Source organism: Acomys russatus, chromosome X, assembly GCF_903995435.1.
Source record: "Acomys russatus chromosome X, mAcoRus1.1, whole genome shotgun sequence".
NCBI lineage: Eukaryota > Metazoa > Chordata > Mammalia > Rodentia > Muridae > Acomys > Acomys russatus.
This window is the reverse complement of record NC_067169.1, coordinates 92,096,504-92,240,682: the sequence shown is the minus strand read 5'-3', so window position 1 is coordinate 92,240,682 and position 144,179 is coordinate 92,096,504. Positions and strand designations below refer to the sequence as shown.

The 144,179-nt window shown below is 38.2% G+C and overlaps 1 protein-coding gene across 1 annotated transcript; it reads left to right on the top strand.

Annotated features, from left to right (window-relative positions):
* The first annotated feature begins 53,427 nt into the window (after nucleotides 1-53,427).
* Nucleotides 53,428-87,757, top strand: Slc6a14 (solute carrier family 6 member 14). Its single transcript, XM_051141574.1, has 14 exons — nucleotides 53,428-53,656; nucleotides 54,658-54,814; nucleotides 57,368-57,499; nucleotides 60,825-60,989; nucleotides 62,649-62,784; nucleotides 68,182-68,314; nucleotides 70,038-70,178; nucleotides 76,239-76,467; nucleotides 78,204-78,329; nucleotides 80,522-80,640; nucleotides 81,158-81,257; nucleotides 81,492-81,601; nucleotides 86,121-86,288; nucleotides 87,215-87,757. Exons 1-14 carry the CDS (start codon nucleotides 53,609-53,611, stop codon nucleotides 87,359-87,361), a joined length of 1,911 nt encoding a protein of 636 aa, XP_050997531.1. The 5' UTR covers nucleotides 53,428-53,608; the 3' UTR covers nucleotides 87,362-87,757.
* The last annotated feature ends 56,422 nt before the right edge of the window (nucleotides 87,758-144,179 follow it).

The following is a 144,179-nucleotide window of genomic DNA, read 5'->3' as shown; positions in this document are numbered from 1 at the left end:
TATTAAGTTTTCTCAAAGTCAACTTCAATGTATTTTAATTCCTTTCGATACTGAGGATAATATATAATAGCTTCAACCCTCAAATACTTTCAAGTCACAGTTTAGAAAAAAGTATTTCATGTAGTTTGTAATGAGACCTGGGAATGTAGGTTGGTTAGTAGAGTGTTTGCCTAGCATGTGTGAATCCCTGGGCTAGACCCCCACCTCTGCAGGGATAAAAGTCTGATAAAATGATCACAGTAGTTGAGTGATGGCCATAAGAAGATCAGGAATTTAAAGCCCTCCTTGGCAACATAGTAAGTTCGAGTTCAGTCTGTGCTACCTGAAACTCTCCAAAAGAACCAAAAAGAAAAAGAAGAACAAGAAGTAGGCAGAGGGGTAGGAGAAGTTGGAAGTGTATGTAGATGAATGATTGAAAATATTGGGAGATTTTATAAGCAACAGTTTTTGTTAATAAAATTCACATACCAATACAATTTACCTAATTGGATTGTATAACAGGCATTTTAGTGTATTTAAGAGTTGTACAATGAACATTATAATTAATTTCAGAACTTTTTCATTATCTACCACCAAATCAGTTTGTGGAATAAAGCACATTTTTTTTTCTTTTTTGGTTTTTTGAGACAGGGTTTCTCTGTGTAGCCCTGGCTGTCCTGGACTCGCTTTGTAGACCAGGCTGGCCTTGAACTCAACAGTGATCCTCCTGCCTCTGCATCCCGAGTGCTGGGATTAAAGGCGTGTGCCACCACTCCCAGCAAAGCACATTTTTTAAAAGCACACAGACATCTTTAGTTCTTTAAAAGTATAATAAACTAACGTTCAAGAAGGAATTATTCTTCCTGGAGATATAACAGCTAATTTTAGCAAAGTTGGTTTGTTTTTTACAACTGTGATCTCTCTATATTAAGTATTGGGTATAGCCATAATAGCAGTACTACAGAAAATTACTCCATCGTAGAAGCAGCAAAAGTTTTAGTTATCTGTATATGTGGATAGTTTAGATGTATGATTCTTGTTCCTAATAGTTGGGAAAAAATAACCATCTGTCACATGAACTGCTTTTGCCTGCTGAGGACAGTTTAGTTTGTGTGGAGATATTTAATGAAATCAGTAGCCTTAGTTATCTAACATCAATGCAACATGGACCAAATAATGAAGCCTTGCTGCTGCCTATAGGGATATTTAGATTACAGCCAGGGCTTGTAAATAATGACTAGTGTCTACCTCTGACTTACCCAATGTGACAATGGGGCCAGACTGGGTGAGAGAATTCTAACTTTAAACTTTGAATGGTTAGATTTTCAGTCTTCAGGCTGTCAATATTTTACCAAGATAATAATATGTTTTATGTTTTTCTTCATATCCACTTAAAAACTATTTTGGCACTTTTCCAGGAATATTTATGACAAAGGCAATAAATGGGAAGGACAAGGCTGGAATATGATAAATGTGATAATGTTAGTAGTTTGAACTTTAATCAGTGAGACCCCAACCAATTGCATTCTCGTTCAGATCTTAGGATTCATATTGGTCGAACTATGAATAAATGCATTGGATAAACAGACAATTATGCAATACTGGCAGCATTTTAGAATTATCCCAAATGACACTTTTCCATTTCTCAGTTCACATTGGCTCATTGGGACTCCTAACTCAGAGATGTCTTGGATGCTTTTTCTCAAGCACATCCTGGCATTAAGCTGACAGCAACTGAAAAGGTTTCTCGGAGAGGTGCCCAACTGAAGGGTCTCCTACTCGATAATGCCAACAAAATATGAAATTCTTTCTCGAATATTAACCGGTGCTCCCCTGGGGATGCCACTCTTTCTTCCAGACCTACTGAATCAGTGCCTGAATTTTAGCAAGATGCATGCTGTAGTTGAAAAGGCACCACAACTGACTATCTCCGAAGTTGCCCACTGGACTCACCAGTGTTTCAGGCACTTTTCATACTTTAGGTCTGGGTTGGTAGCCTGTGAGTTGGTATACCATTGCTAAGATCACCCCTACAGATCGAATTTGATTAGTCCTGAGCTGGTCTTTGAAGTCCTGTTATTCTGTAACAAATATAGATTCCTTATGCTGAAATGTACACACATTTACCTAAACCACCCTTAAATTGATGTGCATCTATTATAAATATGAGTCTGCTAGCACATTTTTGAGAAAACATTCTGGTTTATTGAACTTTGTTCTGTGGAATCTTGTTTTCACTTTATTCATCTATTTCATTTAAAATTTATTTTTATTCTTAAGCCTCTGAGTGCAGATCCTCATGGGGAGATTAGAAGGCAATGTTTAGGAGTTCATTCTTTTCTGCCTTTTTGGGTTCTGAGATATAAACTCAGATGATCAGGCTTGCTCAGCATGTGTTTTTATCTACTGAGCCATCTTGCCATCTACTTTTCTTTTTCTATAGTTTTCTTCAGATGAGTCCAAAAACACATGGTTGCTCATTCATGGCATATTGCTATTGTTGAAAATTTAAAATAAATATATATAATTTGAGCTTTTGTAAACTTTTGTTGTAATTTAACTTAGGAAGAAAATATCATATTTTACTGTTTTTAGTAAACATGTATGGAAATTAGCAGCTAGATTGGTCTAGAGTCATTAAAATTAATTTTCTTCATAAAATTAAATCTTTTTCATACTGGATAGTCTAACTAGGCTCTGTTTTGAATGGAAGTTCCCTGATAATTAATGTTAATAAACAGCTTTCCATATATTTGTTGGACATTTCTGCTTCTTCTTTTGAGAAATGCCTATTTTGATCATTGACTTATTTTAAAATGAATAATGCTTTCATTAAGTTAGACTTTTTATTTGTACAAAGTTGAGCATATTTGTTAAAGATTTCATGACCTTGAGGTGGGCATATAGCTCACTAGGTAGAGTGCTTGTGTAACATGCACAAATGTCCTCTGAGAGGCCCTACCCAGCAGCTGATCAAATCAGCTGCCAAGACTCACAACTAAGCATTAGGCACAGACCTCAGGGATTCCTGTGGAAGAGTGGGAGGGAAGGATAGAAGGACCTAGAGAGGACAAGAATGCTTCAAGAAAACCAACAGAGTCAACTAACATAGACCCATAGGGGCTTACAGAGATGGAAGCACCAACCAAGGACAATGAATGAACTGGACTTAGGTCCCCTACACATGTGTAACTGATGGGCACTTTGATCGTCATGTGGGTCCCCCCTAGTAAGTTGAGTGGGCACTCTCTATGACACGGACTCTGTTGGTGCTTTTGATCACAACACCCTAACCTGGCTGCCTTGCCTGGCCTCAGTGGATAAGGAGGAACTCAACCCTAATGTGACTTGATGTGCTGGGATGGGTTGGTGGGGAGGGGGCTCCCATTTTCTGAGGAGAAGAAGGAGTAGGGGGAAGGGGGTGGAAGGGTGGAACAGGGAGGAGAGGAGGGGAGGCTATGACAGGATGTAAACTGAATATATAAATTAAAAATAAATCTTAAAAAAGATTAGACTTGGACTGGAAGGAATCTCCATTGGTATCATTCTTACCTAACATGCAGTAAGCCCTAGGTCCAATTCCCAGCATCCCACATAATTGGGTATGCCACATTTGTAGTCCCAGCACTTGGAAGGGGGGAGGCAGGAGTTATCAAAAGATAGAGGTTATCTCTGGCTAAATAGAGTTTAAGGCCACCTTGGGTTACATGGGACTATCTCAAAAAAACACTTCAACTCAAAATCAAATACCTTCTGTCTCTAAACAAAATTCATTTACAGTTTTTTTTCACCTTTATATTTTCTCTTTCTGAGACAAGACCTTGCTGTGTAGATCAAGATGACTTTACCCTGACAATATATAATTTTTTTAAATGGCATTGTTTCTGATATCAGTGGTAAGTGCTTGTGATCCCCAAACTGGGAGACTAAAAAAGGCCAACCAGAGTTCAAGGCCTTCCCAGGCAATTTTTAAAGACCAAGTCTGTTAAAACACACTGTGTCATAGCTCTCTTGTATAAAAATGACAAACAGGCTGAGAAAGAAGTTAGGGAAACTACACCCTTCACAATAGCCACAAATAATATAAAGTATCATGGTGTAACTCTAATCAACCAAGTGAAAGACTTATATGAAAAAAAAAAAAAACCTTCAAATCTCTGAAGAAAGAATTTGAAGAAGATTTCAGAAAATGGAAAGCTCTCTCATGCTCATGGATTGGGAGAATCAATAGAGTAAAAATGGCCATCTTTACAAAGGCAATCTACAGATTCAATGCAATTCCCATCAAAATACCCACACAATTCTTTACCAGCTTGGAAAGATCATTTCTCAGCTTCGTATGGAGAAGCAAAAAACCCAGAATAGCTAAAACAATCATATACAATAAAAGATCTTCTGAAGGAATCTCCATCCCGGATTTCAAGCTGTATTATAGAGCAACAGTAGTAAAAAACAGCATGGTACAGGCATAGAGAAATAGGCTGGTTGATCAGTGGAATCGAATTGAAGACACATAAATAATCCCACACACCTATGGACACCTGATTTTTGACAAAGAAGCCAAATCCATACAATGGGGGAAAAATAGCATCTTCAACAAATTGTGCTAGTCTAACTGGATAGCTACATGTAGAAAAATGAAAATAGATCAATATCTATCACTCTGCACAAAACTAAAGTCCAAATGGATCAAAGACCTCAACATAAGACCAAACACACTAAATCTGTTAGAAGAAAAAGTGGGGAAAAGCCTTGAGCTCATTGGCACAGGAGACAACTTCCTGAACAGAACACCAAAAGCTCAGGCTCTAAGATCAACAATTAATAAACGGGACCTTATGAAACTGAAACTCTTCTGCAAAGCAAAGGACACTGTCAACAGAACAAAATGACAGCCTACAGACTGGGAAAAGATCTTCACCAAGCCTACATCTGACAAAGGGCTAATATCCAAAATATGTAAAGAACTCAAGAAATTAAAGATCATCAAAACAAATAACCCAATTTAAAACTGGGGTACAGAACTAAACAGAGAATTCTCAACAGAGGAACGTTGAATGGCTGAGAAACACTTAAAAAAATGCTCAACATCCCTAGTCGTCAGGGAAATGCAAATCAAAACTACTCTGAGAGTCTACCTTACACCTATCTGAACAGCTAAAATTAAAAACCTCAAGTGACAGCTTATGCTGGCGAGGATGTGGAGAAAGGGGAACAGTCCTCCATAGCTGGTGAGAGTACAAACTTGTACAACCACTTTGAAAATCAATCTGGCCCTTTCTCAGGAGATTGAGAATAGTGTTACCTCAAGACCCAGCCATACCATTCCTGTGCATATAACCAAAAGGTGCTCCACCATACAACAAGGACATTTGCTCAACTATGTTCATAGCAGCTTTACTTGTAGTATTTAGAATCTGGAAACAAAGTAGATGTCCCTCAACTGAAGAATGGATTTTTAAAATCTGTGGTACATTTACATAATTTAATATTTAAAACAAGAAAATCTTGAAATTTGCAGGAAAATGGATGGAACTAGAAAAGATCATCCTGAGTGAGGTAACCCAGTCCCCAGAAAGTCACGCATGGTATATATTCACTCATAAGTAGACATTAGCCACATAATACAGGATAACCACATTACAATACAGAGACTGATGCACCAACTAAGGACCTATCTACTACACCTGCTCAGATGCAGTAGATAGGCAGCACAGCCTCCTTGTGGGTCCCACAGTAAAGGGAGGTAGGGAGTACTTCTGACAAGGACTCTGGTCCCTTAATGTTGATCAATTCTCCCTAGCAGGGCAGCCTTGCCAAGCCACAGAGGAAGAGGATACAGGTAGTACAGATGAGACTTGATAGGCTGAAGTTAGTGGAGGAGAGCTTCCCTTTCTGAGGACTAAGGGAGGTAGGGAGAGAGGATGAAGGAAGGAGGGTAGGGTAGGGAGGCAACGAGGGAGGGGGCTACAATAAGGATGTGAAGAATTCAAACTGCAGAACAAGCAGGTAACTTATATTGTTAATCCCACTACATGGGAATAGCTCTGAGACTGGCTGAGACATGAATGTCTATGCATAGACAATGCTTCTTTTTGGCTACAGAATCCCTGTGATTTATTATTAGATGCCATCTTCATATGGCATGAATGAAGATTTACTGATGCATTTTTTCTGCTGTACAAGGAGCCTTAATTGTTCTGTGCATCATGCACACTTCATACACTTATAATTTTAGGATTGTATAATACTTGTGAGAAATTATGTTTTCAGAAAAAAAGAACTGGACACTGACGCTGGATCAAACCTGACAGGGTTCATTGCTCTCAGCATACTGGGCACTGACATCCTACATCCTTCATGTTCCAGCAGCAAGTACCCCAGTTGCTGTTCCTCATCAGAACAAGACAGCTCCCAGGACAGCTTTGAGGAAAGCTTCCAATCCCAATTGGTCCAGCATTTCATACTGTCTCACTCAGGACTCTAATTAAGCCTGGAATTTCTCAACATTTAGAAACTGGACCAGAAATTCTATTCCTAGCTTGTTTAACCATTCCTCCAATTTTATCTGGGCCCCTACAAAGGTATTATTTGTCCCAAATCAACCAGAAGAACCTTAAGAGACCATCCCATTTCCCTTAAGGGAGGTTGGGTAGGCTTTTGGTTGATTTCTTGGGCTATAGATGTCTATTTTCATAAGGAGTTTGTTATACGTCATTATTTGTTTTATTTAGAGAAAAAACAAAGTTGGACTCAGGAATGCCTCTCTTTTTCTTTATCTTTCATTCTTAGGTTAGAGATAGAGGTTGAAAAGAAAGGAGGGTAATATAGAAATATATAGGAATGGCAGGACAAAAAGTACATTAGTGAATCTATTCCTCAACTTAGTGCTTTAATTGTTACTTACAAGGCTATTTTTAATTCTCTGGTGTAAGGTTTTGTATATAGATGCAAAATATGTTTAATTTTTCATACATTGGTATAGAATTCAAATTTAAGATTATTCTTCATATACACACAATATATATATATATATATATATATATATATATATATATATATATATATATTCTAATATGAGGTATTGTACCATGCAACTCAATTGTAATACAAGGTTTACTTCCAATGCTTTGAAAATACTATTGCAGGCTATTTAGGATAAGTAAGTTACACAAATTAATTGTTATTTTATTAATTCATGTTCATATCAATTACTAGTATATTTTATAACAAGAATATACATCCTAGGTGTAACAGATAGGAATGATTATATAGAAAGATAAGGTAAAATAGATAAGTTCTTCAAAAACCTCAGAGACATACAGAACATGGCATTTAAAAGTTTTTTTTTTTTTTTTTTTTTAAAGATTGACAATGAGAAAGGCTAACTCCTAGCAACACCCAGCCTACCTCAAAGAAGATGTTGAGCATCAAAGAATTTCCTTATGATATGATAGATATTGATTTGCATTCAGAATTTTAGATGCACCAAGATAGGAAAGATGTTGTCTCCAAGGCTGCCAAATACAAATAGCCAAAACACTAAGAAATTAATATTTATATAATTCCTGATTATTTCATGGTTCTTCTTTCTATAGGTAGTTTATTGTAAATATATATGTAATAATATAAATGTATATGTAAAAATAAAAAATATTTAATAAAAAAAGAACCTCCTTATGGGGATGGCTTCAAATGTGGCAAACAAGCCACTGGGCAAAATGTCCTCATTTCAGCCACAGACAGCACTCTGCCTAAAAATAGGCAAGCTTAGATGCAGGCAGAGTCAACAACCAAACGCTGCCAAGACAGGGTAAGCAAGTACTCAATAGTTCCTGCCTCACAAATATGTCTGTCAGATATATTGGGCCAGAAGGATGAAAATGATGCTCCATCATTATTGAGAGTTTTGGATGACTCTTCAGGCAGCAAACTGTATTTGTCATCTTCTCATTTGCGAAGCTGCTAACCTGCACCCTTTGTATATTCAGGCATTTACGTTTTATTCCTTCTCAAGTCTCTGATGAGGTTGAAGATGAGATAGTTTAGTTTTACAATTAAGCTTAGTTGTTCAGGGGTTAAGATGTTTTTAGGTCCAGATAGATGTTTTAAGTTAATAATGGCAAGATATGATAGATACTGATTTACATTCAGATTTTTAGAGGCACCAAGATAGGAAAGATGGTTTCTTCAAGGCTGTCAAATATAAATAGCCAAAACACTATGAATGTAACATTTATATAATTCCTGATTGTTTTGTGCTTCTTCTTGCTATAGGTAGTTTATCACATATATGTAATAATATAAATGTATATGGGAGAAAATTAAAAATTAAAAAGAGAAAGTAAATCAAAAAGTTATGGAGAGCGAGTCAGTAAGCACAATTCCTCCATGGCCTCTCCCTCAGTTCCTGCTTCTATGTTTCTGCTTGAGATTCTGCCCTGGCTTCCTTTCATGAGGGATTGTAAGGTATAAAATGAAATAAATCAATTTCTTCACACACAGGCAAAACTACCCACTATGTCAAGATAAAAACAAAGCAGTGTAGAATACTTACCAGCTTGTATGAGAAGCTAAGAAAACCTAATTCAACATAGTTCATTTTTCAATTCTCTTTTTATGACTTTTCCCATCTTCCTCAAAACAATAAATAATAGTTTGTATTCTTAGGAATAAATTGCTGCATTGTGTTGGACTGTAATTATATTTGTATGTAACACATCATCGTCTACCCTTTCCTTTCCCGGTAAAATTTACTTCATTCAACTGAGACTCCCACACTTAAGGAAGAGTCAGTGTCATGTGAATTGAGACTTAAGACCTGAGGATTCTAAGTCGTGAGTGCGCACTGACACAAACCTTGTATTTATTTCGGCTACAGATGATGTCACTAAAGGTAACTATGTGCACTTTCAATATAGACGCCCTGTAGTTGCTGGCTAGCATCAGGTAAAATTCTGAACTGTCTATCCAGAATTCTGGTCATGGAGGTACAAACCTAAGACGACGCTTCACACTACCAGATGCACTTGGCAAAATAATTGAGAAAGGTTGAAAACCACATTCGTGCTTGTCTTTCAAAGACAGATTTCCTAGGTCCTATTGTTGGTATCACCTTTCTGTCTGCCTGCATCCACGTAGGCAGACAGAAATCCTCAGCGCTTTAAGGTTTTTTTCAATAATTTTTTTCTTTTCTTTTTCCTCTGCATGTCTGCCCCTCCCCCTTTTTCATTTATTCATTCACGTTACATCCTGGCCCTATCCCTCTTTTCCTCTCAGTTCCCCGCTCCTCCCCCATTCCCTCTCCCCTATTCCTCAGAAAATGAGAGCCTCCTTTCCCATCCATCCCAGCTCATTAAGTCACATTTCTGCGCTTATTTTCAGTAACAGGTTTTTGTGCAGCTTTTTCCAGGCCCTCCGTGACCAGCAAAGGGAGAAATTTGAGGGTTACATGTATAGCTCGAGGAATTTGTTTGAAAATCTTGAGCAGAAACTGGAAAGACAGTACAAGGAATTTACACCCTTGCCTGGGGCTGGGTTCCTAAGAGAGGCCCAGGCCAGTGTATAGAAAGTGCAGGAGGCCAAAGAAGACAGCAGCTTACTGGGCGGGGCTGGGTGAAAGCAGCCAGGCTGGAGCCAGCAGAGCCCTTCAGAAGCACTGTGGGAGCCCCGGGGGCGGGGGTGGGGCGTTGGGGGGTAGGGGTGGGGAAGCCCACAGCCCTCCTCCCGCTCCCCACCCCCTCGTCTGCCTGGCCCCGCCCACTTCACTCTGCTGTTCTTTCTCAAGGAAATCAGTTGTGTTAATATATAAATGGGTTGAAATGAGTTCAATTCTTTTTCGTTTTTCAGCTTGAACTTCTAATGTGCTGCATATCAGTAAGTATAACACACAAAGCTCAAGTTCACTGGAGTCTGAAAAAATTTTTTTTCATAAAAATTTTTACTGACTTGCTTTTCTACCAAAAAAAAAGAGCATATTTTCCCAACACAAACACAATAAAATCCAAGTGGAGATACATTCATTCCAACTTCTAAATTGTGTAAGCACAAATGGTAATGTATCCATTCTGTGGACAACTATACAGATATCAAAAAGTGTGATTTGTAAATACATGCCCAAAGATTGAAATTTTTTTTTTTTTTTGAGTGGGAAATGTCTTGAGAACCCCAGGGATTACAACATGAACATCTTGACTTATGAACATTTTACCTGATTTTATTATTTTATTTCATTTTAAAATTTGAATTATGTGCTGTGGAGACAAGGTCTGTCTCTATAGTTTAGCTTGGCCTGGGACCCCTGTCCCCTGGCTTTTGTCTTGAGTACTGGGATACCACAGGGCCATGACAAAGGACCCTAACTTTTTGGAGTTTAATATAAATGGGAATTTTCTGCCTTGCTTGATAATAATTAGGAGCTTACATCAGTTTTATTTTCATTAAGTACATTAAGTACATTAGCTGAAGTTTCTTTGTTTTGATATTTTTACTTTCTGCTATGGTATGATACAAGACTTTATTAAGGTTTGATGTGAAAGCTTAGTGGGCAAAGATGCCTGTGGCTCAATGCATAATAAAAAATAATCTGAGGCCAGGCAGTGGTGGTGCATTCTTGTAATCCTAGCACTCAGGAGGCAATGGATCTCTGTGAGTTTAGGGCCAGTCTGGTCTACAAAATGAGTCCAGGACAGTTAAGGATTCACAGAGAAACTCTGTCTTAAAAAAACAGAGAGACAGAGAGAACAATCTGAATTTGTTCCCCAGAACTCACGCGGTGGTAGGAGGAGAGAACTTATTGTCACAAGCTGTCCTTCAATCTCTACGTGCCTGTCATGGGATCGAAAGAAAGAAAGAAACTAGTGGGAAAAAAGACTGTAGTAACAGTTTTTTTGAGACAAGGTCTTTCATTGTAAGATTAGGCTAGCTGGGAGTGTGAAAGTCTCCTGCTTCAGCCCCCTGAATGCAGAGACTGCAAGTATAAGCCATCACAGTCCATGCTGATATATATATTTACTATTATAGTAACAGGTTCCCTCATGCTTTACCTTGTCTTAACCTTGGTGCTTTAGACAGCAATGATTTCTGTGCTATCAGATTGTATGTGTTTGGAAAACTGCTCAACAAGGCTGGAGTTGTGACACAGTTGGTAGAGTGCTTGCCTAGCATCCGCCAAGAATCCCCAATCCCTGAGCCTGGCATGATGGTGCACGCCTTTAACTCCAGCACTCAGGAGGCAGAGGCAGGTGAATAGCTGTGAGTTCGAGGCCAGCCTGGTCTACAGAGTGAGTCTAGTACAGCCAACGCTGTTACACCAAACCAAGCCAAACCAAACCAAACCAAACCAAACAAAGCCAAACAAAACAAAGAATCCTTATTCCTTTGGCTGGATCCTGAGCACTGAAAAAAAAAAAAAAAGGATGTGGTAGAGCACACCTATAATCCCAGTACTTGAGACATAGAGATATAGCAGGATCTAGATTTCAAGGTCATCCTCCATTCTATTGTAAGTTTGAAGCCAGTTTGAGATACAAGAGATTTTACAGTCACATACACACACAATTTTCTTGATATTATGGAAAACATATGGATATTATAAATGAAAATTTACCTTCTCTATGATCACTTCCTTTAGGGTAGGTCAACCTCATCCTTTGGTTGGTAGTCTGTTTAAGAAACTATCAGACCCCTAGTATAGTCATGTAATTAATTTTATTCCTTCCAAGTCTCTGATGAAGTTGAAGACCAAATAGTTTAGTTTTACAATTAAGCTTAGTTGTTCAGGGATTAAGATCTTTTTAGGTCTAGGTAGAAGTTTTAAGTTGATAATGATCAGATATGATAGATATTTATTTACATTGAGAATTTTAGATGCACCAAGACAGGAAAGATGTTTTCTTCATGGCTGCCAAATGCAAATAGCCAAAACACTAAGAATGTAACATTTATATAATTCCTGATTATGTTATGGTTCTTCTTGCTGTAGGTAGTTTATTGTATATATATATATATATATATATATATATATATATATATATATATATATTATAAATGTATATGTAAAAAATAAAAAAAATTATTTAAGAAAAAATTGAAAAAAAAGAAACTATCAGAAAGCTGGAATGACAGTTCTGCAGTTAAGAGTGCTTGCTCTTGCAAAAGACCTGGGTTTAAGTGCCAGTATTCATACAGTGGCTCACAACTATCCATAACTCCAGAGGCTCTGACATCCTTACTTCCTTCTGACACTCACAGGCACCAGACATACATGTAGTGAGTGCATAGGCCAATATTTGGGTAAAACATTTACACACATAAAACAAAATGAGTCTTTACAATTCCTTTTAAAAAGAAATAAAAGATCACATTGATGTAATCAGAGGCTTAGTAGAATCTACAGTGGATTGTGGGACATATTTTTGAGTGTCTATAATTTGTCCTGAGCAGAGACTATAACTCTCTAGGGATCTCAGGGGAGAGCAGCTGTGTTTACTAGGGCCTCTCATATTTTATGGGAATACAGGATTAAGAAACTGCTTGAAAACTTGGTTTCACATCTCTTCAGCTCTCTCCAGCTTCTTAGCCTGTTGACCTCCAGTGCAAATTAGTTTTGTACATCTAGAAGGTGAGAAAGAACCGTGTCAGGGACACTTTGGTTTGCAGCTCTTTGGGATATTGGTTTTTCATGCTCCTTTCCCAATGATATCTTTTCACTTTTAGTCTTGTGAATTGGCATAATGTTTTCTTGTTTTTTTTTTTTTTTTAACCAGAGCCTTGCTCTGCTTTTCTTTCAAGTCTTCTCTCATCACATATTTAGAATGGGCAAATGTCCTGGTGGAGAAAGCCGTTTGTTCAGGTTGGTCCTCCTTCCTGTACTTGTTTTTGCTGAAGTCTTTGCCCCAAGTTCTAGTGCTTTTATTATTATTATATTATTGTTATCACCATCATCATCATCATCATCATCATCATCATCATCATCACCCCTGATAGCTCTCAGTAGGTGTTTCAATTTATGACCTAATAGTCCATGATAGGGAAGTGTGGACAACATCCAATCCTATTTCTCAGAGTAAGAGATGATCATCTTGAGCTCTTGTTTGACCTTGGGCATTTTTGGTAACCAGCAATGGTAAGAGGAAGCTGTTCTTGCCAACATAGACTCAGAGATCTTACCATAGCTGGTTTTCATTCCCAATCTTTTTGTTTAAAAGCTTTGTGTCCCCATGAATATCACATAGGTTTTTTTTTCCAGGCCATACTTTCTTTAGCCGTAGTATAAGGCCAATCATAGAGCTCATTTAGAAGGTTTTTGAAACTAAACCATGTAACAGTGTTTGGCAAGTACATTGAATTGGATATATAGTAGCTGTGAGTGCCAACCCTAGCAGCTCTAAGTAGAGCTTGTGTGAGTATAATCATCAGGGTCATTTCCACATTACTTTCATTCTCCCTCTTCATTTCTCTGTTTTTGAGTCAGTCTCCTGGAACATAGGATGGACTGGAACTCACTGTATAGCTAAGGATGGTCTTGAACTCAATTCTCCTTCCTCCAGCTCCTACAACAAATATTGCTAGATTAAAGCCAAGAGTCAGAGCTTTGGGGGTCTGGATAAAGTACATTATTTTTTTTAAGATTTAAAAGAAATTGTGTGTGTGTGTGTGTGTGTGTGTGTGTGTGTGTGTGTGTGTGTGTTTTCAGGTGGCAGTTTGTATCTGAAGTGCAGTTGCCTGAGGAGTCCAGAAGATGCTATTGAACCCCACCCCCTGAAGTAGGAGTTTATGTCTGGCTGGTGTTCCTGAGCCATCAGACATGGGTTCTGGGAATTGTCTTCAATTTCTTTACAAGAGCTGCACACACTCTTTGTCTGATGAGCCATCTCTCTAGCCCCCTGATTATTTTTGCCTCAACTTTATTGCTTATAAAGAATTTGTTCCCCAGAATATACTACTTAGGTGAGCTCTTTATATTAATTCATTTTCTCTAAATCTGGCCTTTTTTTGGTGAAAGTGTAAATACTTTATTGTATGTAACTAGATTTTGCCTGTTTTTTCTCATCCACAAGTTCTGTCTACAGATATAGAGGGAATAGTGGCTTCTTTGTTTATTGTTCTGAGATAGAAGAAATTTTATAGCTCGGGTTAGCCTTGAGCTCACGCAGATAATCCTGACTCAGCCTCGACAAGTGAGGAGTGCTAGATCACAGAAGGACCACGATGTCCTGCTGAAGTATTTTCTAAAACCCACGTCAGGCTCCCCTTGAAAATTGATAAATCTGTGGGAAAATCAGCAAGGGACTCTATAATAGAATGCTTCTTTCACCTCAAAAGAGGCGAAAGGCACACTCCCTTGGTTAAAGGAACTGCGGATCATGGTGAATAAGGAAGTTTTCTGAGCTGTTCCTCACATTGTCATTTAGACTCAGCCCATGTGGAATCCGGCCGGAGTCTTACCCTGATTGGATAACGGCATGAGCAAAACCTGAACGGGCTGCTTTGAGCCAATCTTTTAGATAGATAAGAACGCTCTGCGTCAGCAGGGGTGGAGCCAGTGGCTCCTGCAAAAACCCACAGACCGCTCTATTGGTTTCAGTAGCAATAAGAGCGTGAGCCTGCATCCTTGCTGTGGACATCAGCTCCTTCCAAGATGGATGGAGACAGTCTTCATGCAGATGGTAGCTACTGGAACTGGAGGCGGTACTTCTGTCAGGTATCAGCATCATTGGTTCTTTTGCTAGGAATACTTGTGACTTTTGGGCACTGTATGGTAACTGCATCTGGCTGAGGAAAGCTAAAGTACGACGGAGGGTTGGGTGTGTGTGTGTGTGTGTGTGTGTGTGTGTAGGGTGTGTGCTGTAAGATAGTTATGTAGCACACTGGAAATACTTCTTGTGGATTCCAAGATCTGGAAAATGAAGGGTATTGGAGTTTTTCACCATAGGCTGAGGCTTTGTGGCTGTTGTAAAAAGCATCATCACTCATCACTTGGCTAGAGTGTCTTGGGGAATGCAAGGCTCAGGAATCATGGCGGTGATGATGAAGATGTAGGAAGGACTATGGCTTTCCAAATAGATTGTCTTGCAAATGACCATGTACGCTATGCTAATGCTTTCTATTCTCTAGCTCCCAGGCTCCAAATGAAGCTGGTAAGAGCAGTAGAAATATTATGATATAAGAACTTCAAATGTTATTTGACATTCAGTAACACTTTTCATTGTTTTTATAATGTATAATTACGAGGTCCAGGATGCTGACATGTCTACCATCTCAGACATTTAGCAGAAATTATGATATATTTTTAAGAAACTGTATCAGGACCTGGACAGTCTTATAGGAATGCTGAATTATGTGTCCACCTGCTTTGGTAGTTACCATCAGGAACAGATGACCCCACCACATAAAAGTTTGTCTCATGGTTGGAGATCTGGCTCTAGGTTCAATTCCCAACATGACAAAAAAAAAAAATATGTCTCTGACATGGACTCTGTTTCCGGTGTCTACTTTTTGATCACTGCCCCCTGATGGGGTTTGCGTGCCAGGTCACAGGGGAAGAACACATGCTCAGTTTTGATTTGATTTGATGTGTTGGGGGTGTCTGGGTGGGGCTCCTTTTTTCTGAGCAGTATGGGAAGGGGGGAGGGAAGGAGGTGGGGCCCAGAAAAGAGGAGGGAGGAGGAGGGCAAAGAGGGAAGGAGGGTGAGACCAAAAGAAGAGGGGGGAGGGGGCTACGATAGGGATATAAAATGAATAAATAAATAAATAAATAAATTTGTTTTTGTTTTTTTCGGGACAGGGTTTCTCTGTGTAGCCTTGGCTGTCCTGGACTTGCTTTGTAGACCATGATGGCCTCGAACTCACAGAGATCAGTCTGCCACTGCCTCCCTAGTGCTGGCATTAAAGGTGTGTACCACCACGCCTGGGAAATAAATTAATTTTAAAAAGGGTCTGTTTGGCACTCAATGTTAATGCAAATTTAATCACGTTTCTGCAGTTGGGACTCCTGTAAGGTACAATAGACAAATAACTTTGCTACTGACAAAACTCTGTAACATTAAAAAAATGTGTGTGTGTGTGTGTGTGTGTGTGTGTGTGTGTGTGTGTGTGTGTGTGTGTGTGTGTGTAGGGTAGGGTAGAGTAGACAGTAGAAACATTCTGTGATTGCACGGACACTAGAATTGAAGACCTGAAAGTGTGTGTGTGCGTGTATATGGGTGAGTGTGGCAGGGGGAGGGGTGGGGCCTGATCCAGTGCCGTGGGGGGAGTGTAAAGTCCGAGAATAACTTGCAGAAGTCAGCTTTTTGCCACGAGTATCCTGGGCATCAAACTTAGTTCACCAGGCTTGAACAACAAAACATATTTACTGTTCAGTCATCTTGCAAGCCTCCAATGCGACTTTTGACTTGAGACTTAGTTTTCCTTCACCACCTTTCTTCTCTCCCACACAATAACCTGCCTCCCCTCCCCCTGACACACACACACACACACACACACACACACACACACACACACACACTTTGTCTTTTTTCTGACTTTGTTTCTATAAATTCTCTCAGTCTAGCTTAAGCTTCTTGGTACTCATTATATAACCTAAACTAGACTTGAACTCTCAGTGGAAATCCTCAGCCTCAGTGCTGGGAGTATAGACATGAACCACCAGAGCTACCCTGCTGTATTTTTTCCGACATTATCCAGTGTCATTGATCTATAGGAGTCTAACAACTTATTCCTCTATGACAGGCCTATCTCATGTGCTCTAACTCTTTTGTCTAGGAGGTTTCCCATTATTTAGTCCACATTCTAACCTATCAGGGCATACCTCAAATATAAACAAGTAAGCAACAAAAACTGTACTCTTCAAAATTTCTCCCATAATTCCCTCATATATCCCAAATGTCCATTGCATTTTAAAATGTCACTGCCTTTCTTGAGAATGCAATCCTTGGAGTACAGGGACTCTTTCTTCCTTTCTTTCCTTTCCTTTCCTTTCCTTTCCTTTCCTTTCCTTTCCTTTCCTTTCCTTTCCTTTCCTTTCCTTTCCTTCTTTCTTCCCTTCTTTCCTTCCTTCCTTATTTTTTCTTTCTTCCCTTTTATTGGAAATAGTCTTTTTCAGCTGGGTGTGATGGCATATGCCTTTCATCCTAGCACTCAGAGGCAGAGGCTGTGAGTTTGAGGCCAGCCAGGTTTACAAAGCATGTTCAGGACAGCCAAGACTACAGAGAGAAACCCTGTCTCAAACCCCCCCCAAAAAATACCTTTTTTTCCATAATGTATGCTGATTCTGATTGCCCCTCCTTCTGTTCTTCTCTGTTCCTCCCTACCACTCCCTCCAGTCCAGATTCCTCCCACCTTTTCTGTCTCTCACAAGAAAATAAAAAGAATAATTATCTTATTATAATTTAATAAGATAAAACAAAAACTAATACAGGTGACTAGGACAAAACAAACAGAAGGAAAGTAGTTCGAGAAGGGGCACAAAAAAAAAAAAAGAGACATAGAGATCTACTCATTTGCACTCTCAGGAATCCCATAAAAACACTAAACTGGAAGCCATTATACATACACAAAGAACCTATAGGACGAAAACCAAGAAAAATATGAATAATATAAAATAAAAAATAAGGTAAAGTTAACAAATAGATGAAAAACAAGACTAGACTCTGGTATGGTATTATGAAACAAGGGACCTCCAAGGGTGCTGGGTTTGTACTCTATTGGCCATCTACTGATGTGCATTCGCCCTACCCTTAAGAATAGTTTGTTGCAGGGAGTGGTGGTGCACGCCTTTAATCCTAGCACTCAGGAGGCAGAGGCAGGCGCATCGCTGTGAGTTGGAGGCCAACCTGGTCTACAAATTGAGTCCAGGACAGTCAAGGTTAGCACAGAGAGACTATGTCAGAAAGCTTCAACCCCAGCCAAAAAAAAAAAAAAAAAAAAAAAAAAAAAAAAAAAAAAAAAAAAAAAAAAAAAGAATAGTTTTCCCAAGGGAGTCTCACTGGGAGAACAAACTATTTTTTTCTGGTTTTCCATTCTTCTTTTCCTTTTTTCCCCCCTAGACAAGGTTTCTCCTGTCCTGGAGTCATGTGTCCTGGGGCACGTGTCAACTTATCTTTTCAGCTCTAGGGCCCCATCTCATGTAGACCTGTGTGGGCCCTGTGCATGCTGCCTCACCTTCTGTGATTTCATATCTGCTTAGATCTTGTTGATTTCAAGGGCCTTGTCTAGGGGAGGGATTTGATGGTGGCTTCTTGTTTATGGCTAAGTGTTCCAAGGTCTCTCACTCTCTGTGTAACGTCTGGCTGTGGGTCTCTGTATTTGTTCCCATTTCCTGCAGGAGGAAGACTACAATGGCAGAGCAAGGCATTGATCTGTGAATAGAGCAGCATGTTATTAGGAGTCATTCTATTCCTGTGCCCACTTAGTAGAACAGTACATATTTGGTTTACCATAGATCCCTGGACTATCTAGTCTCAGGCACTTGGTCAATCAAGCAGTGTCTAGTGTGGATTCCATCTTGTGGAGTGAAGCTTAAGACAAATCATATATTAGTTGGTTACTCCCACAAGCTTTGTGTCGCAGTTGCATTAGCAAATTGTGCAAACAGGACACAATTGTAGACCAAAGGCTGTGTAGCTTGACTGGTATCTATATTTCTCCACTGGTAGCAAGAAGAGTACCTTCCTCTACCAAAGACATTAGAGAGTAGGGTTGAAGGCTCTATGTAGGCAGCAGATCGACTTCTCCACGTTCAATGAGTTGTGTCTTCAGCAGTATGGACTTACAATCAGTTTGTGAAGAGAAATCTATATTAGTCACAGCCTGGCTTGCTTGGTGATTCCTATGAAACACATTTGACTGACAATTCAATTAGATGTATAGTGGAAGCTTCATTTGGTGACAAGAAATGCCCAGATAAAGCTCTGTATCTCCCATTATTTGAGGATTTCATTTAGATCACTTTCATATATTATATAATTTAGGAAGCATCTACTGTAAAAATAGGTTTCCACACTACCTTTCAAATAGTCTTTCATTTTGACTGTCTCTCGTGTTTTATTTTCCTCATCCCCCTCTTTCCTCTCTTTACCAACTTGATCCTTCCATTATAGTCGTTTTCCTAACCATCCAGAACTATCTATTATATTTCTCTTTTCTATGGCGATCTATATGTCCCACACCCACCTCCAGTTCCTTACTTTATATCTAACTCCTGTTTCTTTTATTTATTTAGGTACTCTTGTGTTTAGTGCATAGATGTTAAGAATTGAAAGGTTCTTTTGATGGATTTTTTTCCTGTTATGAGTATGTAGTGTCCTTCTCTACCTCTTCTGATTATTTTCAGTTTAAATTTTTTTTTATTTTCAGAAATGAAAATGGCTATGTTAGCTGGACATGGTAGCACATGCTTTTAATCCCAGCACTTAGGAGGCAGAGTCAGGTGGATCGTTGTGAGTTTGAAGCTAGCCTGGTCTACAAAGTGAGTCCAGGATAGCCAAGGCTACACAGAGAAACCCTGCCTTGAAAAAAAACCAGACAGTGGTGGCACATACCTTTAATGCCAGCACTTGGGAGGCAGAGGCAGGCAGATCTCTGTGAGTTCAAGGCCAGCCTGGTCTGCAAAGAGAGTCCAGAGAAACCCTGTCTTGAAAAAAATCAAAAACCAAAACCAAAAAAAAAAAAAAAAAAGGAAAAAAAGAAAAAGAAAGAAAAAAGAAAAAAGAAATGAAAATGGCTATATTAGCTTGCTTCTTAGGTCCATTTTCTTGGAATATCTTTTTCCATCCTTTTACTCTAAGGTGATGTCTATCCTTGACGTTGTTTTGTTTCTTATGTCAAAGCCGTTTTTTTTCTGATCCAATCTATTTGGTATTCTGTATGTTTCTCATACACTGATATGCATCTGCTTCTTTTGGTTAGAGAAATATTCTATGGTTTTGTGGAAAATGTTTGCAGTATCATAGAGCTGGAATTCTTCCTCTATTCCTACTATTCTTAGATTTGCAACTTTATATTGTGTTGTTCCTAGACTCTGACAAAGTAACCCTCAACAAACAAAAACAGATTATGGGAATGAATCAGTTCACTCATAACCTACTTTTTAAAATTGCAGGCTGGAAAATGCATTAATATCTCCTTAAATTCCCAAGGCTACAGCATTAGATCTGTCTCACATTACCCCTTGCCTGAGTCTTTTGGCCATCCTGCTCATCCTGCTCCACCACTGAGTTGTTTGCCAGAGAACACAGGTGTGAGATGAATCTTACTAGTCTCTGCTTATTTTCACTGTCTTGTTTAAAAATTTTTAGTGTATCTGGATCTCCATTTGTGAGAACTAAATTTTCATAACATGCGTCTAGAAATTCACTATTTGTCTATCTTAATCTTTCTCACACTTTTCACTCCAAATTTTGTAATGTGCCTTCATAGAGGAGTTGTCTGGGTTGTATTAGTCACTGACACTTAGGGTTCATCACAAGCCAATTAAATATTGGATCTCTGAGTTGCCGCTGGGATCTGTAACTGTAAAAGCTCCCCCAGGTGACTGGAATGTACAGCCAAGCATACTGAGAATTTCTCTGAACAAAACTGCAAACTACCTTTGTTTTCTAAAGTGCATCTTCATTCTTTGCTCTTGCTTATGGTTTTGCCTTGGCAGATGCTCTTTATTTGGCATATTATTTTTGGGGATAATTAACAAAGTGTATAATAAAGAAATATTAAGTGTTTAAAAATTGTGTGCATTCTTGTATCTGTCACTTCAAATAATCATATTCTTATCACTTAGAAACACACCTTTTCACAGTTTATTTAATTCCATTCTGGAAATCATTATGGACTCTTACAGTATACATTTGTTCTGCCTGTTATTGGATATATAACATTATATTCAAAAGGTATGTATTGTTTTCTCTATTATTTTTCTTAATAAAACACCTATGAGTTTTATCTATGTAAAACTGTGTGCAGTAGTTGGTTCTTTTATTGCTAAGAAACACCCTATTGTATCATATTATAATTTTTGTATCTGTGGTTATATATATATAGTATTTGTTTTGTGTATATATGTGCATATATATGTCGCTGAACTTTCTTTACATGTATATGTATGTATATACATACTTACATATATACATGCATATTTAAATCTATTTTCTACTTATGAGACAGAAAATGTTTTAAAGGATTTTTACAATTATTTCATTTTGTGTATGTGCCTGTGCCACAGTATGTATATATGTGCATGTGTGAGTGTGTGTGAGTGTGTGTGTGTGTGTGTGTGTGTGTGTGTGTGTGTGTGTAGAGACAATTCTCAGCTGTTGGTTCTCCTTCCACAATAATGGGTTTCTGGAACTAAACTCAGGTCATCAAGCTTGTTGGCAAACATCTCATCTTTCTGAAACTTTGTACCCTGTGCCTAATAGCTTTCCATTTCTGTTGTTCCTTTCCTTTCCTTTCTTTTTTTAAAGAGGGGAAACTCATGCCAGGACACCTTAAATCCATGCAGTATTTTCTTGTGTACATGCAGCACATTTTTAAAGGCTGTTCTGCTGAGTGTAGTGGTGCACACCTTTAATCTCAGCATTGGAGAGGCAGAGACAGGCGGATCGTTGTTAAGTTCCAGGCCAGGTTGGTCTATAAAGTGAGTCCAGGACAGCCAAAGCTACTCAGAGAAACCTTTTCTAGAAAAAAAATCTATTCATGTGATATTTGGTTGCTTGGTACAGTGACTATAGATAATGATAGTATCCTATATTTTTTAACAGCAAAAGAACATATATAGGGTGCTATTTATCATAAAGAAATGATACATATGGGACTGGAGAGGTGGTTTAGCGGTTAAGAGCACCGTCTGCTCTTCCAGAGATCCTGAGTTTAATTACCAGCAACCACACTGTGGCTCACAACCATCTATTGTGTGATCTGATGCCCTCTACTGGTATACATGAAGATAAAGTACTCGTATGTAAAATAAACAAATATTTTAAAAAGATACATATACACAGATATTTTCCCTATTTTGAATATTACACAGTGTATACCTGTATTGAGACATTTTATTGTACCCTATAAAAACCTACAATTTTAATGCATCATTAAAAATATCAAATGATAAAGATATAATACTGTTATTGCAATGAACAGAACTGTTCCTATCATTTTTATAATATTTCTTATATCTATTAATTTCTTTGTCACATTTATTTATTTATTTGTTTATGTGCATGCAATGTTTATATTTATGTTACATGACCTCTGTGTGGAGATCAGAGGCTAATTTGTGAAAGTTGGTACTCTCCTTCCACCATATGGAGTGTGGGGATAGAATTTAGGTCATTAGGCATGACAGCAGGCACCTTCACCTGCTGAGCCATCTTACAGCCACTTCCTTTCACTTTCTGGGATGCAAATATTTGATGTTTGTTCTTGTCAACTACAGTATTTTTTTAAAGATTTATTTATTTATTATGATGTATACAGTGCTCTGCCTGCATATGCACCCACAGGCCAGAAGAGGGCACCAGATCTCATTATAGACGGCTGTGAGCCACCATGTGGTTGCTAGGAATTGAACTCAGGACCTCTGGAAGAGCAGTCAATGATCTTAACCTCTGAGCCGTTTCTCCAGCCCAACTACAGTATTCTTGAGGTAGAGGTATGCAAACTGTGATAACTGATGAACTCCAAAGCCTTAAAAGGCTGATTCTGTGTGGAACACAGTACACCTATTTGAATCTTCTAAAGAACAGAACCCAAGCTTCAGGTCTACCTAAGTAAGATATGGTATGGGAAGAAACGTAGTGGGGTGTCTGTTGGCCACAATTCCACCAAGAAATGGAATACTTACTTGCCTTGGATATTGAGATAAAATTTACTGAAGGAAATATTTATACATGTATCGGCAAGGTTATAAGAACCCAGAAGTCTTGGTGAGATAAGCAGGGACTAGAAACCACACAACACACTCACACTTAGGTGTGGGAGCAGTGGTTCTCTGGAAGTCAATGGGGATTTGGGGGGAGGGTATTGTTACAGAGGAACATCCCCACTCCTGGTGCACTCTCATAGAGCAGAGAAGGGAGCCTAATGACTTTGTGAAAGAAATGTCAAAGGATAAACAATGCATTTGTAAATTAATTTTTGGAAAATGATGGTTTTCTTTTCATATTCTAGGTAACCTCATGAAAGCAGGTATGTGTGAAGTTATCTTCCAGCCTAGTTTGTCAGCTTGGGAGTTCATAAACTCTATCCTTCCCTGGATGAAATGAAGTCTAGGGCATTTTGATGGTGAGAGTGGTAAAGATTATGTTTCCTAGGAAGCATGTTGACGGTTAATACTTGTCACCAAAAGCCCTATCCTGCAAATCATATGAAGCTGTTGTATTCTTCTATTGCAGTGGTTCTCAACCTTCCTAATGTTGCAACCCTTAGTACAGTTCCTTAAATTATCATCCTCAACCATAAAATTATTTTACTTGCTACTTCATAACTGTAATTTTGCTACTGTTATGAATCATAATGTAGATATCTGCATGCAAGATATCTGATATGTGACCCACAACCTGAGACCCACTGCTCTATTGAGATACTAAACAGCTGGCTTTTTTTTTCCAAGATGGGACTTTGTCTAGCCCAGTCTGGTTTAGTGTAGTGAGAATTTTGGTTTCTTTAAAACCCCGTTATGGCTAGGCATGGTGGCGTATGCCTTTAATCCCAGCTCTCGGGAGGCAGAGGCAGGTGAACCACTGTGAGTTCGAGTCCATCCTGGTCTACAAAGTGAGTCCAGGACAGCCACAGCTACACAGAGGAACCCTGTCTCAAAAATAAATAAATAAATAAATAAATAAATTCCAGTTATGGCTGGCTGTGGTGGCACATGCCTTTAATCCCAGCAGTTGGGAGGCAGAGGCAGGTGGATCACTGTGAGTTCGAGGCTAGCTTGGTCTACAGAGTGAGTTCCAGGACAGCCAAGGCTATTACACAGAGAAACTCTGTCTCAAAAAACAAAAACAAAACAAAACAAAATAACCCAGTTATGTTATGTAATTTTTTAAAATCACAGGTGTAGGATTTGGGGGCTGCTAAGTATGATTTGCCTTGTGCACTACCAGGGGAGTGATTTTTTGCCAGCTGCAGATAATTAAGTTTGTAATTCTGGGGTCTCTTGAGATGGTATAAATTCCAGAGACCAGAGACAGATGGGTTGCTCGGAAGAAAAAGAACAAAGAAGAAGGAGAAGGAGAAGGAGAGGAGGAAGAGGAGGAGGGGGAGGAGGAGGAGGAAGAGAGCAGAGGTGAAGGCGTCTCTCTGATGCTCTTGCTTGCTCTTGTCATGGTTTGGAAGTTGGAGAGATCTTGACTATGAAGGTTGGACTTGCTCCAATGATCCCAATGACCCCAACCAGCAGGAAGTAATCTAAAGAGACCTGTGCCCTTTCCCCCTCTAGTCTTATGTCTCTCCTACCTGGTGTTGTGGTGTTGGAAGGATTGGAGTGGAGAAGGATGCTATGTATAAGAGTCCAATAAAGTAACCTCCCAAGTATATGCCAATAGTTTAGTTTACAGCTAAGAAAATCCTGAGGTAGTAGAGCCGGGTGTGGTGGCACATGCCTTTAATCCTGAGGTACTGATCTTCCTGCTTCTACTTCCAAAGCTCTGGGAATACAGGTCTGTGCCACAGGACCTGGCTTTTCTCCCCTGCATGGAGCTGGACCTAGGATGTAACACAGGCGAAGTGAATATTGCTATTGAGTTATATTCCCAGCCCTCTCTCTATAATAATGATGATGATGATGATGATGATGATCATGATGATAATTAATGATCAAATCTTTTAGAAACCTATGTACACCTTCCCATACATGTTAGGTTATCTCTAGATATATATTTTTTCTTTTTCTTTTGTTTTTTTTTTCAAGACAGGGTTTCTCTGTGTAGCCTTGACTGTCCTAGACTCGCTTTGTAGACCAGGCTGACCTTGAATTCAACAGAGATCCACCTGTCTCTGCCTCCTGATTCAAGGCATGTGCCAGCACCACCCAGCTGATATAAATGTTTTTTAAATAGTTGTTACACTCAATTGTTTGGAGAATATGGCAAAAAGTAAAGTCTGCTCATGCTTTGTAGGATCTTTAACTCATAAATGTGATGCCTAGGCATATAGAAATCTCTACTCCAACACCAACAGCTCTTTAGAGATTTCCTACAGCCCTAAACTATTTTTTTCTTTATAGAAAAGATTTTTTAAAAACACAAAACGCTGGGCATGGTGGTGCATGCCTGTCATCCCTGTACTTGGGGGCGGAGGCAGGTGGATCACTGTGAGTTTGAGGTCAGCCTGGTCTACAAAGTGAGTCCAGGACAGCCAAGGCTACACAGAAACCCTGTCTCAGAAAAAAAAGAAAGAAAGAAAGAAAAGAAAAACCATAAAACACACAAAACTTCAAAGACAAAGCATTCATACCTTCTTTCCTTTTCCTAAATTGTTATTGTTCAAAATTTTGATGGTTCAAATAATTATTAAAGCATCTCAACACTTTATTAATATCCTAATGCTAATACTATACTAAAAGACATTAACAAATGGCCAAGTCCATCTGCTTTTAAAATTAAGCAGTGTGTCAAGGTTTGTGCCTCTAATCTCAAGATTGGGGAAACTGAGGCAGGAGGATTATTGTGAGTTTGAAGCCAGACTGTGCTGCATAGTGAGATCCAGGCCAGACTGGATAGCAGAGTTGCTGTGCCTCTATAAGAAACAACAAAAGCTGGGTGTGGTGGCGCATGCCTTTAATCACAGCACTTGGGAGGCAGAGGCAGGCAGATCTCTGTGAGTTCAAGGCCAGCCTGGTCTACAAAGCGAGTCTAGGACAGCCAAGTCTACACAGGGAAACCCTGTCTTGAAAAACAAAAACAAACAAAAAGACAAAAAACAAAAACAAAACAACAAAAAACAAAAACAACAACAAAATAAATTCACCATTTGTTGCAAGGTATTAACCTGGATTGTTTGATAGGAATTTGAATGGCCTTATACTTTACGAACAAGCCTCATGAATTATTTCCTGAAAATATGTTGTGTATGAGCTTTTATAAAGTTAATGTTCTTTGGTGAGGTGGTTTTACACAATAATCTTTATTAAAATTATGTAAACTATGCACTTAGAAATGAGCACTCATTTTCAAATAGTTGAAGGGTCGTCACATAAAGTTTTATACTAAGTCTTGTAGCCCCAGAAGATAGAACTAGAATCAGGCATACAGACCACAGAAATAGGTACATTTGATTTTGCCCTGCAGACTCACAATTGCTATGAAGCATATAGCATTTCTGGCGTAAGAGCCAGTAACTTTAAACCACTAGCTAGGGCACTATTTTCAAAGTGCTTTCTGTTTATTTCATGTTATCACTCTCAGGTTAAAAGTTGTAGCCAGAGCATGTGACTCATTTACTTCCTAAGAGACAGCTACTCTGATCCTAATTAGTCACCTCTAACTGATGTGATTAAGTTTTGCATGCTTTGTATGATGAGTGGAAGAGTCACACAAAGAACATATTTGCATAGATCTTCTGGTAATAATGTAAAAGGAATGTCTCCTTAATATCATATGTTCTACCAAGCCAGCAGTTTTCAGGGTAGGAAGTGTATTTGTTTCCATGTACTAGAGAGATACTACCAAAGAAGAATTGATAGAGGAAAGAAATTGCTCAGATTCATATATATATATTTATATGCTTCTTCATTCTACATTGTTTCTTAATAGGTGGAACACCTCAGTTATAACCAATGAGCAAGCTCAAGCTTATTAGGGAGCTTTCATGTCACTGAAACAGAAAACAACCAGGAAATCTGAGTTTCTGTGTCTCATCAATTGATACTTAAGTAACAGTTGAGTTAAAATGACATGTCCCATCAGTGGTGATTAGTGCTTTGCCAAACAGATTCACATGAGATAATTACGCACATAAGAGTTTATGACGTCAAAATTCTGAAAGGAGCTTACATATATGCTAATAAGTTTAGATTGTGACACAGCATTATGTAGAAGATTTCAGTCACTAAACTAGATAATGCAGACCCATGATTTATTGCCACAGTTTGATTTGCACATATAAAAATTTAAAACATTCCAAGAGACCTATAATGGAAAACCTTAACATATCAGCAAATAAGTTCTGAGGTTATATTAGAAAGGACAACATAGTATATTAAAAAGGATAAGATATACCATAAAAGGTTAGGAAAGGCTTATTTCAGAAATACAAGTGTAATTTAGCATTATTAAAACCAACAGATCTAAGTAATAGGATGAAGGACAAATTATTGTCACTAGACACTTAAAACTAAGAAAATTTGATTCCCATTCAAAATTTAAAAGATAACAACATAGCTGGACGTGGTAGCACATGCCTTTAATCTCAGCACTCAGGAAGCAGAGGTAGGCAAATCACTTAGTTTGAGGCCAGCCTGGTCTACAAAGCTAGTCCAAAGCAGCCAAGGCTACACAGAGAAACCCTGTCTTGAAAAAACAAACAAACAAACAAACAAACAAAAACCAAGATAAAACATTTCACAAACTAAGAAGTTATCATGGCAATCTGATTGTTTAATCAAAAAGAATACAAAAAAAAAAAAAAAAACATGATTAAAGAACCTTTCCCCTCCATACAGCACCAGAGGTCCCTAACAGTGCAAGAAAGCAGTAAAAGCATGCACACAGTTAGAAAGAGAGAAAGAAAACTGTCACTAACAGATGAGATTGTATATGGAGAAATATCTAACAGAATCAGCAGGTTACTGACATAAAACAATGTATCTTTAATGTTACATAAGATGAGACATATAACTTAATTTATATATGCCAGAAACAGTCATAGAAGCCTATGAGTACACACCTTCTTTTTAGATTTATTTATTTTACATATAGGACTGCTTTGCTTTCATGTGTGTATGTGACTATGTGTGTATGTCCAGTGCTTGTGGTATTCAGAGAGGGTGGTAGAGCCCTTGGAACCGGAATTATGAATGACTGGGACCTGGGTCCAATGTAAGAATAACAAGTGTTATTAACTGTTGAGCCTTTTCCCTAGCCTCATATACACTTTTAATCCTGGGATGAAGGATGCAAAGGCAAGTAGAGCTATGTGAATTCAAGGCCAAACTAGTCTATCTAGAGAGCAATAGACTAGCCAGGTTTTCATAGTGAGACCCTTTCTCCAGCAACGTAACAGCAAGAACACCTGACATATATAATACCATAAAATAAAATATCTAGGGAAAATCAAATGAAATATGTAATATCAATATACATAATTATCTAAATAGCACGATGAGGAAGAACAGAGAATTCATAAGCAGATGAGCACATCTAGATACTTAACTTAGGGAGGAAAAAGTGGTGTTTCCGTTCATGAGGGAAAAATGGGGTTTTCCTTTCTTTTTCTTTTTCTTTTTTTCTTTTTTCTTTTTCTTTTTTTCTTTTTTTTTTTTTTTTTTTTTTTTTTTTTTTTTTTTTTTTGAGACAGGGTTTGTCTGTGTAGCCCTGGCTGTCCTAGACTCACTCTGTAGATCAGGCTGGCCTCGAACTCACAGAGATCCACCTGCCTCTGCCTCCCGAGTGCTGGGATTAAAGGCATGTGCCACTACCACCTGGCTTGGGGTTATCAATAATTGTAAAACTTGTAACATATTATTAGAAACGGGGTAAAAAGAAATCTTTCACAGGAACTTTGGTGGCCCATATTTGACCATGTCCCCTGGATGGGGAGGCCTGGTGGCACTCAGAGGAAGGATAGCAGGCTACCAAGATGAGACTTGATACCCTATGAGCATATACAGGGGGAGGAGGTCCCCCTCAGTCACAGTCATAGGGGAGGGGAATAAGGGGAAAATGGGAGAGAGGGAGGAATGGGAGGATACAATGGATGGGATAACCATTGAGATGTAATATGAATAAATTAATAAATTATAAAAAATACTATTAAAAAAAAGAAATCTCACTTTAGACCTTAATAAAGTTTAATTACAAATGGAGAAAAGATCTAAATGTGTAAGAGAAAAATAATAGAGTAGTGTGCTGGTTTTGGGCCACAAGTTTTTTAGAAGTAGAAGACAAAATCATAATTTTAAATTATTTATTTACTTATGTTTCACTATAGCACATATGTGGAGGTCAGAGGTCATCTTGAAGGAATTAGTTTTTGCCTTCTACCATGTGGATTCTGTGGATCAAAATTGGGTCATCAGGCTTAGAGGCATTTTACTAGCCAACAAAGTCATTATTAATAAAAAATGATGATATAAAACTGAACATTAAGAACTTGTAAAAAAAAAAAGTTTTTTTTAAACTGGGCGTGTTGGTGTGGTGGTGGTGCACACCTTTAATCCCAGCACTTGGGAGGCAGAAGCAGGCAGATCGCTGTGAGTTCGAGGCCAGCCTGGTCTACAAAGTGAGTCTAGGACAGCCAAGGCTACACAGAGAGACCCTGTCTCGAAAAGCCAAAAAAAAATTTTTTTTGTTTTAAGTATCCCGATCAGATACTTTTAAAAGAGCAAATATTCAAATGGCCAGTGAAATGCTTCTCAACACCACCAATCAGCAGGGAAATGTAAATTAAAACACCTAGAGAGACTGGTTAAGATCACTTGTTGCTCTTGGAGCAGACCTGAATTTGGCTCTCAGCACCCATGCCAGTTGGCTTAGTATTGCCTGTATTTTGAGCTCGAGGGTATCTAATGCCCTCTTCTGGATTTTGTGGGCATCTGCATTCACAAACACATACTGACACAAACCTACGCGTAATTAAAGAAAATTATTCAGAAAGCTATTATGAAAGGCAGATAACAACTAGTATTCACGAGGAGGCAAGGCATCTGGCACTTGCAGGAACTGCTAGAGGCACAGGTATAGTATACATTTATATGATCATTTCAAGAAACTGCTGGACTCTATCTATACTTAGCCTAATGTAGCTTAGCTGTCCACTAATTCTGTTTTTAATAGATGCAAGAAAAAAATGAACATGAATGTACCAAACATACATAAAGGAATGCTCCTAACATTACTCCTAATAGCCAAGAATTAGAAGCAATCCAAATACTCATCAAGTTTCTAATGAATAAATAATTTGTGCATTAATACATTGGACCTCCAGGCAATCATTTGTGTAGAGGAATGTGAATTCGGAACGTGGCTGTTCCAGCAAGAGATCACATACAAAGGCCGTCTAGGTCTATGTGATCCAGTTGGCAAGAGATCACATCCAAAGATCTTCTAGGTGTGTGTGATCCCACTAGAATACAAACATGTCTTTAATCCAGGAGGCAGAAGCAAACAGATCTGAGTTCAAGGCCAGCCTGGTAGAGCAAATATCAGGTAAAGAAAAGCTTAGATCCAGGCATGGTGGTACATGCCTTTAATCCCAATCAAAGGTAAAATTAGTTTGTAGAAGGAATTACTCATGTTTGAAAGTGATGCCTAACTGAGTGGCAGAGATATGGTCAAATCTCAGGAAACGAGAGAGGAAAGGAAAGTTACTTAAGAGGCAGATTTACAGAGAGAATGAGGCAGTCTTACCAGGCCAGCAATAGAGAGATGGGTTGCAGAGAGAGAGAATTCAGGTGAAGACAGAGTGAGCCAGAAAATGAGAAGAAGCCAGATTAGAGCAGATTGCAGAATTTGTTTGAGGCCAAGCAGAGCAATTCTGGGCTGAGAGAGAAGCCTGATTAAATCAGTCATCTGGGAGAGGAGTTTGAGGCAGAATAGCTGAGCTGAACCAGGCAGCTCAGAGCTCGGGAAGAACAAGAGTGAGCTTATTAAGAAGTAAATTTCAGAGGCTGAAAACATTCTAGGCCTACGTTAGATTGTATGGAGGCTACAAGCTTCCAAGACTAGGCCGAGGTTAGCAGAAGGAGGCCGTAAACCTCCTAGACAATTGAGTCAGGAACAAAAGTTACTTTTACACACCTGTGTGATCTTAGAAATATAATGAGACATAAAGGAGACTGGATAGAAAAACAAATGCATACTCTATAATTTCATTTACACAAAGTTGGAAGTATAAGAGAGGCGGACAGTGAAAGAAGCCATGGTAGTTGTTTTAGTTTGTGGCCAGAGAGCTGGGGAGAGATGTACAAAGCACTAAGTATTTTATTTCACGATATTTTAGTTTTGGATCTCAGTGATAAACACGTGGGGATACGTCTGCTTTGAGAAAATTCAATGAGCTGTATATTTAATCTGTGTTTTCCCATAAATAGCCTGAATTTCAAAATTTATATATAACATAAACAAGACAGCATTGGACACATATATATGTATAGATATGAGAAGTGAGGTTTGAAGCAAGGGTGTTTTATGTGGTTCTGCTTGGCCTGGAACTTAGGATGTAGTTTAGGCTGGCCTCAAACTCATTTCAATTGCCTTGCCTTGGTCTGTTAAGTGCTGAATAGAGGCTAAGAGCCACCACTCCCAGCACAGAATTCTTTTGTATTGACCTTTAAGATTAAAGAAATTATTATATTTAATTTATTCTTTATTTCTCTCTCAGTCTTTCTCTGTCTGTCTGTCTCTCTCACTGTGCCTCTGTCTCTATCTCTGTCTCTCTCGTGTGTGTGTGTGTGTGTGTGTGTGTGTGTGTGTGTGTGTGTGTCACAGTACAAGTACGTCAGACTACAACTAACTTGTGGGAGTAGCCTCATTTCTTCCATTGTGTGGGTGGCAGAGTTCAAATTCAGATCATCAGACTTGGCAGCAGACACTGCCTGATGGCCCCAGACAGATACTTTCTGTTTACTTAAAAAGGATGCCTACCCGGAAAACTCTTAAGTTGTTCATATGATATATCATTATGCTTTGGTGGGTGAGACACTTGAAATTTTTTTAATTTTTTGCCTTCACTTGTTGAGTGCGAGCGTAATGTGGAAAGAAATGCTTCAAAAGCATGCACAAATAGTAGAGACACCTGCAGTAAGCCTGGAACCTGGACTGGTTTAAGCCAGGCCATCCAGATAGACTAACAGCAGAGAAATAGCTCAGTTCCTCCTTAGGTTGTAATTTCTTTTATGGATGATCAGAAATTTCTGGGTGCTTTGGATCTGTCAAAGGTTCAGTATATGTTCTGCCAGTTCTTCATTCTATTACTTCATTATACCAACACGGCAAAGAAACAAGAGGCTTAGGGAAGCTGAGTCAGGAACAGAACATCCTCCCATAATTCTCAAAAGTCCTGAGGTTTCTCAGATGCTGTGCCACTATACAAAAGAATGAAAAGGGGAGGGCAGAACAATATAGTGGATATTTATAGCAAGCTATGCCAGTGCCAAGCTTGTGTACATGAAAAAGGATGTTTCCCCCTCTTTTTTTCCCCCTCTTCAAACTGATAACTTCCCACTTTGTGGTTGAACTTTGTATAGTAATTACATTGTGATTTAAATGGTAAGAACTTTAGCTTCAACTCTGAAATTGAAATTTATTTTGATTTTTCTCAGTGGTCCCGAAAAGGTCAACATTTTGGCCTCATAATTAAATGTTTTGTCACAAGCCAATTCAACCACACATGAATCAAACAGGTCTAACATGATTTAGCTGGCTAAAGGCCAGCTAGACTCAGCTACACTGTCTTTTACCTCACACGATTTGAATAATCCTTGTAGTGGTTCCAGCGTGGCTGGGGCTTTCCACTTCCCGGTACACCGGCTCTTGTGAAGTTTTATGAAGCACTGATTCTCTAGACTGTATCAGTGACTTATGTTGCTCTCCTAACCTCAGCTGTTGGTGCATAAATTAAGAATTCAGGACATCATTTTATTCTGCTACAATCATAAAGGTTCAATTCCATTTGGAGAGGGAGTGATTATTTGAAAGAAGATCTAGGAAAGCTTTTATTCCTGTGCCTTACCTCATAAAAATATACTTAGGAGCATGATTTTGCTTTTGTTTTCCTTTATTTTTGTATTTTTCACATCAAAACGTCAAGGTGGGAAAAACAATGACATGGATGTTTTCTTTGTTGTTGACATGACTGGAGTTACCTGAGTCGAACGGAACTTTATGAATAGTTTTATATGGAATTCTCACAACAACCTGGTAAAGGAAGTGGCATGAGCTTGTTCTCATTTTACATATGAGAAAACTGAGAAGCAGATTGCTTAAGTAAATCGTCAACAGTAAGTGGGAGAGCTGAGATTCACAAGAAGATTCATACTATTACAGAAACTGAAGTCATTAGTATTCCAATATAGTTCAGATATAATTATTATCTAATAATGCAGACATAGTATGTATGTTATATGCATGTATGTTTTCTTGATATTAAGTTCTCTATGTGGCCCAATCTTCCCTTCAGTTCCTGATCTTCCTGTGTCAGCATCCTGAGTTTACAGCTGTGTGTCACCACACAAAGACAAATTGAATTTGCTAGGAAAGACATCTCATAGCCATTTACAGAAGAAGAAATTGAGGCCTAGAATGTTTTGTTAACTTGAATATTCCTACAAAAAGGAATATGGGAAAAAGGAAACAGTAAATAATTTGTTTCTTGATACAGTATATGGAATTTCCAATTGGTCTACCTTGAAGAGCAGTCAGTCACATTAGTGAGCACTAGAGACAAAAGAGCTCACTTTAGTTTTTAAGACAAACCTCTTTATACTCTAACCACTTAACTGCTACTGTCATTTTTTCTGTTTAAAATTTTTAATTTATTATAATTTATTCAGATTACATCTCAATTGTTATGACCCCACTCTTGTCTTCCTGTTCCCACCCTCCCTCCCTCTGCTGCCCTATTCCCCTCCTCTAGACCTCTGACAGGTGGGGTCCTCCTCCTGTACCATATGACCACAGCGTATCAGGTCTCATCTGGATAGCCTGAATCCCCTTCCTCTGTGTGCCTGCAGGGCCTCCACACCATACAGAAGTGATCAAATGGGGGACACCAGAGTTCATTGGTTTTTTTGTTTGTTTGTTTTTTGTTTGTTTGCTCGGTTGGTTTTTCAAGACAGGGTTTCTTTGTGTTAGCCTTAGCTGTCCTGGACTCACTTTGTAGACCAGATTGGCCTTGAACTCACAGCGATCCACCTGTCTCTGGCTCCCGAGTGCTGGGACTAAAGGCGTGTGTCACCACTCCTTTCTGGTTTTTGTTTTGTTTGTTTGTTTGAGACAGGGTCTCACTGTGTAACTCTGGCTGTTCTGAAACTCACTATGCAGACCAGCCTGGCTTTGAACTCACATCTGCCTGCCCCTGCCTCCTGAGTGCAGGGATTAAAGGTGTGCGCCATTATGACAAGCTCCTTTCTCTCTTCTTTACCTCTAATCTCAAACTTTAAGTGGAGACCAGAAGCTCCTCCATTCTAATCTCTTAGCCTTTTTAACTCAAGTCATGAATTTTCTTCTTTGTAGTCATTTTGGTCCTCATGCCCAACCTCAAGGAAATTTCACATGGGTATCCAAGGCAACACCCTATCAGGAACATGTTGAAGACTCTTTACATAGACCATTAGTTCTCAATCACTGAGAGGAGACTTTAAACTCCAGGCATGTTTGCAAGGTTATGGGAAACTTTTCAATGGTCACAACTTGATGATGGAGTGTTTTACTGGTATCTATTGAGAAGGAGCCAAAAATGTGGCTGAATATCCTGTGAACACATGCATATGAAAACCCCTTCCAATGCCAGGTGTAGTAGTGCACACCTTTAATCCCAGCACTCAAAAGGCAGAGGCAGGTACATTGCTGTGAGTTTGAGGCCAGCCTGGTCTACAAAGTGAGTCCAGGCCAACCAAGGCTACACAGAGAGACTCTGTCTCAAAAAACCAACCAACCAACCAAACAAAACAAAAAACAAAACAAACCAACTCCAAACGTTCCATAGAATATCCAGGGATGGGGAAATAAGCAAATGGTACAAACTTTCAGTTATAAGTGAAAACAGTCTGAGGGACTAATCTTCAGCTTCATTAATATATTTATATATTGTATACTAGAACTTTCTTAAAAGTGAATCTGAAGTATCCTCTCTCTCTACACACACACACACACACACACACACACACACACACACACACACACACACACACGTGAGTGGGAGGGAGGGAGGAAGAAAAAAATCTATATGTCTTAGTTATTATGTAATGTAATGAAATACTACAGTTGGAATAATTTTGCCTTATTTTTATTATAGTTATTTGGATTAGGTATTTTATAATGAACAGAAATTTATGATTGGTTCACAGCTTTGGAGGCTGTAAAGTTCAAGATTAAGGGGAATCAAAATCTGGTGAGGATCTTACTGATGGGTCAGACATGGTGGAAGGAGGACACAGGGCCAAATTAATCTTCTGAAGAGCTCAGTCCTACAAGAATGCCATTAATTAATTTATAAAGGTGGAGACTTTATGACCCACCCTCTTCTTAAGGGTTTTACTTAATTGCATTGGAGATTATGTTTCCTACATACAAACCTTGGGAGCCATACCGAAACCATTGTACTCTGCCATCACACTCTACCTCTGGAACTCTGTTACCTGTAATTCATGACCAAAGGCCAATTCACAGGGGCAGAAATCCTAAGAGATGTTTCCCAGTGGACTTCTCGTGATCCCAACACCCCTTTAAGTTCCAGCTTCTCAACACCTTCTCAACACTGAGGCTGCTGGAGTTGTTTCCAGTGAAATGAATTTTGAAGAACATGTTGAACAAGAGCATTAAGTGAGGTGCTGCTTGAACTTCTTGACTAACTTGTGCAGCTGTCATTTTTCAATGTTGAATGCTTCAAATATGTGTGCCTTTTCTCATCATAGCTTCAATACAATTGAAATTTATTTTTAATCAATTAAAAAAAGAGAAAGCAAAATGGCCCAAACATAGTAACACCAGCTTTGACATAGTCTGACATGGAGGGATAGTCATGAATTGCATGACAGTGGTTTTATATGAACTTTTTCTGGGACAATGCCAGTTCTGTAATAAGGCTGCTATCTTGTAAATTCCAACAGCTTTAGTGCGCCTAAGGTGGCTCCTGTGAACAAAACGAGATGTCTCAAAGATTGTTTCACAAACATTTATAGGATTCTCAAACAAGTAGTTAGTAATAATTTATTCAAATAAGCAAGCAACAAACAACTGAAGAGTAAACCACTCCTTACAAGGGACAAGGAGGAGGAGGAGGAGGAGGAAGGGAGATGCTTTGTAATGAGGTGATTCATGCATACATTAGTTATAACCTCATCCTTACTATACCATGCCCTGACATACAGATAGACAAATTCTTCCTCTGGTTATTCATGAGAACTCTTTAGACATCAATGAATTGCAGCAGGGGCATCTGAGGATATATATTATATTATATTATATTATATTATATTATATTATATTATATTATATTATTATTATATTATATTATATATTGTTTTTTGATATAGGGTTTCTCTATGCTATCTTGCTTTGTAGACTAGGTTGGCCTCAAACTCACAGCGATCCGCCTGCCTCCATGTCTCGAGTGCTGGAATTTATAGGTGTGCGCCACCATACCCACCACACCCAGCTGAAATATTCTTACATTATGCTATAAAATAAGAAAGTGCACATCTAATATAAAACATGGAAATTGGAGTCCCTGGGTATAGGTCATCCATTTCCCAGAGCAGTTTTAACATATTTCTGATAGCTAGATTAGGTCATTAGATGAGTAGACTGCCAATGTGTATTACTAGTTCATGGCAGCAAAGTTTTAGCTGAATACAAAACAAAATACAGTATGAGATGTTGGAAGAAATGTATCAATTTTTGATCATAGGAAATGATATCTGTCTTACCCTTTTTACTAGAATGGCTCTCATTGCGTAGCTATGACTGTCCAGAAACTCACTCTATAGACCACTCTGGCCTCAAGCTCACAGAAATCCACCTGCCTCTGCCTCCTGTGTGCTGAGATTAAAGGGGTCTGTCACAGTGCTCTTCTTTCTGTTTTAACTTAGCCTTTTTATATTGAGGTCAAAAGAGTTTGCATTGAGCTGGGTGTGGTGGTGCATGCCTTTCATTTAATCCCAGCACTCGGGAGGCAGAGGCAGAGGCAGAGGCAGAGGCAGAGGCAGAGGCAGAGGCAGAGGCAGAGGCAGAGGCAGAGGCAGGTGGATCTCTGTGAGTTCAAGGCTGGCCTGGTCTATGAAATGCATCTATGACAGCCATGGCTACACAGAGAAACTCTGTCTCAAAAAACCTAAACAAACAAACAAAGAAACAACGAGTTTGTGTTGTAGGGCTTGTCTGTCCCTGATACTACCACAGACTCTGTAATTTTTGAACTAGAGTTACTTAGCCTTTCTAAGAATCACCACCGTCAACAAATGGTATAGTGAGAATATAGTGAGACTATTACCTTACAACCTTGGGGAGACTGAATGGGGATATACATGTGAATTGAGATGCACTACTCTCTTGCATTTGTTACCATTCAAGAAAATTCACTGAACTTACCAAAAGTAATGCCCAGAACATCAAGCCATTACCCTTTACATATTTTTGTCAGTCTGTCTTTCATTCTGGGATTACAATAGACATTTGTAAAGATTTTCACAATGAAATTTAGACTAGTTATTGCATTTTAATAAAGTTTAGGATGTGGGAGGAATTGTACAGTATTGTAACTAAGAAATATCAGATAACAAAATTACTAATTTGAGTTCCTGGCCAAATCTAAAGCTAAAGCTTATTTCATATATATATATATATATATATATATATATATATATATATATATATATATATATGAGAGAAAGAGAGAGAGAGAGAGAGAGAGAGAGAGAGAGAGAGAGAGAGAGAGAGAGAGAGAGAGAAGCAGAGACTCTTTATGGTCCTAGCTAGTAAATTCTATTAAGTATGAACTGCAAATAAATAGTATAATACTTATACATTTGAGATATAGTCAATGTTTCTCCAAACTGTACTGAAAATATTGCCCTATAGTTTTCACATATGACAAATAGCCAATGTACTCTGATATGCTTTTTTGGTAGTGGGAATTTCTATAACTTGGGGTGGTAATTGACCTTTATGTTTGAAACCTTAATCATGTATTTTGATAATCAATCATATTTCTAAGAATGCATATTGAGGAAACAATGAGTAGAAATTTATAGAAAAGACATTAGCAAAAATAAATAGATAAATTATGCTATACTCATCTAATTGGATGCTATAATGACCTTTAAGATAAATTAACATCATAAAACTAACATCACAAAATCTTCAAACCAGATTTTGGAGTACAGCTCCCTAAACTAAGCAGCTTGAAAGGCTGAAGCAGGAGGCTAACAAGGTCAAGACCAGTCTTGGCAAGTTAGATCGTTTTTCAAAAGAAAAGGTACAAAGAAATTCTTGGGAACATAGAACAGTGGTAGAGTACTTGTCTAGCATATATAGGGTTGTAAATTCAATCCCCACAACTGAAAAATGGCTCAAGGAATAATATTAAGTACAAAATTATTTCTAAAACATTTTTACAACATAAATTTTGTATAAATATTTGTGTCTGTACTAAACACTAGTGGGTATATTTGGGTAGAGAGGTTACAGAGGGAATTGTTTTACTCTGAATTTACTTTATTAAAATATAAACAAAAGACTACTTTTAATAGCAGTAGCTAATACATATACTAGATGTTAGGAAGTTTTAGACCACTTTCTTTTGAGAACAGAATCTCAGTCTTTAGCCTAGGTTAGCCACCAACGCCCTCCAACTCACAGCAAATTTTCTTCCTTTTCTAGGAATCCGGGCATGACCTATTTTGTCTGCTTTGGAGTATTTAATAAAAATCAAGTTTTCCCTTAGCACTGAGGGGTAAGCCTGACAGTCAATTAGCAAAGAAGAGGGCAAATATGTGCACCGTTGAGCCTTGGAGAAAACCTAAAGCAACAGGTTCTTGAAAGGGCTAATTAGCAAGCAAGCCGTGTCTCACTAATTCAGATAATACATCTGTGCGCTATCAACTTATCTAATCGGCGTATAGTTTGTATCCTGAAATAGCCACACTGCAGGCCTTTCACGCTTCAGTTCTCTGAGATTGTGTCTGAGCAATTGACAGTACAGAGAGTGGGCGCAAGGGTGAAAGAAAGGCTAAGGGCCACTGGGCACAGAGCTCTCAGAAAAGCCACTCCTCCTTCAGCTACCCAGCTTGGATTAATGTCCCCAGAAAGTGAGCCAGCAAAGAAGTGCTCTTTGAGGACTGGCACCCCTATCTCCTAATAGTCCCAATCAAGACATTGAGAGGGAGGACAGCAAATACTCAACATTCCTAAGTTCCAGTTACTTGAATGCAGACCCTCAACTCTGCAAAGCAGAGAGGGTGAGAGAATTTGGAGCTCTCAGTCCCTCCCGTCAAGTATCAGGAATGTACAAGGAAGAGTAAGCACAAAGAACAGCCAGAGGTGGTAGGTGACTCCAAGGAAGCAGTGTCTCCCAGACAGGGCAAGACTGATTTACATATGAAGTGACAGAGTGACTGTGAAGGCTTGCTTGCACAAGGCCTGCCGAAGTTCAAAACAGACAAAGTACTAGTACTGAGAAGAGGAAGTCGACATAAAGTCCCATTCCAATCAAGAATCTATTTGCAGTTGATACCTGCTGGAAAAGGGGAAATCACTAGTCCCCAATCCAGTGTCACTGGGTATATCATCCACACTCCAGAGAAGGGCCCATGGCCAGGAGTAGTTGACTAATACAAATGGACTCTATGGTTTGGGTCTTTTGTGGGTATGTATGTACACTTTTTGTTTTGTTGTTGTTGTTTACTTTGTGTGTGTGTGTGTGTGTGTGTGTGTGTGTGTGTGTGTGTGTTTGGAGACATGGTCTCTCCGTGTTAGCTTGGCTGTCCTGGACTCACTTTGAAGACCAGGCTGACCTTGAACTCACAGTGATCAGCCTGCCTCTGCCTCCCGAGTGCTAGGATTAAAGGGGTGCACCACCACGCCTGGCTTGGTCTTTTGTTTTTGTTTTTGAGAGAGGCAAAGAGCGTGAAGTCGGTAGGTAGGAAGGTGAAGAGGATCTGGGAGGAGTTGGGGTAGGGGGGATCAATATGATTAAAGTACAAGATATGAAATCAAGTTTAAATAAAACAGTAATAAATTTCCAAACAGTGTTCTGGTGAGGAAACAGGAGAATAGATAGGGTAGATTCTAGGGGATCCCCATACTTAGAACTGTACATATCACCCTCATTCTTCATAGGGACATCAGTAAGTGGACTGATGTAATTTGAACATTTGACTCTAATTGTTGCCTTTTGTGCTCCGTGGTTACTTTCATGGATAGCTCTACAGGGACAAAAACATTAAATATATAGAGAATTAGAAGATTATCCCAGGATTAGGCTCAGGGTATCTATGCCTACTTCATTAAAAACCTACTCGTATGCCCCTTCATTGCACTCATATCGTTATCATTTATTTCTATGTTCCCATTCACTTTCTGTCTTTCCAGAACAAATTGGAATGTAGGGTCAGACACAGGTTTAAAAGTTATACAATATACTTTTAGATATGTAAAATATGTGTAAATTAATAATTCCATCACCTGGAAAAAGTTAACTTTCTGCTATTTTGGTATAATAGCTTATCATTTTTTAAAATATGTCTGTGTATTTGTGTTCCTAATTTTCCTTTCCTTCATTTCATGTCATTTTTGATGCATAATCTTCTGTGCCCACATAGGCCTGGAACTTGGTATATAGCTGAGGATGACCTTGACCTTCTGATCCTCCTACCTCTCTACTTTTACTTCTGTTTCAAAAGAAAAAAAAAAAAAAAGAAGGCTGGGAATATAACACAGTTTACTCTACAGATTCTCTTTTTTATATTTTTAAAAAATATCTTATTTTTCATAAATTTCATATGTTTTTCTGTATGTATGTCTGATCAGTACATGCATGCCTGGTGCCAAAGGAGGCCAGAAGAAGGTGTTGGATGGCCAGGAACTGGTGTTACAGATGGTGATGAGCTGCCACATGGGCACTGGGAATCTAGCCCATGTCCTCCAGCAAAGCAGCCAGTGCTTAACTGCTGAGCCACCTTCCCAGTCCTCCAGTTTCTCTTTACTTTGAGATAGTCTCAGACAAAGTAAGGTATAGAAGAAACACTTATCTGAAATGGAATTTACAATAGTTCTGGACAGTTAGGGTTTAGGTTTAGATGTTCCCTTCAGAATTGATGTTGAAATTTCCTCGCCATTTTAATGGTATCGGGGAGGCGGATAGTTCTGGAGCGTTCTGCTCTCATGAATAGATTGATGCCCTTATTATTGGAAACAAAGTCCTGGTTGAAAAGATTAGTTCTGCCTGATTTCCTCTCTGTCATGTACAGACTTTCTTGCCTTTCAGCTATTTTGGGATGCAGCACTTCCAATGCCATGTTTCTGAACTTCTCAGTCACCAAAACTTACAAGTGAAACAAAATACTATGGGCTATAATTGATCTAGTTTGTGATGGTCTGTTTTTGCTGAAGGAGATAAACTAATATGTGCATCTTAAAGAAAATTCTAGGAATATTTCCTTTTTTGATAAGAATCCTAAAGTTTTCTTTTTAGCCACAGAGTAATATATGAATTTAATGATCTATTCTCAAACTCAGAAAAGTACAAGTACTTACTGAGAGTTTCTTCAAGGCAATGGGGGTGTATCAGTGAATAAAGCAAGGTTCCTTGCCAAACTAACTCTATGGCAATAGCCCAGTCATTTCTTTTACCTCTAGCTCTACTCGAAAAACTTTAGGTGTCTTTTGACTGGCATTCTGCTATTTTACAGTAATTATTGTCTGGTTATAGTGATGTTGTCTCCTAAGCCCTAATGGTTTCTAAGTATTTTAATAATTTGAACACTGAAATATTTATTACATTTTACTGCTTATTTACCCACTGTCTTGTTTGTTATCTTCATACCCTTTGGAAAGACTACTGATTCCTTATAGACATAGTCCCTAGTATAATGAATATGTCAGAACCTTGCAATAGTACAATGATGAAATTCTGCATAAAGTTTTTGTTGTTGTTTTTAGTCAACCCTGCCCAAGGCAAACTTTACCATAGAAGTTAAGAAAGTCTTCATCTGTATGAATACAATTTACAAAAGTAAGACCAAATTCCTGGCGGCAAAAGGCCAATGGAAACAAGAAAACCGAGTTTATTTCTGCCACTGCCACTCAATATAAAAAACTTAAAATATTTTAACTTTTTGTGTTTATGTGTAGTTATGCACATCTGTGAGTGCAGGTAGGTGTCTTAGAGGTTCAGAAGAGAATGCTGGATTCCTCTGGAGCTGGACTCTCAGGTAGTTGTGAGCAGCCTGACCTGGGTGCTAGGAACTAAACTCTAGTCCTCAGGAAGAATAGCAAGTAAGTTTAACTAGTGAGTCATCCATCCAATTCTTAAGGACTTTGGAAACACTCCCATGTAGAGTACTATACTCCTGGTGCTTTAGGTTCTTCCTGTGGAAAAAGGAGACACTGACCCCTTTGCTCTCTATTTCATGGCATTATTAGGAAGGTCATATGAGACTTTATATGATAAAACATATGTGCTATAGGTTTTTCCTTTCTTAAAGTGTTTCAAGGCTGGGTAAAGGTAAAGGAGACTGTGAGATAACTGCTTGTCTGAATAAAAGTTGATATTGGCATGCTTTTTTTGTTTTTTTGTTTTTTAAAACTACTTCTTATCTAGTGGGCCCTTTTATTCTCTTCTATGACTATTTGAAAACAAAGGAAAATATTAGCAGCAAAATAAAGAATAGAAGTGTCGCTAGAACTGACCAAACTCAAGTTTTGCATTAAAAAGCATGCATGTGTCTCCTATTGGTCAAGTGGATTACCGAAGGTAGCCAGGATTGAGTCTTCTGAATGGTATATAACGCAAGGGGGGCTGCCAGGTGATGAAGGTGTTCTCAGCAGCCAGAGGTTTTCTGGAAGACTATAAGAGAAAGAAGCCAAGAGAAATTGCATGAAGTTCACAATATTTTCCAACACAAGTTTGTTTGGAGCTGTATCCCTAGCCCAAGAGGTCTACTGCCTAGAACAGGGCAGTAGACGCTCCATGCTTATATGGCTCCAGAAACTTTCCAGGCACCAACGCTGTAAATAGTTGACATGTAGTGGTTGTTGCTAACCAGCCATTTGTAGCCAGTGATTTGGTGGCAGTTGAGCACAGCTTGTATCAATAACTCTTCCCACCTTGGACCCTGCAGAGGACAAAGGGACTCTGAAAAGACAGGTCAGAAGGCAAAGAGCAATTTATAGTCCTTGACTTGTCAAGCTCCTTGAAGTGAAGTGTGGCAGTACCAGTGGGGTAGGAGGAAGAATAGTGAACTGCATTCAATTGAAATTTCAGTTCTTTATTTGGTTATCTTGTTTTTAAAATAAATATTATCATGTCTGATGGTTGTGTATGTGTGGAGGTCAAAGGACAATTTCTGAAAGTTAATTCCCTCCTCCCACCATGGGCGCAAGGGTCAAACCTGAATCTCCTAAAACTTGAGGAGCAAGTGCCTCTATTCCTATGTGCCATCTTGGTGGCCTGAATAACCTAAGCCTTTTCTTTCTTTCTTTCTTTCTTTCTTTCTTTCTTTCTTTCTTTCTTTCTTTTTTTTTTTTTAATTTATTCTTGTTACATCTCAATGTTTATCCCCTCTTTTTGGTTTTTCAAGACAAGGTTTCTCCTCTGTGTAGCCTTGGATGTCCTGAATTCACTTTGTAGTCCAGGCTGGTCTCGAACTCACAATCATCTGCCTGCCTCTGCTTCCCCAAGTGCTGGGATTAAAGGCATGCATCACCACCGCCCAGCTAACCATTTCTTTTCCTTTCTTTTTCTTTCCTTTGAACCCAACCTTTATTTTGTTGACACAGGGTTTTATTATGCACCCCGGGCTGGTCTCAAATTCACAAAGCTCCCTTCCCAAATTCTTGGATTTAAGGTATGCACAACCATGCCTGGATAATTTATTTTTCTATTGACTTATAATAATTTCCTGTGTTTATGAGATGCAAAGTGATAATTCAATATGCATGTGTAATGCACAAAGACTATATAATATAATCAATATTTTCTTCTCTTGCAATGTTAATCATGTCTAAGCATTGGAAACCTAATATTATTCTAGTTAGTTTGATTGTTATCTGGGCTTGGCGGTAATGCCTATAATCATATCAACTCCCCCCCCCCAAACAGGGTTTTCCTGTATAGCCCTGGCTGTCCTGGACTCACTTTGTAGACCAGGCTGGCCTTGAACTCATAGAGATCTGCCTACCTTAGCCTCCCCTAGTGCTAAGATTACAGGTCTGTGCCACTGTGTCAGGCCACATTCTCACCTACTAAAGAAAGTGGGGAAAAGGCCAGTTTGGGTTACATAGCAAATCTGAGGCTGTTCTGGACAACTTAGTGAGACCTTGCCTCAAACTAAAGTAATAAAAGGAGTTGAGGGTTTAGCTCAGCACAGAGACCTTATACATTTATGATAAGCTTTAAAGCACTAGATCTTGGCAGGCATCAACCCTCTAAGCTACTTTGCTACTTCCCAGCTACACACTCCAAGTCACTTGCCTTAATTGTTCCTGTCTAAACTACGGCTGTTCCATCAGGCCAGCCCTCATGACCATGTGCTCATGGTCCTTACTGTCCCATGGTGACTTTCCTCTCTCCTGTTTCCTATCCTGCTTCTCTCTTCTCCTGGTTCCCCATCTGACCCCAAGTCCCAGAACCTAAGGCCCCTCCTTCTCTTTTGCCAGATACAGGCTTCTAGCTATTTTCATTAACCCACTTTAAACTGGGGAGCAAGGTTTACACAATGTCATTTGGTGTACATGAGAATGTGCTTGTCTGGACAGCAATTAGATCTGGGGGGGCCAGTATTTAGCAATTGAATACATAGCACCAGACCCAGCTCCTAACAAGAAAGGGGAACACAAAACAATAGAAAAGTTAGGTTCGACTTTTTTAACATCTAAAAGTGACAAGATGAGAAAGTGTTCTTAGAGTTTAGAAATGGGATTTGGAGTCAGGTGTGGTGGTGCACACCTTTAATCCCAGCACTCAGGAGGCAGAGGCAGGTGGAACACAGTGATTTCAACGCCAGCCTGGTCTACAAAGTGAGTCCAGGACAGCCAAGGCCACACAGCGAAACCCTGTCTTGAAAAAAAAAAAAATCCTTTCGGCTGGTCATGGTGGCACACACCTTTAATCTCAGCACTAGGTAGCACTAGGTAGACAGAGACAGGTGGATCTTTGTGAGTTCGAGGCCAGCCTTGTCTACAAAGCAAGTCCAGGACAGCCAAGGCCTCAAACTCACAGCAATCCACCTGCCTCTGCCTCCCGATACATGAAATCCTTCTTAAGCAAAATGGAAACTGAATATATTCTGGTTAGGGAAATATTAAAAAAAAATATGTTCATTGTACCTACCAATGTTTGATGAAGTGGATATCAATATAGGAAGTTTCCTGTTTCCTAGATGCTATCTAGTTAGAATAAGCAATTTTTCATAAAGTTGGCATTTTTTTAGATCTCTAACTTTCTTTTCATAAAGAAGTCACATAATAGCAATATGAGTGGCTTTTTCTTAACAATTTAAACAAATAGACCTAATACACATGGTACCTATTTCACTTAGGGCACGTCATTGGAATGAGCAACTCCAGCTGGTCAAAGAATCTAATAAAGTGTTAAAGAGAGTGGCTTTTAATTTTCTGTACTTTCAAGTAATATTTTCCTATAATTTTTCTTCACAAAGCTTCCTTCATTTCTAGACATAAAAGCTCTAAACAAGTGAGTCAGCCCATAACCCACACCGTGGCATTAGCTGGTGTTGCGTAATTACAGGACAGGTGTATCACCGCTCTTAAGGCTGAAAACAACAGAATCCCAATAACACAGGGTCATGGGCACCCAGAGCAGTAGTAAATGATTGAGGCATCTCAATGATATTAAAAGCTATAAGAATACCAGTTACAGAGCTGAACTTCACTTGATTTGTAACTCTTCTCATGGGTGTTGGTAGGAGTCTTGCTGCCATTTTCATAAACTAATCTCTGACTGCAGACAGCAAAACCTAGGAAATGGATCCAATGGGCTTCCACATGGGCTCACTCTGGCTCCCTTCAGTAGCTTCCCGAGAAGGATGTCCTGACTTCAGCAGTGAGATATCAGTAGGTTATGGTGTTATCTATTCAGGCTGGAGGTTGTACACCAATTGCCCTTTGTGTTTTAAGGAGAGATGGAGAGGGGAAGAGCAGAAGAAGGAAGCTTACCTAGAAAGAAAAAATAGTTTAGAACAAGGACTGGGTGAGGCAAGATTCAGTAGACAGAGAAGAAGTAAACAAGAAGCAGGAATGTTAAGAGTCAAGAAAGAAGTCATTGACCAATGAGAAAAGGCTGAAATGGGTACCAGGCACATCCACACACCACAGTATAATTACTTGGGAACAGGGTAGGTTTTGTTACCCGAACTGAATGCCAGCCCAACATTTTTCAACTTTTATGATTTTAGACAGTTGCTTCACTTCTCTGTGGCTGCTTTGTTCACCTGTAAAAATAGGAATAATGTTAGTACTTTTTTGGAGGTGGGCTGTTTTGATGATCGATTATGTAGGGTATGGTATATATACGGTAGGTGTTGAAAAGAAAGGTTCATCATGTGATGGTGGTTATTGTTATTATTGTTACATATAGTCACATTGTTACTGTTAGGTGCAGCATTGACTGTGATAAAGCAAAACCAAATCAAATGTCATATTAATTAAGAACAGAAAGTTCATTAATGAAGAATGCCTCAGATAGGCTTCTGGGTGTCAATTTTAGCAAAAAGAAGATTTGATGTTTGGGGGCATGGCAAACAAATAAATTCACATTGTATTACTCACACATTCACATTCTACTGTATGGCACTTCCACATTAAAAAGCTTCAGCCAAGCGAGAAGCATTGAAGCTATACTTTTTTCTCATGGTTGGTTTGGCTTGTAGCACTTCCTTTTGCACTGCTTTAGACTATGTAGTGATAGAGTTTAACTCTAATCACAGAGAAAGCTATCAAAAAGGACTACGTGAACACAGTGTTAGCAACTCTTATTTGTTCATTTAGTTTCATCTCTTCGCAATAATCCAGTAGTGAACAAATTACAAGTAGGCTCCATAGGGAAATTTTTCATGTTTATTTTTCAAGTAGATCACAGGAGCAGTTATTCTGTGGATCATATGGAAATAATGACTGTCTTTGGTGGGATGGCTTTTTTGTTTTGTTTTGGTTTTTGGTTTTTCGAGACAGTGTTTCTCTGTGTTAACCTTGGCTATCCTGGATTGCTTTGTAGACCAGGCTGGCCTCAAATTTACAGAGATCGTCCTGCCTCTACCTCCCCAAGTGCTGGGATTGCAAATGTGTGCCACTGTGCCCCGCTAAGCAAAAATTCTTTTTACTTTTTTTCTTTTCTTCTTTTCTTTTTTCTTTTTTTCTTTCTTTCTTTCTTTTTTTTTTTTTTTTTCGAGACAGGGTTTCTCTGTGCAGCTTTGACTGTCTTGGTCTCACTTTGTAGAACAGGCTGGCCTGGAATCACATCTATCTGCCAGCCTCTGCCTCCTGAGTGCTGGGATTAAGGGTGTGTGCCACATGCTTGGCTAGCAAAAGATTCTTAAGGGCATGGACTTTAAAAGCCACAGCACATATTTCAGATAAAGTTCAGTACTGTTTATGAAAACCAGAAATCAGCATCCCATACAGCAATACATTTAAAAGTTGAATACAATAGTATCAACTAACCTGATTAAGGTAAAATATTCACTAGTATGAACAATTTCAAGAGTGGGGCTGAGCTGGGTGTGGTGGCACATACCTGTAATCCCAGCACTCAGGAGGCAGAGGCAGGTGGATCTCTGTGAGTTTGAGGCCAGCCTGGTCTACAAAGGGAGTCTAGGACTGTCGCTATAGCGCAGAGAAACCCTGTCTTGAAAAACTAAAATAAAAAAGAAAAGAGAAAAGAACAAAAAAGAAAAAAAAATGATAAAAAAGAGTGAGTCTACTGGCTACTCATGTTCAGTTTCAGTGTGAATGAAAGAGTAAATATTGCTGTACTGAAAAAAAAAAAGAGGACTGTTCAGTCCCAGAAGAGAAAACTTCTTAGTTTTTCTACTAAAGAATACCCCCAAAGCTGAATTTTCTCCATTGTCTAGTTAATTCAAATATGTCACATTAAGGATTTAATTTGGTTTAAGAGATTTAGGGAAAAGGTGAATTATTATATCTGATGGTTAGCTACACATCTATATTTTCCTTAGGCTCCAAACCTTATTTGTCTGGAATATTTTGAGAAGAATGTGTCTGTATTTTAATATAGCTGCTGAAATCTAAGCTGTCCTGGAGCACTCAACAATGACTGTCCTCATGGGCCTCAGCTGAATCCACATTTCTCACAATTGGCTCCTGTGCATTCACAATGTGAGACACACATGGGATGGAGGCACAGGTGTGGACTAAGTTCTACCTTCTTCACAGACTGTATACAGAGAAATATATTGTCTTACTGAGACAAAGGCTAACTAGAATTTCATTCAGGTACAGAAGTCTATTTGATATGGAAAGTCAAATGATGCTTGATTATTTCGTGTTATCATTAACACTAATAGAATAACAAGCTCTATGCCTCAAGGATGCTGAGGAAATCTTCTAAGAAGTTGTTGCCCTTAGTTTCTCATTAAAATAAAACATTTAACATATTAACTGATCCAGAAGCTCCAGCTCTAAGGGGATCAGAAGTCTAGAAGGACCATCGGTACCTGCATGCCCATGCATCTACATCTCTTTGCATAATTAAAATATAATTAACATATAATTAAAAATAAAAGCTAGATGTCTCAAGAACTCTGTATGTTATCATTTTCTATTCATTAAGGCTTACAAGTTGTCAAAAGTAATTATAGTAGCTGGGCGTGGTGGTGCACGCCTTTAATCCCAGCACTCAGGAGGCAGAGGCCAGCGAATCACTGAGACTACAAGGTCAGCCTGGTCTACAAAGTGAGTCCAGGAAAGCAAGAGTTATCACACATAGAAACCCAGTCTTGCAAAAACAAACAAAGAAGTAATTTACAGTGTTAAAACTCAATAAAGCCAGGAGTGGTGGTGCATGCCTTTAATCCCAGCACTCAGGAGGCAGAGGCAGGCAGATCGCTGTGAGTTGGAGGCCAGCCTGGTCTACAAAGCGAGTCTAGGACAGCCAAGGCTACACAGAGAAACCCTGTCTCAAAAAACAAACAAACAAAAACAAAACTTAAGATTGTGGTTAAACTTGCAAAGGTAATGTGGAGTCTTCTAATATGCTGGTATTGCATATGTTGCCAGTCAGACAGGAACATGAGATTTGTGAAAATTCATCAATCTGTCCAACATTCCTTGTGTACTTTTGCTATGTACATCCACTTTAATATAAAGTTAGTTGGAACTTTACAAAAAGCTTTGTGGTATGTTATGTCCAATGCAAAAATAAAAATAAAAATCATGACTTTTTATAGATTTGCCTTCTGAATTCAGAAAAAAAAAACAGTATGGAATTAAGACTCCATGATCTGGGGGCTGGAGAGATGGCTCAGAGGTTAAGAGCACTGGCTGCTCTTCCAAAGGTCCTGAGTTCAATTCCCAGCAACCACATGGTGGCTCACAACCATCTATAATGAGATCTGGTACCCTCTTCTGACATGTAGGTGAAATACTATATACATAATAAATAAATAAATAAATCTTAAGATTCCATGAGCTACTGTTTTGTTTCAAGTTTCTTTGGCTTGCTAACCTTTATACCCACTATGTGAATTCTCTGTCCACTTATTCACTGGTTTAGCACTACAGAGTCATTAACACTTCCTCTGGCAGTATGATCTAGGTGACAGATCTATCTCTTTCTCTTTCCTTTCCACCCTTCCTTCCTCATTCTTCCTCCCCTTTTTCCCTCCCTTTCTTCTCCCCGCTCTAATTCTGGGAATTGAATCCAGGACCTTTTACACCCTATACAAACATTCTAGTCCAGTGGCTATCTTATCTGAATAAAATCTTGCTTCATAGAAAATACAACGTGTTGGATTAAATTTTTTAGCCTAGTTTATTGAAAAAATTACAGTTAGACACTGATTTTTACACGTTGGCAACTTACTTCTAAATAAATCTCCCAGTTGTTGACAATAGTGCTTTTTAAAAGGTAATTATATTCTGGTTGTGGTATGTATGTGTCAAGGAAGAAATATCCATTATTTGAAAGTTGATCACCGCACAACACACTGAATGGGGGTCACTACTTTTCATTTAGGTTTGTTTGTTTGTTTGTGTGATTTTTTTCACAGCCAAAGCAGAGCTTGTCATGTGTCATTCCCAAGTTAATTATCACTTTATTATTGCCTATTGGACTATAGTGTAGGCTTTCATTGCACAGCCCGTGTACATTCAGTCTTTCGCGAACTTGTTTGTTTTTCCGAGGGTTTCTCTGTATGACCTTGACTTTCTTGTACTGTCTTTGTGCAACAGACTGGCCTTGAACTCATAAGGGTCTGTCTGCCTCTGCCTCCTGAGCGCTGGGATTAAAGGCATGTGTGACCACACCCTGCCTCATCACACTATTCTTAAGAGCTCCCACACCTGCTCGTTCACATTCCTGTGAATGAGTTTGTACAGTTCTTCGTCATTCTGTCGTTTTGTGTACTCATTTTCTATAGTACATATTCTCTCTCTCTCTCTCTCTCTCTCTCTCTCTCTCTCTCTCTCTCTCTCTCTCTGTGTGTGTGTGTGTGTGTGACACTATGCATGTATGTTAGAAGTTAGAAGACAGATTTCAGAAGTATGCTCTCCATTTGCCACTAGGTGGGCCCTGGGTATTGAATTTAGGACATTAGGACATAAGCCGTTTCAGAAACTCCACTTCTATCTTCCTTCTAATTTCCAAACACACAATTGGAAAGTGTGATTTGTCCATCAATTGATATGCTGTACCTAAAGGAGACAAAATATCCCCCTGCCACTACTTGATGTCTTGGGAAATTAATTATTTAAAAAAATATATTTTTATTTTGTGTGTGTGAATGTGTTTGTCTGAGTGTGCACCTTATATGTGCAAATGCCCTAGGAGGTGAGAATATGGCCTTGGATCTTCTGGAGTGGGAGTTACAAGCAGTTGTGAGCTGCTTAATGTAGGTTCTGAGAACCGATTCTGGGTCATCTGCATAAGCAAGTCCTTTTAACAGCTGAGCTCTCTCTGTAGTCCTGGAAAGTGAATTCTTGATACCAGTTTTGGTTTCCTTTGCTTTGATAGTAAAGTCATTAAAAGGCCTACCTGAGTCACATTCTTGTTTGTTTGGAAATAGTGCCCTATAACCCAGACAGGTCTTGAACTCATTATGTAGCCCAAGATGACACTAAAATCCTGCTCCTCCCACCTAGGATTAGAGACCTGCACTACAACACATAGCTTCGAGTCAAATGATGGGCATTTTCTGAACTGCACTGAGCTCTAGTGCTTAGACTACGAGGCTTCAGGTTGTCTTCGTTCACTCAAAGGCCTTATAGTTTACAGGACTGTAGGCAAATGATTTCACACAATTTCAAAAGAATGTAGGGTAGCATAAGAATGCAGAAAAGCATCTAAATAGGGTCTGTTGTAATACAGAAAGAAACTGTGGGAAAGATCCAGAGAAGATGATGGTTAAGCACGGGTTTAAAGAATGAGTGAACAGTAGCTAACCAAATAAGGACTGTGGGAATTTCCAGAAGAAAAAAATACCATGAGTAAAGTCACATAGGTGAGAAACACTATGTACGGAATAGGACACGCAAGCTTAAGAGTTAGTGACCAAGACTGGCAAGGGATGATATCATGCAGATAAGTAGGCAGCCAGGTAATTAAGTGTCATGCCTAGTAATGGGATGAATGTTCCCTCCCAAGAAACTGCAAAATGTATATTCACTAAAATAGCCTTCATCATAACTTTTGTGCCTCAGTTGCTCTAATCTCAACAATGACAGAAAGCTGTCTACTGTGGAAGGCTGTCTGTTTCATATATATCATGCTCCTTATAATTTGCCTGTCACCAGGAGTCTTTTCTCCTTCTACTTCCTTAAATACCAGCTGTTTACCCTGGCACATGATGAGTCCTCAATTGGCTTTTCAGCTCTTCTATAAATCCTTTCACACTACCTTTTCCCCCTATGGCTAAGATAGGCTAATAATTCCTTTATCCTAGCCTTTAGATCATACCAGCAGTCTAGAACATTATTAAGGGGACATTTGAGTGCCCCTCCCTCTCTCTCTCTCCACATACACGTATGTGTATGTGATGTAAGGAAGTGTGCACGTAAAAAGCCAAACAAGCCTGTGTGATATTCACCGCCAAGATCGAAGCAACATTATGCTCACACTCATTGTGCTCACACTCATTATGCTCACACTCATTATGCTCACACTCATTGTGCTCACACTCATTATGCTCACACTCTCTATACATCCCTTTCTAGCCTCCTGGACTCCTGAGGGCATATTTCTATATTAAATAAAAAATCCTTGTCAGCCAGCATGGAACAAATGAACTATGCCTAGGGGAAACTTTGACTCTCTGCTGGTTGTCTGTTTGCATGACTTTGTACGATTTAGTCGAACTGTCACCATCTCTTCCATGGACAGACTGAACGTAGATTCTCTGAACTTTTGATGAAGAGTTGCTGCGCTGGTGATCGGAATTGCAGTTAAGTCTTTCCTTTGTGGTTAAGCTGGGTTGATTCCTTACAGTTTACTTTCTAGGCCTCACCTTTCTCGCATAGTGAAGGCTTTTGTTAGGGTTCGAATTTCCCATAAACCTGCTCAATAATTTGTTTGTGTTTGGCTTCTTTGAAATACCACACAAAGCAATCCTTGTAAAAAGCAAAACTATTCCGAAGGCTGAGAAAGGAGCTCGGGATGTAGATTCAAAGTCGTTCTTTTCAGGTACAGGCAGCGGCGTAATCTTATCTTAACTGGCTACATTTCAAGGTGCCCAATTCAGGGGCTTTCCCCTCTGGGAGCACCATTTGCCCCAGATGGTGAAGCGCTTTCGAATGAGGGTCAAAACTTTGGGAAATCAGAAGGCCCAGAGCTGTCTGGTCTGTTCATAAAAATCATAGCAAACGAAACGAGCCCCACTTATTGGGTGTCTCCCACTTCTAGCACTGGGGGAGATCAGCACTTGGCCCCAGGATAGAGACCTGACTGTAAAGCAAGGTTAGGAAGAAGCCAGGAATTTAGGAACGGAGGCAAGCTTGCTAAGGCACCTGCAGAGCTCTGAGTCAAAAGTTGTCAGTCTTCTTTGGCTCTAGCTGCACAGCTCACTTGCTCAGAGCCCAGCCCTTTCCTAGGGCCGGGGCAGGGAATTGCTACATGCAGGATTACCTGGGGGAAAAACCAGAGGCTCACTTTGGTCCCTTCCGGTAATTGAAAGGACTGGGCGTCAGGGAGGGGGAGGAGAGCGCCTCCCTCCATAAATGGTCCCACCCCTGGGCAAGGTGGCTCACTTTGGCAGGTAGCAACGCTTGAGTGTGCACCTGCCACCAGGTGAGCTCAGCCAGACTGTGAGAAGAGACGAGGCGGAGCACGCCAAGGGAGTGAGTGAACCATGGACAGATTGAAGTGCCCGAGTTTCTTCAAGTGCAGAGCGAAGGAGGTAGGGGTCTGGAAGCTTCTGGAGGTGGGGGCAGAGAGGGGAAAAGAGAGGGGAGAGTCTTAATTTTTGTGTTTTGTAGCTGCTTACTATTTTGCCTATTTCTTTCTCTTCAACTCTTTTCAAGTATGCCTGCTATATTAACACAATGTCGACGTGAAAAACAACTTTTATGCTGGTAGTTAGAAAACTTAGGAGCACCTGAACCTGTGTCCCTTGGGAACACCTACAGAATACTGTTCTTTGTCTTTCTCTACACTGTGCTCATATGCTGCAGGGAAATGCAAAAAATGTACTGTCCTTATCTGACCCTAGGAGCATTCCATACTCAAGCAGCTAACAGGTTGGGAAAGAACCCCTCCCCAAGTAGAGAAAGACAGAGTGTGCTCCGCCTGGTGGGAAAGGCTCTGTATATTGTTCTGTGATTTTAGGAAAGCCCTGATTATGCGTTCTAAGGCAGGGAGAGAAGCTATCGGGACATAAAAAGTATGTGGAGTCCATAAAGAGTATGAAATGATTTTCATTTAATTAGATGCTAAACCTGATATTTCTCAACGACCTGATATAATCTCAGGAATGTTGACTCTTCCTAATTTATACTCAAAACTTTTGTATTTGACACGTGTCTGCTTTTGTTTGCTTTCCATGTTTGTGACATTAAACTTGGGTGATCTTAGCTGAAGGGACAGTAAAAATATCTACTTACAGATTTATTTTTTTAATTTGAAGAATCAAATGCTAAGTAATAGTACCTACCAGCAGCAAACTTCTTAGTTTTGCCTATAGGTTTACCACTCTGAATGCTTCCAACCTAGTCTTAGAAGCTCAGTAGGCTTGGTCCTGGTTAGTACTTGGAATGGAGAAATCTCTTGATTTTGAAAACAACTCCCAATGAGTTTTTCACCCTTCCTTTCTGTAACTCTGTGGACTTATGAAAATAGGTTTCTGTGGAATGTCTAACAATAACAGAAAGGGAAGATGTTCATAATAATTTCCTTGTTTAGAAAGTGACAGCTTCATCTGAGAACTTCCATGTTGATGAAAACCAGGAACGTGGTAACTGGTCCAAAAAATCAGATTATCTCCTGTCTATGGTTGGATATGCAGTAGGATTGGGAAATGTGTGGAGATTCCCATATCTGACCTACAACAATGGCGGAGGTAGGCTTTCCTTTCCATTCTTATTCCAGTGGGATGTTACATAATTTTAAAGTAATATAGCATATACAATTGTATATAATATTCTTAAAGAATGTCACACGTGTATATAATGAAATATGATGAATTAAAGAGAGGTATATGGTACTTTGAGTTAGTAAAGAGGATGAGAAATAAACAAAACATTTATAAATGGACTGTGAGTTCAACTTTGGAAGCCACTTCAGAAACCTCTCAGATATAAACTTGATAAAAGTTATTACATGCGGCTGGTGGTGGTGCACGCCTTTAATGCCAGTAGTTGGGAGGCAGAGGCAGGCAGACCACTGTAAGTTCAAGGCCAGCCTGGTCTACAAACTGAGTCTAGGACAGTCAAGGCTACACAGAGAAACCATGTCTCGAAAAACCAAAAAAAAAAAAAAAAAAAAAAAAAAAAAAAAAAAAGTTATTACATGCAATACTTCTGAGTTTGTTTGAGAAACCATATAATCATCAACTAGGACTTTCAAAACTGTGTCCAGACTCAAGTTAAGCTTTGCTTGATTTAGAAGTATGAAAAAGTAGGAAATTCTAGCTCTTTTTAAAAGCTCAAGTAAATTGTTTCCTTGGCTAGAGTAAGGCATTTTTATAATTTCAGCCTGAACAGAAATAGTTATAAAATAATATTTCAAGTTGCAATATTCAGTTATTTCAAATTCCACTGACCAGTAGAATAAAAATAAAATACAATAGAATTTAGTTCAAAGCTATATTTTTTTTTCAAAAATAATACTTTTTAGACCTTATAAATTCTTAAGGTCTTCTCAGTAAAAATACAAAAATAAGTAAGGTAACACACAGTGAAAGAAAATGAGTTGCACAATACTCTAGTAATGTGGAAACAGCTTTTCACTTACACCATTTTAACTTACTTGTGCTTACAGGTTCGGTTAGAAGGATAGAGGTGACATGTGCCTGTATTTCATAATTGAATACCATTGAAATTTTGCCAGTATAATTATTTTTCTCCTGGCACAATAGGATTTTGTGTGGTGATGTTTCAACCACATTTCTTGTTAATTGAGTGTATTAAAACACTCACACTGACCCTCAGAGACTCAAGAAAGGAGCTCTGTTTATTAAACACTTTAATTGTGGGTAGCTTAAATTCCCTCATCCAGGACTTAGGTCATCTAGTAGTGGTTTTGAAGTAAATATTAGTTGGCAAATGAGTCAATAATCACGATCTTTTTGGTGTCTGTGTCCTAAGGCTCCTTTGAGCTTCTTATAATTGTGTTTACAATAAGATATACACTGTGATTTGACATCATACATTCAACCAATAATCACCACAACTTTCCAGGAAATGAATTAGACTAATTTTAATAGAGTATTTTAAAATGTGATGCAAATGAAATAATTTTATTTTTCATATGCCATTGCCTATTTTTCTCCTGTTTCCGCTAGAAGTTAACATGGAACAATAAAGATGACATTATTTGTGTAATAGCTAATCTACATTCTTTAAGTCCTTTTAAAGTTCATGAGTAGCAAGGAAAATAATTAGGGAAAATTGTAACACAGTAAATGAAGTGTAATAACCCATAAGCCTGTTTTCATTCATTGAGGAGCTCTGTCTTGTTTTTATTAACTGTTGCCAAGATTTCTAGAATGTTTGGTTAGGATATTTAACATTATGTCTCTGTTTGATTTTATAGTTTGGTAAACATTTTAATGAGAAATATCATGTCCCAAATATGGGTGGAAGAAGTAAAACAAACGGTTTAAAAGGGGAGGGAGGGGCCTAATATAATCATGTAGGAGATTAATTCTTGTCATATTGGAATTTAACTGAATAAGTCTCAAAAGGTCAGAGTCTTCTAACGATACCAGTACTTTTCTTATTAACATTGAATAAAGAGCCTTATTGGCTATTAATAGAGCTATATACATATTTGCAGTAATTTCCATTCTGAACCCTACTTACCATTTACATCTTACATTTTAAAAGTAATCCATGTATTGCTGAGAAAGGAAGAAGGAAAGAGAGAAAGGGAGGGGAACTAACATTGAAAACATGTCATATACTTATAGTGTTGCCATTGTTTCATCAGTAAATGAGTAAATTTCACTATTAACTGCCAAAGGCCCAGCATTTGAACTGTTAACAGAAATTGATGGGTTAGTATTGAGTTCCCATTTTATAAGAATGTAAGATTCACAGGTTATAAAATTTTCCTAGGTCAAATAAATATAAGATGATAAAGCCAGCATTTTAATATATGTTTATCTGGCTCTACAATGTCTGATCTTTCAGCTACACTCACTGACATTTTATAGGCTATTGTTTTTAATAGGTGCCGTAACTTTATTAGGTAACATTTCTATCCCCAGTTGGTTAATGAGAAGCTCAGTTACTACAATTCAGTACTTTCTCACTAAAAGTAATACAATTTGCACCTCAAACCAGATCAGTCAAATTCTACTATATTGGGACACTTTAAAATGTTATGCTATTTGTCAAAATGTCCACAAGACTTTCAAATATATTAGTATATTTATCTTTTTGCTTTTTAGGTGCTTTCTTGATTCCCTATACAATTATGCTGGCATTGGCTGGTTTACCTTTGTTCTTCTTGGAATGTTCACTGGGACAATTTGCTAGCTTAGGTCCAGTTTCAATTTGGAGGATTCTGCCACTGTTTCAAGGTTGGTATTTAAGACTTAAACACCATGACTATTGGTCTAGATCAGCGATTCTCAATCTATGGGTTGACTCCTTTTGTGTGGGGGGAGGCAAATGACTCTTTCAGAGGGGTTGCCTAAGACCATCTGCATATGAAATATTTACATTACAACTCAAAAACAACAAACTTGGAGTTATAATGCAGCAGTGAAAAAATGTTATGTTTGAGGGCCACCACAACATGAGGAACTGTATTAAAGTGTCAAAAGGTCACAGCATTACAAAGATTGAGAACCACTGGTTTAGATGCAAGTATAACAGTTTCTGCTTTGTGGAAAAAAACTGAATTTAAAATTCTGACACCTTTGATATCATAGAAGGTGAGCACAGAATGCTCAGAGGCAGAAATGGATAAAGAGGAAGCCATATTGGTTTTTAAAAAAGTTATATGTTATAGTTAAGAGAAATAAATTTGCCAGGTGGTGGTGGTGCCCACCTTTAATCCAAACACTCAGGAGGCAGAGGAAGGCAGATCCCTGTGAGTTCAAGGCCAGCCTGGTCTTTAGAGTGACTTCCTGGAAAGGCAGAGCTATACAAAGAAACCTTGTCTTGCAGATAAAAATATAAATTTAAGAAAGCTACAACTTATAGATTTATAAATTGGAGAATAAAAAACAAAGAATCAAAGCATGGTGACTGTAGTTGATGACATATATTATATTCATATATTATAATCTCATAAGTGAAGATAGTGCACCATTAAGAATTATTACCAACAGCTAGGCATGGTGGCGCATACCTGTAATCCCAGCATTCAGGGAGGCAGAGGCAGGCAGATCACTGTGAGTTCGAGGACAGCCTGGTCTACAAAGTGAGTTCAGGACAGTCAAGGATACACAGAGAAACCCTGTCTTGAAAAACAAAAAAAAAAAAAAAAAAAAAAAATTAAAAAGAATTCTTACCAATAAAACAATAGTCACCGGAGGCAATGTGCTTGCTAATTAGAAGGTTAATTTATTCCACAATATGTATACAATTCAAACATCACAGAGTACAGGAACAATACAGTTTTCTCTTTCAATTAAAAAAATACAAAAATGACAGTCTAAGGCAAAGATGATGTTGATTCTTTTGTGTATGTTTTGTGTATACACATGGACTTCTTTGAGTGCATGCACACATGTGCATGAATGCATGTGAAGGGTGAAGGTCAGTGTCATATATGGTCTCTCACTGAACTTGGAGCTCATTGCTTGGATGGACAGGAAGCACTGGAGAGACCCTGCCTCTACCTTTTCAGTGGTGGGACGTTAGGTGCACTATATTACAGCAGGATTTTAAAGGAAAAAACTGTAGGTGCTGTCAATCAAACTCAGGTACTAATTCTTCTATCACTATAGCAAATACTTTACCCACAGAGCCACCTCCCCAGCCTCCAAATATTAACTTTTCTTCTTACCAGGATGCACATATAGGAAAAGTTAGGAAGGACACTAAAAAGAGAATTATCAGGGTGTAATTATTTGGCAATTTTCACCTTTTAAATTATTTTGCCACATAGACCTGTTGTGCATTAACTTCAAGGTCCTGGATTTTAAATGTTTTATTATTATCATTATCATTTTATTTTATGTATATGTGCACATGCGTATATGCCACAAGTGTGTGAGTGCCTGGAGAGGCCAGAAGAGGGCATTGGATCTCATGGAAGTTAGAGTTACAGGAAGTTGTGAGCCACCCAGTATGGATGCCTAACTGTTTGAACAGCAAGTCTTCTTAACCACTGAGCCATCACTCCAGCCCCAAGGCTTTGTCTTTTAAGATATATATTTTTAAAGATTTATTTATTACATTTACAGTGTTTTACCTGCATGTACGCCTGCACACCAGAAGAGGGCACCAAATCTCATTATAGATGGTTTGAGCCACCATGTGGTTGCTGAGAATTGAACTCAGGACCTGTGGTAGAGTAGCCAGTGCTCTTCACCTCTGAGCCATCTCTCCAGCCCCCAAACTGTTTCTTGTACACCTTTTTTTTTTTTCCGAAACAGGGTTTCTCTGTGTAGCCTTGGCTGTCCTGGACTCACTTTGTAGACCATGCTGGCCTCGAACTCACAGAGATCCGCCTGCCTCTGCCTCCCAAGTGCTGTGATTACAGGCATTGGCCACTATCACCCGGCTTCTTGTAAATTTTTGTTTTACTGTTTTTGCAAAGCTTTTATAAAGTCCCACCAAGAAAAGCTGAAGGGCAGACCACTATTTTTTCTTGATTATTCCTGGTAGGACAATAGTGATGCTGAAAAAAAATGCCTTGATGGTTGTCAGACATTAAGCTTCCTTTATCTAGTCACTAAATTTTTTTTTCAAAAGCCCTCAGTGTAGCATTAGCAGGACATATTTACTGAGGTAAATAGAATCCTTTGCTGGAAGATGGGAGATGCTACTTTTACTACTAGTCTAAGAATAGGAGCTATAGTCCATATGCTAAAGTGCACTGTGAACTCACTCAGTTGGAAAACCATTGGAGGTTTAAATTCAGATTGTTTCTGAACTTTTACATTTTCTGCCTCCTTTCTTGTAGAAACACAGGGCTGTGCCTTTAAGGATGATATATCTGAAGTTTCCTTTACTATTTGACAAGTGTTTTCCCAATAAAGACGTAAACTTTGATGAGTGAGTCTATAGGCTATGAACATTGATGCTTTTTGAGACCTGTGTTTCCTGCTATGATAAAGATTTGCAGAGTTACTCAGAAAGACTCATTGACACAGGATTTTGTGAACTGGCTAAATCTAGGTCTTTGTTCCTTAGCTGTGTAACCTTTCTCACCACCTGAAAACATTCTCCAAATGCCAGGGATAAATTTTTTTCTACCTTTTGGGAAGAAGAACCTGGGGAGATGACTCAGCAGTTATGAGCACTTTGCTCTTCAAGAAGACTCACATTTAGGTCCCAGCACCTACAATGTTTCAGGGTCTCCTGTAACTCCAGCTCCAGAGGATTCAATGCCTCTGTCTTCTGCAAGCACCTACAGTATGTGTGCATCCTCACAGGTGTGTGAGTGCATGCACGCGTGCACATACACACATACACACACACATACAAATATAATTTGAAGCAATAACAATACATTCTTTTACATTTATGAAATTTAGGAAGAAATGTATTGAGAGAGTAACACCCCTCCATGCCAGGCACAATTTTTTTTTCTGAATTACAACATCGAGTTAGTTATGCAGAAAAAAATATTTTTCTTATAGCTTTTGTGTATACTTTGTGGAAATCAAGTGCAGCTCTTTTCATGGGTCAGCAAGACCAATTTCACTTTTTAATTGTTTTGTTTTCCAGGTGTGGGAATCACGATGGTTCTGATATCCATTTTTGTGACAATCTACTACAATGTCATCATTGCCTACAGCCTTTACTACTTGTTTGCTTCTTTTCGAAGTGTGCTGCCGTGGGCCAATTGTTCTTCTTCTTGGGCAGACGAAAACTGTAGCAGATCCCCAATAGGTAAATTTCATTCTCTTAACTTTGAAAATATTACTAACTGTATAATTCTGTTATATTGCTCAAATAAGTTTACATGATTAAATCATTTTCTTTTCTTTCTTTCTTTCTTTCTTTCTTTCTTTCTTTTTTTTTTTTTTTTTTTTTTTTTTTTGGTTTTCCAAACAGGGTTTCACTGTGTAGCCTTGGCTGTCTTAGACTCACTTTGTAGACCAGGCTGGCCTCAAACTCACAGCGATCTGCCTGCCTCTGCCTCCTGAGTGCAATTAAATAATTTTCTAACTAATTTCAGTGTGACTTTATGAAAGGCAAGGCCACATCTAGAAGTACCTCTTGCAAATCGAAGGTCTGTGCAGGAGATAACAAAAAATGAGACAGTAGTTTTTAAACATTTTTCTATCTTTAACAACAGTAAGCCAGGCATGGTGGCACACACCTTTAATCCCAATACTTGGGAGGCAGACACAGGTGGATCTCTGTGAGTTTCAAACCAGCCTGGTCTACAAAGAGAGCCCAGGACAGCCAAGGCTACACAGAGAAACCCTGTCTCGAAAAACCAAACCAAACAAACAAACAAAAAAAAGTCAAAACAAACACCAGTAAATAGTAGTAGTAAAGAAATATGAGATAATGTAGCATTAATACTCAAGTATGTTTCAGTTGGGATTATCCATACCAGAGGGTAAATTTATGTAACTTTAAAGCGTTTGAAGGGTTTAAAGGGGTCAGTGTATCCCTGCAGATTGCTTAAGTCACCTTCTTACTAAAAGTTCTGTTAAACACTAAACCTCAACTAAAGTAACTGTTATTCTATAGCAGCTTTTACTATAAATATGACCACAGTTTATTTTCTTTTCTTTTCTTCTTTTTGGTTTTTCTAGACAGGGTCTCCATGTGTAGCCTTGGCTGTCCTAGATTCACTTTGTAGACCAGGCTGGCCTGGAACTTACAGCGATCTGCCTGCCTCTGCCTCCCCAGTGCTGGGTATGACCACAGTTTAAATGGGCAGCTAGTATTATTATCTTAGTTGTAGAGAAGATTTGATGTATTGAATGTTGCATGCTTTATTCTGTTTGTAATTTTTTATATATATTTATTTTTTTGTTAATTTATTCTTGTTACATCTCAATGGTTATCCCATTCCTTGTGTCCTCCCATTCTTCCCTCCCTCCCATTTTCCCCTTATTCCTTTCCCCTATGACTGTTCCTGAAGGGGACTTCCTCCCCCTGTATATGCTCATAGGGTATCAAGTCTCTTCTTGGTAACCTGCTGTCCTTCCTCTGAGTGCCACCAGGTCCCGGCGAGGATGTGGGGAGAGAGGAACACTTCTTCATTGCTGGTGGGAATGCAAACTAGTACAGCCACTTTGGAAATCTATCTGGTGCTATCTCAGAAAACTGGGAATAGGGCTTCCTCAAGACCCAGCTATTCCACTCCTTGGAATATACCCAGAAGATGCTCCAGCACACAACAAGAAAATTTGCTCAACCATGTTCATTGTAATTTTTTTCTACCTTTACTAAGTAACAATTCAAATATGAACTTTAGTATTTTCCATTAAAATCTTTGTATCCTCTGCACAAAAGCATTCTTATACAGCTACGCATATAGATCTGTGTATCTATAGTATTTACTTATTTGTTTATTTATCATTTTTGTAGTAACTGGCTGTAATGTGAGTACAGACATGGGAGAGATGTTTATGAACATAACCTGGGTAAATATCAACAATTTGACCTGCTCGAATAATAGTGAAGTTTCTCAGCCAGGACAACTGCCCAGTGAACAGTATTGGGAGTAAGTATTGATTGGCTTCTTCTTCTTCTTTTTTTTTTTGTGGGGGGTGGGTTTCAAGACAGGGTTTCTGTGTGTAGCCCTGGCTGTCCTGCACTTGCTTTGTAGGCCAGGCTGGCCTCGAACTCATAGAGATACACCTGTCTCTGCTTCCCGAGTGCTGGGATTACAGGTGTGCTCCACCATGCCCGGCTTTGATTGGCTTCTTAAACAGGTATTATTGAAGGGTTTTATGAACCACATGAACTATTGGTTAGCTTCTTTCTCCCATTTTATTTTATAGTTTTCCTACAAGTATATAATGTGAGTTGAACATATTTCTGTTTATATACCTTCCCTCATTTTAATGCACATAAATAGACAGAAGAACTATGACAGATAAGTATTTTATTTGGTTCAAATGTTTACCTAACCTAGATGAGTTAAATTATCTGAAAAGTTAGCTCACTGTTGACAATGTATCTTTTACAAGTGAGCTGTTCAGTGCATACATCACTGGAAGTAATGGTTTACTAATAATGATTAGTTAAATGTTCGTGTTAGGGAACTGTAGAGCACAGGAGATCTATGGGCACATAAAGGTGCCTGCTGCTAAACCAGACAATCTCAGTTTGATATCTGGCAACCACATGGTAGAAGGAGAGAACTGACTCTGAAAGTTGTCCTCTGACTACCACCCATGTGCAGTGGAATGTACATCCTCATACATCCACACAAAATATAAATTTTGAATATAATAAGAAAATTTTAATGATAAACAATTAGGGTCTGGAAAGATGATTCAGAGTTTAAGAGCATTCTCTGTTTTTGCAGAGGGCCAGATTTTGGGTTCCACATGGTGGCTTATAAGTCTCTGGAACCCAAGTGCCAGAGGATCTAATACCCTCTTTTAGCCTATATGGGCGCCAGACATACATACGGCTCATATATACATACGTAAGGACCTGGAGGGGATAGGAGCTCCACAAGGAGACCAATGGAGCCAACAAATACAGGCACGGGGGAGGATGGAGTGGGTGTCAGTGCTGCAGAAACTGATGCATCAACCAAGAACCAAACATGGTGAGGACCTAGACCCTCTGCTCAGATGCAGTAGATAGGCATCATAATCTCCTTGTGGGTCCTATAGGATGGAGAGTAGGGGCTGCCTCTGATATAGACTCTGGTGCCCACATGTTGATCAATTCCCCCTGGTGGGGCAGCCTAGCCAGGCCACAGAGGAAGAGCATGCAGGCAGTCCAGATGAGACTTGATAGGCTGAGGTCAGATGATAGGGGAGGAGAGCTCCCCCTTTCTGAGGTCTAGGGGATGGGGGAGGGGGGATGAGGGAAGGAGGGTGGGGCTGGGAGGAGATGAGGGAGGGGGCTACAATCAGGATGTTAAAATGAACAAATTAAAAAATTAAAAATTAAAAAGCCCTCTAATGCACATAAAAAAATCTTCAAAGTAACAATCACCACTTCCACAGTCAAGGCTCAGGGAACATTTTGGAAAGAGGAGGCACAAAAAATTATTGCAGGGGCTAGCCTCTACAATGGTCAGGACCTGCAGAGGAGATAAAGAGTTGTCAAGGGAGAAGTGAGTCAGGCACTGGGGTTGGGGGAGCCTTAAATCCTAACTGACTGTCAATTGGGGTGTTTCTTTATCCATACAGAATTCAGTAGGCAGGGGTATATTCATGTTGTTCCAAAATAGAGATTATATCATTTTTGTTTCCTGGATGTGGTTCAACTTCTTCTTGGTCATTAGTCATTACTGATAAACTGTGAGAGAACAGAGTTATCTTTTTATTTTTTTTTTAAAGTTTTTCTTTTTCCATTTTTTGAGGTAGGGTCTCTCTGTGTAATCTTGGCTGTCCTGGACTCACTTTGTAGACCAGGCTGGCCTTGAACTTATAGCGATTCCACTGCCTCCGCCTCCCGAGTGCTGGGATTGAAGGCACAGAGTTATCTTTTGCAATCATTTTCTCTCATCAACCCGACAACCCAACTTTTAGCAGTCTTGCAGAGTTTCAAGGACATTAGACAGAAAGAAAATCTCCAAGCTGGCCTGCACAGATTGCCATGTCCCAAGCAGTGTATTATCAACTTTTAATGGTCAGGGTACGAATTGTCACAAGGCCCAAGAAAAATCTTCAAGCCAAAACTGCTGAAGCTATTATTCATTTTCTGGCATAATACAATGTTTATTTCTTATGTATTTGTAGAATTTACTTATATGTCTAATCTTGGTATTCTTTTGTTCCTTGGTCATATGATACCACAGTGGTCCTGCATGAGCTGAATTTTCTAGGAAAGGGGGATCTTCTTTATTAAGACAGGGTGGTACATTTACACTATGGAATACTACTCAGCTATTAAAAACAAGGAATTCCCGAAATTTGTGGACAAATGGGTTGATCTAGAAATTATCATAATGAGTGAGTTCACCCAGAAGCAAAAAGAGACAAACGGTATATACTCACTTATATCAAAACACAAGTCCAAGGGATACGTACCATGAAAAACTTTACTTACCAAAAAAGTGGGTCAGAAAAGAGGACATCCTATTGAGACTCTAGGCAAGAGTAGCATGGAAGAATGGGGAAATAGTAGGACCCACAGGGTTCTGGAAACCTACAATAAGAACTTTATAACAGGCAGATCTGGGTCCTGGGGTCCTCCTCAAACTAAGGCACCAGCCAAGGAGAATATAGGCAGCAAGCTTCGAACCCCTACCAAGACCTATCCGACGAACAGGACATTCTCCACCGTTGAGTGGAGAGTGAGATCTGACTCTCACATGAACTCTGGTGCCCCTTTTCTGACCACGTCCCCTGGATGGGGAGGCCTAGCGGCACTCAGAGGAAGGATAGCTAGTTACCAAGAAGAGACTTGATATTCTAAGAGCATATATAGGGGGAGGAGGTCTCCCTCAATCACAGACATAGGGGAGGGGAGAAGGGGCGAAATAGGACGGAGGGAAGAATGGGAGGAAACAGGGGAAGGGCTAACAATAGAGATGTAATATGAATAAATTAATAATAATAAAAAAAAGACAGGGATTCTCTGCATAGCCCTGGCTGTCCTGGAACTTGCTTTGTAAACCAGGCTGGCCTTGAATTCACAGATTCTTGTGCTTCTGCTTCCTGAGTGCTGGGATTAAAGGCGTGCACCACCACTGTTCAGCTGGAAAGGGGGATCTTAATACTTCATTCTTTTACCATTTAGCCACACCATTCTTTGTCCATCAGTAGTGGGAAGGAGCTTTAATTTGATCTGCTGCCAACTTCTCTAGCCCACCAAGTCTTGTTTACCATTTTGAGTTTACTTTGTTCTGAATATCTTGTTCCTGAGTAAGTGCAGGAGCAGATATTCCGAGAGTATCTGGGGAGTCAGCACATCGTAAGGTCTCTGATGTCTTTGAGTCACAAGTTCCAGGGCATAAGGAAGACCTTCAAGTAGGACCAGATAAGGATATCTCCCTAAAAGTAGGAGGGGTAGTATGCTCAGGACTTTTCCGGGAAAACTTAGAAGCAATACTGGAAGAAGGCGTAAATGCTTCATAAGAAATTTCCCACCAATCCAATATCTCCAAATTGTACAATATTAAAAGCTGCTCCCCCCCCCTCAATCCATTCAACACATGGAGATCAAGACCAAAATTCAAAGACCTCACCACAGTGATTGTATCATTCAGCTCAGCTTTGCTGGATCTTTGTCAAGCAGCTGTGCTGGCTTTATGACTTTCACTCATCCCATTAGATATGGCTGTGCCAGATTGTAAAAGCAAAGGGATCAAGTGGTTTCTGTTGCTGTGAAATTAGGTCTCCAATCACTGGGCGTGGTAGCACATGCCTTTAATCTAGCACTCAGGAGGCAGAGGCAGATCGATCTTTGTGAGTTCAAAGCCAGCCTGATCTACAAAGTGGGTCCAGGACAGCCAAGGCTACACAGAGAAACTGTATCTTGAACCTCCCTCCAAAAGAAATTATGTATTCTGGTAAAGTCAGAAACTATACCTATAAAGTTTCAGTGACATGATTAACTAAAAGTGAGCTGAACAAGGATGATACCAGTGGACATACAAAAGTGGAGGAGGAGATGGCTATATGGTCTCAACCCTACAAAAAGTACCGTAGGGAACTGAGTGAAGCTAGGAGCAGAAAAGGTAGTCTTCCTCAGGGAAGGACACTGTAATTAGTTGTCCACTGCTAAATAATCAGACACAAAAGGGTATCACAAAGCACTACAATCCTTCTATGAAAGCTATGATAAACTTTGCACTGTTGTTGTCTTTTGGACATCCTGATACCATTTCTATTGAATACATATGAAATAGTGGGACTGCTAGAGGGTATGATGAATATTTTAATATTTTAATTATTTTGAAGACTCTCAATAATATATTCTCAAACCTGGTGCTTTAACATTTTGAGTTTTTATTTATTTATTTATTTTTCTTTTTAAAATTTTATTAATTTATTCATATTACATCTCAACAGTTATCCCATCCCTTGACATTTTGAGTTTTTAAATGTTTCTAATTGTCACACTAAAAATTGAGGTTCTGATTTTTTAAGTTTTTTAATTATTATTTGAGAGCAAGAGAGAGAGAGTGACAGAGCAGGGGGGGAGAGAGCGAGAGAGAGAGAGAGAGAGAGTGAGAGAGAGAGAGAGAGAGAGAGAGAGAGAGAGAGAGAGAGAGAGAGAGAGAGAGAGAGAGAGAGAGAGAGAGAGAGAAGAGAGAGAGATTGATTGAGAGGGCATGTGAGTACAGATGCTTACAAAGGCTAGAGGTATCAGATCTCCCTGGAGCCAGAGTTACAGGAGGTTGTTGTGAGACCCTTGATGTGAGTGCTGAGAACCAAATCCAGGTCCTTTGGAAGAATAGAAGGGACTCTTCTTTGAACCATCTGTCTAGCTTCAGAACTAGCCTTATAGATGTATGCATGTTACTCTGGGAAATAATGAAATTTTACAGAAAATCATTGACTATATGAAGAATCAGGCCATTTCAATTCGATTTCACATACAAGTTTTGAAGAAGTAAATACATAACGCAATATTAAATGTCTTATTCATGAATTCATTGTGAGGAAATACCACATTGAGTCACAAGAAGCTACCAGATAAAAGTTTAATTTCTTTATATACAGGAGATAAAAAAATGTTGGCAGGAAATCATGACTAAAGCCTTATTGTAGGTGCTTGAAATGTGGACTGCCTTTGGGTAAGCTTGAGGTTCAAAGTCTGTTTTGAAGGAATAATATTTGTCTCTTCATAAAACATTGTCTATCAATAAAAGGCTTACAAGTTTAAGATACGATATTCTGAATACCCTTTGGATAAACACATTATGAAGTCCAGTTTTTAAGCAAAGAACTGAATCTATGCTTATAAAATGTCTAATGTATTTCAGTAAAGTGGCACTCCAGAGGTCAAGTGGAATGGATGAAACTGGAGGGATTGTGTGGTATTTAGCTCTTTGTCTTCTTCTTGCTTGGATCATAGTTGGAGCAGCACTATTTAAAGGAATCAAGTCCTCTGGCAAGGTAAGTTGGAAGTCATGTTAGTGGTGCAGTTGCCAACTTTATTGTAGTTCCATCAAATACTATTAATGGATATTTTTTTTTGTATAATAAGAACATTCAAATCCTTGAAAGTTTTTTTTATACAAGACATTCGCATTTTTAAGCATATACATATGGTCATTGCTATTCTTAAAAAGAAAAAAAATTAACATAAGCCTGTACAATTGCTTGAAACTCAGACCCTACTAGCTGAGATGGCATTCTGGGGCCTGAGAATATGGTTTTAAAATTTCTGTCCCAAAATAAACATGTTGAATGATGTTCAGTGTACAGTGTTTTCTAGGATAATAGCAGTTGAAGACAGAAAACTATGTAATCATTCATTTGAATTACTCTTTCCCAATGGAGTAAGAATCTTCTCTGTCACTGAAGAGTCCTCTTCTGAGAAGCATTAACCTTTTTCCACTTCATTTAAAAAACAAAACAAAACAAAATAAAGAGCTCAGTTGCAACTTAAAAGAACAGAAATATTTTCCTGTGAAGAATTGCATATTACCTAGAAAAGTGTAATTTTACATGTTTCTAATCAACCAAAGTGATGTTAGCTAAAAACTCAAAAGCAGAAATAATTGCATGCACTTATTAGTGTCCTGTAGCATTATGAATGACGTGAATGCAATGACACATGTGGTTTCTTAAAAAAAAAAAAAAAAACTACTACAAATAATTCAAACCCAGTGGAAACTTTCCTATCCGCTCCATTTGTATGTTTTTGAAACCTTTAGTTCCTTTATGATGTAATGTTTTCTTGCAAAAGTCTATTAAAGGCAATTTTAATTAGGCAATTGGTATTTATTGGTCTCTTGGGTGACTTATTTACATTATTTTCTTAAGCATATTATTAACAAGATATCTGTGAATCAAAGAAATTACATGTTATTGTATAGCTAGCTTCAAGAGCTACTATCTGTTCACTTGAAAGCCTGTGCCATCTAACACAGGAGTGGTGTGCTATGTGCAGTGTGCTGCATGTATATACTCATTCTCTCTTAATGGTAGCTTTAAATAACATGTGGTCAGCATGCTCTGTATTCACTTTAGTGAAACTCTCGTGAGATCTAGACATGTACTAGGACATATTTTCCTTTAAGTTGGGAACTGAAAAGCCTAACGTTCCTAGTTTTACATTTCTTAGCTCAGTGCAAAAGTTTACTGAGAGGAGACACTCAGTCCCCTTGGGCACATGTAAGGATCTACTTGGACAGTGCTTGATCTAGAGCCCAAGCCAACATTGCTGATATATTGTTTGCTTATAGCATGAACCTTAGAAATACTGCTCTCTACATCAAAGCACTTAAAAATGGATTCATTCTTTGAGGGCCATCAGGCCGCCCCACCAAGGGGAGGTGGTCAAATATGGGGCACCATAGTTCATGTCAGAGTCAGTTCCTTCTCTCCACATAACTGTGGAGAATGTCCTGTCCACTGGGTAGATCAGAGTAGAGGTTCGATGGTTACTACTTGTATTGTCCTTAGGATACAGGTGATGGGATAACAACTGAGTTGTAATCCGAATAAATTAATTAAATAACAATAAAAAAAGAAAAAAATGGATTCACTTTTGGAGTGGAGAGTGCAGAAAAGAGAAGTTTCACTAATTGCAACTGGCTGCTAATTTTACTCATAGAAAGGTATATACCATGATTTTAAAGTGTCATTAACTTTTAGTTGTTCTATTTGGTAGGTGGTATATTTTACAGCTCTTTTCCCATATTTGGTCCTTCTCATTCTGTTAATACGAGGCGCAACTTTGGAGGGTGCATCAAAAGGCATTTCATATTACATTGGAGCACAGTCAAATTTTACAAAACTCAGAGAAGCAGAGGTAAGGATTAATTTGGATTTAAATTTTAAAGATCATATGCAGTTAAACAATTAGAGTTTCTACCCATCTGATTAAGGTATGTAATGGCACTAATACTCTCGCTGGAACTAAGATCAATTTTAGCCACTGTATTAATGTAACTTATTTTATTTGACCAACACATTTTTGGGGTTTACTATTTTGAGTAAAAGAATATTTCATACCCTAACATCTTCAAATTAAAAGCTAAGATTATAGGACTTGTTGAGCACTCTTCCAGTAGCTTTAAAGAATATCAGAGAAAAGTTGGGCGTGGTGGCGCACGCCTTTAATCCCAGCACTAGGGAGGCAGAGGCAGGCGGATCACTGTGAGTTCGAGGCCAGCCTGGTTTACAAAGTGAGTCCAGGATAGCCAGGGCTACACAGAGAAACCCTGTCTTGAGAAAAAATGAATACCAGAGAAAGTTTGGTCTAATATACATTTTGTTATCTTAAATATTTAATATGTCAAAGGTAAGATGAAGTCTTGCTCAGTGTATTATAAAGTTATAACAAAAACTTGACATGGATTAAGTAATTAAAAAATAAAACTAGCTCTCTTTTTGTTCCACTTTTCCTCTGTCTCTGTCTCTCTCTGGGGATCCCCTTTTCCTTCTCTCCCCATGCTCTTTAGTAAACCTCTCCATATTAAAAAAACTATTCTACACATGTATTATATATACTTTGATTTTTTTCTTTCTTTCTTTCTCTCTTTCTTTCTTCTCTCTCTCTCTCTCTCTCTCTCTCTCTCTCTCTCTCTCTGTCTCTCTCTGTCTCTGTCTGTCTGTCTGTCTGTCTCTCTCTCTCTCTCTCTCTCTCTCTCTCTGGTTTTTTGAGACAGGTTTGTTTTTTTTCCCCTCTGTGTAGCCTTGGCTGTCCTGGACTCGCATTGTAGACCAGGCTGGCCTGGAACTCAAAGCAATCTGCCTCCCAAGTGCTGGGATTAAAGGTGTGCACCATGACACCCAGCTTATACTTTGAATTTTTCCCTTTAAAAGTTTATTTATTTTGTATGTTTGGGGAACACACATGACATGGTACACATGTGGAAATCAGAAGGCAATTTTAGGGAGTCAGTTCTCTCCTTCCATTATGGATCATAAGGTTTAGCAGCCAGTTTTCTTATTCACAGTCCTCTCATTAGCCCAAAAAATTCTCTTGTAAGTTTAGTCTATTTTCATACAATGGCTGTATATCATGGGCACATAAAATGCTTTACAATATTAACTGTAGAGCATTAACAATAAGCTTATCCAGCCACCATGCTTCTGTTGATAGAGCCATAGGAGGCTCACATGTTTTTAGTAGTTATAATACATTCTTGACACATATTTAGCTTACTTTCAATCTTATATTAAAATTGAAGCAAAAACTTATGCTAATAGTACCTGCCACGGTAGTGATACTATCCAAAATAGTTTTAAATTTCCATTGTATTTTACATAAAAATCATACTGATTTTCAGCCATTGACATTTTCTTTTTTCTTTTTTTATTATTTCTTTGTTTATTTTAAATATTTATTTATTTGTTATGTATACAATGTTGTATCTGCATGTACAGCTGCACACTAGAAGAGGGCATCAGACCTCATTATAGATGGCTGTGAGCCACCATGCGGTTGCTGGGAATTGAACTCAGGACCTCTGGAAGAGCAGTCAGTGCTCTTAACCACTGAGCCATCTCTCCAACGAACGTTTTCTTTTTTAAATACTTACAAATCATATATTTATTCAATTGTTGTAACATTTTTCTGATAATCAACATCAAGTTGATCAGTTTCAGTTATGGAAATCTCTCATTTAACTTTTGAAAATTTGAAATGTAAACTCTGATTTTTTAAAAAGTACTCTATAATTTTCATTAAATGACTAGCCACACCATTTCTAATTATTTTAGAACCATCATGCCTTATTTTTATATACTTGGAGATTACTGTGCTTTGACGTGTCCACCGGGCATCTTACTGCATCTCTTAATTAGTCTTAGTCCTTATTCTTCTTAACCTTGCTTACTAATCCATTCTCAACTAGAAGATCATTTCCTCTTAGGTTATTAAACATGATAAAATAAGTTAATATACTGGGGGCATTAAAAAAACTCATGTAAATGTGAGCTGGTGTATAATTATTTTAACTATTGATAGTACATTACAATATAGTTATTTCATTTTCCCTAAGAAGTACACCTTCCACTTTCCTTAAACCCCATAACTTTGACCACAGATGAAAAGCCTCTTTCATATACCTAAGTGGCTTTTTATAAGCTTCAGACACCTGGGCTTCATACTCCCTTGAAACTATCTTGAAGTTTTCATATGCATTTTATATTTGTCTCTGTTTCTGAGTCTCTATTATTAAAAAAGAATCAGGCCTGCATTTAAAGCTGCTTGTGAAACATGCAATTTAGTCCTCTTACTCCTCCACTCCCCATAGCAAATGACCACATCCCATTTTTGGGGGAGTCAGTGTTGATGACAGTAGTTTTTCTCAGATTAGCATTCTTTCTCAACACTGGTGTGACTCATCCATCTCAGCTCTTCTTAAATCACATTGCATTCATAACACATAAAGTGCAGAGGCTCAGAGATCAGCAGAAGCATGAGATGGGGACCACAGGCAAAGAAATAAGGTTATCTTATTTCTAACATGATTTTCTTATATCTAAATGAAATTACCTTGGCTTATAAAGATCTATCTACTTATCTACCCGCATATGCATCTCCCTTCATACTGACTCTATATATCTATATAATCTAGCATGAAAAGTATATTTTGAAGATCCAGTGATTTTTACCCCCTAGGAAACTTGTTTCAATTGAAATAATACTCAAATAAAAATTATTGTTTTTAGCATCTCTATAGTAAATGAAATCACACTATGATCATTTCTCATAATAACAATTATGGAACACCTTTCTAGTTATTATTGTTATTGCTCATACATACCAATGAGTTAAAGAGATTACATTGAGGTAACATGGGATGAATGTTTTGGATATAAATGTATTCTTTTTCATTCTACCACCAGAATTCTTACTCATATACAGCCATGCTATTCAGCCTGCCTTCCACTACTCAGTGTGATGTTAAGCAACTGAAAAGAGACTTTTGGTCAGATAACCTCTATTATTTGAAATCTGTATACGTGGATTTTTTTTCTTTCTAAAGAATTCAAGTCTTAAAATAGATTAACCTGAATAAATCTCTTAGTTAACCACTGGCCTGTAACAAAGAGGAAGGAGAGGCCAATTGTGACATCAATAATGATTAAAGGAGTGGAATTAGACAAAGAGCACAGAGCCAGGGTGGTCTGTCTAGTAATATCCTTGCTAAGAATTAATGTGGTTTTAATGTTACATTGGTATCTAGAACAAGTAGAATTCCAATCAAATTTCCACCACAGATATAAAGTGTGGAGAAACTGTCACACGGGCATAAAACAGTATTACAAAAGCCGTATAATGCTGTAGTAATTAAAATCATGTGGTTTTAGCATAGGAATAGATATACAGAAAAGTGTTACAGGATAGTAATCTAAAAACTATAAATATGAAAAAACAGAACTTGGTATACAGCAGAGGTAGCAACTCATTTCAGTCCGGAAGGGATGCATGATCCAATGGAAGTCACTGTTGTCTAGTTAATGCAATTTACAATGTCAATTATCCTCAAGCAGTTGAAAATAGTGTGAAGTGGAAAGTGTTACATATATTATGTGTAACATGTATGTAATTAATATGGGTAACATAAATTTCAGGGGAATTGAAAAATTTTAATTGTAAGAAAAACTGTTTAATTTAGAGTATATAACCTTGAGCTAAGCTTTGTTTTTAGACAGCACAGATAAGCAAACACATGGGTAAGCAAAGCTGAATACTTTCAGCTTCATGAAACAACAGGAACAAAAGTACTACGGCTCGTTGAAGGACACAAAGTAAAGACAACAAACAATAATCCAGTTATGGAGGGGGAGAACACTCAAGATACACAACACAAAACTTAGAATTTAGTTTCAAAACTGAGTTCCTGGGTGTGGTGTGATGTGCATAGCTTAAATTCCATCAGGTACTTTAAAGGCAGATATCAGAGCTCTATGTATGGTATTGCAGGTCAGCCTGATCTACACAAACCCCATTTTAGAGAGGAGGGGGTGGGGTTCAAGATTTCCTAGAAATCAAATACAGCAAATAGTAGAAAGAATGTGAAGTATTTAAACAGAAATTTTACACACACACACACACACACACACACACACACACACACACACACAAAAAAAAAACCTCGTGGGAAAATGTTAACTTGTGGTAAGTAACAAGTATAATCAAAACCCTTAATTCAAAATATTCAACTAGGTCATATGAAAAATTCTGACAAAGTATTGACAAAAATTTTGGAGCAGTGTTTCTCAGCCTTCCAAATGCTGTGACCCTTTAATACAGTTCCCCATGTTGTGGTGACGCCCAACCATAAATATATTTTTGTGACAACTTCGTAACTGTAATTTTGCCACTGTCATGAATAGTAATATAAATAAATACCTGATATATGGTGCTCAAGAGGGGGTTGCGACCCACAGGTTGAGAAATACTAGTCTATAGGTTAGACCCATACTACAGGTTTTAAAATCTGCTATCTTAAAAAAAGATGTATTGATTGATTTATGTGTGTGTTCACACATGTGCACCTGTGTGCACAGAGGCCAAAGAGAGTATCAACTCTCAGAGCCAGAATTACAAGTGTTTAAAGCAGCGGTTCTCAACCTTCCAAATGCTACGACCCTTTAATACAGTTCCTCATGTTGTGGTGACCTCCCCCGAACTGTAAAATTATTTTCTTTGTTACTTCATAACTGTAATTTTGCTACTGTTATGAATCACAAGTTGAGAAACAGTGATATAGAGGAATGGCACCTCTCATCTTCAGCTGATTAGAGGGCTAACTAGTGGGGACGTTCTGGAGGATATCCTGGCAAGAGTCAGTAAAAGATGATACATATCAGCTTTGACCTTCCACATCCTCACCTATATAAACAGAAGACACAAGAGTATTCAAAGCTGCATCATAGCAAAACTTTAAGCAACCTGGTATTAGTTAACAGGAGAAAGAATAGGTTGTAACATTTACTGTGGGGTATAGACAAGTGGAAAATGATTACAAAGACATTTTATTTTATTTATTTTGTTTTTTTCGAGACAGGGTTTCTCTATTCTATCTTGGCTGTCCTGAGCTCGCTTTGTAGACCAGGCTGGCCTCAAACTCACAGGGATCCGCCTGCCTCTGCCTCCCGAGTGCTGGGATTAAAGGTGTGTGCAACCACGCCTGGCTCTGACAGTTTATTTTTAAATTTTAATTGTGTGACACTTTTGTACATGTGTACCATGCATACTGAAAACCTTCACTTCTTATCTCTCTACCATCCTGGTCCACACATCTCCCTTTCAGAGTTCTCATAGATGATTTTAGTTTTAGTTAAACCATATGAACTTGTCTCTATCTTTAATTTTGAAATTACAGAAATATAAATGGCATCCAATTGAAATTTTATAAGGCTCTATTTGATAATGATTAAATACCTTGAAGCTGAATTACAAAGCCCAGTTGTGTAAATTGCTTCTATGAGCTCTAAACATTCAAAGCTAAATATAAAGAATATCCAGGCAGTGGTGGTGCATGAGTTTAATTCCAAGCACCTGGGAGGCAGAGGCAGGTAGATCTCTGAATTTGAGGCCAGCCTGGTCTATCAAGCTATTTCCAAGATGGCCAGAGGCTGTAACAAGATCCTGTCTTGAAAAAAAAAACCACATATAATGAAAGAGGAAAGTATAAAGCCCTCAGTCAGAGTCACAGTGACTACTGGAGCATGAAAGAAACATGCAGCAACATTAAATGATGCATACCATTGTTATCCTCATCTTGATGGCAGACATTTAGGCTTTCATTTCATTATTTTTTAATATACATCCATATTTACTTGTAAACTATTTTATATGAATTAAATTTAAGAGCACATGTTTAAAACTTTAAAATTTTTTCTCTTACAGGTTTGGAAGGATGCTGCCACTCAGATATTTTATTCCCTTTCTGTGGCTTGGGGTGGCTTAGTCGCTCTGTCATCTTACAACAAGTTCAACAACAACTGTTACTCTGATGCCATTATAGTTTGTTTGACAAACTGCCTCACTAGTGTGTTTGCTGGGTTTGCTATTTTTTCTATATTGGGACACATGGCTCATATATCTGAAAAGGAAGTCTCCCAAGTTGTAAAATCAGGTATCTAAATCTGGATGCTACCAAGTCATTAATTGAATATTGCTCACTTATGAAACTCTGGTATAATTTATAGTCATCTATACTTACGATTAGAGTTATTGTATTTTCTTGGTTTATCTGACATAATTTATTTTAATATAATAGTTCCTAAAACATCTGGATGTACAAGAGTGTTTTAGGGAACAGTTACGCAAGAAGACCAACGTTAGGAACAGAGTTCAGTTGGTAGAGTGCTTGCCAAGAATGCACAATGCCCTGGGTTTTATTTTAAGCACCTCATAAACTAGATGTGGTGTTATATGCATGTAATCACAGCACTTTAGAAGTAGAGATAAGAGGATTAGAAGTTCAAGACTAGTCTTATTTACTGAGAGAAACTAAGGCCAGCTGAGGCTGCATGAGACATTGTCTAAAAATGACAAAAGAAGACCTTTTCCCCCTGTATTTTATTTAATCCTTAGTACGAACCATGCAACACACAGTGACAGGGTTCAAGTATTATGGTAAGCATGCTCTCGCTTTATGTGAGAAACAATTATGACCCAATTTACCCAGAAGCAATTACAGCTTGAGTTTAAACTTTTAAGCTTATCTATATAATATGAAGGTTCAAGTGATTCAGTGCATAATTGTGTCTGGCTTTCAAGGAATCTATCTAATGGCCTTCGACCCTTAAACACAATAGTTATGAGTTGCTTACTATCCAGCTAAAGACTCATAGAAAAGGAATTCTAGGATTCTTTAAGCAGGAACCTCTTGGAAATTTTTATTATATATTGAGTATAATAGAAATATTGAGGAATGATAGCAAAATTACTGTATAAGAAGGGAAACTGGAGATCATTTAGGGTCCGTTTCTTCATAGTGCACTGATACACAGAAATACTATGTCTTACACAAGTGTAAATATTTAGAAGGCGATAAAACCTAGTTTAAAAGCTAGTGCTATGAATTCTATGTCAGTCCTCTAGGAAGGTAGAGAAAATGAAAGTACTTAAAACTGAGGGTAACATAGAAAAGTTGTAAAAAACTACAAAGTGCTTTTAAAGGTAGCATCAAATCAAAAATGAGATTCCATCAAGGACTTTATTATATTCACTATTTCATGTATCTATAAACTTAAATAATATTACTCATAATAATTATGGGCAAACATTTGTCAAGATCATGGGAAACTAAATTCATTCCAGCCAGGAATGGTGGAATATGCCTTTAATCTCAGCACTTGGGATGCAGAGGCAGGCAGATAGCTGTGAATTCGAGGCCATCCTGGTCTACAAAGTGAGTTCAGGATAGCCAAGGCTACACAGAGAGACCTGTCTCAAAAAAAAATATTTAAAGTTCTAAAGCAACTGTCATGAAAACTTGTATTAATATCGTAATTTATGCCACACACTCATATTTGTGTAACAATTTAATATTTATCTATTATTACTGTGTATGGGAGAAAAAAGAGAGATACCTAGCGCAGCATCATGCATGTCACAGTGTTTGCTTAGAGGTCAGAGGACTGTTCTCTTCTTCCATCATAGGGGAATTGAACTCAGGTCATGAAGCTTGAGTGGCAAGTGTTTTTACCCAGTAAGGCATCTCTCTGGCCTCCAAGCAAACCATTTTAATAAGTTAATTGATAAAGAACTTTGTCATGGATTGCAAGGCATGATGGAGTATTTAACAATGTTCAAATGGCAATTAATTTCTTGGCAATTAATTTAAGATCCCACACACTTTCTTAGGGTTCGATTTGGCTTTCATTGCCTATCCAGAAGCTCTGGCTCAACTCCCAGGTGGTCCATTCTGGTCCATATTATTTTTCTTCATGCTTTTAACATTAGGTCTGGATTCTCAGTTTGCTTCGATTGGTAAGTAATCCTTTTGGTATTGAATAATTGATATTTTATTCCTTTTTTCTTTATTTGGAAACATCCTATTTCATATTGTAGGCTTTATAATAGAAACTCCTTTTAGGTCCTATTAACAAAAATGAACTTCAAAAAACAAAACAAAACAAAACAAAATGAAATTCATGAATTGTTTTAATTTAAAAATAAAATACATAAAAATACAATATACTTTTATACTTGACACTCAAAAACCATCAATGATTCATTGTATGTGCTCCAGATAGGTATTTGGGGGGGGGGGGTCAATTGTTGGCTACTTTACTCAGAGTTTTGTATTTGTTTCTCAATTAAATGTACACTAAACCAAACAATGTCAAGATAGCCACCACTTTCTCTTCCCTGCCCCTTGTACCTAGGGACAGTTCCTTGAAAAATCTCATTTCACCCTGAAAACTTGGTTCTTGCTTAAGATTTTTTAAAAAAACAGTAACATAATTCTCTTTTTTTTTGTAGAGGCAATTGTCACCATAGTGTCCTATTTTGTCCATGTGTATATGTGTGCACACACATGTGATATACAAATATATATATATCACATATCTATAGGTAGCATAATTTTCTTTCATCTAAACATGGTTTCATGGTATATATGCTACTTTAACAAGACACATAAATATAGTTAATTGATAATATATCACCCTATTTATGGGTATTTTAATTCCTCTTTTAAAAATTCTACACACTACAGCTGGAGAAGTGGTCTTAGTTGGGAAAGTAATTGCTGAGCTCTCTTCATGACCATGCTTTGATCTCCAGTATCCTTATAAATTCTTGAGAAAATGGCACACTGTGGAAAGCCTAGCCCTTGGGAGCTCACTGGTTATTCAGTACAGTCAATCTGTGAGCTCCAGGTTCACTAAGAATCTGTGTCTCAGAAAAATGATGTGGGAAACACTTGAGAAATGACAAATGAGATTGCCTTCTGCCCACTTACATGGAACACACATGTGCACATGTGCTTTCATATACTCGCACACAGAAACATAAATTTCACACAGTGAATGTTCTCCTTATGTATGGGTTTGTGTATGCAAAAGGAATTTCCTAATGGTAGACAACTAGAAAATTTGAAATAAGTTTGAAAATATTATATTTTTATTAATTCTTTGGAAATTTCATAATATGTATTTAGATCACATTCAACCTGTGTCCTCCCATCTTACCTCTATATTTCCTCCATATTTTTTCTTTTGTTTAATAAACAATGGAGTTCAACTTGTCCTGCGCATATACATAGTGGGTTTGAGGTCATGCACCACACCTTTACAGAAAACTGACTCCTCTAGAAGTTATCAACTGTCACTAACTTTTCAGTTAATGGTAGAAACACATGGCCCCTCCCGACTCCCTGCTGGAATGTTGATTTTGTGGAGGCAACCACAGCTGATGTGACTTTTAAGAGTGTGTAGATTCTGTCATGACCAGAAGACAACCATTTGCTCCAGACCTTCATGACTTCTAGGGCTCTTAAAATATTTTCCCCTCTTCTGTACACATGGTCCCTAAACCTTGTATATGTGTGATACAGATGCCCCATTTGTGGCTGAGCATGTGCACATGCATGTGTGCATGCTCATACACACAAATTACATACACTATGATTCTATGTATAGAAAAGAAATTTCCCTATAGCATACAACTGGAAAATCTGAAATAATCTTTATTGTCTTATACAACACGTTATTAAAACTTTATTCTTCCTAGGACAAAATCAAGGTTCCTCTGGTTGATTTCCAAAACATTCAAAAATATCAAATATATTATATATCTTTTCATTTATATACTTTTCTGATTTTAGATAAGTCCATGTTTAGTAAACATTATTCCTCATTCCTCCCTCGTTTTTCTTCTCTCCTTCTCAGCCCTTCTCTTTCCTTGTCCTCTCTTCTTCCTCTCATCCTCTATTTTCTCCTCTCTTCCCTGTCGTAACCTCTTCTTGAACTGCAATCCCTTCTTTTTCTGTATGTCTCTCTCTTTTCTCTGTCTGCTGGGAACTAAGTCCAGGGACTAAGAGAAAAGATCTTATTGACTGTTAGAAAAGAACAATGCCAGTTTACACCCAGCTTATTTGTGTAAATTTGACTAATAGAAATTGAATTATTTGATTTGTCTTGCTCAGTTGAACTGTAACCCTCTATTGTGTCCTCTAGAAACAATTACGACAACAATTCAGGATTTATTTCCCCAAACAATGAAACGCATGAGGGTTCCTATAACTTTGGGTTGCTGTTTGGTTTTGTTTCTCCTTGGTCTCGTCTGTGTGACTCAGGTACAGTATAGATTTTACCTTCTACAGACAAACATTAGTTGGAATATAGTTTAAAATCTAAACAAATATACTAAAGTTAAAAGGGGTATTTCATGACAGGTAGAATTTCTATTTGGATTTATGCTTTCCAAATTTCAGCCATTTTCTCCTTTGTAACTTTGCTAGTACTTGTTTTTCAGAGGAGGAGACCCAAAACTGACTTTTTTTTTTTTTCAAGTAACAAAATGATTAGAAGCTGTATTTTCTTGGTGGCTATTACAGAGCTCTAGATACAATATGCCATTCATATAATCAACTATTCTAAATGCTTATATTTTGCTAATGTTGTAATATACTATTTTTTAAAAGCCCTTTTGGTTTTTAGATAATTAAACACACATTTGAGTTTATACTTTAAATTTACCTTTTATATATTATTTTTAAAATATTCTATTTAAATACTTCACAAAATAAACAAATACTTAAAAAATAATTGTAAGTAACTAGTGTGTTTGTTTTTTGTTTTGTTTTCTTGTAGGCTGGCATTTACTGGGTTCATCTGATAGATCATTTCTGTGCTGGATGGGGGATTTTGATTGCCGCTATCTTGGAAATTGCAGGAATCATCTGGATTTATGGTAAGTGGTGATTACAGATTTGCTTATAAGTCTTATACATGATCATCCTACTCATAATTGCACATATAATAGTAAAACGCAATCTATTGAGCAAAGTACGATATGAATGAAATGGAATTCCTTCAATGTTGTAGTTTAGTAAAGTGTTTAAATGAACAAGGGTAATTTGGATGGCAATCCTTATCCCTATAAAAGGTATAAAAAGAGCTCATAGTCTGAAATTGTTTTCTTCAGGAGGGAATAGATTCATTGAAGATATAGAAATGATGATTGGAGCAAAGAGATGGATATTCTGGCTCTGGTGGAAAGCTTGCTGGTTTGTCATCACTCCCATTCTGTTGTCTGTAAGTAACAATATGTATCAAATTTGGTGTTAATAATATAATGCATACCTTTAAATGTTAGTGAGGAACTTGGAGACCATTTTCCATTAGGGAAAATAAGTAAATAGTTTGGGAGAGTTTTCTCGTTTGTGTTTTTTTTTTTTTCCTGCTGGTTTCTTCATACTCTCTGTATTAAAATGCCTTTGCAATATTATTTTTGAAGCCATGGGGTTTAAATATTGCCCATACAAGTACGATAAACAAAAGCAAATCATAAATTAACTCATTGTCTGAGAGAGATGATGAGTCATTTCTTTAGTTCTCTTCTAGAAAATACAAAGCCTGACCAGAACAATATGGTGTCTTTTTGTTGTTGATTTTGGTTTTTTGAGACAGGGTCTCTCTGTGTAGCCCTGGCTGTCCTGGACTTGCTTTGTAGGCCAGGCTGGCCTCAAACTCACAGCAATCCACCTGCCTCTTCCTCCTGAGTGCTGGGATTAAAGGCATGCACCACCATGCCCAGCTGCACATGGTGTCTTTATTTTTCATTATGTTGTTTTTTGTTTGTTTGTTTGTTTTTGAGACATCTCTGTTTAGTCCTAGCTGTCCTGGCACTCTCTCTTTTGACCAGAGTGGCTTTGAACTCAGAGATTTTCCTGTCTCTGCCTTCCAAGTGCTGGGATTAAAGGCGTGTGCCACCACCATTCAGCCAGATGATTTCTTTAAATAGCCCTTTTCTCAAATAAATAATATTCAGAGCTGGGCATGGTGATGCACACCTTTAATCCCAGCATTCAGAGGCAGAGGTAGCTGTACATGACTTAGGGAGTGACAGAATAGATTTCTTCTCCCATGCTGACCTATCACACACAATGTGCCACTGTCTCATCAAATCCTACAAATGGATCCAAGACTTGTGAGAACTGTTGGCTTGTGATATGACTGGGACTGCCATACGTTTTCATCAGTTATGTGGCCTGACATTTAGATTTAGTTTCTTTTTCTCTTTCCTACACTGGGTTGATATACATGGATCACTCCATTTTACCATGTCATCCACCGCTTCTTTACAGTTTCCATCTGTTCTATCACTTTATTTTTGTTTGTATGTTTTTCCAGACAGGGTTTCTCTCTGTGTAGCCTTGGCTGTCCCAGACTCACTTTGTAGACCAGGCTGGCCTCGAACTCACAGCGATCCATCTACCTCTGCCTCCCAAGTATTCACTTATTTTCTTAACATACAGAGAGAATGGGGAGGGGGGGAGGGAGTGCTCTTGGCTAGAGGACAACTTGTGAGAATCAGTACTCTCTTTTCCCCATGTGGGTTCCATGGATTGAACTCAGGTCATCAATCTTAATAGCAAGCTCCCTTACCCACAAAGTCACCTTGTGGTAGGAATCACTTTTTTTTTTTTTTTTTTTTTACATTTTCTGATAATATTCTAATCTCTCTCTCTCTGGCATAGAGTACATTCATTACTGTTGTGACTAGTTTTGTTACACCACCATGGTGGAGGCAACATCTAATCCACCACCTTACATGAGACTGGAAAAGCTTGCAACAGAGATTTCTCTCAGCTTCCCAAGTGATCCCCAAAGATTGCAGATTTATTAATCATAATGATAAAGCTCAAACTCATAGAAGTTAGACTCCTTTGGAGAGTCTCGTGGTGGAGGTTCAACAACTGAATCTCTCCAGCATTGAGTACCTCTGTCAGACCATTTCTCTTTGGGTGAGAGTCAAATTAGGCTAAAGAAATAAAATTTATCCCTAGTACTCCTTGAGTACCGATTGGTAAGAGGTTATTTTTGTTGGTTTAAATGTTTGGTTTTTTTACTTTTTACTTTTTTTATTTTTTGAGACAGGGTATTATTACTATGTAGCCCTGACTGGTCTGGCATTCCCTATGTAGACCAGACTGGCCTCAAACTCTCAAGGATTTGCCTGCCACTGCCTCCTGAATGCCAGGGTTAAAGGGTCCCCCTCCCTGCAAATAAGGCTTGATTGGTAGCTTTTTTGCTTTGTTTTGTTTTTTGCTTTGTTTTGTTTTTTGCTTTTTTTTTTTTGTTTTTTTTTTTTTTTTGTTTTTTTTTTGAGACAGCGTTTCTTTGTGTATCCTTAGCTGTCCTAGACTTGCTTTGCAGACCAGGCTGGCCTTGAACTCACAGCGATCTGCCTGCCTTTGCCTCCCGAGTGCTGGAATTAAAGGCATGCACCACCACACTCAGCCAATTGGTAGCGTTTTAAAAATTACTTTTCTTAGCAAATACATGAATCTACATATGTATGTATACATGTATGATTTTATTCTAGATAATTTCCTTGCTAGCTCCAACAGGTTACACATCCATGTGTGTGTATGTGTATCAGTCAAGCAGTAAAATATACTTTTATTTTTGGAAAAACATAGTATAAGTCAGACAGTCATTCCCAGAACATCTCCTTAATGCCTTACTTACTTCTGGTGCATTTTGAAAACCATTTAAAAATCATTTAAAGAAGTAGTTTTCAACTTTCCTACTATTATAACTCTTTAATACAGTTTCTCATGTTGTAGTGACCCCCAACCATAAAATTAATTTCATTGTTAGTTTATAACTTTAATTTTACTCCTGTTATGCTTTATAGTGAAAACAATTGTGCTTTCTGATACTTAAGTAAGCCCTGTGTTGCAACTCATGGGTTAAGAATTGCTGATTCAAATGAATTCTATCACCTTTTGTGAGGGAGAGGCTTTTGTATCTCAGGCTTGTCTTGAAATTGGTATGTAGCTACACATGACCTTGATCTTCTGATCCCCCTGCCTCAGTTCTTTGAATGCTGAGATTTCAGACAGATCTCAGGTTTTTGCCACACTTCTTGAACTTATATCAAATTTATTTTTTCTCAAGAAGACCCTAGGAGGGAATTGTGTTTTGGGTAACATGTGCCAGTACTATGTGTTTAAATTTGAGTTATGTGAGGGAGAAAATAGTTTCTTGTGCAACGAATAACAGTTGTTAAGGTCAAAAACATCTCTAAGTGCACTTGTACATTCTCACCGGATTTTTCACACATATGCTGGCTAGCTTATAGCATAGAATGAAGCTGTGCTAGCAGTGTAATCTTCTTGTACATATACCCACAAGAGGAGTGTTGGAGAAGGTAATTCTATTTTTTTCATTAGTTTTAAGAAAGCTCTATAATGTCTTCTGTTGTGACTGTACTAATTCACATTCTGAGAAATAGTATGCAAGAGAACAACAATTTCACCATTGATTGGATATATTTAAAAAAGATGAAATCAATATGTTTTGGAGATGCCTGTACTCCAGCATTTGCTACAGCACTATTACTATAGTCAACAAGTGGAACTAGCTTAGGTGTCTGCCAATGGACAACTACATGAAACAAATGAGGCAAGGCAAGGCAATATGGCTCACATTGGCAATGCAAGCATTCAGGAAGTTAAAGTAGAATGAATTCTGTGATTTAAGATCCAGTATGGGCTATAGTAAGTTTAAGGCAAACCTGGGCTATAGAGTGAGAATATATATGTGTGTGTGTATATATATATATATATATGAAACAGACAAAAGTAAAAATAAGAAAATGCAACACATGTATACACTGAACTATATTCAGCCTTATGATGAATAATTCTTTACAATTTTGACATGAATTTAATGGAATTCAGGGCTGATTAGAGTAAATAATAAGTTTCAGTTCAATTGGAGGAAGACATTCTGTGTTATAATTACATAGAAGGGAAACAACGGACAATAATGTGCTATATAACTTAAAAATTATAACAGGAGGGATTATGAAAGCAATTTCTATAAAAGGTAAATGTTTTAGGCAATGAATTGATTATCTGTAAAACAGAAATAGCCAGGCACAGTGGCAGACACCTTTAATTCCAGAATTCAAGTGGTAGAGCAGAAATTTACTTCTGAGTTTGGGGCCAGCCAGGTCTATATCCAGGGCAGCCAGGAAATAGGTGGAACCTATTTCAAAAAAGAAAAAAAAATTAGGCTTGCTATATGGCTCACAGTCTACGCACACTGGGCGCTGTTCCAAAGGAACCAGGTTTATTTTCAGCATCCAGATAGCAGCTTACAACTGTCTGAACTTGAATTCCAAGGCATCTGATGTCCTCCTCTGGTATCCATGGGCACTAGGCTCACAAAGGATGCACATGAAATAATACTCGCAGGAAAAAAAAACCCACACACGTGAAATAATACAAAAGAAAAAAACCATAGAGGTTTGACAGTAAAACACACCTGATTTTTTATGTATAATGTATAATCAAGCATTGTTACATACACATTGAATAAATAGGTCTTTTATTAATAAATGGGTGCTTTAAATTTTTCAGAATTTCTTTAAAGTTAAAATAGAAATTTGGTTCACTTCATATTATTATCTTCTGGCTTGTTACTCATTTATCTTAGTTTCTTAATATCAGCTTCATTTTATTATTTGATAAATTTCAAATTATGATTCATCTATAACAGGAAGTTTGATCTTTAACTTTTTGATGTTTTACTTACTTAGGCCATTCTAGTCTGGTCACTGGTGAAATTTCACAGACCTGAGTATGGTGATATTCCATATCCTGACTGGGGAGTTGCTCTAGGCTGGTGTATGATTATTTTTTGCATCATTTGGATACCAATTATGGCGATCATAAAAATAGTTCAGGCTGAAGGAAACATCTTTCAGGTAAGCACATCTAACCCTAATTTTGTATAAGCACCTGTGATAAAATGAAGATTAATTACGTAGAAGAGATAAGAGAACACATGGGATGAAATGACTCTCTTCTTTTCCTCTACTTCCAAACCCAATATTATGTTTGACAATATCTTATTGTCATATATGCATATATGTATATATATGAATTTGTGTATCTATTTGTATTTTACTTGTAAATTCCTTGTAGAAGTTCATTCTTGTATCCTCAGTCCCTATTACACTCTTCAGGACATAAAAATTTGTACAGTCATCCTTATTCGTGTCAAAAAACAAATGACTCATTTGCTTCTTCTATATGTAATCTCTACTTTTTAATCTTCATATGGTATAATACGGATCCTAATAGTGTAATTAAATTGTACTTAATTGGATGATCTCGGTAAATTATCTTGCATCCTTTGTAGCCCTTGAATCATCTTTCTTCCACGGAAGCCTACAATGATAGAGTTGATCAAATCTTCATAGTAGAACAGCAAGATAGGCTTAGCAGAGTCAATTTTCCTGTGCTTATCCAAGAACAGAGCCAAATAAGTGGTTCAGTACCTGAAACTCTATTTTCTTGATTTTTAAAATATATTCCAGTGCAAAATAATTTAGCCCTTCATCTGATCACAAGAAGAAAACTGACTCAGTGACACCATTCATATGTTTTAATTCTGAAATTATTATTTTTGGTTTAGTAGTTAGGATAATTTTATTAACAATTAATAACATTTTTATTACAATTTCTTGTTAGGTGGTGGTGTAAGAATTTAGGCTATTACTATTTTTCTATGATTGTTATGTCATTGTTGCTATCAAAGGCACTTAACAACAAGTGTAGTTTGATATTTGATTTTTTCAGGATGATAGCACTTAAGTTCTAAAACACGATTTTTGTTGTTGCTTTTCAGCGTATTGCAAGCTGCTGTAGACCAGCTTCTAACTGGGGCCCATACCTGGAAAAACATCGTGGGGAGAGATACAAAGACATGGCTGAACCTGCAAGGGAGACTGACCACGAAATCCCGACTATTAGTGGCAGTGACAAACCAGAATGAGATGACACTCTTGAGAAAATATCCGATTGTTAAGATAATGTGATTTTATAGAGTAGGGGAATTTAATTTATTTGTATGCTAATCAAGCAGGGAAATGTAGATGTCATGCTCAGCGCAGGGTTGTAAGTACTCTTTTTACTTAGTCAAGAATGAAATATAAAAATGTGAATCTTCCAGTTTTTAGTAATGTACTTGTTTCCCTTTAGAATTAGCTATTTGTTAGTACATATACCCCATTCTATTTTACAATGACATTTGTAAATATTACTGTATTTTTTTTAGTATACTGAAGGTTTCCTGTGAGATGATTACTTAGGGAGTAGTCATACTTTGTACTTTGTAATTTTTAAGACATATTTGTTTCTGTACTCTTTTTTTTTTTCTTTTTTTTTTTTTTTTTTTTTTTTTTTTTGAGACAGGGATTCTTTGTGTAGCCCTGGCTGTCCTGGACTCACTTTGTAAACCAGGCTAGCCTTGAACTCACAGTGATCCATGTGCCTCTGCTGGGACCAATGGCATATGCCACCACACCTGGCCTGTTTCTATATTCTTAATATGTACTTTTTTCATATAAGAGATAAATAATAACTCAGTGTAATTAAGGGCGAGTAGTACACAATTAAAGTCCTCACTTATAAATGTCACAAATGGGACCTGGAGAGATTTCTCAGTAGTTAGGAGTAATGGCTTTTGCAGAAGATGTAGGTTTCATTCTCAGCATCCACATGGTGACTTATACCATCTGTAACTCCAACTCAAGGAGATCCAATGTCCTCTTCTGACTTCTATGACACTGCATGCACATGGTGCATATACATGCAAGTAAAACACCCATACACAAAGTAAAAATGAATAAATCTCTTTTAAAAAAGAAGTGTCACAAATATGTAGGAAAAGGACTGTACATCATATGAGGGTTGCTGTTTAATACCCATGACTGAAATATGACTAAACATGTCATCTGGTTCAGGTGTTCTATGTAAACTTTGTATTATACTGTTTGTTTAGCATGAAATGAGACAAAAAATGAGGAACAGGTTGCCACAAGGGGATAATTCTAAGAAATCAAATATTGTAATTTTTGATACTTACCCTTCATAATAACTTTTTCTTCTTTAGGTTGTATTTGGAATACAAGCACAACTCATTTAATTTTTATTGCATTAAAGAACAAATAGTTCATTACATTCTATGAGTTCTACACTTAACTGCAAATAGAATGTTTATAAAATTTTTATTGATTAGATGAATTTAAATCTGGCATTTTTTGATGATATGTCTATAAGATGAATGGCAATAAACTTGTCTTTTATGGCTTCATTTTTGCCTAAGAGTAACAAAGCATTCATACATTAATTGATGTTAATTGTTAATTGTCACTAATAAAAATTTTATACCTTGGTTTCCTCAAAAATGATGATTTGTCCTTTATTATGTATTTTTGACATATGGTTTAAATATCACAGCTTAGGATATTAAAGTTTACCATGAATATAAAAGGAAAATTTCAAGAGTTATGCTGAGCTTTAGGAGATTACCATATTGACATTGTATCATTTTCAGTGGGTTTGGATTTGCATTTTTTCGGGGGGGCTAGTCCACTGTCTTCATAGAAACATCAAAGGGATCTATTACTCAAAAACAAATAATGCTGAAGTACACTATATACTGCTAGCTATTTTGTATTGGGCAAGTCAGTACCAAGAAGGAACAAATTTCTCACAATCATATTTCCTCCTAACCGATTAAGGCGTCTCTTTAATTAGTACACATGATTCTGAAAGAAGGTGGCATGAAGGCATAACAATAAGCCTACAAGTAATTCATCTCAATGGTAAGACTTGTATTGCTACTCTGAAGGCTTTCTTTGTAGATAGATCCAATGCTGTGAGCAAGAATACAGAGATTAAATCATAGTTATACTTTATTTTATAGACTATTATGTGAGATATATGACAAGTTTAGGCTTAGAAAAAGTTTTCTTCATTGTAATTCAAATTGTATTAAAACATTCTCCCATTATATTTTGAAGCTTAGAATTTTCACCAACTAAATATGTGCATGCAAATTTTAGAAGGTACTTTTGATATCTGTAGAGAAATTTGGGCAGAGGATATAATGGCAATAATTGTTTTTCAGAAGCTGTCCAAAAGTAGTAGTTGAAGAACTTGTATCACCACCTTCAAGTGTGAAAAATATTTTTTTGAGGCAGGGTTTCTCTGTGTAGCCTTGGCTGTCCTGGACTCAATTTGTAGACCAGGCTGGCCTCAAACTCACAGCGATCCACCTGCCTCTGCCTCCTGAGTGCTGGGATTAAAGGCATGTGCCACCACGCCCAGTTGAAAAATAGATTTAATCACCATTTTAATTCATGGAAAACATATACTGCAAGGTAGAAAATAACATCTCTTCATTATAAAGATTTTATAATAATAGAAAGCAGTCATCTGCATAATAGACAACAGGACCATGTAATTCTTCCTCTTGATGAAACTTGTAAACAAATGCAATAATAGACTGCAATCCATGAGATGAAAAATTAAACTTAAATGAAGTTATCATTGCTATTTTGTAAGCTATAAATTTTGAAGTGCCTTTCCTTCTTGTACTGCATGCTTCTACATATTTCCCTATATATATAATTAAGTGTATTTTATTAATTATATACATTATATGCTATATATTTAATAATTATGTGTGTGTGTGTGTGTGTGTGTGTGTTAGCCAATGCATGTAATTGATTCTTTTTTTTTTCAGGACGGGTTTTTCTGTGTAGCGTTGACTCTCCTGGACTCACTTGTAGACCAGGCTGGCCTCGAACTCACAGAGATCTGCCTGCCTCTGCCTCCAGAGTGCTGAGATTAAAGGTATGCACCATAACCACCCCGGTTGTAATTGATTCTTAAAACAAAATGTAGCAAAGAAATAAGTGCCGAGTCTGTATCTGACATCTTCACTCATTTAATGTTTCTTTTGCAAGAGCCAAAATCAATCAGATTCCATCTGAGTTTCAGTTGTTAACTATCGCTGTCAGAATATTCGGGAACCCTGGCACGGGGTTTCTTATTGATCTTTACACAGCGGTATAAGCCCTTGAGGAACACAAAGTTCTCTGTTTTGTCATGTTGATAATCCAGAAATTGCATGTTAAGCAGAGTTTTCTTTCTGATGGGAGTTACTTGAGAGCGACTAGTTAAAGCTTTGTAGGTGAAACTGTTGAGAGGGATGTATTCATTGCTGTTGCAGGCTGAATAAGTTTCTCTTCTTCCAACTGGGAAAGATGGCACACATGATCTTTTATATATGATTACCTGGAAAAGAAATTATGCTGTTGTGGTTTATCAGAGCCTGGCAATTCCTGGATCCCATCTCATACCAATTTAGTTATTAAAAACCAACTGCTTCACCCTAAGAGCTAAAGATTAGAAATGTTTTGAAGGGAGTCACTGAGTCACAAATATGTTTTGCTTATATATAGACTGAGGGAAAATCTCACAGAACTTGCTTTGTTATCCAAAGTGCAATATTTTTACATAAAATTTCCAGGAAGTCCAGTAGCCTCCTCCACCCATGCCCTTGACTTCTATGTAAAAGCACTGCACTTGAAACCTTAAACACTAGGAAATCCACATTTAGACCTGAAATAACTAAGTATATACAAAATTCCCAGTTTGTAAGCTAATAAATAGAAAATAAAATAAAATAAATGGTATTTTGGTGGCCATTCATGCAGTTGTCTGTAAAGGTAATCACACTTACGTAGCTTAATGAAACTACAGCAGAAGAAAAGCAAAACAGAATAAACAGGAACTTGGCTATGGGATGGGATGCCTTAGAAAGCAATATGAAAAACAAGAGAAGAGGGATTAATTCCTAAAATGAAACTGTGGTTTTAAAGTAAGATATTTGGTCCACTTTGAACTGATTTTTGTGCATGTTAAAAGGTAGGGAATATATACTTCAAGATATAGGGAGGCAGGAACTTTCTGAAATGCAGAAATTTTCTGAAACGAGACTGCAATAAGACAAGAATCCCAAGTGGTAACAACAGAACTACATGAAATTAAAATGTTTTTGCACAGAAAATAAAATATTAGTGGAGCAAATAGCTTACAGAATGGGAGAAAATCTTTGCCAGCTATATGTCAAAGAGGGAACTAATATCTAATTTTTACAAAGAACTACAAATTTTAAACTGCTAACCTCTCCCATGAATCCACAAATGAGCTAGTAAAATTAAAGATAAAACACAAATGATCAGTAAATATTTTAAAAAGTGTTTCATTTCCCTAACCACTAGGGAAATGCAAGTTAAAACAACTTTGAGGTTCCATCTTATGCCAGTCAGAATGGCCACCATCAAGAAAAATGAGAACACAATTACCCAATGATGTAGGGAAAAAGTAACCCATTTTCACTGCTGATGGGATGCTTCTAGTAAGTTACAAAAGTCAGTATTGAGATGTGTCTAAAATTTAAATCACGATATGAACCAGGTGCACCGTTCTTGAGCATATTCCCAAAAGGACTACCACCAAGGAAGTTCCCAATTCTACCTCATGAGAATCTAGGTAGGCAAATTCACGGTTTCTGGGTAAGACCTAGAAATTAAAAATGTGTTGAAAGGAAATATTGGTTCCCAAGTTTGTTTTGTAAAGGCACAGATTCAATGGAAAGTACGGAGTTCACCTTGCAAAGGCAAAGTGCCTTGTTAGTGCCTTGGAAGGATGGTAGTACCTCCATCCCTGGCCCAAATCCTATGTCAAAACACTTAACGACTTTAAACACTAGGACACTCAAGTTTAACGAAGAAATCTTCATGTATATCTATACAGTTCCCAGAAGGATGTTGTAAGGTGCAAGGGGAGAAGCTACAGTGGAAAAGGGGTCCATTTTTAACCTATGATTCGGGGGAACCGGCACTTTCAGCTCTCCTGTTCTCTCATGGTTAGTGAGAGGTTCGCTGGAAAGTCAATCAAATCATTAGTGACCTATATGTATCTACTAACTGCCCATAACTATTGAATACATTGATGAAAGCTCGGGAAGCACAAACCAGAGAGACGTTAAATGCCGGGGCAGTGTAGACAGGGCCAGCCGCATTTGGTGCTCTTCCCTTGGTTTCTTTCCTGTTTCTGTGATCTTATAATCATAAGCCCATCCACATATTCACCCAGTGTAATCTTTGGGCAGTCTAAACTTAGGCAGCTTACCTGATAAAGTATCTTCAAAAATGACACAAAGAAAGCGATCAAAACACCAATCACGAGGATGAGTACGATGCTCATGGTCGCTCCCTGACGCCTAGTGCAGGCACTAGGAGGAGGAAGCAGAAGCAGTAGCTGGATCTAATAGGAAAGCTTGCGGAGCCTGCGACCAAAAAGCTGCTTTCCCCTACACCACCCGGTGATAACTGGCATGAGCTGCCTGCCGCCCTGCCTTATATACTGCGGGTGACATCACGGCTTCTCATTATCTACGCACATGAGACCTCATAATCAGGGTCCTCTGGCAGAACCATCCTGGCCATCAGGGAGCCAGGTGTGCCCTGGGCACTGCCTGACTGGGTGTAGGACCAGGTCAATAAGATAGAGAGAAAGAATGAGGGAGTTTGAGATTCCATCAGAAAGATGCTGAAAAGAACACAGACCCATCACATGTGTGATGTAAAAAGAGCTTTCATCCTTCCTTTGTTCCTTAAAGCTGTCTGTCTTTGCTGTAACATCCATCACTTACTTGAGCAATGTTTTTTTTTCTTTGTTGTTTTTTAAAGCACAATGGGAACACTCCAGGTTTAACGAGTTGTCTGGTTGTTGACCTAGGCCATGGGGTCCCACTGTCAGTTTCCAGAGAGCAACCCACTGTCTCAGCATTAGTGTGGGTTGTTTGGAGGATTTTCATATGACCTTGGTCAACAACTCAGTTGAATGTAAGCCAAACCCATTGCTCGAAAGCTTGTCTGATGGCTACCTGATACTCCCTATCTCCCTTTGCTAGGAGTCCTCATTAAGACTTACCAGATTGGGATAGATGAGGGGACATCCTGTTGGAACTCTAGGTGAGAGAAGTAGGGGAGAATGGGGAAATAGAAGGATCCAGAGGGTCCTTGAAACCTACAAGAAGAACATCATGACAGGCAGATTGGGGCCCAGGGGGGGTCTGCTCAAGCTACTGTACCAACCAAGGACAATACATGCAGTAAACATCGAAACCCTACCCAGATCTAGCCAATGGACAGGACATTCTCCACAGTTGTGTGGAGAGCGGAGACTGATTCTGACATGAACTCTGGTGCCTCATATTTGACCACCTCCCCTTGGTGGGGAGGCCTGGGCACACAGAGGAAGGGGAAGCAGGCTGCCAAGATGAGACTTGGTAGCCTATGACCATATGGTGGGGGATGAGGTCCCCCTGGGTCATAGACATAGGGGAAGGAAATAGGGTGAAAGTGGGAGGGAGGGAGGAATGGGAGGATACAAGGGATGGGATAACCATTGAGATGTAATATGAATGAATTAATTAAATTAAAAAAAAAGATCACCTTTGTAAGCAGGCATGGTGGTGCACGCCTTTAATCCTAACACTTGAGAGGCAGAGGCAGGCAGATCATTGTGAGTTCGAGGCCAGCCTGGTCTACAAAGCAAGTCCAGGACAGTCAAGGCTACACAGAGAAAGGTTGTCTCGAGGGCAGTCAGGCAGTGTAGATCACCTTCATGATTTTAGGAGTTTCCACTACACAATTATTCCACACCACCTACCAAATGCCCTCCAATTCCAGCCACCTCTCCCTGCACTCTCTATCTCCAGCTACTCCCTTACCTGATCGCATCTCTGGGCCCCACCTGACCCCAGCTCCCATCCCCACCTGCTCCCAGTGTGCTCATACAACCTATTCTATTTTCACCTCCCAGGGAGGTCAACGCATCTCTCCTCGACCCCTCTCTGGGTCTCTGAACTGTAGCTTAATAACTAATATTGACATATAAGCGGATACATATCATATTCATCTTTGTGGGTCTGGGTTACCTCTCAGGGTGATATGCCACATCTTCACCATCATGAGCTATCACTTGTGCTATTGCTTTTAGCCATTCAAATGAATGTAAAATGAAATTTAAAAGTAGTTTTGAGTGTCTACATAGAGCCTTCACCCCTTCATTCTAGTCTCTTGGGCTTGGGATATTTTGCCAGCTACCAAAAGAAAAACATGGATACCAAACCAGCCACAAAACCCTCCACCTACAATCTGTCCTTCCTACAAAATATGCTAGGACAATGATGGAACAAAATTTGTGGGAGTAGCCACCTGATGGTTTAAGGTCCACAGCATGAGACGAAACCTGACACAGCTTGGTTAACCAAACCAGAGACTAGATACCCCAAAGGCCTAGGGTACAACAAAAGAATACTCCTCAAAAAATGTATTTAAAAACAAAGAGTACTGGTCCCACATAAAGTATCAATAAACTGCTATCGTCAGCACCTTCTTCAGTAATCATGAGGGAGGCTCCCTCTGACAACAGATGGGAACAGATGCAGAGATCCACTACCAGACATTATGCTGAGAGAGAGTCTAAATGGGAGGTCTCCATCAAATCCCTCTCCTCAGAGCTGGGGTTTTCACACAGAAGAGGAGGCAGAAGCAGTATAAAAGCCAGAATGAATGGAGGACATCAGGAGAACAGGCCATCTGAATCAACTAAGCAAGGTGCATATGAACTCAGAGCCTGAAGCAGCAAGCACAGGACCTACAGGGGTCTCTATCAGGTCACACCACACACACACACACACACACACACACACACACACACACACACACACACACAGGTCACATATACATATATACATATGTGTATGTGTGCATATATGTATATATAAAAATATATATGCATATATACATATATATTATTAGCTTAGTATTTTTATGGGACTCCTGACTGTGAGAACAAGTGGGTCTCTGACTCTTGAACCTGCTCTTGGAATTCTTCCTCCTGTTGGGTTGCCATGTTCAACTTTTGTATGTTAGGTTTTTTTTTTTTTTTGTTTCATCTTGTTATATTTTATTTTGTCATACTTCATTGCTATCTCTTAGAAGCCTGTTCTTTTCTAATAAGAGACAGAAAGGGAGTGGATCCAGAGGGAAGGGGAGATGGGAAGGGACTGGGAGGAATAAAGGAAGGGAAAACTTTAATCAGAAGATATTTAATGAGAAACCAATCTATTTTCAAAAAAAGGAAAAACTAACAAAAGGAATCACAGAGGGAATGCGAGTTGAAAACAGACAATTAACAACAAAAACAACAACAACAACAAACCACCACAACCCCAGAAACACTGTGAAGTGGGAACCCACATGAACAACAGTACAGACTCAGTGTGCTGCTCAGGAGAACCCTTTCCACTGTCCATGGCCTCTTTAGGATGTTCTTCAACCCCTGTCCCACCTAGATATGTCAGAATATCATATCAATTTTTAATTGTTTGTTTTGTTTTCGAGACAGGGTTTTCCTGTATAGTCCTGGCTGCCCTGGACTCTCTTTGTAGACCAGGCTGGCCTCGAACTCACAGTGATCCACCTGCCTCTGCCTCCCGAGTGCTGGGATTAAAGGTGTGCGCCACCATGCCTGGCTTCAGTTTTCAACTGAAAAAGCAATTATCAGAATGCTTCCTCCTACAATCCTCACCACAAATCTGTTCACTGGGAATGCTGAGTTCTGGGTGTTTTTGTAAACATGAAAATAGATTAAGATGTCTAATACACAGAGAATTGTAGCCGAGTTATACTCTTTCATCCCCTTACCCTCATCCGCATGCTTTCACCTCTATCTCCACTCTGTTTTATGAACAGTAAGTCTTACATTTTCCCAAGAAATAATTGCAGTGCATTGGACTTTTAATAATAGGAGGTAGCAAATAGAGGAATCATTGTACTAGACAAGTTAGAGATGTTGAAGAAACTCAGTTAAATGAGAATGATGATACCAAACTCCAAATTAAAGACAATGACTACAGAAATTGCAAAGTACATATAAAAGTACAATCACCAATTTTCTTGAGAAAAGACTCAGCTCTCATGTACATGAATGTATAAAGAGAAGTTATACCTTTAACCTCTTTCATATTATATAGTTTCTGGAGTATGAGTGCAAAGCTTACAGTAGTATTATTAGTTCAATAAATGCTTGTTAAGCACATGTGTACTGAGAGCACTGATGTTCAGAATATATGATTATGTACAAATTTTTTTTACACCTGGTGTGGCCCCCCTTGAATGTGGAATAGACACTTATCAAGTATTAAAGAGATGGATTTAAGATGCTGAATTAAATGAAAACAGAGTTCTTCATATTTTCCCAGCTGTTTGTTCTATATGGGATACAAAGAAGAGTGAAGATCCTAGCCTTGTGGTTTACTTAAGTTGTGTGAGGAGAATTGAACAAGCCTGCGATTTGCTGGTGATAAGTTAATTCTTGGGTATGTTGAGTTTAAGGCGTGTTAAGGTTCAAAATAATTCGTTGCAGGTAGACAATGAAGACATAAAATTGTTAGGTATCTGGCTGTGAATATTAGCTGAAATTTGGGTGTGGAAGAACTTTTCTCATGTTAGTTTTAGTGTGTACAAACAAGAAGGCTTTTACAAATGCTCCATACATATGTTGTGTCTTAGTTTGCTCTCTATTGCTGTGATAAAAGTACTATAATCACAAGCAAGTTGGAGAGGAGTGAGTTTCATTAGCTGACATTCAGATACCTTGATTCATCATTGAAAGAAATTAGGGCAAGAACTGAAGGAAAGTCCTTTAGGTAGGAACTGAAGCAAAAGTCATAGAGGAATGATGCTTGCTGGCTTGCTCCCTGGATTCTCATTCAGCTACCTTTCTTATACCTCCCAGGACCACCTACCCAGGCCTGGGCACCCACCACAATGGAGTTATGACATTAATATAGTACAATAATCAAGAAAATCCCCCATAAACTTGCCTAGGGTCCTATCTAATGGAGACAGTTTCTCAGTTGAGGTTTCCTTTTACTTGATGACTTTACTATGCTACATTGACCAAACAAACAAACAAACAAACAAAACAAAACAAAGCAAAAAAAAAATAGTTAACACATGCTGTGATTCCAATGCTCGGACAAGAGCCCTGTAATCAATGAGGGGATAGCCAACAACTGGTTCATCGTAAACCAATGGATTGGGGACTAAACCAAAGGGAGAGTTTGGGGCTGGCCGGAATTCATTTTAGGAGGCAACAAGAAGAGTTTGACACAAATGGTGCCTAGTATTGTTGGTCACCCCTCTGATGTAACTGGATTTTCCTTGAGGTCCTAAAAGGTACCAAAACTACACACAAAACAAAACTCTCACCCCAGAAAGAATAAGAAGATATTTATTATCAGCAACAAGTAAGTCAGCATGGCCCAAAGACACAGATTCAAGTTGTCCCACTGACATGCTGCTTAAACTGTAGATCCTAAAGTAAATGTGAGCTTCAGTTTATCCACCGTATTTATCCTTTGTGGGCTTGCTTTTGGTATCATATCCTAAGACTTGTTGCCAAATCCAAAGTCACCACATTTTCCCATATGTTTTCTTCTAGAGTTTTATAATTTTACCCCTATCCTAACTATTCTGAGCTAATATTTATATATTGTGAGAGGTGAGTTCTTCTGTCTGCTGCATGAGGCTATACAGTTTTCCCAACAGTATTCCTTGAAGACAACCAATTCCTCAGCAATGGACTTTAGCATGTGTCTTGAAAATCAGTTTACTGCACATGGAAAGATTCATTTCCAAGCTCTTGTTCACAATCTCTTAGCTCATTTTCCTGTTTTTATGTTGGTGCCATGTTGTTTTGAGAAGGTTTTCCTGCAAGATTCTCTATCAGATCATGATGACATTTCAGGGATAACAACTCATCAAAATTTTAAGTTCTCCATAGGATTGTCCTCTTGCCCCAGAGCTTGACTATCAGTCATGTTCATGTAGAGCCTCTACCATTTCTCAGTTCAGATTTTCCTAGGCTGGCAGTATTTCCTGTGTGAGTTGTTGCCTGTGTGTTTGTTTCTACACTGCTAAATTGTGATCTTTCTGTACTCACCTATTGTCTATGAAATGTAAGGGATGATAATTTGTTCTGTGGTCTTCTTTCTCTTGTAGATCTGGAGAAAACTATTGCATTCCAGTGATTTATTTTTATTTATTTTAAAAAGCCATGTAAATATGGAATGGAGCTAGGCATGGTGGCATATGTTTTTAATCCCAGCACTCATTAGGCAGAGGAACACAGATCTCTGTGAGGTCAAGGCCAGCCTGGTCTACAAAGTGAGTCTGGGATAGCCAAGGCTACACAGAGAAACCCTATTTCAAAAAAATAGAATAAATAAATAAATAAATAAGGAATGGTAATTTTCAAGCTTCCTTATATGACAGAGTAAAGGTCAAAATTTCATACTCTTTTGACATACATTTTGTAAAGGATATAGATCTTTTGAAAATATGAGTGTATGTTTTTTGTAACACTATTTTTGAATTTGGTATCAAAGCAATGATGACCACATAGACTACACTGAGTTTTTTCTCTTCCTCTTAAAAGTCATGGTGTGTTGCCCTTGGTTGCCCATTGGAGAAGGAATGTAAATCACTATTGCTGAAGACTCCATATACTTCAGACACAGGATCCAGAGGCTTCCCCCTGAATACTAGCTTTTACTGTATTAGGAAGTGTCACCAGGCAAGTTTCCAAAGAAGTGAAACAACAAATAGTCCCACCCAGCCATGAACCTCAAGAACAGCAACCAGCAGGGCAAAAAAAACCCTAAGGGAGTCCTATTGATATCCATCCCTTGGCGATAACCAACAGTTGGACTACCTGCTCAAGAGGGAAATCATGCCTGGTACTGGAACCCTAGCAAACTAGCCAGGGCTACTAATGTCAGGGATCCTGGTGAAGAACCTACAACTTACACTTTTCTAAACCAGCACAATCTCTAACTACACTCTAAACATTTGTCCTTATAGACACACACAAGTGAGGTTCTCACTCCTCATCAAGGAAATGTTTCTTTGGATGGAGACAATTACAGAAAACCATAACACATCAAAATATAGAGCTCTGAAACACAGTCCTATTTTTGATTCATCTACAGCTTCTGAACCTAAGGCTTAAGGATCATTTTGGAAGATGGTCATAACACTCTAATGTTTATGATGATTGTATTTTGTTTAATGGCACAAAAGGTTAACCAGAGTTCTCCGTGCCACTATGAGTTTGAAGCTAGCTATTGGAGCTTGGTGAACTGACCAGTGCATACACATCTAAGGACAGTGGTTTTTCCTTTCTATGACTATCAATAGGCAAAAGTTCAGAGGTAAAGGGTAAGGTGCTATGAACAACCCTCCTTCTTTTTCTTGTTATTTATAGAGTGAGTCTTGTGTGTTCCCACTGCTGGTAACTTTAGCTGTCAATTTATAATTGCAGTACTTGTCTAAACCTAGAGAATATGTTTTACAGACCTTCACCTTATGTTCCAACTTTCTATATTCTGCATGTCTCCTGAACCTTAGAGGGTATGGTATAAGAAAGATATTTGTTTTGGGCTGAGCTTTATGACTGTTGCTTATTCTTTACATCCTTACATTCATGGGCATCACAATCATTGCTGTTATTTGAAGGGGCCAGCTTTTCTTATTAAAGCTGAGATCAGTTTTTGGAAGGCAGTTTTCTGGTAGGACTGGGACAGCAACCCAGCCACAAAACCTTTGACCCACAACCTGTTCTGGCTGCAAGATATGTTGGGGCAATGATGACTCAGAACTTGTGGGAGTGGCCAACCAGTGATTGGTCTGGCTTGAGGCCCAAGGCATGAGAGGGAACTCATGTTGGACAGTGCCTGGACAAAGGAACCAGAAGCTAGAAGCCCTACCTAGGATAAACCCAAATACAATTGGCCCCCAAAAGAATGAAATGATTACTAATGATATTCTGCTATACTCTTAGATTAGTGCCTAGCCCAATCATCACCAGAAAGGCTTCCTCCAACAATTGATGCAAACAGATAGAGACCCACAGCCAAACATTAGGTAGAGACAGGGGATCCACACAGAAGAGGTAGATTAAGGTAGGAGCCAGAGGGGTTGAGGACACCACGAGGACATGGGCTACAAAGTAAACCAAGTAGGGCTCATGGGGTCTCAAAGAGACTCAAGAAACAATCATGGAGCCTGCACGGGTCTGCACTAGATTTTCTGTATGCATGCTTTGGTTGTTTACCTTGAGGTGTTTGTAGGACTCTTAACAGTGGGATCAAGGGCTGTCTCTGTCTCTTTTGTCTTCTTTTGGGACATACTTCCTCTTACTGGGTTGCCCCATCCAGCCCTGATATGAGACCTTGTGCCTACTCTTATTGTAGCTTGTCATGCCATGTTCACTTGATACCCCTGAGAGGCCTGCTCTTTTCTGAAGGGAAATGGAGAAGAAGTGGATCTGGGGAACAGAGGAGGTGGGGGGACTTGTAAGAGTGGAGGGGGAGGCTACAGTAAGGATGCATTATATGAAAGAATTAGTATTTTTTATAAAAAAGCAGTTTTCTGTTTTGTCAATTTTCTTAAACATCAATAATAAGTTGCTTTCCTGGGCCTAAAACCTGCCCAGGCCAGGATATTACCAGGACTTACAGTACCAGACATGTGCTGCCACCTTACTCCCCCACGGAATAGGCCTGAAAGCCAATCAGAAGGCAGTTGGCTACACCCACCACAGTCAAGCCTCTCATGCAGCTGGGCATATCTGACCCAGGAGATTGAAATTCTGGTTCAAAGTGTTCACAGCTCAGCAAGACCATTGGAGTCTCTTCCCCCTCAGTTGCCCACTCAGCACTCTCAGGTGAAATGAAAGACAGCCAGCACTGGGAAGCTTCCAGCCCTGTGCCAGCCTGTTTTCCATGTATCTTACAATCATGATATGCTAATGGCTTCCATAATATGATCTTATCCTTTAGTTCTGGTGGGCAGCCAAGAGGATTGACAAGAGCTTGTATTGTTTTGGGAGCTTCCGTGGCTTCCTTGAACCACTCCTGTGGAGGTATTTGATATCGGGGATTGGGAACTATGTTCAGTAATCTGTATTATCTAGGAGCTTTGCCATCTACTCATGCTGCATAGCTATCTTCAGTCCCTCTTTTATATTTTTTTTTATTTGGTTTACAAGACAGTAGGCGTCCTCTTGGCTTCTTTATACACCCTTTATTCTTAGTTCTCCCCACCTTTGCACACACTTTTCTTTTCAAGCCTTCCACCTTCCTTTCTGCTTAAACCTCTTTGCCCACACTCTTCTATCTCTTTTCTTTCCCTTTACTTATGTTCTACAAATATCCCTTTCCTTAAGGAAATCTCCTCATAACTCTTTCCTAATTTTAGTTTTTTGGCTTTAACAAGTACTCTGTGTTAAACAACCAGAACCAAAGGGTCAAAACTAGGATCAACATGAGAGAATACAGCATTCTTCTTGGAGCATAGGTTACTTTGCCCAGTATATTGACTTTTTCTTTTGTCTTCCAGTTTTATCCATTTCATAATATAATTTTTTCATTATAGATGAATAAACTTAGGTGGCATATATTATCTACTCATCAATAGATAAAAATCTGATATTTTTCCATTGCATTTTTAATTTAAAAAGATTTAAACTTTTATCATATATATGTATATATACATTGACATAGTATCAAAAATTAAATTAAATAAAAATAAAATTTGACTATTTCAAAATATTTTATATATTGTATGTATAATACATAATATTTTGTGTTTGTTTTGCATGTATGCTTGTATACCATGTACATGCTTAGTGCTCCAAGAATCAAGAAGAAGGGCCAGAGACCCTGGAACTCAAGTTATAGTCTATTGTGAGTTTACCATGTAGGTTCTGAGAACTGATCCAGGGCCTTCTATGAGTGAATCCAATGTTTTTTACTCCCAAGCTGACTTTCCAGTTCCAAGAATTTATTCTTATTTTCTTTTTAATATATGTCTCTGTGTGTATGTCCACAGAGGCCAGAAGAGAACACTGGATTTGCTGGATTTGAAGTTTTATGTGGTAGTAAACTGCCCAATTTGGTTGCTAGGAACTGAACTCTGGTCCCATGGATGAGCAGCAAGCAACCACTCCAATATATCTTAGTACATGAATAACTTGATTAACTTAGTGATTCTTTAACCTCATGTCATGTTGCTGATGCCATAAATAAATGTTTACATATGTCCAACATAAATTTAATTTGTTCTTTCTGTCTTTTAAATATTATGGTACTAAGCAAATAGAAGAACAAACTAAATGTGTGTGTGTGTGTTTTTTGCACTTGCTCATCTATTTACTTTTAGAGAAGTACTTTATGTTTTCAGGTTGTAAATTACTATCTAGTAGCACTTGCTTTCAAGTCAGAGGACTCTTGATAATATTTCATGTGGGACAGGTCTGGTGGTAATGAAACAGTTTGACTTTTTAAAAAAGCTGATAACGTCTTTCCTTCTAATTTACTTTTATTTCATTTTATTTTGGACAATAGGTCTAGCTTGTAAGTCACTCTGTACACCAGCCTGGCCTTGAACCCACAGAAAATTGGCCTGTCTCTACCTCCCAAGTGCTGGGATCAACAGCATGTGCTATACCACAGATTTATTAGGCTCTCTGTGTGGCTTTGGGTTTTATTGTTGTTGTTTTGTTTTTTGTTTTTGTTTTGTTTTGGTTTGGTTTGGTTTTTTTGTTTGCTTGTTTTACTTCTCAGGCTTGATAACTTCAAGTGTTGTCAAGTTTGCTGAAACATTTGCCTTTTGCCTTTGCCTGATAGTGACTTTCCCTCCTTCTAGCCACAATTAAGTATTATCTTTCATGTTCAAAAGAAAATAATGGTGTATTTCAGTGTTCTACTTTGGTGATCCTGCTCTGGGTTTCTAACAATGTGAGTTCAACTTGATAACCCCATGGACTGTGTGCTTTCTCAAGTATCTATTCCTAAAGAAAGCATTTAGTCAAGATCTTATTTTTTCTCATGTGAAGTTGGTATACCAATGTCAAGAAGCTTGACAAATGTGAAATCATTTTCATAGGCTGAACCATACAAAACATAAAAATTATTACAAAGAATTTTAGTAATTAAAATAATACCTCAGATGGCTGTCAAGATGGCTCAGTAGTTAAGACTATTGATCCTCTACAAGAGGACACATGTTTGATTCCCAGCATTTACATCGTTATCCACAACCATCTGTAACTTCAGTCTCAGGGAATGGGATAGCCTCTTTTGGCCTCCATGAACATGCAAGTGCTACACAGACACAGAAGCAGGCAAAATATCAATACACATAAATAAAATAATAGTTTAAAACATCTCAGAAAGAATGTGTTTGGCTTCCTCCCTGCTGTCTCATTTTTATAGTGCCAGAAAGAGCTATGCTGGCTTCTAAGGGAGAAAAGACAGCAATGGTTTTACCCATGTGCTACAACACACGACTATTATGGGTTAACTAAATTCTGATAGAATCTGAAGCCTGTAATACAGAAGGGTGTTGTTATTTTTTTTTCTGGTGATTTTTTTAAAAAAAAAACTAGTTTTGTTTTGCTTAGTACTGTAATCCTCGTCAAAAGCTCACAACTGCGAAATTCACAGCTTCTATCACAGAAACTGCTATTTATATTTTGTGAAATGGTCATAATGTTTTCTAAATATTCATATCCATAGATCTGCTCTCAGTATTGGTCAGAGAAGTTTCTTTTTGCAATTGGCAGCAGTCAGTGCTGAAAGGCATAGCTGTTTAAAATGTGGAGAATAAGAGATTAAATGCTTAGCTCTAAATGTGACATCCTCTTCATTCTCCCCACCCCCAACCAAAGCTCAGGGTGCACAATGGAAGAGAAGACATAAAGAATGTAAGAGCTAGAAGCTGGGAAGGATTGCTATCAACTGTAAATTGCTGCACATGACATGGGTGTTGTACTCATGAACTCATAAGACCTATGAACAAGATCAATCTAGTCAAATATCCAGCACAGTTAGAGAAGGAGAAACTGCCATAGGGGAGGAGCTCTGTGGGCTCTATTCTTTACCAAGTTGCTGTTGGCAGTTGAAACTGCCACTGGGGAGGAGATCCCTGGGCCCTATTCCATATTGAAGAGCTGTTGGCAGTTCAAACTGCTTTGAGGGAGGAGCTGTTGGCAGTTGAAGCTGGTAAGGATGGGTGAATCATTCTTAAAACAAAAACAAACAAACAAAAACATGGCCACTGATAGTTTTCTCATGCTCTAGTAGGCGTCTATACTCCCATACACATATGAGCATCGCTAATTGCACTTAATGGATTATAAAGAGAGGGGATGGAATTGGGAGGGAACTGTGTTGGAGGAGCCTAGGGAGTTGGAGGGAGAACTGGGGTTAGATTATGTTTCACTGTATGCATGTATGAAATTCCCAAGAATTGGAAAGATGGCTCAGTGGTGAAGAGTACTGGGTACTCTTTGCATGGGACGCAGGTTCAGTTCTCAACACCCACATGGTGGCTCACAACTATGTTCAATTTTAATTCCAGAGGATCTCACAGTTTCCTGTGGGTTCCCTGGGAACCAGGTACCCAGTTGGTGCACATACATACAAGTAGGAAAATACTCATAGATGTTAAATAAATCTTTAAAAAATAATTAATGCATTACTCTGATACTGTGGGTGTTAGGAGAGAACAAGGTAGAGGAGATGCAGAAGGGATGCATCTGTACCACTTACACACTCTCGCACACTGGAGATATATTCTGTGTTCATGGATTGAGCTCAGGCTATGATTCTTGGTAGCAGGACACATTGGTCTTGCTGAACTAGGGGCTAGAGAGATGGCTAGGCTGAGGGCAAAGACCCATGCACATAAAATAATCAACAGTCATATGGAAGCCAGTTATAATTTCTCTCAGACTTATTTTACACTGACTTTCTAGTCTTACGAATAGCTTCTTGGAATATTTCTGGCAACAATGTGTAGAGTAAGTATCTTATCTTAATGTTTTGTAGGAAGTTTTAACTTTAACTCCTGTTTTCTTAAAGTGCATAGGGTCTTTCTCCAATTTCCTAAATGGAGACACTCCTAGGTTTTGCTTCCTGAAGCCAATAGCTGTAGTCACCTATATAAGTCAGCAAACCATTGCTCATAAGTCAGAAAAATATTCCCACTTTGTTTTCAAAACGGGATATATCAGGAAACCCCATAAGTAAAGTTTCTAGCTAATCTTTTGTTTAAAGAACATAGCTAATTTAAGGGTCTCCTGTCCCTTTAGATTTTCTCTTAAATAAGTTCATAATAATATTTCCTATTTATTTTTTAAATGTTATTTTATTAATTTATTTAGATTACACCTCAATTGTTATTCCATCACTTGTATCCTCTCGTTCCTCCCTCCCTCTTGTTTTCACCCTCTTCCCCTCCCCTAGGTCTATGACGGAGGGGAATATTTCCCCTTTGTATTAAACTTTTCCTTTGGTGAATATTAGAGAGAAAAGGGAAGGAGATGGTGATGGAGGAGGAAACTCAAATTGTTCTTGTGGAGAACACAAGCATGGAGAATAGATAGGAGCATGGGGTTTAGATTTACTATTTATCTTTAGTTTTGATGCAGCATCTAAAATTTTAATTGGTTTTCTATTTTGAACATCTTTTAAAATTTTAGTCTTCAAAGTTCTAAGTTTTTATAAGTTAACAATTCTATTATTTTTAGATGCTATAAAATTTCAATTAAAATATAATTCCTATCAATCATCTTCTGGTTTATTGCCCATGACTTCTAGCTTAGTGCTCAAAAGAAATAATTTAACTCTAGGTAAGAGAAGCAAGAGTGAATGGGGAAACAGAAGGATCCATAGGGTCCTAAAAACCTACAAGAAGAACATTATGATGGGCAGATCTGGGCCCAGGGACCCCGCTCAAACTATGGCAACAGCCAAGGACAATACGTGCAGTGAGCATCAAACCCCTACCCAGATCTAGCCAATGGACAGGACATTCTCCACAGTTGAGTGGAGAGTGGGGTATGACTTTCACACGTATTCTGGTGCCTCATATTTGACCACGTCCCCTGGATGGGGAGGCCTGGTGGCACTCAGAGGAAGGATAGCAGGCTACCAAGAAGAGACTTGATATCCTATGAGCACACACAGGGGGAGGTGGTCCCCCTCAGTCACAGTCATAGGGGAGGAGAGTAAGGGGAAAATGGGAGGGAGGGAAGAATGGGAGGATACAAGGGATGGACTAACAATTTAGATGTAATATGAATGAATTAATAAAATATTTTTAAACATATTGGGCCCCAAAATTATCAATGCAAAACACAACTTTTTTTCTAAAGATAATAAGAGATAGTTTATTCTGAGCCAAATATGAGTAAGCATGGCCCAGAAACAGAATGATGTTTCCCTGTGGAAATTGTTTTTCCCACAGAACAAGAGAAAAGTCATAGATCAATGCCTTTACCAAACACATTGTAGGCCATCAGGTAGGTCAGGTGGCAATAGAGTGGAGAAATATCTTTTATGGGTTTTATATGTGTCTTAGTTACTTTTCTGCTGTTCAGAACAACTTGTGGTTTATTTGGACTCAATGTTCAAGGTACAGTTCCTTGTCATAGGGAAACTAAGGCAGCAGGAGCTCGAAGTGGCTGGTCACAATGCATTGTGATCTGGAAACAGGAGGTGATGAATGCTGGTGCTCAGCCTTCTCCTTTTTATGCTGCACAGGATCCTAGCCCTAGCACTGGTGCTGCCCAATTTTAGAATGAGTCTTTAATCCTAGCACTTGGGAGACAGAGGCAGGAGGATCGCTGTGAATTCGAGGCCAGCCTGGTCTACAAAGCGAGTCCAGGACAGTCAAGGCTACACAGAGAGACTCTGTCTCGAACCCCCTCAAAAAAGAAAATGCTAATCTATGGTGGTATCATTGTCTTCTTTTTGTATACTTCTGAGCTTTATATGTATTAAAATAGATAAAAAGATCTTGGATATTTTACCTTGTCCTCATATGCTAAATATTTAGGGGTAACATCATCATGGTCTCTTTGAAAATTGTTTCTCTTTCATTTAGGTTTAGATTTAGCTGTAGTTGAGATCATTTATATAGAAAAAGAATATTACTGAGACAAGGACATATATATTTCATGTTGACCTCAAACTTGTTACAAAGCTGTGGATTACCTTGAACTTTTTATCCTCCTCTCTTCATCCCCTGAGTGCTAAAATTATGAATATGTGCCACCATGCCAGGTTTATGTAATAGAGGGAATTGCAGGCAAGATCTCATGCACACCAAGCAAACACTCTATTGAGTTACATTCCAAAGCCTAAGAAACAACAATTTCAATAGATAATCTCAGTTGATTAGGAGACAGAAAATCTGACACAAGGAGGAGAGACTTAAAAAATCCATCTGGGACCCAGAATAGCTTGCCATTGCCTGAATACATCTTCTACATCATGATCTAAGATGGCTGCTTAATTGCTCTCACTTGAAAGCAGAAGAATGACGTGATTGCTATGTTGTTTAAATATTTTCCCTAAATTGTGATGGAACCACTTTTGTTTCATTAATCAGAATGTATGTATATAGCTGAAGCTTGCTGCAAATGAAGCTAAGAAATGAGTGACCAGTACAACTAGATAAAATTTATAATTATGTTGCTAAAGATGGGAGAATAAAGAATTGTCATTAGGCTATCCATCAAACTGTAACACCTTTTATATGAGATGATATAGGTTTTCTCTCATGCACTACCTAATCTTGTGCTAATGGACCAAAAAATGAGGTCATCCATTGGTGAAACATTCTACTGATATTTGTGCATTAGGGAAAAGAAGCACTGTTGTCTTAATTATTTCAGAATATCACCAATTTATCTCTTCAATCACAACTTAATGAAAATTGTCAAAATTAGTTCTTCTTTCCCTATGTCAGTCTCCTAGAACCAGGATAGATCATGACTGCTCGTGGCCATGCAGTAGGATTCACTGAATTGACTGTATTTTGACATGTTTCTACTAACTGACATAACTCTATGCTGACAGAGAGAAAAGCAGAGCATGCCAAGTGTATCCTACAAAACTAAATTCTGACAGTCTACACAGAAACATATTCCTTTCTTTTTCGTTTAGAAACTGATCTCAATTAAAATAAAAATGAACTAAGAAACTTCTATGTCAAAGTTTTATTTCTGATCATATATTCTTTTTTCACACATTTCATCAACAGGAAACATTGCAGATGTAGTTAATTCATACATTCTTTTGTGTTGCTCTAATAATTTTAACTGTGGAATATTTAATAGTTGGAGTTACATGACATTATTCATTCAAGTAAATACATGGAGCAGTAGTAAAACATACTACAGATCTCCTATCTACAACACCACAATCATAAATCACTGCATATAAATTACAATAGTATTATATGTTGGAGATACTTAAAATTAGTCATATGGGGCAAGAAAGATCCAGCATCCTTAATCATGCAACTTAAAACCACCCTTAACTCTAGTATCAGGGTATTGAGTATTCTTTTCTGGCCTCTGTGGCACCTGCATGCTCCTGGGGCAAATAAAATCACACAGGCATGCACATATGCATGTAAATAAAACAAAATGTGAAATTAAAGTTGGTCGTATATGAGGAAAAATTATTAGAACATGTTCTTTTTTTCTTTTAAAAATGGATGAAGAGTATGTATGCTGTGAAAAAGTCACACCACACAAATTTTATGACTCTGTATTTTCATCTTGTTCTTGATGTTACAAAATGGTTTACTATATGATTAAAGTAAAAAGTTTATATAACCTCAATAAGATACCTATTATAACTAATGTTTCATTCTATATCATTTTGTGTTACTTTGAGTGACATTTAAATTTAATTTTTGGTGACCTTTTGGTCTGGACCATACTAAGGTACTTGAGAAAGAAATTGCTTTTGCTGTGTTTACTAAGAGAATAAGATATATGTTCTATCTTAATTGTAAATGTAAAAACTATTTCATTTTACTTGTTTGTGTATTGGCCTAAAATATCTTTATAGAGCTAAATGTGACACAAATTGAAAAACATTTACAAACATACTCCAAAATAGTCTAGTAGATTCAGTATTCCACATTTTCTCAATGAGCATTTAATGCATTTCTATTTTGTTCAAGTACTATGCAATATGACATGCTTAAGGCATTAAATAAAATACAAAATCATCCCACTACTAGTGTTCTAAAGAAAAAAATACAACTGACATTAATTATGGTGCTTTTATGCTCTTGAAGAATTATATATGTATCTGGTAATGTCAAGAAATATCAGATTAAATTTAATAACAATGGTTTCCTAACATGTTTAATTAATTAATTAATCTATTTATTCATTTTACATCTGACTGTAGCCCACCCTCTCCTCTCCTCCTGGTCCCAACCTCCCTTCCTCTTCCCCCTATCCCCCTTCTTTACTTATCAGAAGAGGGGAACCCCTCTTTAGCCACCCACCACAGCTTATCAAGTCCTATCAGGACTGAGTACATCCTTTTCCCCTGGGACCCGGCAAGGCAGCCCCTCAGGCAACCAGGTCTATGTCAGAGACAGTTGCCACTCACCTTGCTAGGGGACCAAGATGAAGCCTGAACTGCCCATCTGCTATATTTGTGTAGGAGGCCTAGGTCCAGTCTATTCATGGTCTTTGGTTGGGGCTTCATTTTCTGCAACCCCCTCTGGGCCCTGGTTAGTTGGTTTGTGGAGCTCCTGAACCCTCCAGTTTCTTTTATCCTTCCTTTAACTTTTCCACATGACTCTTTATGCTTTGCCCAATGTTTGACTATGAGTCTCAGCATTTGTTTCGATTTGCTGCTGGGTAGAGCCTCTCAGAGGACAGCTATGCTAGGCTCCTGTCTGTGAACATAGCATAGTATTATTAATAGTGTCAGGAGTTGGCTCTTTCCCATGTCTCTCTCTTAGGTTGGGCCAGGTATTGGTTGGACAGTCCCTCAATCTTTGCTCTCTCCCTGAAAATCTTGTAGGCAGGGTACATTTTGGATTGTAGATTTTGTGGGTGGGTTGGTGTTCCCATCCCTTTACAAGGAGTCCTATCTAAGTGAGACAGTGTCCTCTTCAGTCTCCCTGATCTCTGCTACTAGAAGTCTCAGGTAGAACCCCTCTTCATATCCTCCCAGAAGACTACCTTGTCATAGGTCTTCACCTTGTTAAAGAAATGCCCCTGCCCACAGTTTTTCTACCGTCTTCTGTCCTCCCAACCCTATTTTTTCCAGGTCTGATCTCCACCCTCATTTCTCTCTGTGCTTCCTTTCCTATCTTGTTCCTTCTCTTCAACTTCTTCTGTTGTCTATTCTATTTCCCCTTCTGAGAGAGATTTAAGCATCCTCCCTTGGGGTCTCCTTGTTACTTATCTTCTTTGGGTCTATGAAATGTAGTATATTTATCCTATACTATATGGCTAAAATCTGCTTTTAAGAGAGTATACACTATGCATGTCTGGGTCTGGGTTACCTCAGGATGATCATTTATAGTTCCATCCATTTGCCTGAAAATTTCAAAAGTTCCTTGTTTTTAATAACTGAGTAGTATTCCTTTGTGTAAATGTACCACAGTTTCTTTATCCATTCGTCTCTTGAGGGACATCTATGTTATTACCTTTTCTGACCATTACATTTTATAACAATATTTTCCTAATATGTTTCTACTATGAAGATTTTTTGCTGGAAAATCTTGCTAAATACAGCATGAGTTAAAAATGAGTATGTGTAAAATGAGAATAGCATTCCAAAATAAAATATCAAGGCAAATCACAAAAAGATATTATTAACATGAAAATATGACCAAATGAAATTTGTATTATGAAACTACAATTTGCACAAGAAGAATTTGTTGAGTTTCAACAAACATTTTAAATTAACAACGTAAAGCATATGCTTTTATAAAAAAATCAAACAAATTTGCCAGGCATTGATACATACCTTTAATCCCAGCACTCAGGAGACAGAGGTATATGGATCTCTGTGAGTTCTTGGCCAACCTGGTCTACAGAGTGAGTTCCAGGACAGCCAGGGCTACACAGAGAAACTTTATCTTGCAAAACCAAAAACAACAACAACAAAACCCCCACAAAGTTCATATTTTGTTTTGTGTGTATCGGTATTTTGTTTCTATGAACGTATGTACATAGCATAAAGGCCTGGACATGTGGAGGTCAAAAGAATGAATCAGATTTGCCAGATCCTTAGAGTATGGTTATGGACTACCATGTGAATGCTTGTAACCAAACCTGTGTCTTCTGCAAGAAAAACAGATGTTCTTTTTTTTTTCAGTGAACATGGAAATTTATATCTCAACAAAATCTATATACATCATAGGTAATAAACATCCTAAATCTGAAATAAAAAGGCTGTCATAAAACACATGAGAGAAAAGGAAACATTGCAATGGGACAATAGCAATACATAGATTATGTCTCAAGTCATCAGAAAATTTATAGGTTATGAGACAATTGAAAGATATTTTTTTCTTTTTTTAAAATACTTTTATTTTATTACACATGTATAAGACAAACTACATACAGCAGGGAGAACCATGTGACAATCATGAGAATAATGAGTTCTATACATGTTACATTCATAGTGGCTTGGCCATCTGCATTCGTCCCGTTTGAAGTAAGTGTTTTTCCTGTCTTGTTCTTAACTGCAGAACCATCTCTCCAACTGTAGCATATGTTTTTTAAAAATCCTCATTATGAAAGCATATATCCTCAAAATCATGACATTCAGGCCGGGTATGGTGGCACACACCTTTAATCCCAGCACTCAGGAGACAGAGGCAGGTGGATCACGGTGAGCTTGAGGTCAGCCTGGCCTACAAAATGAGTCCAGGACAGCCAAGTCTACACAGAGAAACCCTGTCTCAAAAAAAACAAACAAAAAAAGTGAAATTCAGATAAAAACAATAGCCTATGTCATCTTTAATGAGGTTATACTAGCAGTACTATAATTAGAAATCAAAATGCATGAACTATCAGTATGTTAGTTTAGTATTATTTTTAAATATTACAGTAAATGCAGTAAGAAATATTCACATAAAATCATAAAAGATCAAACATAAAAATGTTAGAATTAATGAGAGTTTTTTAGTAAAGTGGCAAATGCAAAAATAAAAATCTTATATGTTAACAACCATTTAGTTGGCAAATACATGAGAAAACAAAAGATCTACTTTCAACAACAACATAATATATAAAACACTCAAAATCAAACAATAAAAATGAGCTGCACAGAGTTGCAAAACTGTGCTGGAAGAGATAAGATTTATGTAAATTTATGTGGAAGAATAACATGTTCCTGGATGGGAAGACTAAACATAATAAACATGTCAAATTTTCCTAAACTCAGATGTAAGGTTACTGTTATTCAGACTGAAATCCCTACAGGATTTTTGAAAGTTGAGAAAGAATTTTAACATTCATCTGGAAGTTTTTAAAATAAGAAAACCAAAAAGTATTTTTTAAATAAGTTAAATGGAATATATTTGCTTACAGAAAAAAAAAACATATCAAAGAAACTTTTTAAAACACTGTGGTGTTGCTATAGGAATATACAGATGTGGAAAAAGACTGGAACTCAGAGTAAGCGTGAATATCCTTGGAGAAAACTATTAAATATATGAAATAAGAAATTAACAATGTCCAACCTCATCCAAACTGAAAAGATAAATTGAAGTTTATATATAAACACAAGATTCTAAAAATGATAGTTCTATGTGGTGGTGGTATATATACTAATTAATCAGCAGAAATTCAATCATCACATGATTTTTCCTTGTTTGAAAATTTGAGTTTGCCATTATTTAATATGTATTTCTATACTACTACACATCAATGTTACATGTTAATAGACTTCATTGTTATCTTTGCATAACTGAATACAATTCTATCTGACCACCTTCTTCCTTTTTCTTCCTGTCCCTGACATACCTAAGAAGAGGAGATCTCAGTATTGCCTCCATCCGTTTGTCCTGTGGGTGTGTCAGTGGGACACTTATTGTAAGCAGTGCCATCCCAGGTCATGTGATCCTGGTTTGTATAAAGAAGCTAGCTGTGAAGGCCATGGAGAACAAGCCAATAGTTCATTTCTTCATGGCCTTTGCTTCAATTCCTGCCTTGAGTTCCTGCCCTGACTTCCCTCAACAAGTTGATTTTGGATATGATGTTTATCATGGTGACAGAAGCAAATCAGAATACCCTTAATCCCTGACATCTTTCCTTCCTGATTACAGATCAACTGTTTTATTTTTCATATTTGAGAGATAATATGTGATATTTATTTTCATCTTTTACATGCTTTTACTTAGGGAGCTGTCCTGCAAGTTCATTCATTTTGCTGTAAGTGACATGATTTTATTCTTCATGGATGAATGATACCAGTCTATAGTTTAGATACCCTATATTTTCTCTATGCATTCATTTGTTGTTGGGTACCCAGGATGACACATATTATGAATAGTAGCAAGTAAGCATGGGTATACTGGGGTGTCTTTTGTACATTGACTTCATTTCATTAAACATGCCCAAGATCATATGTTAGCTTTACATTTGGTTGTCTTCATAATGGGTGTACTAAATTTCATTCCCACAAACAGTATATGAGAATTCACTTTTATTCACATCTCTTAATCATAACCATTTAAATAGGATGAAATGGTATTTCAGTGTAAATTTGATTCACATTTTCTAGATGGCTAATGATGTTGAACATTTTTGTATATTTATTGGCCATTTGGAATTTTACTTTTGAGAAATGTCCGTTTAGATCATTTGCCTATTTTTAAGTTGGATTATTTGAGTTAGGATCATCAAGGTCTTTTATATTTTTATGTATTCTGGGAATTAATCATTCCAGTGTGTAGCCTAGAGACTTCTCTCCCATTCTGAAAGTTGTTGTTTTACTCTGTTGATCATTTCCTTTGCTCTGAGCCCTTTTAGTTCTATATCATTCCATTTGTTAATGTTTGGGTTTTGTTCACTTTTTGAGATCTATCTAGAAAACTATTTCTTACACCAAAATCTTAAATTTGTCTCCTATCTCTTCTTTTAGTAGCCTCAGAAATTGAGGTTTTATATTTAAGTCTTTGTTCAATGATTGTTGTGGAAGTTTTGGTTCATGTAAGCATATTTTTGTTTTAATCCCAGGTATGAGATTTGAGGGCTGCTCTAGTTTATCCACAACTGATAATTGCCTCAAGAGGGGTTGCATGATCTTTGTCAACTGTGAACTGCCTCATGTAGGGGTATGGCCTTTTCCAGTTAGGATAAATGCTAGACACAGAGAGAGAGAGCCTGGGGGCTCCAAGAAGAAAGAAGGCTGTTGGTTCCCCACCCCCACCCCTGCTACTACTGGTTGATGTTCATGCAATGTAAGGAGATCCTAAAATGGAGACTGAACTTCCCCTGAGGAATGAAGACCCAAAACAGGAGGAAGTAGCTAAGAAAAACTACACCCTCTTTTTCCACTAACCTTTCTCTCCTAGTGTTGGGGTATTGGAAGGGATTGGGGAGGATAGGGAGTAAGAGGTTTAAGGAATCCAAAATAAAAATAGCTTTGAAAAATACACCTACAAATGATGAATTTACTTTTGTACAATGGGAAAGATGAGGGAAAGAAAACTTTCAGTACGTTACATGAGGATATAGTTTTCTTGGCACCATTTGTAGAAGAAGCTGTCTGTTTTCTAGTGCACATATTTGGAAACTTTGTGTCTAACCAGTACTACATAGATATAAGGAAGATTTTTGGTCTATCATACAAGCACAAAAGAAGACTGATCTTGCTTAGCTTCTGATATCAGGCACATTCAGGGTAGTTATGTATGAAGTAATGGATGCCTGAGACATTCCTGCATTTTCTATTTTTTTTAAATACTTTTGTTCATGTTTCTGTTTTTATACAGATAAAACTTTGTTTTGGTTACTGTGAATCTATATTATGTCTTAAAACCAGGTATCAGTATAGATGAATCAACTGGGATTCAGTAATTTATGGTCAGTTATTGTCTTCATTTTTACTTGTTGTGGATTACTGTAATGGTTCCCATACAGTGAAATAGATGTTTCTTTGATGAAAGGTGAGAGATATGCTTATTTGTGGATATAGGATAAGTATTTACTGTTTAGATTTTAGCCAGGTGTGATGGTGAGTGCCTTTAATTTCAGTACCCAGGATAGAGGGGCAGGTAAATTTCTGAGTTGGAGGCCAGCCTGGTCTACATACAGGCTATCCAGGGTTGCACAAAAACCTGTCTAAGAAAACCAAACCAAACTAAACAGCCAAAAAATTAGGTTTAGGAAAGTTGTAGGCTCAATTTTCATAACAATTATATTTTATTATGAACTTATTAACCGAGAGTACTTCACTTATAACCCGACTAACCTAAACAATAGGAAAAGGAGATTAAGGAATGCAATAATGACACTGTAAGGAACGATTCTCATGGTGTAATCAGCAGGATTTCTTCTGCTGGGACCTGGAGCAACCAGAACCCTGAGCCTCAGCCAGAGCCCTGAAGCTTCCCCTCGAGCAGTTCTCTCTAGGAGCATCTTGAAATGGAGCTATGAACAGCCAAAACTATCCCAAGTCTCCAAAGATCCTGCCTCCTGTTTTTGGATCATTTATACCTCCTCTCAGCATTTGTTCAAGGATGCTTTTCAGCTGACTAATAACCAATCTCCCTCACATGGTGGTTTGACTTCTAAGGGAATAAATATCACCTGCTCTCTTACAAGCCCTTTTCTCATGCCCCACCTGTGATCTAAACAAACAAACAAACAAAAAACCATATTTATCTCCCCTTCAGAAAGTAGTAGTAGAAGATTCTCTTCTAGGGTCGATGGCCTCACTAGCTGTGGATAGTTTGGCTAGTTTTACCATACCAAGTATGGTTTCTTCCTATTGAGCAAGCCTTTAGTCTACTTAGACAGCTGTGGCAGCCTCCAAAATATAAGTGGCACTAGTGAATCCTTGGGGATATTGTGATATGCTGATCATTGTTGTGGTTCGTAGAATGACACCTGGGTAGGACTAGTGATTACCTTTCTCTCTGGTACCTGCATAGGATCTTCTAATACAATTAGTGCTAGTAATCATGGAGGTTCCACATTCATTCATCTAAATTCTATGGTTGGAGTGTTTTCTTCAGCAATAGTTTTACCTTTAACTTTGAGGAGGTACCATCAATGACCTATATTATTTTAGCTGTTCTTTTGATCCTTAGCAAAAACTTGAAGGTATGTTTCCTATCCCTGACACTCCGGTTTTTGTTAGTTTATGGCTCTTGGAGGGAACATTATTACCCCAGTGGCATAATTTCATTCAAATTATATGTCTGTCTATCTATCTATCTATCTATCTATCTATCTATCTATCTATCTATCTATCTATCTACCCATCTACCCATCTGTCCATTTGTCCGTCCATCCATCTGTCCATCTATCCATCCATCTGTCTATCTATCTATCTATCTATCTATCTATCAATTTATCTATCTATAACAAATGAAAAAATGTCATGAATTTGAGAGGGAGTTAGAGGATTTAGAGGATTTGGAAGGGAGATAGAGATAGGTGGAAATGATGTGAATAGAGTATCTCTGTATGAAACTCTCAAAAAATTTAAATAAAAAATTTAGGTATTGCGATCTTGTTCAGGATTGACTCTTTGTGGATTTTTGTGCATTCATATGAATTTTAGGATAGTTTTTTAAAATACCTTTGAGACCAATGTCATTGGTATATTGATGGTGTTGCATTGAATATGTAGATGACTTTGGTAGAAATATTAAGACATTAAAGCTCCAGGAACGTAAATGGGTTACTCCACTTTTAGTATTCTTTTACATTTTTTCCTTGTGTTGTAACTTTTATAATGTAGGTATTTTACTGCTTTAAATTTATTCCTAAATTTATAAATTCCTAAATTTATTTATTGTTTTGTTTTCAAGTTGCTATTATAAGTTATTTCTTAGGAAATTTCCTATTGATGTACATAAAGCTAATTATTCTGTATATTGATTCTGTTATTTTACCAATTTCATTTCACCTTCAGAAATTGTTTGATATAGCCTTCACTTTTTATTTTTAAAAATATTTATTTGTGTGTATTTGTATGTGCCACAAAGGCAAGGAGAGTCATATCCCTTGGAGCGGGAGCTGTAGGTGGTTGTATGCTGCCTGAAGTAGGTGCTGGGAACCAAATTCAGGTCCTCTGGAAGAATAAGCAATCTTAACTGTTGAGCCATTTCTCCAGGCCCTAGTTTTCACATTTTAATACTATTTATTTTATTTTATTTGAAAATTTGATAGTTAGCATGCTTTATTTCCTTATATATGTACTTATTTGCATTTATAAAGTGTGCTAATCATTTCATTGTTACATTTCATAAATATATATAATGTACTTTGATCATATTCCTTTCTTGTTTCTTGTTACCTCTCCCATTCTGCTACACAGTCCTTCCTCCAAAATACAGTTCCTTCTATTTTCATGTTTTGTGTAAGTTTCTAATAAAAATTAATATGATACATTCATTTTTGATGTTTGCTTGTTTGTCTCTTTCAAGGAAGGATCTAAGGCTCTAACTATGCAACTCTGGCTGTCCTGGAGCTTGTTATGTAGATAGGGTGGTCTCGAACTCACAGAGAACCGCCTGTCTCTATATGCAGAGTGCTGGGGTTAAAGGTGTGTGTCTCTATGCTTGTGTCATATAATTTCAGTTTCCCCCACCAAGTTTCTCCCATGTCTGAACCACATTCCCACTCACCAAACTCTACACCCTTTCTTTCTCATTCTCTTCAGAAAACAAGCAGGCAAATAAAAGAAAAAATACAAGAGACACACATGCAGACACACACACACACACACACACACACACACACACACACACACACACACACACTCCATAAAAATGAAAAACTGGAAAAAAGGGCCACTAAGACAAAAAACAAAAAACAAAAAACAAAACAAAAACCAACAAACCAACAACAAAAATCAAAAAATCAAAAAAAAAAAAAAAAAAAAAAAAACCCAAAGCAAAGCAAAACAAAACACCTATCACCCTAACAGAGGATATGAGACAAAAGTACCATTACATTCGTTTTGTGTTTCCATCTACTGCTGTACATGGGGCCTAACCTTATGTCCTTAAGCGTGGTTAATATACCCAGTGAGACTTCACTGGAGAGAAGTAATTTTTTCCTTTGTCACATGGAGATTGTTTCTTAGAGAGAGAGGAGTCCGTGTCCACTTCCCCATCAATGGGGAGACCCCATTGTGCTTAAGTTTGTGCAGGCCCAATACAGACTGCCATAGTCTCTGTGAGTTTATATGAACATCAGTCCCATTGTACGTGGAAGTCACACAAGGGCTATCATTCATCTCCTCTAGCTTTTGCAATCTTTCTACCTCCTTCTCTGCATAGTTTCCTGAGCCTTGAGGGGAGGAGTTTGATGAAAAGGTTCCATTTAGGATTGAGTGTTTCAAAATGTTTTGCTTTCTGCATGTTGTCCAGTTGCGGGTCTCTGTATTAGTTCCCATCCCCAAGAAGAGGATTTTTTAAAATGGTAACTGAGCAAGGCAATGATTTATGAGTGTATCTGAATGTCATCAGGAATCTTTTTATTGCTTTGTTCCTTTAGTAGAACAATTGTACTTGGTTTTCTCTTGGACCCACAGCCTATCCATTCTCAGGGTCTTGGTCACATGGGCAGTGTCTGTCATGGGTTACATATATCTCATGGATTGGGCCTTAAACCCAATCAGACAGGGTATCTCTATGTAACCCTGACTGTTGTGGAACTTGTTATGTAGACAAGGCTAGCCTCAAACTCACAAAGACCTGTCTGCCTCTGCCTCTTAAATACTAAAATTAAAGGCATATGTCACCATACATTTTCTTCATGACCTTTGTTGTGAGACTCAGAAAGTCTAAGAAAGTGCTTGACCACTGAGCCATATCCAAATAATTCATGTCTTTAAAAATTATATTTCATATTTAAGAGAAAATATACTACTCATCTGGCTGAGTCTGACATAGTTCACATCACAGTTTCTAGTTTCATACATTTTCTAGCATTTCCCACAGTGAGCTAGACCCATCCACACCAAGTAATCCTCAATAAAGACAATGCCCTCAGGGGTTGGCTTCAAGCCAATCTTTAGAAGGTAGTTTCTGAATTGAGTTTTCGTCCCATCTGATGATGCTAGCTTGTGTTAAGTTGAAAAAACAGAACAGAACAAAACAAAAACAAACAAAAAAGAGCAAGCACAAGCCCTGTTATTGCACAGCTACAGGCAGTTGAAGCTGTCATAAAGGATGTGTTTTCAAGTTACTGTCTCTTACTGGATAGCTACTAGTGGTTGAAGCTGTGAAAGGGGAGGTGCACTCTAGGAAATATTCCTCACCAAGGAGCTAATGACAGTTAAAACACCCATAAAGGACATGCTTTCCAGTCTGTATGACAATTATTGTTGATTGTCAACTTGACGACATATGGAATTAACTACAAATGAAATGGCTGGGCATACCTGTGAGGGATTTTGTTTTCTTAGCTAAATAATTTGAAGAGAGAAAACCCAATTTTAATCCAGATCTTCTGAGGTGGGAAGAAACAAACACCTTGAATCCAGATTTTTTTTGAGATGGGAAATTCCACCTTTAGTCTGGGTCACACCTTCTGCTGACAGACTATATAAAAAGTACATAGAAGAAGAAGGCTTGATCTCTCTTTGCCTACTTAACCTCACTATCACTAGCAAGTCAATCCCTTCACTGGCATTAGAGCCCACTTCTCTGGATTCTAGTGTAGACTGAAGATCAGCTGAGTCATCCAGCCTCACAGATTGAACAGCTACTGGACTCATGGACTTCCCATTGGCAGACAGCCGTTGTTGGACTAGCTGGAACACAGTGGCCCAGCTGGTCCTGCCTATTTATTTATTCTTATAAATTTTGTTTATTTGCATCAATTAAATATTTATTTAAATATATAAAACATATTTACTTAGCTCTAATTATTTACTTATTCTAATAATCCCCCTTTCTATAGATATAGACTCATTCTATACGTTCTGTTCCTCTAGAAAATCCTAATACACTATCCTTACTTACTGAGGGCTTCCTGGCAGTAGAATCGACAGTGGGAAGTAAGTTCCAGGACCTGTCCCTCACTTATACAATATTGACAGTTGAAGCTTCATGGAGCAGGTGCTCTCCGGGACATATTCCTTATGGAGGAGCTGCTGACAGATGAAGCTCTGAGGAGGCAGGTGTCCTTCAGGACCTCTCCTTTACTGAGAAGATTATGGCAATAGAGACTGCCAGGAAGGAGGTTATGTGCAGTCCCTGTCCCTTGCTGGGGAGCTTTTCACATTTGAAGCTGCCATGGCAGATGATCTTCAGGTCCTTTCCCTTGCTGTGGAGATACTGGGAGTTTATGCCTCCTTGGGTTGGAGCTCTCCAGGCCCTCTGGGTTATTGAGGAACAGCTGGCAGTTGAAGCTGCCTTGTGAGAGGTGCTCCTCAGACTTCATCCATCACTGTGGAGGCAAAACTGAGGCAGGGATCATGATGGAATGGTGCTTTCTGGCTTGCTGTGACTGGCTTGCTTAGCTTGCTTTCTTAGTGCATGCAGGTCCAAATGCTCAGATCGGCACCTTCCATAACAATCTGGACCCTCCTACATTATTGTCAATCACAAATGGCCCCATGGGTTGCCTACAGGCCAGTCTTATGGAAGCATTTCTAAATTGAATTTTCTTCTCAAATGACTGCAGCTTGTGTCGACCTGACAGACCACTAGCTGCTACAGGTCTTATCCCTTCCTGTGGAGCTTTTTACAGTTGAAGTTGCCATGGGCAAGAAGCCCTCCAGGCACTAGCCCTTATTGGAGGATTATTAGCAATTGAAATTGTCATCTGATGTGCTCTCCAGGTACTAGCCCTACCTGAGGAGCTTGGCAGTTGATGCTGTCTTAGATGGGATGTTTTACTGACCCTATTTGAGTTTGTATTTGCAACTAAAGCTGTGCCAGGGAGGTACTCTCCAGGGCCTGCCCCTTACTGAGCAGTTATAGGCAGTTGAAACTACAGTGGGGGAGGTGCTTGACAAGCTTAGTCTTTACAATGAGTTAGTGGCAGTTGATGATGCTATGGGGGAGGTGCCCACAATTCAAGTTGGAGTGCGCATATGAAAATGGTTTTCTGGTAAGTGAAGGCTTTCATGGGACATGCCCCTTGAGCTAGTATGCAGATATAAGTGAGTATATACCATTTGAGTCTTTCTGCGTCTGGGTTAACTCACTCATTCCTATTGGGACTCTAAATGAGAGAAGCATGGGAGAATAGCAAAGTAGAAGGATCCAGAGGGTCCTAGAAACCTACAAGTAGAACATTATGATAGGCAGATTTGGGCCCAGGGGTCCCACTCAAACTAAGGCACCAGCCAAGGACAATACAGGTGGTAAACTTTAAGCCCCTACCCAGATCTAGCCAACGGTCAGAACATTCTCCACAGTTGAGTGGAGAGTGTGATATGACTTTCTCACGTACTCTGGTGCCTCACATTTGACCATGTCCCCTGGAGGGGGAGACCTGGCGGCACTCAGAGGAAGGACAGCAGGTTGCCAAGAAGAGATTTGATACCCTATGAGCATATACAGGGGGAGGTAATCCCCCTCAGGAACAGTCATAGGGGAGGGGAATAATGGGAAAATGGGGGGGGGAAGAATGGGATAAACATTGAGATGTAACAAGAATAAATTAATAAAAAAAAATAAAAATTACAAAAATGGTTTTCAAATTCCATCTCTGCCTGAGGAACTACTAGCATCTGAAGCTTGCATCAGGGGAGATGCTCTTTAGCCCCTGCCTTAGTTAGGGTTTCTATTTCCTGCATAAACATCATGACCCAAACCAACTGAGAGAGAAAAGCAATTATTTGTATCCTACACCTTATAGTCCATCATCCATGGAAGTCAGGCCAGGAACTCCACACCAAAATCTGGAGGCAGGAATTAGAGTAGAGGCTGTACAGGGACATTGCTTACTGCCCAGATGCCCATGGCATGCTCAGCTTTCTTTATTTTTTTTTTAAATTTTCTTACTATTTTGTGATTTACACATTTTTCCTTTTATTGAAAATAGTTTTTTCCCCTGATTATGGATTCTCCTTCCTCTACTCCTCTCAGTTCCTTTCCTCCCATCCAGATCTGTCCACTTTCTATTTCTTATTAAAAAGAGGCTTCCAAGGTATAACAATAAAACAAAATAAAGAGAAACACATCATAATAGGTAAAAGAAACAAACAAAAATAAAAAAGCTCAGGAAAAGGCAGAAGAAACAGATATAGATTTAGAGACCTACTTATTTACACACTCAGAAATCCCATTAAAAACACAAAACTGGAAAGTATAATATATATGCAAAGGACATGTAGGGTAAAAATAGAGGATGCCAAGGCAACTTCTAGAAGAAGGAGCTTATTGGTTCTCACAGTTCAGAGGGCAGTAGAGTCCATGACCATCCTAGAGGGAATTGTGGCTGCAGGTAAACAAGGCTGGTTCTAGAGCAGTAGCTGAACGCTCACTTCTGATTCACAACCACACCCATGACAGATCTTCTCCAACAAGGCCACACTCCTAATCCTTCCCAAACAGTTCCACTAAATGGGGACGAAACATTCAAATAAATAAATGCTGCGGGATCATTCTCATTTAAATAATCACAAATACCTGGCCCTCTCCACAGGGATTAACTGTAACCTGGAATTGTGAGCCAGGGGATTCCTTACTACCTTAAGCTGCTTCTCAAAATATTATTTGGGTAATAAAGCTTTGTTGTGTTCTTGTCTGGTTTTGGTACCAAATTAATAACTGGTTTCAAAACATGAGTTTGTTAGCATTACTTTCCTTACTATTTTTGCAGTACTTTCAGGATCATTACTATTAGTTTGGTAAGGGTCAGCATTAAATACATTATGTCCTGGACAATTTTATTGGGGTATTATTACTGCTTTAATTTCATTGCATGTTCTTAATTTTAGTAAGTTATACACTTGCAAAAATTTACTCAGTTCTAAGTTTTCCAATTTATTGCAATTTAAATTTCAAATTATTATTGTGTTGACATCCTTCTGGCTCTTAATGTTTAATAATAATAAAGCAACAGAGTGTTCCAATTATATACACTAGATTAATAGTTGTTATATGCCTTTTATAAATTGTTATCTTTATCATTATACAGTGACTTTCTTCAATCCTTATGACTTTTTTGTTTTAATATCTGTTTTGTCAACTATAGCTGTAGTGACTTCTGTCTGCTTTAGGTGTTCATTTGTTTAAGTATCATTTATTCATCCTTTCATTTTCAGTTTTTGCATGTCTTTGTTGATAAAGTGGTTTTCTTGAAGGCGACATATGTAATTAGATAATTAATTTCACTTATATTTGGAGTCATTATTGAAAGGTACTGATGTATTATCATTTCATTTGCATCCTGTAAAGTACTTTAAACATCATTTGTTATTTTCTCACATGAGTTTGTGGTCTGACATTTTTATATTGATAACATTTGATTCATGTCTTTTTCTGATTTTGTTTGGCTCTACTTGTCTAGGAAGATATTCTACAAGCTACAACATATAATGACGGTACTAATATTTCTTTCAATTCTGGATATAGGGCTCTTTTAAGCAGCATTTTAAAGCAAAGTCTGCTTATGGATTCCACCAGTTTCTGCTTACTTGAGGCTTTATTTTCACCTTAATTTCTAATCACTGGGCTTGCTGAGCATGGTGATATTCAGTAGGCTTTACTTTTTTTTAGAGTTTAGAATATGACATTCAATCACTTTCTGGACTACAGGTTTGCAGCTGAGAAATCTGCTATTAAGAATTATAAGATGGCTTTTTAAATGTGATAGTACTTTTTCATTGTAGATTTAAAATACTGTCTTTGCTCTGTGCTTCTGACAGTTTGATTATAGTATGTAATAGGAAGATCTTTTCTGGTCATTACTATTTGGAATTCTAAAATACTCCATTAAATGGATATTCATGATTTCCCTAAGATTATGGACATTTGATTTTATAATTTTAAGTAGTAATTATAAATAATAAGGGAGTCATCATGACATTTTTATACATGTAATATATTTTGATAATAGTCACCTCTCATTACTCTTGCCTCTTCCCACTCCAACAGATCCCTTTCAACTTTCTAAACCCTTCTATTTTCATTCAATTTCTTTTCTGTGACCTAGTGCGTTTACTTAAGGTTGCTTAGGAACTTGGGGTGAACATTTATTTACAGGACCATGGGTAATTTGCCTGAAGAAACTATCTTCTCTATCCCTAAGCAACCATTAGCTCTCTAGAAATCCTTAGGGAAGGGTTGGGCCTCATGAATTCCTCTCACTCCTCATAATGGAATGTTGACAGGCCCAATCATGTCCATATCTTATGTAGATAATGGCAGTTCCTCTGAGTCGCTGATTAGAATGGCCATGCCATATATGCCAGAATGTATTCCAAAATACTGATTCTTCTTTTGTCTTTTATATTCTCTCCTGCCATCTTATGTGGGGTAAAGTGAGATAGATGTCCTACTTACAGCTGAGTATTCAAACTGTCATTTATGCTCAGCACTTAAATCACCTATGAGCACCAACTCCAAGAAACAGATTTTCTAACCAAAGCTGACAGCTGTAGTAATCTTATGGCAATAAACATAAATATGCAGAAGGCAGTTTGATGAGTATAACATGTCCATTAGCAAAACAAAAGTAGTAACTATGACTGGCAGCTATGGTGGTGGTTTTGGTAGTGGTACTAGTGGTAGTAGTAGTGGTGGTAGTAGTAGTAGTAGTAGCAGTAGTAGTAATAGCAATAGTCATAGTCATAGTCATAGTCATAATCATAGTCATAGTCATAGTCATAGTCATAGTCATAGTCATAGTCATAGCAATAGTAATAGTAATAGTAGTGGTAGTAGCTTAGTGCTAGGGTCTATGGTTTCCCCAGCCATGAGATTTTTACCAATTTTACAGTACCAGAGATGAATTTCTAATCAAAATGTGGTTTGGTGCCCCCATAGCCCTCATACTGCTATTACACCAATGGTTACATCTTGCCTGACATATCAGTAGTCTAGTAGACAAGGGCCATAATTTGTTAAAAATACTGTTGATAATTTTATTCCTTAGAACACCTTATAATATCTTTGGGTCTATGGAAGCTGAGCATTAAAGCATGTAGTTCAGTTGTAGGTTGAATTCTTTATGGCCTATAACCAAACTGTTGTGTTTTTTTTTTAAAGTTGGGTATTAACATCTAGTTTTTATGGAGCACCAAGAACAGTAGCAACAACTTGTATCGTTTCAGGGTCCTCAGGAGGCTTCCTAACAATTTATAGAGATGCATTTTAATACTAGCACTAGAATTTTTATTTATTAACCTACAGCTTCTGGGAGAAGTTTTACCCAGCTACACTGCTGCGATAAAAATGTGGGTTTATCACACATCTTTAATTCCAAGTGACCCTTTCAGTCTGCTCCTCCTCCATCTCCCTGCCCACTATCTTTGCTTAGATTTTTCCTCTACCTGAAATAGTCTCAGTTTGACTTTCATATCCTATTTGTTTCCATATCTTCCTGATACTTAAAGATTATTTTTCCATTCTCAGAGGACCGTTTCTAGTTTCTTGACTTCTACGTACATTCACTCTCATATTAATATACACATATAAAATTTAGAAGCTGGAGTGTACAAATGAGAAACAAATATTTTTGTCTTTCTGAACCTTGACTATCTCACAGAATACAACACTTTCTACTTCCATTCATTTCTTATATATTTATTTTAAGTTATTATTTGACGATTTCACATAAGCATATAATGCATTGTGGTGCAATCCCCTGTCCTTTCTTAGCTTTCCTCACAGTCATGCCAAGCCTACTATTCCTAACAAGTCTTTCTTAAATAGTCATTTCATTTTGTCCTGTTATATTTGTTCTTTGACTCACCGAGTTTACTGAGGGCTACCCTCGTGGGCATCGATATGAAGCTAGCCACTGAAGAAGAGGCAACTCACTAGTAGCTGAAGCACTGAAGATAATGATATCACAAGTTTCTCCCCTATCACTGATTGGCCATCATGAACAATGTTATGTAGGCCTGTGTAGGCAACTGCAGAGGCTGTGAGTTCATGAGTATGATGGCCATGTCATGCCCAGAGGACAGCAGTTCATAGCCCTCTTCCCTATTGTCCAGCTCTTACATTCTGCTTCCTTCTCTTCTGCAATGTTCACTGACTCTTGGGAGGGGGTGAATTTGATGTCCCATTGATTACTCAACAACCACGTAGTCTCAAAACTTTTGACCAGAAATAAGTCTTCACATTAACCAGAATTTATTAAAAAAATTGCTCTGACCAAGGCTGAGAGTAGCTCCAAGTTATGGGCATAAACATAAATATTTATAGGAAGCAGGTTGACAACCGTCCCATTAAGAATACAAAAACTGTAGAATTCTCCTTAGGACTATGAGTTCTGCAGCCATGGGTATTTGACTAATCTACAGTACCAGGAAGCCTTGGACACACTGAGAAAAACAACTGGTTACCCCAATAACAGTGATGACAATATTTCCCCAGTGTACACATCCTGCCTGGCATATTGACATTGTTCCATTCAAGGTCCACAGTTGAGTAAAATTATTGATGACTTTTCTCACCTGCATTACAATTTCTGACACTTTTTTTTAGTAAGGAGCAAGCTTCAATCTCAGTTCTGTTTTGAGTTACCTATGACCTATAATCAAAGTATGTGGTGTCTTCAGTAATAAAGACTTTTGTTTAATAACTTGATTTCTGAAATCAACATTATTCACCTATACAGGGTACCTCTGTTGACTTTTTAAAATTATGTTTTTAATTAGCTTATGAATTAGTGAGTTTCCATGTGGCTTTTTCATAAATCTTCATTTTCATTGAGCCTTTTCTCACCCACTTATATCCCTTATTTTTCACTTCATCCTTGTATGTATCTAGTCACTTCTAGTATTCCCTCCCTGTATTTTCACATTTCATGTATTCTACTATTCCATATCCATTAATGTCTGGCTCCTTTCTAGCCTCCAGATCTTTTCAGACATTCCAAGTTAAACATCCACATTCAAAAACTCAAAGCCATGATCTATGCCTGCATCTCTACAGTGAAGTAAATTTGCCATTGGCGATAATTAGTAGAAGATCTAGAAAAATTTAGCAGTGAATCCACATAGGTATTTTTTTCCCAGTGGGAGACTTTAAAAAAAATTTACTACCTTTTGAGAATTTCGCCCATATTTACAATGTGTTCTGATCATATCAAACCTCCATTCCACCCTCCAGCCATTCCCACATGCCTCTCTAGCTACATTCCTCTTTCTTATGTCATGTCCTTTTTTTCATAACCTTCTGTTTGTAAATCTGTTTACTCATCTATTCTTGGTTTAAATTTGATAGTTTATAAGTATTTAGAAATTCATACACATCTTCGGAATTTTCCAGTTTAGTGGAAAATATAGTTTAATTGAGATCTTGATGATTTTCTGAATTTCACTGCTGTCCTTTGTAATGGGCTTCTAGTCTATCTCTAATTATGATCATTGGGTTTGCTTCCCTTGGATTCATTTAGCTAAGGGTTGGCTAATCTTATTCATCTCTTCAGTCAAGTCTTCATTTCATTGATTCTTTTTATTCTCTTTATTTTCATTTCCATTTTATTAATTTTTACTGTTATTTTAATTATTAACCTGTGTCCAGTGATTTTTGGATTAGACTTATGTTTTTTTCAAGGCCTTAAGTTGTATTAGCAAGTTCTTTATTTAAGATCCCTTTATTTTTTTAAATATAAGTGCATCCCTCCTAAGACTGTTTTCATTGTATCTCACAGGCTTTTGCTTGATGTGAATTAATTTTCTTTTAAATCTAGGAATGTATTTATTTCCTTCTTGATGTCTTCAATGACCATTCACCATTCCACAGTATATTATTTACTCTCCATGAGTATGTATATATTCTATAATTTCCCTTACTATTGACACGCAATTTTATTACATAGAGCACAAGGAATTGTTTTAATTTTCTATTTGTTAAGATTTGATTTTTGTTGAAATATGTAATATACATCACATACAGTATCATAGACTGCTGAAAAGAATATGATGTGTTCTGTAGTATTTGAATGATGCTCTATAAATGTCTGTTAAACCCATTTATTGCCATTTAAGTCAGATGTTTCTCTATTTATTTCTTTTGGTTGGGATGATCTGACAGTCGGTGAGTATGGGGTATTAAAAACAAAAAACCCTGGTGGTGGTGGCACACGCCTTTAATGCCAGCACTCAGGAGGCAGAGGCAGTGGAGTTCCTGTGAGTTTGAAGCCAGCCTGGTCTACAAAGCGAGTCCAGGACAGCCAAGGGTACACAGAGAAACCCTGTTTCGCAAAACAAAAGCAAAACAAAACAATAAAAATAAAAATACCCAATACCAAAGGCTTGCTAGCTCAAACCCCCAAAAGCCCAAAAAGCCAAAGGCCAAGAAGCTGAAGAGCTAAAAGCTAAAGACCTCCTTCTACTGTCTTAAATACCCCTAGATGCAAACTCCCTCCTACTCTTTAATCCCTGTCAGCTGGTTTCTTGCTCCACCACTTGACCTAGGGTTAACTTTATTAAATCGTGTGTACAGAAAGCTCTTGGATTAAAAGTGTGTGTTAGGGCTCAACTGCACCAAACAAAAGACAGGTTTTTACAGTTCACAATCTCAGAGATCACAATGGAATCAAAGACAGGTTGTTACAGTTCAGTCTCAGGAATTACAATGGAATCAAATATTCTACAACAACAGGGTCTCCTGGCTGTTCCTAAACTCACTGCATAGACCAGCCTGGTCTTGAACTCACAGAGAGCTGCCTGCCTTTGCTTCTCCAGGTTTTGTGCTTTCTAATTCCTCTCTTGCTTAACCATTATTCAAGCATGCATTATTCTTTTCTATGACCTCACAGGTGCTTGTCTTTCTCTTCAGTCTGAAGGACTACTTCAAGTGCTTTTCTGTAGAGCTATGTTAGTGGTCATGAACTCCTTTAGCTCTTTTTTTAAACAGTGGAAATATTTTTAAAGTCTGTTATGACAAATAGCTTTGCTAGGCATAGTAGTCTGGGCTGTCAGCTGTCTTTCAGAACCTGAAATACATCATTCCAAGCTCTCCTGGCTTCTAAAATTTCTGTTGAGAAATCTGGAGCTATTCTGACGAGCCCAACTTTATACGTGACCTTGTGATTCTCTCTTGTTATTTTCAATCAATGTACAATGTTCTGTAGTTTTATTATAATGTGATTGGGGAGGTCTCATATTTTTAATCTTGTCTCTGTGATACACTGGTCATCTCCTGTCTCTTTCACTAAATTTGGGAAATGTTCTACTGTGAATTTGTTGAGAATGTTTTCTATACTGTCAGAGCTATTCTTGTGATTCTTAGACGTTGTATTTTCACAGGGTACTTAATACCTTGAACAGCCTATTCATTCTTGACTTTCTTTTGCCTTTGCTGTAATGGTCTGATTTGTCCATCCTGTCTTCAGCCTCAGATATTTTGTTTTCTCCTTGGTCCACTATATTGGTGAGACTTTCCATTGAACTCTTTATTTAGCTTGTGGGGATTTTTTTGTTTTTGCACTATTTCTACCTCTTTGCTGAATTCTGCTTTAATATCTTGTTTTGACTTTTTTATTTCATTCAGAGTTTTTTTTTTTTTGTATTGTTTATGTTCTCTTGGACTTCATTTATGAGTTTATTTTCTTCTTTCAATATAATTCTAAACATTCCTTTGATGTCTTTGGGATTTTATCTAATTCACTCTCACTGGAGCCATTACTGTGGGATCAGTAATTTTTAGAGGAGATATGGTTCCTTTGGATTTTCATGTTTCTTACATTACTGTGTTGAGACATATACATCTAGGCTTGTTTCATTGTTTGGAGTTTTTATCAGCCATGTTCTTCCAGTTGAAGTATTTCCAGTGTTCAAATGGGTCTAGGTTGTGGTAGCATGGAAGTACATTAAAAGTTATATTCTCAGTCCACCAGGTGCCTGGTGAAGTCTTTGTATCACTAAAAACCACAGCTGCTAGATATAACTATTATTCAAATACCGTATTAAGCAACTAACAACAATGGTCCCTTTAAGTTCAATAATTTGTGGAGTGAGTTTGTGGAAAACCTGTACTGAGTTAATTAGTGTGGTTCTCAGAATTCTCCTTAGTGCTCTCTAAGTTTGCTTTGTCAAGTCTTGGTGGGTTAGTGTTGTGTAGGGAAGTGGAAAGAAGGAGCCCTTGGCCTCAGTGTTCTATGGTGACGGGGCAGTGGAGACTGTAAGATGTTGCCTGATAGTTACTATGAACTTCAGCTTGTCCCTGAAGTCTGTTTCAACTTTTTATGTTCTTGTATGTTGGCATGTTGGTATGTGAGAGAAAAGGCACTTTCATGACAGTGTTCACCACTGCTGCAGGTGCAGTTTGCTTTCTCTGGAAGCTTCCAGAGAGAGCGTAGTACAGATAGGCACTGAGTCACAGTGGTTTTTACCTGCTTGCCTGCAGGAGGTATCACTCACATTAAGTATGTTTTCTTATAGCATTTCATAGAATAGATTTATTGTGTTCATAATCTTTATTTAATTTGCTTTAGATAAATCAGTGAAAAAATGCTTCATCATTTACTCAAAGCTTGTTTCATTTGTTTGTTTGTATCTGTCTTTTTTTTCTTTCTTGCTTTAAAAAAAAAATACTAGGTCTGTTATTTAGCACTGACTGCCTCGGTAATGGCTGTATAGCCTAAGCTGCTCAGCACTTCATGGCAATGTTCCTGCTGCAGTCTCCTGATTGTTGAGATTATGGGCATGCGTCACCTTGCCCAACTTTGCAAATTTTATTTATTTTTTCTTGATTATGTGTGAATGTGATGTTTCAAAAGACCTGTCTTTATAAGCCTCCGCATTCTGTCTTCCACTTCACCTAGTCTTTTCTCGACAGTTGGGCTGTTGATTTCTAAGATTCACGTTTTGGTTCTTTCTTCAAAATATCCATCCCTTCACTAAATTTGCTATTAATATCCTATATTGTGAACACACTGTATTTCACTGAGATTTCTAAAACTCATTCTTTTCAATTTGCCTTCAGTCATTTCATCCATTTTTATGTGTTTGGAATTTTTTTTTTCCAAGACGAGGTTTCTGTGTGTAGCCTTGGCTGTCCTGGACTCACTTTGTAGACCAGGCTGGCCTCGAACTCACAGCGGTCCGCCTGCCTCTGCCTCCCAACTGCTGGGATTAAAGGCGTGCGCCACCGTACCCGGCTGTGTTTGGATTTTTCTTTTTTACTAGAAATTTATGTGAGTTTTTGTTTGTTTTGTTTTCGAGCTAGGTTTCTCTGTGTAGCCCTGGCTGTCCTGGACTTGCTTTGTAGACCAGGCTGGCCTTGAACTCGAAGAGATCTGCCTGTCTCTGCCTCCCCTTTACACACACACACACACACACCCAGCCCTGAGTGTTGGAATTAAAAGTATGAACCACCACCACCAAGAAAAATTTATGATTTTTAGTAGTTTTCATAGTAATGTCTCCTCTCATATTTCTTGTGTTCTTTTTTATTAAGATTTATTTATTCATTATTATGTATACAGTGCTCTGCCTGCATGTACACCTATAGGCCAGAAGAGGGCATCAGATCACATTATAGATGGTTGTGAGCCACCGTGTGGTTGCTGGGAATTGAACTCAGGACCTCTGGAAGAGCAGGCGGTGCTCTTAACCACTGAGCCATCTCTCCAGCCCATTTCTTGTGTTCTTATGTTGATACTTGTACATCTGGTATAATAGGTATCCATTTCTACAATTTCTGTGCAATGATCTTTCTGGTAAATAGCTTTCTTTTGAAGATGTCTCTTGTAGTATCAGTGTTTCAGGCAGTGTTAAATTTATGTGGATGTTCACTGTACTGCATTCCCCTGTATATTTAAATATTTTTACATGTATTTAGTCTCTGTGTGTATGTGTGTGGGTGTGTACCTGTCCTAGTAACATAGGGTTATCTGAAGATAAGCTGTGGAAGTCAGTTCTCTCCTTCCACAATTGAACTCAAGTCATCAGGTTTGGTGGGAAGCCATTGTCCTCGCTGAGTTATGTTCCTGGCCCTGGTCTCTCTTCCTTGGCTATGATTATTGAACTTGGGAACAGTACATGTAGTATCAATTTTAGAAAGCACTATTGACTCTGCAGGTCACATGAGAGGAGACACTAGCCGTTGAGGTAGGGATGGCATATACAGTAGACTGTGTCAGTGGCAGCATTCATGCTACACCTACAGTGGGAGTGGTGGCCTGTATAAGATGATGGGGATTGCCTAATGCCTATTGATGTTGGCTGGGTGGTTTGGAAAAAGTCTCAATAGCCGATGCTCAAGTAACCAAGTAACCATGAGGGATCTGAATACTTACTCATCCTCTGTCTGGCAACTGGTAAAGACTGTGTTTCTCCAAGGTAGAAGGTGCTGTCAGGAGTCACAGCAGTCTTTATGTGCTGCTCAAACCCAGTCCTGCCAGCAGTGTGTGATTAGAGGGAGGGCAGAAGCAATCAACTGTGGGATGGCATAGGTGTGGTGAAAACAGTAAGTGCCATGGTCTTCTCTCTGCTATTGTGAATGGACATGCCTTTCCAGGACAGTGTGTCACATGCTCCCTCTACCATCTAAGTGACCTTCAGGGTTTTTTTTCTCTTCCCAAATTCCAGAAGTAATCAACAGGGGTGGGTCACAGTAGAGCTGGGAAAATTCCACCCAGCTGAGGTGCTTGAGGGAACTAGAGAAAGAGCTGAAGGTGGCTGACGACAGGCAAAGTTTCCCTCTTGACCTTCATAGCTGCAAGCCCCAGGGGTGGGGCAGGGCTACAGCAAAGTGGAGTCATTACTCAATGCAGCCTTAGCATTGCTGCCTGTGGGTGGTAACAAAGAATTCTTTCCTTGATAGTGTGACAGGCCTTTAAGTGCAGTGGCTTGGGGGAAGGGCTGCTGGGTATATTATGTATGTAACTGCCTGGAACCTGGAGTGAAGCTGCGCTTGACTGCCCATGGCCCTAGTCTCACAGAGCAAGAATGACACAAGTGCTCTAGGTTCCCTCTGGTCTCAGAACACACCCCCACAACAGTGAAGCTTTCTCAGGCAGCTTGTGTCACTATCTTGAGTCAAGTTTTGTTTGTGAGGCAGCTACCTACTGAGCCAGTACAGTGGAATGTTTATTGGACCTCCGGAGATTGGAATATGCAAGGGTTTCTGTCACGTTGTACAGTTCAAATTCAAATGGTAAGGCCTTTATCAAGCAGCGTTGTCGTTACAGCCCCCTGAGGGTTTGGTTACAGGTGTTGTGAATTCCTTTTCCTCAGCCTGTCTACTGAGTGTATTTTAGGTTGTTTGTTTATCCAGACTACAAGCCTGTAACAGTTGCACAACTTTTTAATAGTTATGATTGTGCATACTCATACTGGCTGAATTGACTAGGCTTTGACAGTCATAGTGCCAAGATATTTTATTTCCTTTACTCTGCTGTAGTCTCAGTTGTTTTGAGATCTCTGTTCTCCTCCTGTCAATGTCCAGTGTTCACCCAGGACCATTCACCTCATCGGGAACTACTCATTCCTTCTGTTGCTTTGGTTCTTTGTGGGCTTCTTGACAGAATACAGCCATTTTACTATCCATTAAATAGTCTTAAAGTCAATTCAGGAAGAGACAAATCAAGAGCATTGACATATTCATATCCCAGGAATATAGCCTAAGAAACTGCTGAGAGCCTTTAATCCCAGCACTCGGGAGGCAGAGTCAGGCAGATCACTGTAAGTCGAGGCCAGCCTGGTCTCCAAAGTGAGTCAAGGACAGCCAAGGCTACACAGAGAAACCTTGTCTTGAAAAACCAAAAAAAAAAAAAAAAAAAAAAAGTTAAACTAAAGTTGCCCAAGAACTCTGTCCTGCTTATTTACACAGTGTAAAGCTGGCAGGTGTTGGAGTGTGCGTTGCTTCTAAGGAAATGTTGTCTAACCACTGCACATGGTATTTGAAACATCATTTAACAAATGCTTACTAAACAGCATGTGGGAAGTTAGTATATGAACTTTCGGACACAGATTTCCATAACAAACAAACACATAGAGTACCCATATGCCTAAGAGAGACAGAGACCAAAAGGGAAAAGCAGAGAAACTGGGAAATGCCACTGGGTTCACAATGGTAAACTGTGAATGATAGTTCCAGGAAGAATTTTATGTTGTAGTTAATAATTAGCACTCTAGAATCCAACACCCACTTTAAAGATATTAAGAGTTTGCCATATTTGTTTGACTGCCTTCCTTCTCTGCTTCCCTTCCTCCCTCTCTCTTCTACCTCCCTCCCTTCCTCTCTCCCCACTCTACCTCCCTTTCTTTTACCTCCCCCATCTACCTCTCTCTCTTCCTTTCTTCCTTCCCTTTCTTCCTTCCTTGTCCTTTCTTCCTTCCTTCCTTTCTTTCTTTCTTTCTTTTTTTCTTTCTTTCTGTGTCATTTCCCCAGAAGCTATTTTCCTTGGTTTTGAGATAGGGTCTCACTGAGATTTGGGGCTGGCCAGTGAGCTCTAGAAGTTGGTTCCTGTCTGCCTCCCCTGCATTAAGATTAAAAGTGAAGGCCACTATTCTAGTATTATTTATCAAATACTTATTTATTATATTTACAATGTTCTATCTGCATGTACACCTGCAGGCCAGAAGAGGGCACCAGATCTCATTATAGATGGCTGTTAGCCACCATGTGGTTGCTGGGAATTCAACTCAGGACCTTTGGAAGAGCAGCCAGTGTTCTTAACCTCTGAGCCATCTCTCCAGCCCTCTTCCAATATTTTTACGGGGGTGTAAAGGGATGAATTCATGTCCTCAGGCTTGTGCAATAGGCTCTGTTCCATTGGGTTTTTAAAAACAAAAATATTCAATTCAAGAAATTTACTCTGGCCAGGCATGGTGGCGCACACCTTTAATCCCAGCACTTGGGAGGCAGAGGCAGGCGGATCTCTGTGAGTTCGAGGCCAGCCTGGTCTACAAAGTGAGTCCAGGACAGGCAAGGCTACACAGAGAGACCCTGTCTTGAAAAACCAAAAAAAAAAAAAAAAAAAAAAAAAAAAAAAGAAAAGAAAAGAAAAGAAATTTACCTCAATATTTCCATCATAGTGATAACTACTATGAACAAGTTACTGTGCTCATATTTATGTTACAGTGCTACAATAATTATACACATCCATGCTCCTTTGTACACATGTCAATCTTGGTCTAGATCACGAAATCTTGGTCTAGATCACGAACTAAGAAATGGTACTGTTAGGTTGTTGAACAGGCATACGTTTAGCTTTAAAAGGCACTTGCTAAACTACTATTTAACTCCTTTCCAGGCCACGGTATTTGAGAGAAACTGTTTATCAACATCTTTTTGTCAGTTTGTGGGGTAAGAAACACATTTTCTTTAAAATTCTTTTTGTCTTACTATTAGAAAACTTAGAAATCTTTTTGTGCCTATTGATCATTTCATATTCCTCTTCAACGAATTATTTTCCTGTGTCTTTTGACCAATCTTTAACTATTTTTTTTAAAGCAAAACTGTAAGTTCATTAAATATTCTTGATCTGAAAGGAAAAAAATCTTGATCACCAACTTGGTTCACATATGTTGTATCTTCTTAATTTCAGCTTGTTTTAAAACAATTTTATTACTTTGACTTATTATTCATTCAGTCTCTCTCTCTCTCTCTCTCTCTCTCTCTCTCTCTCTCTCTCTCTCTCTCTCTCTCTCTCTCTCTGTATGCACATGTTCCATGGTGTATATGTTGAAATAAGAAAATAACTTATGGGCATAAGTTTCTTTTTTCTACCATGTGAGACCTGAGGATTGAACTCAGGTCTTCAGGCTTTCTGGATACTTTCTAAATCATCTCTCTAGTCTTCATATATGTTTTTTACTTGTTTGTTTCCTTTGAAACAGGATACTGCCATGTAGCCTTGGCTGACATGGAATTGTGTAGACTAGGCTGTCTGGGAATTCACAAAGACTAACAGGACTCCTGAGTGCTAAAATGAATGAAAGACGTGTGCCACTGCACCTGGCTCTCTCAACTTTCTTTTATATACAAAATACTTTTAATGATTAAACTACCAAAATCTTCATCATTCATTTTCTGATATCAGCGTGCTATTTTTGTATTAGAAAACCAATGGCATTCATAAGTATTAAAGTTATTCTATTTTTTTCTGTCTGAAAAATTTTGGCTTTTTCACTTAGAACTTTTAATCTTCCTGGTGTAGAGTTTTGCTACCATTTATTATCAATGTTGCTTTCTTTGTACATATTCACCCTCTTCATGAATTTTAATGTCATTTGCATTATATAAAAAGTTGCAATACATGTCTATCTATATTTGTACGCTTCATTCAGCATTATTAGTCTAATCATTCCTTTGGACAATGGCATGCTGTCCTAAGTATGTCTATAAGATATTTATATGTTATATTTTTATTTAATTACCAATATATAACCATTAGATTCTTAAGGGCTCTCTTGTCACCAATGAAAAGTTGATTCCATTTGATTTTTTTCATTTTTATAATTTTTCCTTTGAAATAATATAATTTTCTTTAGAACTTGTGGACTTAATTTATTTTTATAATCTCTATAATCAGTTATGATCTCTTTCATATTGTTCTATTGATGCTTTGTATTCAAAGAATTAATTAGAATCAAGAAAGTCCTTTAGCAAATGAGATTTTTCTAATCTAACAACATTAAATAAATATATTATTTTAGAACAGATATATATATTTGCAAAGATATTACAACTGTTGGGAAGATAATTCTAATATATCCCACACTTAGATTACCCTAACCAAAATCATAGATTAGGATAGTGACTCTATAGCAGTTAGCACCTTCATAGGAAGGGATTTGAGCACATTACTCTGAAATTTAAAAGAAATATCCTTTCCCATACCTCTTGCTCTCTCTCCTATTCATGGCTTAATTTTCACTGACATTGTTACATATATGCATGTATTTATATATTTATATAAATGCAACTTGCTGTATATTTCTCCAGGCCTGACCACTAGCCATTGCATAACCAATTAGGGGGCATCTCTGAGAAAGATTTAATTCTTCATCTTTTAGCAGCTATTAATTGATTGTAGCTCTTCATCTAGGAGTGGGGCCTTTGTATGATTTCCCCCATCTATGTTGGCATATTAACTGCTATTGTCTTGTTCTGAACTTGATTAGGCAGCCATACTGTTCAATTTTGGGGATGTGGTTTCCTTTTATCTTTAGAAAACCCAGTCTCACAGTATACTTCTGATGCTCTTTTTGCAATTTTTCATGCCCCTCTTCTACAATGTTCTTTGAGCTTACTGTGCAGGAGTAGTCTGGTAGCTATATCAGTTGAAGTAACAAAAAAGAATAGAAAGTAAGAAATAGGTCAGAGAGGATATGAATTCAACCTCAATAAAATGAAGCTCTGGGGAGTGCATTATACTCAGAATGTTTTCTTTGAGTCATGAGGGTTGGATTTTGGACTTCTGTGTGAATCATTGCTACATCTAGCACTACATGTGATTGCTGTGTAATGTCCTGGAAGTAAGGTCTAGATAAAGACAGTTCCTTAGGGTGGTGTCATCGATCATCAGTTAGTGGATAGTATTGCAGCTAAATAAGATAGATACAGTGTACTGATAAATCTCTTCAGAGCACTTACACCATTCATTAAAATTCCAGTAATGCTTATTGCTTTATAGCTTGGTTTTATGTCCATATGGCCTCATCTACTCCATATTAGTATTTGCCTGAAGCAACTTAAGTCAGTTGATTTTAAACAGTGTCATTGTGTTTTTTAAAGAAATATGGCAGTGTTTTGAAGTTTCTTAATCTGAAATCTATTTTAGTAAGCAAGTTAAGTCTGACAATATTTGTTAAGAATGACAGCATAGTTGGACTTATTATACAGTAATTTTTTGTGTATACCATGCTTTATAAACATTTCTTTCATTTAGTGCTGTCTCTTCAAATTAAAATATAAATATTTAGTATAAAGATTAAAATTAACATCATTATCCTTCTTAGGGATGTTGGATGTCATCTTGTGGGCCAGTGTTTTAGTTCCACTATTTCTGGCATTTGCTGATATTTTTTAGATTACATGGGTAATAAGTGATAAAATTCAAAATTTATATGCAATTCTAAGAAATCATAAGTGGATAGATGTGTTCTTAATTTGCCTTTACTCATGGAAACATACCAACAAACCATAGGATAGAGTTAAAACCAGGACGTGACCCTGATACACAGCAGTCATGATATTTATCTGTTAAATCACTCCAAGGAATTTTCCTGTTAATCCAATCTGTTAACTCCATCCACAGTCCTTGACAACTTGTAATTTGTTCCTCATTTTTATACTTTTGTCATTTCAAGAATGTCACACAAAGAGACCATGTGCATCGCTTAAGGATTGACTGTGACACTGTGTGTAATTCTAATATAGATAAGAGGAGTTAGTATTGATATAGTTGACTTTAAGACTATGACAGGTCACTCTTTCATTATACTTCTGAAAGTCTTCGATTCTCACCTCTTTCTTAATTAAAAAAAGGTATTTATTTTACTTTTGAATTCTGTGTTTGTGCATGTGCAGGTGCCCATAGTGACCAGAGAGGGCATAGGATCACCTAAAACTGGAGTTACAGGTAGTTGTGACATAGATGTTAGAAACTGAACTTAAGTCTTCTGCAAGAGCATTACACACTCTTTGTTTGTTTGTTTGTTTTGGACTAGACTCGCTTTGGAGACCAGACCTCGAACTCACAGGGATCCGTCTGCCTCTGCCTCTTGAGTGCTGGGATTATAGGTGTGTACCACCACCTCCTGGTGTCTCTCTCTCTCTCTCTCTCTCTCTCTCTCTCTCTCTCTCTCTCTCTCTCTCTCAAGATTTATTTGTTATCTCCAAAGTGGCTGTACTAGTTTGCATTCCCACCAGCAATGAAGGAGTGTTCCTCTCGCTCCACATCCTCGCCAGCATGTGGTGTTGCTTGAATTTTTGATTTTTTGCCATTCTGAACGGTGTAAGATGGAATCACAGAGTTGTTTTGATTTGCATTTCCCTGGTGACTAAAGAGGTTGAGCATTTCTTTAAGTGTTTCTCAGCCATTTGATATTCCTCTGTTGAGAATTCTCTGTTTAGTTATGAGCTCCATTTCTCAATTGAGTTATTTGGTTTGGTGGTGTTTAAATTCTTGATTTCTTTATATATTTTGGATATTAGACCTTTGTCAGATGTAGGGTTGGTGAAGATCTTTTCCCAGCCTGTGGGCTGATGCTTTGTTCTGTTGACAGTGTCTCCTGCCTTCCAGAAGCTTCTCAGCCTCATGAGGTCCCATTTATTAATTGTTGACCTTAAGGTCTGGGCTGTTGGTGTTCTGTTCAGGAAGTTGTTTCCTGTGCCAATGTGTTCCAGGCTTTCCCCCACTTTTTCTTCTAACTGATTTAGTGTTTTTGGTTTTATGTTGAGGTCTTTAATCCACTTGGACTTGAGTTTCTGGAACTTTCTCAGAAAACTGGGAATAGGATTTCCTCAAGACCCAGCTATTCCACCCTTTGGAATATACCCAGAATATTCTCCAGCACACAACAAGGACATATGCTCAATCATGTTCATTACACCTTATTCATAATAGCCAGAACCTGGAACCTGGAACCTGGAAACAGCGTAAATGTCCCTCAGTTGAAGAATGGATAAGGAAACTGTGGTACACTTACACTATGGAATACTACCCAGCTATTAAAAACAAGGAAATCCAAAATTTGTGGACAAATGGATTGAACTAGAAATGGTCATAATGAGTGAATTAACCCCAAAGCAGAAAGACTCACATGGTATATAGTCACTTAAAATTGGGCACTAACCCAAAAGGTATGTCCCATGAAAGTCTTCACTTACCAGGAGATTGGGGTAGATGTGAGGACATTCTACTGGGACTCTAGGTAGGAGAAATATAGGAGATGGGGAAATAGAAGGATCCAGATGGTCCTAGAAACCTACAGGAAGAACACCATGATGGGTGGATCGGGGCCCAGGGAGTCTGCTCAAACTATTGTATTAACCAAGGACAATACAAGAAGTAAATATCAAACCCCTACTCTGATCTACCCAATGGACAGGACATTCTTCACAGTCATGTGGAGAGTGGGGACTGATTCTGACATGAACTCTGGTGCCCCATATTTGACCACCTCCCCTTGGTGGGGAGGCCTGATGGTACTCAGAGGAAGGGGAAGCAGGCTACCAAGATGAGACTTGATAGTCTATGACCATATAGTGGGGGAGGAGGTCCCCCTCAGTCATAGACCTAGAGGAGGGGAATAGGGTGAAAGCGGGAGGGAGGGAGGAATGGGAGGATACATGTGATGGGGTAACAATAGAGTTGTAATCTGAATAAATTAATTAAATAAAAAATAGAAAAAAAGATTTATTTACTATATACAATCCTCTGCTTGTGTGCATACCTGCAGGCCAGAAAAGGCACCAGATCTCATTATAGATGGTTGTGAGCCACCATGTAGTTGCTGTGTATTAAACTCAGGACTTCTGGAAGAATAGTCAGTGCTCTTAACCTCTGAGCCATCTCTCCAGCATTATACACTCTTAACGGCTGAGACATCTAGCACTTTGATTCTTTTTTTAATCACTAAAAATAATCTTTATTTTTAAATTGATTTTTGCTGTTTGAGACATGGCTTTTCTGTGTAGCCTTGGCTGTCCTGGACTCACTTTGTAGACCAGGCTGGCCTTGAATTCATAGAGACCTGCGTGCCTCACTGAGTGCTTGAATTACAGGTGTGCACCACCATGCCAGGCTGAAAAAAATTATGGTTGCTCCTACCCCAGCACATCCTGAATCCTATCCAGTACCTCACTTACCCAAATGCACACCCTTTCTCTCTCTCATTAGGGTAAGACAGGAATCTGAAAATATTAATAACAGATGACATACACAGGAATACCATAGAAACACAAAACTGGATGTTTTCCTTGATGTCTTTCTTCCCTACTGCCTCTTACAATGTAGCCCCTCAGTTGTGAACTGTGTTATTCAGATTGTATAATTTCTAGTTTTTCTCTCAGTTCACTGAATCTTTCCTCTGTTCTGTTCATGTTGTGAAGCCCACTCAAGAAGTCTTTCAATTTAGATTTTGTACTTCTAAGTTCTAAAATGTTTATCTTAGACTATTAAAAATTTTGTAGCCGCTACATTTTATTTTATGTGTAGGAATGTTTGTTATGTATAGGCATCACATGTGTGCCTGGTGTCCAGAGAGGTCAGATGAGAGTGCTGGATCCATTTGAATGGTGGTGATCTACCATGTGGATGCATGGAATTGGACTTGGAGCCATCTCTAAATCAGCACATCTTATTTTTTCATGTGTTCTCTTTCTTTGCCAACACATTCTAGTGCATATTCCCCATGTGCTATTCACTTATACCAATGATCACAAATACTATCTCAGATGCTGGGGTGATGGAGATGTTTCAAATGTGTCTATTTTTAAATGAGTGATTAGAAACAACCTCATTTAAAATGAAAACTAAAAATTCTCAGCAAGGAATTAGACATTATTCTTTGACCCAGCCCCAAAAGAGAAGGGATGCAGTGCCTCAATAGTGGTTGTTAGGGAGCTAAACCCAGACTCTCCCATATGACAGTCACTGACTCTGAGGAGATAGTTTGTTACTACGTGGTGGGGATGAAAATGAATATGATACTGCCATATGGTTAATTCTGAAACCCTAAAATTTTAGGTATCAGAGGACCTAAAGTCCAAGTGGATAAAAAACTTCAGCATAAAATCAGACACACTAAATCTAATAGAAGAGAAAGTGGGGAAGAGCCTTGAACTCACTGGCACAAGGGAAAACTTCCTAAACAGAAACCAAGAGCTCAGGCCCTAAGACCAACAATTAATAAATGGGTCCTCATGAAACTGAAAAGCTTCTGTATGACAGAATACACTGTCAAAAGAACAAAATAACAGCCTACAGACTGGGAAAAGATCTTCACCAACCCTACTTCCCACAAAGGGCTAATATCCAAAATATATAAAGAACTCAAAAATTAAACACCAACAAAACAAATAATAAAATTATTAAAAAAGGAGTCCAGAGATAGAGAATTCCTAACAGAAGAATATCGAATGGCCTAGAAACATTTAAAGAGCTGCTCAGTGTCCTTAGTCATCAGGGAAATACAAATCAAAGAATTCTGAGATTCCATCTTACACCTGTCAGAACGGCTAAGATCAAAAACTTAAGTGACTGCACCTGCTGGCTAGGATGTGGGGAAAGGGGAACACTCCTCAATTGCTGGTGGGAGTACAAACTTGTACAAACACATTGGAAATCAATTTGGCGCTTTCTCAGAAAACTGGGAACAGCTCTACCTCCAGACCCAGCTATACCACTCCTGGCCGTATACCCAAAAGATGCTCCACCATACCACAAGGACACTTGTTCAACTATGTTCATAGCAGCTTTATTCATAATAGTCAGAATCTGGAAAAACCTAGATGTTCCTCAACTGAAGAATGAATAAAGAAACTGTTGTACATTTACACAATGGAATACTACTCAGATATTAAAAACAAGGAAATCATGAAAATTTCAGGCAACTGTATGAAACTATAAAAAATGATCCTGAGTGAGGTAACTCAATCCTCAAAAGACATGCATGGTATATACTCACTATAAAACAGGCATTGGGGTGGATGGATGGAGGGAACAGGCTAGGACAGGTGATGGAGAGGGGCTCAGGGATGGGGATTACAAAAAGCAAGAATGGGGGAGACTGGATAGAAAACAGAAATCAGAGTTAAGGAACATCTCTAGAATTTTCCAAGAGTCCTGGGATAGGGGAGGCCCCAGAAAGTCTATGGGGGGGTCACCCTGTCTGAGGGTCCTAGCAGAAAGGGATTTGGTGCCTGAAGTGGCCACTTCCTGTAGCAAGGCAGGACTTCCAGTGGAGAGATAAAGGAAACCAAATCACCCACAAAACCTTCAACCCAGAACTTGTCCTGCCCACAAGATGTGCAGGGACAAAGATGGAGGAAAGATTGAGGGAATGGCCAACTAAAAACTGGCCCTACTTGGGATCCTTCCCATGAAAGAGGAGATCCATATCACTATTAATGTTACTCTGCTGTGCTTGTAGACAGGAGCGTAGCATAACTGTCCTCTGAGAGGCTTCACCCAGAAACAGATGCGGAGACCCACAGCCAAACATTAGAGCTCAGGGAGTCCTGTGGTAGAGTTGCGGGGGGGGGGGGGGGGGAGGCAGTGGAAGGGGTCAAAGGCTCCACAAGAAGATCTATAAAGTCAACTCACCTGAGCCCATGGGTGCTCACAGATACTGAACCACCAACCAAAGAGTACACATGGGCTGGTCCTAGGCTCCCTGCACTTATGTGGCAGATACACAGCTTGATCAACATGTAAGTCCCCCCAAAACTGGAGCGGGAGCCATCTATGACTCTGATTGACTCCCTTTGGATCCCATTCCCCTAAATGGGCTGCCTTGTCTGGCCTCAGTGGGAGAG

What these genes read in the sequence shown, in the direction of transcription:
- Slc6a14 (XM_051141574.1), top strand. Translation starts at nt 53,609, where the DNA reads ATGGACAGATTGAAGTGCCCGAGTTTCTTCAAGTGCAGAGCGAAGGAG. An exon ending in TCAAGTGCAGAGCGAAGGAG is followed by an intron (nt 53,657 to 54,657) that starts GTAGGGGTCTGG and finishes TTCCTTGTTTAG; the next exon opens with AAAGTGACAGCTTCATCTGA. An exon ending in AGGAATCATCTGGATTTATG is followed by an intron (nt 81,258 to 81,491) that starts GTAAGTGGTGAT and finishes TGTTTTCTTCAG; the next exon opens with GAGGGAATAGATTCATTGAA.